This window comes from Zophobas morio, unplaced genomic scaffold (genome assembly GCF_036711695.1).
Source record: "Zophobas morio isolate AGI-343-1 ecotype UQ-CSIRO unplaced genomic scaffold, CSIRO_AGI_Zmor_V1 ptg000017l, whole genome shotgun sequence".
Taxonomy (NCBI): domain Eukaryota; kingdom Metazoa; phylum Arthropoda; class Insecta; order Coleoptera; family Tenebrionidae; genus Zophobas; species Zophobas morio.
The window spans coordinates 18,324,167-18,468,345 of record NW_026972122.1 but is presented as its reverse complement, the minus strand read 5'-3'; the positions used below and the strand labels follow the sequence as shown (position 1 = coordinate 18,468,345).

Genomic DNA, 144,179 nt, shown 5'->3' with positions numbered 1-144,179 from the left:
TTTTATGCTTTCTGGCGTTCGTAGATACAAGAAAAGTGTTAAAATTCTTCAGAAACGTCACTTTTGAAGTGTTTTCTTGTAGTTTTAAGCCAATCAGAAACCCAATGGGGCCGGAAAGAGCAACGAAACCATCAAATTTTAGCTAGAAACTGTATTTCTGTCGATTTTTATTGAATATGAACTATATTTCAACAGTTTTTGATGGTTCTGAGCGACGAAACACATTTAAAAGATGCAGAATCGTCTCAGATTGGGAAAAGGAGACGTTTAGGTCAATTTTATGCATTCTGGCGTTCGTAGATACAAGAAAAGTGTTAAAATTCATCAGAAACGTCACTTTTGAAGTGTTTTCTTGTAGCTTTAAGCCAATCAGAAACCCTACGGGCCCGGAAAGAGCAACGAAACCACCAAATTTTAGCTAGAAACTGAATTTTTTTTATTTTTATTGAATATGAACTATATTTCCACAGTTTTTGATGGTTCAGAGCGTCGAAACACACTTAAAGCATGCACAATCGTCTCAGATTAGGAAAAGGAGACGTTTGGGTCAATTTTATGCATTCTGGCGTTCGTAGATACAAGAAAAGTGTTAAAATTCTTCAGAAACGTCACTTTTGAAGTGTTTTCTTGCAGTTTTAAGCCAATCAGAAACCCTACAGGCCCGGAAAGAGCAACGAAACCATCAAATTTTAGCTAGAAACTGTATTTTTGTCGATTTTTATTGAATATGAACTATATTTCAACAGTTTTTGATGTTTCTGAGCGACGAAACACATTTAAAGCATGCAGAATCGTCTCAGATTAGGAAAAGGAAACGTTTAGGTCAATTTTATGAATTCTGGCCTTCGTAGATACAAGAAAAGTGTTAAAATTCTTCAGAAACGTCACTTTTGAAGTGTTTTCTTGTAGTTTTAAACCAATCAGAAACCCGACGGACCCGGAAAGAGCAACGAAACCATCAAATTTTAGCTAGAAACTGTATTTTTGTCGATTTTTATTGAATATGAACTATATTTCAACAGTTTTTGATGGTTCTGAGCGACGAAACACATTTAAAGCATGCAGAATCGTCTCAGATTAGGAAAAGGAGACATTTAGGTCAATTTTATGCTTTCTGGCGTTCGTAGATACAAGAAAAGTGTTAAAATTCTTCAGAAACGTCACTTTTGAAGTGTTTTCTTGTAGTTTTAAGCCAATCAGAAACCCAATGGGGCCGGAAAGAGCAACGAAACCATCAAATTTTAGCTAGAAACTGTATTTCTGTCGATTTTTATTGAATATGAACTATATTTCAACAATTTTTGATGGTTCTGAGCGACGAAACACATTTAAAGGATGCAGAATCGTCTCAGATTAAGAAAAGGAGACGTTTAGGTCAATTTTATGCATTCTGGCGTTCGTAGATACAAGAAAAGTGTTAAAATTCATCAGAAACGTCACTTTTGAAGTGTTTTCTTGTAGTTTTAAGCCAATCAGAAACACTACGGGCCCGGAAAGAGCAACGAAACCATCAAATTTTAGCTAGAAACTGTATTTTTTTTTATTTTTATTGAATATGAACTATATTTCAACAGTTTTTGATGGTTCTGAGCGTCGAAACACACTTAAAGCATGCACAATCGTCTCAGATTAGGAAAAGGAGACGTTTGGGTCAATTTTATGCATTCTGGCGTTCGTAGATACAAGAAAAGTGTTAAAATTCTTCAGAAAAGTGACTTTTGAAGTGTTTTCTTGCAGTTTTAAGCCAATCAGAACCCCTACAGGCCCGGAAAGAGCAACGAAACCATCAAATTTTAGCCAAAAACTGTGTTTTTGTCGATTTTTATTGAATATGAACCCTATTTCAATAGTTTTTGATGGTTCTGAGCGACGAAACACACTTAAAGCATGCAGAATCGTCTCAGATTAGGAGAAGGAGACATTTAGGTCAATTTTATGCTTTCTGACGTTCGTAGATACAAGAAAAGTGTTAAAATTCTTCAGAAAAGTGACTTTTGAAGTGTTTTCTTGCAGTTTTAAGCCAATCAGAACCCCTACAGGCCCGGAAAGAGCAACGAAACCATCAAATTTTAGCCAAAAACTGTGTTTTTGTCGATTTTTATTGAATATGAACCCTATTTCAACAGTTTTTGATGGTTCTGAGCGACGAAACACACTTAAAGCATGCAGAATCGTCTCAGATTAGGAGAAGGAGACATTTAGGTCAATTTTATGCTTTCTGACGTTCGTAGATACAAGAAAAGTGTTAAAATTCTTCAGAAACGTCACTTTTGAAGTGTATTCTTGTAGTTTTAAGCCAATCAGAAACACAATGGGCCCGGAAAGAGCAACGAAACCATCAAATTTTAGCTAGAAACTGTATTTTTTTTTTTATTTTTATTGAATATGAACCCTATTTCAACTGTTTTTGATGGTTCTGAGCGACGAAACACACTTAAAGCATGCAGAATCGTCTCTGATTAGGGAAAGGAGACGTTTAGGTCAATTTTATGCATTCTGGAGTTCTTAGATACAAGAAAAGTGTTAAAATTCTTCAGAAACGTCATTTTTGAAGTGTTTTCTTGTAGTTTTAAGCCAATCAGAAACCCTACGGTCCCGGAAAGAGCAATGAAACCAACAAATTTTAGCTAGAAACTGTATTTTTGTCGATTTTTATTGAATATGAACTATATTTCATCAGTTTTTGATGGTTCTGAGCGACGAAACACACTTAAATCATGCAGAATCGTCTCAGATTGGGAAAAGGAGATTTTTAGGACAATTTTATGCATTCTGGTGTTCGTAGATACAGAAAAGTGTTAAAATTCTTCTGAAACGTCACTTTTGAAGTGTTTTCTTGTAGTTTTAAGCCAATCAGAAACCCCACGGGCCCGGAAAGAGCAACGAAACCATCAAATTTTAGCTAGAAACTGTATTTTTGTCGATTTTTATTGAATATGAACTATACTTCAACAGTTTTTGATGGTTCTGAGCGACGAAACACACTTAAAACGTGCAGAATCGTCTCAGATTAGGAAACGGAGACATTTGGGTCAGTTTTATGCTTTCTGGCGTTCGTAGATACAAGAAAAGTGTTAAAATTCTTCAGAAACGTCACTATTGAAGTGTTTTCTTGTGGTTTTAAGCCAATCAGAAACCCGACGGACCCGGAAAGAGCAACGAAACCATCAAATTTTAGCTAGAAACTGTATTTTTGTCGATTTTTATTGAATATGAACTATATTTCAACAGTTTTTGATGGTTCTGAGCGACGAAACACATTTAAAGCATGCAGAATCGTCTCAGATTGGGAAAAGGAGACGTTTAGGTCAATTTTATGAATTCTGGCGTTCGTAGATACGAGAAAAGTGTTAAAATTCTTCAGAAACGTCACTTTTGAAGTGTTTTCTTGTAGTTTTAAACCAATCAGAAACCCGACGGACCCGGAAAGAGCAACGAAACCATCAAATTTTAGCTAGAAACTGTATTTTTGTCGATTTTTATTGAATTTGAACTATATTTCAACTGTTTTTGATGGTTCTGAGCGACGAAACACATTTAGAGCATGCAGAATCGTCTCAGATTAGGAAAAGGAGACATTTAGGTCAATTTTATGCTTTCTGGCGTTCGTAGATACAAGAAAAGTGTTAAAATTCTTCAGAAACGTCACTTTTGAAGTGTTTTCTTGTAGTTTTAAGCCAATCAGAAACCCAATGGAGCCGGAAAGAGCAACGAAACCATCAAATTTTAGCTAGAAACTGTATTTTTGTCGATTTTTATTGAATATGAACTATATTTCAACAGTTTTTGATGGTTCTGAGCGACGAAACACATTTAAAGCATGCAGAATCGTCTCAGATTAGGAAAAGGAGACGTTTAGGTCAATTTTATGCATTCTGGCGTTCGTAGATAGAAGAAAAGTGTTAAAATTCATCAGAAACGTCACTTTTGAAGTGTTTTCTTGTAGTTTTAAGCCAATCAGAAACCCTACGGGCCCGGAAAGAGCAACGAAACCATCAAATTTTAGCTAGAAACTGTATTTTTTTTTATTTTTATTGAATATGAACTATATTTCAACAGTTTTTGATGGTTCTGAGCGTCGAAACACACTTAAAGCATGCACAATCGTCTCAGATTAGGAAAAGGAGACGTTTGGGTCAATTTTATGCATTCTGGCGTTCGTAGATACAAGAAAAGTGTTAAAATTCTTCAGAAACGTCACTTTTGAAGTGTTTTCTTGCAGTTCTAAGCCAATCAGAAACCCTACAGTCCCGGAAAGAGCAACGAAACCATCAAATTTTAGCTAGAAACTGTATTTTTTTTTATTTTTTTGAATATGAACTATATTTCAACAGTTTTTGATGGTTCTGAGCGTCGAAACACACTTAAAGCATGCACAATCGTCTCAGATTAGGAAAAGGAGACGTTTAGGTCAATTTTATGCATTCTGGCGTTCGTAGATACAAGAAAAGTGTTAAAATTCTTCAGAAAAGTGACTTTTGAAGTGTTTTCTTGCAGTTTTAAGCCAATCAGAACCCCTACAGGCCCGGAAAGAGCAACGAAACCATCAAATTTTAGCCAAAAACTGTGTTTTTGTCGATTTTTATTGAATATGAACCCTATTTCAACAGTTTTTGATGGTTCTGAGCGACGAAACACACTTAAAGCATGCAGAATCGTCTCAGATTAGGAGAAGGAGACATTTAGGTCAATTTTATGCTTTCTGACGTTCGTAGATACAAGAAAAGTGTTAAAATTCTTCAGAAACGTCACTTTTGAAGTGTTTTCTTGTAGTTTTAAGCCAATCAGAAACACAATGGGCCCGGAAAGAGCCACGAAACCATCAAATTTTAGCTAGAAACTGTATTTTTTTTTTATTTTTATTGAATATGAACCCTATTTCAACAGTTTTTGATGGTTCTGAGCGACGAAACACACTTAAAGCATGCAGAATCGTCTCTGATTAGGGAAAGGAGACGTTTAGGTCAATTTTATGCATTCTGGAGTTCGTAGATACAAGAAAAGTGTTAAAATTCTTCAGAAACGTCATTTTTGAAGTGTTTTCTTGTAGTTTTAAGCCAATCAGAAACCCAACGGGCCCGGAAAGAACAACGAAACCATCAAATTTTAGCTAGAAACTGTATTTTTGTCGATTTTTATTGAATATGAACTATATTTCAACAATTTTTGATGGTTCTAAACGACGAAACACACTTAAATCATGCAGAATCGTCTCAGATTAGGAAAAGGAGATTTTTAGGATAATTTTATGCATTCTGGCGTTCGTAGATACAAGAAAAGTGTTAAAATTTTTCAGAAACGTCACTTTTGAAGTGTTTTCTTGTAGTTTTAAACCAATCAGAATCCCAATTGGCCCGGAAAGAGCAACGAAACCATCAAATTTTAGCTAGAAACTGTATTTTTGTCGATTTTTATTGAATATGAACTATATTTCAACAATTTTTGATGGTTCTAAACGACGAAACACACTTAAAGCATGCAGATTCGTCTCCTATTCGGAAAAGGAGACGTTTAGGTTAATTTTATGCATTCTGGCGTTCGTAGATCCAAGAAAAGTGTTAAAATTCTTCAGAAACGTCACTTTTGAAGTGTTTTCTTGCAGTTTTAAGCCAATCAGAAACCCTACAGGCTCGGAAAGAGCAACGAAACCATCAAATTTTAGGTAGAAACTGTATTTTTTTTTATTTTTATTGAATATGAACTATATTTCAACAGTTTTTGATGGTTCTGAGCGTCGAAACACACTTAAAGCATGCACAATCGTCTCAGATTAGGAAAAGGAGACGTTTAGGTCAATTTTATGCATTCTGGCGTTCGTAGATACAAGAAAAGTGTTAAAATTCTTCAGAAAAGTGACTTTTGAAGTGTTTTCTTGCAGTTTTAAGCCAATCAGAAACCCTACAGGCCCGGAAAGAGCAACGAAACCATCAAATTTTAGCCAAAAACTGTGTTTTTGTCGATTTTTATTGAATATGAACCCTATTTCAACAGTTTTTGATGGTTCTGAGCGACGAAACACACTTAAAGCATGCAGAATCCTCTCAGATTAGGAGAAGGCGACATTTAGGTCAATTTTATGCTTTCTGACGTTCGTAGATACAAGAAAAGTGTTAAAATTCTTCAGAAACGTCATTTTTGAAGTGTTTTTTTGTAGTTTTAAGCCAATCAGAAACCCAACGGGCCCGGAAAGAGCAACGAAACCATCAAATTTTATCTAGAAACTGTATTTTTGTCGATTTTCATTGAATATGAACTATTTTTCAACAGTTTTTGATGGTTCTGGGCGACGAAACACACTTAAAGCATGCAGAATCGTCTCAGATTAGGAAAAGGAGACGTTTAGGTCAATTTTATGCATTCTGGCGTTCGTAGATACAAGAAAAGTGTTAAAATTTTTAGAAACGTCACTTTTGAAGTGTTTTCTTGTAGTTTAAGCCAATCAGAAACCCAATGGGCCCGGAAAGAGCAACGAAACCATCAAATTTTTGCTAGAAACTGTATTTTTGTCGATTTTTATTGAATATGAACTATATTTCAACAATTTTTGATGGTTCTCAACGACGAAACACACTTAAAGCATGCAGAATCGTCTCCGATTAGGAAAAGGAGACGTTTAGGTTAGTTTTATGCATTCTGGCGTTCGTAGATACAAGAAAAGTGTTAAAATTCTTCAGAAACGTCACTTATGATGTGTTTTCTTGTAGTTTTAAGCCAATCAGAAACCCCACGGGCCCGGAAAGAGCAACGAAACCATCAAATTTTAGCTAGAAACTGTATTTTTGTCGATTTTTATTGAATATGAACTATTTTTCAACAGTTTTTGATGGTTCTGAGCGACGAAACAGAATTAAAACGTGCAGAATCGTCTCAGATTTGGAAAAGGAGACATTTAGATCAATTTTATGCTTTCTGGCGTTCGTAGATACAAGAAAAGTGTTAAAATTCTTCAGAAACGTCACTTTTGAAATGTTTTCTTGTAGTTTTAAGCCAATCAGAAACCCAATGGGCCCGGAAAGAGCAACGAAACCATCAAATTTTAGCTAGAAACTGTATTTTTGTCGATTTTTATTGAATATGAACTATATTTCAACAGTTTTTGATGGTTCTGAGCGACGAAACACATTTAAAGCATGCAGAATCGTCTCAGATTAGGAAAAGGAGACGTTTAGGTCAATTTTATGCATTCTGGCGTTCGTAGATACAAGAAAAGTGTTAAAATTCTTCAGAAACGTCACTTTTTAAGTGTTTTCTTATGGTTTTAAGCCAATCAGAAACCCGACGGACCCGGAAAGAGCAACGAAACCATCAAATCTTAGCTAGAAACTGTATTTTTGTCGATTTTTATTGAATATGAACTACATTTCAACAGTTTTTGATGGTTCTGAGCGACGAAACACACTTAAAACTTACAGAATCGTCTCAGATTAGGAAAAGCAGACATTTAAGTCAATTTTATGCATTCTGGCGTTCGTAGATACAAGAAAAGTGTTAAAATTCTTCAGAAACGTCACTTTTGAAGTGTTTTCTTGTAGTTTTAAGCCAATCAGAAACCCTACGGGCCCGGAAAGAGCAACGAAACCATCAAATTTTAGCTAGAAACTGTATTTTTTTTTATTTTTATTGAATATGAACTATATTTCAACAGTTTTTGATGGTTCTGAGCGTCGAAACACACTTAAAGCATGCACAATCGTCTCAGATTAGGAAAAGGAGACGTTTAGGTCAATTTTATGCATTCTGGCGTTCGTAGATACAAGAAAAGTGTTAAAATTCTTCAGAAAAGTGACTTTTGAAGTGTTTTCTTGCAGTTTTAAGCCAATCAGAAACCCTACAGGCCCGGAAAGAGCAACGAAACCATCAAATTTTAGCCAAAAACTATGTTTTTGTCGATTTTTATTGAATATGAACCCTATTTCAACAGTTTTTGATGGTTCTGAGCGACGAAACACACTTAAAGCATGCAGAATCGTCTCAGATTAGAAGAAGGAGACATTTAGGTCAATTTTATGCTTTCTGGCGTTCGTACATACAAGAAAAGTGTTAAAATTCTTCAGAAACGTCACTTTTGAAGTGTTTTCTTGTAGTTTTAGGCCAATGAGAAACCCTACTGGCCCAGAAAGAGCAACGAAACCAGCAAATTTTAGCTAGAAACTATATTTTTGTCGATTTTTATTGAATATGAACTATATTTCAACAGTTTTTGATGGTTCTGAGCGACGAAACACATTTAAAGCATGCAGAATCGTCTCAGATTGGGAAAAGGAGACGTTTAGGTCAATTTTATGAATTCTGGCGTTCGTAGATACGAGAAAAGTGTTAAAATTCTTCAGAAACGTCACTTTTGAAGTGTTTTCTTGTAGTTTTAAACCAATCAGAAACCCGACGGACCCGGAAAGAGCAACGAAACCATCAAATTTTAGCTAGAAACTGTATTTTTGTCGATTTTTATTGAATATGAACTATATTTCAACTGTTTTTGATGGTTCTGAGCGACGAAACACATTTAAAGCATGCAGAATCGTCTCAGATTAGGAAAAGGAGACATTTAGGTCAATTTTATGCTTTCTGGCGTTCGTAGATACAAGAAAAGTGTTAAAATTCTTCAGAAACGTCACTTTTGAAGTGTTTTCTTGTAGTTTTAAGCCAATCAGAAACCCAATGGGGCCGGAAAGAGCAACGAAACCATCAAATTTTAGCTAGAAACAGTATTTCTGTCGATTTTTATTGAATATGAACTATATTTCAACAGTTTTTGATGGTTCTGAGCGACGAAACACATTTAAAGGATGCAGAATCGTCTCAGATTAGGAAAAGGAGACGTTTAGGTCAATTTTATGCATTCTGGCGTTCGTAGATACAAGAAAAGTGTTAAAATTCATCAGAAACGTCACTTTTGAAGTGTTTTCTTGTAGCTTTAAGCCAATCAGAAACCCTACGGGCCCGGAAAGAGCAACGAAACCATCAAATTTTAGCTAGAAACTGTATTTTTTTTTTATTTTTATTGAATATGAACTATATTTCAACAGTTTTTGATGGTTCTGAGCGTCGAAACACACTTAAAGCATGCACAATCGTCTCAGATTAGGAAAAGGAGACGTTTGGGTCAATTTTATGCATTCTGGCGTTCGTAGATACAAGAAAAGTGTTAAAATTCTTCAGAAACGTCACTTTTGAAGTGTTTTCTTGCAGTTTTAAGCCAATCAGAAACCCTACAGGCCCGGAAAGAGCAACGAAACCATCAAATTTTAGCTAGAAACTGTATTTTTGTCGATTTTTATTGAATATGAACTATATTTCAACAGTTTTTGATGGTTCTGAGCGACGAAACACATTTAAAGCATGCAGAATCGTCTCAGATTAGGAAAAGGAAACGTTTAGGTCAATTTTATGAATTCTGGCGTTCGTAGATACAAGAAAAGTGTTAAAATTCTTCAGAAACGTCACTTTTGAAGTGTTTTCTTGTAGTTTTAAACCAATCAGAAACCCGACGGACCCGGAAAGAGCAACGAAACCATCAAATTTTAGCTAGAAACTGTATTTTTGTCGATTTTTATTGAATATGAACTATATTTCAACAGTTTTTGATGGTTCTGAGCGACGAAACACATTTAAAGCATGCAGAATCGTCTCAGATTAGGAAAAGGAGACATTTAGGTCAATTTTATGCTTTCTGGCGTTCGTAGATACAAGAAAAGTGTTAAAATTCTTCAGAAACGTCACTTTTGAAGTGTTTTCTTGTAGTTTTAAGCCAATCAGAAACCCAATGGGGCCGGAAAGAGCAACGAAACCATCAAATTTTAGCTAGAAACTGTATTTCTGTCGATTTTTATTGAATATGAACTATATTTCAACAGTTTTTGATGGTTCTGAGCGACGAAACACATTTAAAGGATGCAGAATCGTCTCAGATTAAGAAAAGGAGACGTTTAGGTCAATTTTATGCATTCTGGCGTTCGTAGATAGAAGAAAAGTGTTAAAATTTATCAGAAACGTCACTTTTGAAGTGTTTTCTTGTAGTTTTAAGCCAATCAGAAACCCTACGGGCCCGGAAAGAGCAACGAAACCATCAAATTTTAGCTAGAAACTGTATTTTTTTTTATTTTTATTGAATATGAACTATATTTCAACAGTTTTTGATGGTTCTGAGCGTCGAAACACACTTAAAGCATGCACAATCGTCTCAGATTAGGAAAAGGAGACGTTTGGGTCAATTTTATGCATTCTGGCGTTCGTAGATACAAGAAAAGTGTTAAAATTCATCAGAAACGTCACTTTTGAAGTGTTTTCTTGTAGCTTCAAGCCAATGAGAAACCCAACAGGCCCGGAAAGAGCAACGAAACCATCAAATTTTAGCTAGAAACTGTATTTTTGTCGATTTTTATTGAATATGAACTATATTTCAACAGTTTTTGATGGTTCTGAGCGACGAAACACACTTAAAACGTACAGAATCGTCTCAGATTAGGAAAAGGAGACACTTAGGTCAACTTTATGCTTTCTGGCGTTCGTTGATACAAGAAAAGTGTTAAAATTCTTCAGAAATGTCACTTTTGAAGTGTTTTCTTGTAGTTTTAAGCCAATCAGAAACCCAATGGGCCCGGAAAAAGCAACGAAACCATCAAATTTTAGCTAGAAACTATATTTTTGTCGATTTTTATTGAATATGAACTATATTTCAACAGTTTTTGATGGTTCTGAGCGACGAAACACACTTAAAACATGCAGAATCGTCTCAGATTAGGAAAAGGAGACGTTTAGGTCAATTTTATGCATTCTGGCGTTCGTAGATACAAGAAAAGTGTTAAAATTCATCAGAAACGTCACTTTTGAAGTGTTTTCTTGCAGTTCTAAGCCAATCAGAAACCCTACAGGCCCGGAAAGAGCAACGAAACCATCAAATTTTAGCTAGAAACTGTATTTTTTTTTATTTTTTTGAATATGAACTATATTTCAACAGTTTTTGATGGTTCTGAGCGTCGAAACACACTTAAAGCATGCACAATCGTCTCAGATTAGGAAAAGGAGACGTTTAGGTCATTTTATGCATTCTGGCGTTCGTAGATACAAGAAAAGTGTTAAAATTCTTCAGAAAAGTGACTTTTGAAGTGTTTTCTTGCAGTTTTAAGCCAATCAGAACTCCTACAGGCCCGGAAAGAGCAACGAAACCATCAAATTTTAGCCAAAAACTGTGTTTTTGTCGATTTTTATTGAATATGAACCCTATTTCAACAGTTTTTGATGGTTCTGAGCGACGAAACACACTTAAAGCATGCAGAATCGTCTCAGATTAGGAGAAGGAGACATTTAGGTCAATTTTATGCTTTCTGACGTTCGTAGATACAAGAAAAGTGTTAAAATTCTTCAGAAACGTCACTTTTGAAGTGTTTTCTTGTAGTTTTAAGCCAATCAGAAACACAATGGGCCCGGAAAGAGCAACGAAACCATCAAATTTTAGCTAGAAACTGTATTTTTTTTTTTATTTTTATTGAATATGAACCCTATTTCAACAGTTTTTGATGGTTCTGAGCGACGAAACACACTTAAAGCATGCAGAATCGTCTCAGATTAGGAGAAGGCGACATTTAGGTCAATTTTATGCTTTCTGACGTTCGTAGATACAAGAAAAGTGTTAAAATTCTTCAGAAACGTCATTTTTGAAGTGTTTTTTTGTAGTTTTAAGCCAATCAGAAACCCAACGGGCCCGGAAAGAGCAACGAAACCATCAAATTTTATCTAGAAACTGTATTTTTGTCGATTTTTATTGAATATGAACTATTTTTCAACAGTTTTTGATGGTTCTGGGCGACGAAACACACTTAAAGCATGCAGAATCGTCTCAGATTAGGAAAAGGAGACGTTTAGGTCAATTTTATGCATTCTGGCGTTCGTAGATACAAGAAAAGTGTTAAAATTTTTAGAAACGTCACTTTTGAAGTGTTTTCTTGTAGTTTAAGCCAATCAGAAACCCAATGGGCCCGGAAAGAGCAACGAAACCATCAAATTTTAGCTAGAAACTGTATTTTTGTCGATTTTTATTGAATATGAACTATATTTCAACAATTTTTGATGGTTCTCAACGACGAAACACACTTAAAGCATGCAGAATCGTCTCCGATTAGGAAAAGGAGACGTTTAGGTTAGTTTTATGCATTCTGGCGTTCGTAGATACAAGAAAAGTGTTAAAATTCTTCAGAAACGTCACTTATGATGTGTTTTCTTGTAGTTTTAAGCCAATCAGAAAACCCACGGGCCCGGAAAGAGCAACGAAACCATCAAATTTTAGCTAGAAACTGTATTTTTGTCGATTTTTATTGAATATGAACTATATTTCAACAGTTTTTGATGGTTCTGAGCGACGAAACACACTTAAAACGTGCAGAATCGTCTCAGATTAGGAAAAGGAGATATTTAGGTCAATTTTATGCTTTCTGGCGTTCGTAGATACAAGAAAAGTGTCAAAATTTTTCAGAAACGTCACTTTTGAAGTATTTTCTTGTAGTTCTAAGCCAATCAGAAACACAACGGGCCCGGAAAGAGCAACGAAACCATCAAATTTTAGCTAGAAACTGTATTTTTGTCGATTTTTATTGAATATGAACTATTTTTCAACAGTTTTTGAGGGTTCTGAGCGACGAAACACACTTAAAGCATGCAGAATCGTCTCAGATTAGGAACGGGAGACGTTTAGGTCAATTTTATGCATTCTGGCGTTCGTAGATACAAGAAAAGTGTTAAAATTCTTCACAAACGTCACTTATGAAGTGTTTTTTTGTAGTTTTAAGCCAATCAGAAACCCTACGGTCCCGGAAAGAGCAACGAAACCATCAAATTTTAGCTAGAAACTGTATTTTTGTCGATTTTTATTGAATATGAACTATATTTCAACAATTTTTGATGGTTCTGAACGACGAAACACACTTAAAGCATGCAGAGTCGTCTCAGATTAGGAAAAGGAGACGTTTAGGTCAATTTTATGCATTCTGGCGTTCGTAGATACAAGAAAAGTGTTAAAATTCTTCAGAAACGTCACTTATGAAGTGTTTTCTTGTAGTTTAAAGCCAATCAGAAACCCCACGGGCCCGGAAAGAGCAACGAAACCATCAAATTTTAGCTAGAAACTGTATTTTTGTCGATTTTTATTGAATATGAACTATATTTCTACAATTTTTGATGGTTCTTAACGACGAAACACACTTAAAGCATGCAGAATCGTCTCAGATTAGGAAAAGGAGACGTTTAGGTCAATTTTATGCATTCTGGCGTTCGTAGATACAAGAAAAGTGTTAAAATTCTTCAGAAACGTCACTTTTTAAGTGTTTTCTTGTAGTTTTAAGCCAATCAGAAACCCGACGGGCCCGGAAAAGCAACGAAACCATCAAATCTTAGCTAGAAACTGTATTTTTGTCGATTTTGATTGAATATGAACTATATTTCAACAGTTTTTGATGGTTCTGAGCGACGAAACACACTTAAAGCATGCAGAATCGTCTCTGATTCGAGAAAGGAGACGTTTAGGTCAATTTTATGCATTCTGGCGTTCGTAGATACAAGAAAAGTGTTAAAATTCTTCAGAAACGTCATTTTTGAAGTGTTTTTTTGTAGTTTTAAGCCAATCAGAAACCCGACGCGCCCGGAAAGAACAACGAAACCATCAAATTTTAGCTAGAAACTGTATTTTTGTCGATTTTTATATAATATGTACTATATTTCAACAGTTTTTGATGGTTCTGAGCAACGAAACACACTTAAAGCATGCAGAATCGTCTCAGATTACGAAAAGGAGAAGTTTAAGTCAATTTTGTGCATTCTGGCGTTCGTAGATACAAGAAAAGTGTTAAAATTCTTCTCGAAACGTCACTTTTGAAGTGTTTTCTTGTAGTTTTAAGCCAATCAGAAACCCTACGGGCCCGGAAAGAGCAACGAAACCATCAAATTTTAGCTAGAAACTGTATTTTTTTTTATTTTTATTGAATATGAACTATATTTCAACAGTTTTTGATGGTTCTGAGCGTCGAAACACACTTATTCTGAGCGTCGAAACACACTTAAAGCATGCACAATCGTCTCAGATTAGGAAAAGGAGACGTTTGGGTCAATTTTATGCATTCTGGCGTTCGTAGATACAAGAAAAGTGTTAAAATTCTTCAGAAACGTCACTTTTGAAGTGTTTTCTTGCAGTTTTAAGCCAATCAGAAACCCTACAGGCCCGGAAAGAGCAACGAAACCTTCAAATTTTAGCTACAAACTTTATTTTTTTTTATTTTTATTGAATATGAACTATATTTCAACAGTTTTTGATGGTTCTGAGCGTCGAAACACATTTAAAGCATGCACAATCGTCTCAGATTAGGAAAAGGAGACGTTTAGGTCAATTTTATGCATTCTGGCGTTCGTAGATACAAGAAAAGTGTTAAAATTCTTCAGAAACGTCACTTTTGAAGTGTTTTCTTGCAGTTTTAAGCCAATCAGAAACTCTACGGGCGCGGAAAGGGCAACGAAACCATCAAATTTTAGCTAGAAACTATATTTTTGTCGATTTTTATTGAATATGAACTATATTTCAACAGTTTTTGATGGTTCTGAGCGACGAAACACACTTGAAACATGCAGAATCATCTCAGATTAGGAAAAGGAGTCATTTAGGTCAATTTTATGCTTTCTGGCGTTCCTGGATACAAGAAAAGTGTTAAAATTCTTAAGAAACGTCACTTTTGAAGTGCTTTTTTGTAGTTTTAAGTCAATCAGAAACCCAATGGGCCCGAAAAGAGCAACGAAACCATCAAATTTTAGCTAGAAACTGTATTTTTGTCGATTTTTATTGAATATGAACTATATTTCAACAATCTTTGATGGTTCTGAACGACGAAACACACTTAAAGCATGCAGAATCGTCTCAGATTAGGAAAAGGAGACGTTTAGGTCAATTTTATGCATTCTGGCGTTCGTAGATACAAGAAAAGTGTTAAAATTCTTCAGAAACGTCACTTATGAAGTGTTTTCTTTTTATTTTATTTTTTATTTTTATTCAATTACGTCCCCCAACAGGCACCGAGGCCCAATTATAGGGGAACGGGACATACACGTTACACCCAGAGCCATGGCGGGAATCGAACCCACGACCCAAGGTGTAGCGGGCAAGCATGATGCTAACTAACCCACCCCAGGTCCTCTTTTCTTGTAGTTTTAAGCCAATCAGAAACCCCACGTGCCCGGAAAGAGCAACGAAACCATCAAATTTTAGCTAGAAACTGTATTTTTGTCGATTTTTATTGAATATGAACTATATTTCAACAATTTTTGATGGTTCTGAGCGACGAAACACACTTAAAGCATGCAGAATCGTCTCAGATTAGGAAAAGGAGACGTTTAGGTCAATTTTATGCATTCTGGCGTTCGTAGATACAAGAAAAGTGTTAAAATTCTTCAGAAACGTCACTTTTGAAGTGTTTTCTTGCAGTTTTAAGCCAATCAGAAACCCAACGGGCCCGGAAAGAGCAACGAAACCATCAAATTTTAGCTAGAAACTGTTTTTTTTTTTATTTTTATTGAATATGAACTATATTTCAACAGTTCTTGATGTTTCTGAGCGACGAAACACACTTAAAGCATGCAGAATTGTCTCAGATTAGGAAAAGGAGACGTTTAGGTCAATTTTATGCATTCTGGCGTTCGTAGATACAAGAAAAGTGTTAAAACTCTTCAGAAACGTCACTTTTGAAGTGTTTTCTTGTTGCTTTAAGCCAATCAGAAACTCTACGGGCGCGGAAAGGGCAACGAAACCATCAAATTTTAGCTAGAAACTATATTTTTGTCGATTTTTATTGAATATGAACTATATTTCAACAGTTTTTGATGGTTCTGAGCGACGAAACAGACTTAAAACGTGCAGAATCGTCTCAGATTAGGAAAAGGAGACATTTAGGTCAATTTTATGCTTTTTGGCGTTCGTAGATACAAGAAAAGTGTTCAATTTCTTCAGAAACGTCACTTTTGAAGTGTTTTCTTGTAGTTTTAAGCCAATCAGAAACCCCACGGGCCCGGAAAGAGCAACGAAACCATCAAATTTTAGCTAGAAACTGTCTTTTTGTCGATTTTTATTGAATATGAACTATATTTCAATAGTTTTTGATGGTTCTGAGCGACGAAACACACTTAAAACATGCAGAATCGTCTCAGATTAGGAAAAGGAGACATTTAGGTCAATTTTATGCTTTCTGGCGTTCGTACATACAAGAAAAGTGTTAAAATTCTTCAGAAACGTCACTTTTGAAGTGTTTTCTTGTAGTTTTAAGCCAATCAGAAACCCAATGAGCCCGGAAAGAACAACGAAACCATCAAATTTTAGCTAGAAACTGTATTTTTTTTTATTTTTATTGAATATGAACTATATTTCAACCGTTTTTGATGGTTCTGAGCGTCGAAACACACTTAAAGCATGCACAATCGTCTCAGATTAGAAAAAGGAGACGTTTGGGTCAATTTTATGCATTCTGGCGTTCGTAGATATAAGAAAAGTGTTAAAATTCTTCAGAAACGTCACTTTTGAAGTGTTTTCTTGTAGTTTTAAGCCAATCAGAAACCCAATGGGCCCAGAAAGAGCAACGAAACCATCAAATTTTAGCTAGAAACTGTATTTTTGTCGATTTTTATTGAATATGAACTATATTTCAACAGTTTTTGATGGTTCTGAGCGACGAAACACACTTAAAGCATGCAGAATCGTCTCAGATTAGGAAAAGGAGACGTTTAGGTCAATTTTATGCATTCTGGCGTTCGTAGATACAAGAAAATTGTTAAAATTCTTCAGAAACGTCACTTATGAAGTGTTTTCTTGTAATTTTAAGCCAATCAGAAACCCTACGGGCCCGGAAAGAGCAAAGAAACCATCAAATTTTAGCTAGAAACTGTATTTTTGTCGATTTTTATTGAATATGAACAATATTTCAACAGTTTTTGATGGTTCTGAGCGACGAAACACACTTGAAACAGGCAGAATCATCTCAGATTAGGAAAAGGAGCCATTTAGGTCAATTTTATGCTTTCTGGCGTTCCTAGATACAAGAAAAGTGTTAAAATTCTTCGGAAGCGTCACTTTTGAAGTGTTTTTTTGTAGTTTTAAGCCAATCAGAAACCCAATGGGCCCGAAAAGCGCAACGAAACCATCAAATTTTAGCTAGAAACTGTATTTTTGTCGATTTTTATTGAATATGAACTATATTTCAACAATCTTTGATGGTTCTGAACGACGAAACACACTTAAAGCATGCAGAATCGTCTCAGATTAGGAAAAGGAGACGTTTAGGTCAATTTTATGCATTCTGGCGTTCGTAGATACAAGAAAAGTGTTAAAATTCTTCAGAAACGTCACTTATGAAGTGTTTTCTTGTAGTTTTAAGCCAATCAGAAACCCCACGGGCCCGGAAAGAGCAACGAAACCATCAAATTTTAGCTAGAAACTGTATTTTTGTCGATTTTTATTGACTATGAACTATATTTCAACAGTTTTTGATGGTTCTGAGCGTCGAAACAAACTTAAAGCATGCAGAATCGTCTCTGATTCGGGAAAGGAGACGTTTAGGTCAATTTTATGCATTCTGGCGTTCGTAGATACAAGAAAGTATTAAAATTCTTCAGAAACGTCATTTTTGAAGTGTTTTTTTGTAGTTTTAAGCCAATCAGAAACCCGACGGGCCCGGAAAGAACAACGAAACCATCAAATTTTAGCTAGAAACTGCATTTTTGTCGATTTTTATATAATATGTACTATATTTCAACAGTTTTTGATGGTTCTGAGCAACGAAACACACTTAAAGCATGCAGAATCGTCTCAGATTAGGAAAAGGAGAAGTTTAAGTCAATTTTATGCATTCTGGCGTTCGTAGATACAAGAAAAGTGTTAAAATTCTTCAGAAACGTCACTTTTGAAGTGTTTTCTTGTAGTTTTAACCCAATCAGAAAACCTACGGGCCCGGAAAGAGCAACGAAACCATCAAATTTTAGCTAAAAACTGTATTTTTGTCGATTTTTATAGAATATGTACTATATTTCAACAGTTTTTGATGGTTCTGAGCGACGAAACACACTTAAAGCATGCAGAATCGTCTCAGATTAGAAAAAGGAGAAGTTTAAATCAATTTTATGCATTCTGGCGTTCGTAGATACAAGAAAAGTGTTAAAATTCTTCAGAAACGTCACTTTTGAAGTGTTTTCTTGTGGTTTTAAGCCAATCAGAAACCCAACGGGCCCGGAAAAAGCAACGAAACCATCAAATTTTAGCTAGAAACTGTTTTTTTTTTTATTTTTATTGAATATGAACTATATTTCAACAGTTCTTGATGTTTCTGAACGACGAAACACACTTAAAGCATGCAGAATTGTCTCAGATTAGGAAAAGGAGACGTTTAGGTCAATTTTATGCATTCTGGCGTTCGTAGATACAAGAAAAGTGTTAAAACTCTTCAGAAACGTCACTTTTGAAGTGTTTTCTTGTTGCTTTAAGCCAATCAGAAACTCTACGGGCGCGGAAAGGGCAACGAAACCATCAAATTTTAGCTAGAAACTATATTTTTGTCGATTTTTATTGAATATGAACTATATTTCAACAGTTTTTGATGGTTCTGAGCGACGAAACAGACTTAAAACGTGCAGAATCGTCTCAGATTAGGAAAAGGAGACATTTAGGTCAATTTTATGCTTTTTGGCGTTCGTAGATACAAGAAAAGTGTTCAATTTCTTCAGAAACGTCACTTTTGAAGTGTTTTCTTGTAGTTTTAAGCCAATCAGAAACCCCACGGGCCCGGAAAGAGCAACTAAACCATCAAATTTTAGCTAGAAACTGTCTTTTTGTCGATTTTTATTGAATATGAACTATATTTCAATAGTTTTTGATGGTTCTGAGCGACGAAACACACTTAAAACATGCAGAATCGTCTCAGATTAGGAAAAGGAGACATTTAGGTCAATTTTATGCTTTCTGGCGTTCGTACATACAAGAAAAGTGTTAAAATTCTTCAGAAACGTCACTTTTGAAGTGTTTTCTTGTAGTTTTAAGCCCATCAGAAACCCAATGGGCCCGGAAAGAACAACGAAACCATCAAATTTTAGCTAGAAACTGTATTTTTTTTTATTTTTATTGAATATGAACTATATTTCAACCGTTTTTGATGGTTCTGAGCGTCGAAACACACTTAAAGCATGCACAATCGTCTAAGATTAGAAAAAGGAGACGTTTGGGTCAATTTTATGCATTCTGGCGTTCGTAGATACAAGAAAAGTGTTAAAATTCTTCAGAAACGTCACTTTTGAAGTGTTTTCTTGTAGTTTTAGGCCAATGAGAAACCGTACTGGCCCAGAAAAAGCAACGAAACCATCAAATTTTAGCTAGAAACTATATTTTTGTCGATTTTTATTGAATATGAACTATATTTCAACAGTTTTTGATGGTTCTGAGCGACGAAACAGACTTAAAACGTGCAGAATCGTCTCAGATTTGGAAAAGGAGACATTTAGGTCAATTTTATGCTTTCTGGCGTTCGTAGATACAAGAAAAGTGTTAAAATTCTTCAGAAACGTCACTTTTGAAGTGTTTTCTTGTAGTTTTAAGCCAATCAGAAACCCAATGGGCCCAGAAAGAGCAACGAAACCATCAAATTTTAGCTAGAAACTGTATTTTTGTCGATTTTTATTGAATATGAACTATATTTCAACAGTTTTTGATGGTTCTGAGCGACGAAACACACTTAAAGCATGCAGAATCGTCTCAGATTAGGAAAAGGAGACGTTTAGGTCAATTTTGTGCATTCTGGCGTTCGTAGATACAAGAAAATTGTTAAAATTCTTCAGAAACGTCACTTATGAAGTGTTTTCTTGTAATTTTAAGCCAATCAGAAACCCTACGGGCCCGGAAAGAGCAAAGAAACCATCAAATTTTAGCTAGAAACTGTATTTTTGTCGATTTTTATTGAATATGAACAATATTTCAACAGTTTTTGATGGTTCTGAGCGACGAAACACACTTGAAACATGCAGAATCATCTCAGATTAGGAAAAGGAGTCATTTAGGTCAATTTTATGCTTTCTGGCGTTCCTAGATACAAGAAAAGTGTTAAAATTCTTCGGAAGCGTCACTTTTGAAGTGTTTTTTTGTAGTTTTAAGCCAATCAGAAACCCAATGGGCCCGAAAAGAGCAACGAAACCATCAAATTTTAGCTAGAAACTGTATTTTTGTCGATTTTTATTGAATATGAACTATATTTCAACAATTTTTGATGGTTCTGAACGACGAAACACACTTAAAGCATGCAGAATCGTCTCAGATTAGGAAAAGGAGACGTTTAGGTCAATTTTATGCATTCTGGCGTTCGTAGATACAAGAAAAGTGTTAAAATTCTTCAGAAACGTCACTTATGAAGTGTTTTCTTGTTGTTTTAAGCCAATCAGAAACCCCACGGGCCCGGAAAGAGCAACGAAACCATCAAATTTTAGCTAGAAACTGTATTTTTGTCGATTTTTATTGAATATGAACTATATTTCAACAATTTTTGATGGTTCTGAACGACGAAACACACTTAAAGCATGCAGAATCGTCTCAGATTAGGAAAAGGAGACCTTTAGGTCAATTTTATGCATTCTGGCGTTCGTAGATACAAGAAAATTGTTAAAATTCTTCAGAAACGTCACTTATGAAGTGTTTTCTTGTAGTTTTAAGCCAATCAGAAACCCGACGGGTCCGGAAAAGCAACGAAACCATCAAATTTTAGCTAGAAACTGTATTTTTGTCGATTTTTATTGAAAATGAACTATATTTCAACAGTTTTTGATGGTTCTGAGCGTCGAAACACACTTAAAGCATGCAGAATCGTCTCTGATTCGGGAAAGGAGACGTTTAGGTCAATTTTATGCATTCTGGCGTTCGTAGATACAAGAAAGTGTTAAAATTCTTCAGAAACGTCATTTTTGAAGTGTTTTTTTGTAGTTTTAAGCCAATCAGAAACCCGACGGGCCCGGAAAGAACAACGAAACCATCAAATTTTAGCTAGAAACTGCATTTTTGTCGATTTTTATATAATATGTACTATATTTCAACAGTTTTTGATGGTTCTGAGCAACGAAACACACTTAAAGCATGCAGAATCGTCTCAGATTAGGAAAAGGAGAAGTTTAAGTCAATTTTATGCATTCTGGCGTTCGCAGATACAAGAAAAGTGTTAAAATTCTTCAGAAACGTCACTTTTGAAGTGTTTTCTTGTAGTTTTAACCCAATCAGAAACCCTACGGGCCCGGAAAGAGCAACGAAACCATCAAATTTTAGCTAGAAACTGTATTTTTTTTTATTTTTATTGAATATGAACTATATTTCAACAGTTTTTGATGGTTCTGAGCGTCGAAACACACTTATTCTGAGCGTCGAAACACACTTAAAGCATGCACAATCGTCTCAGATTAGGAAAAGGAGACGTTTGGGTCAATTTTATGCATTCTGGCGTTCGTAGATACAAGAAAAGTGTTAAAATTCTTCAGAAACGTCACTTTTGAAGTGTTTTCTTGCAGTTTTAAGCCAATCAGAAACCCTACAGGCCCGGAAAGAGCAACGAAACCATCAAATTTTAGCTACAAACTGTATTTTTTTTATTTTTATTGAATATGAACTATATTTCAACAGTTTTTGATGGTTCTGAGCGTCGAAACACACTTAAAGCATGCACAATCGTCTCAGATTAGGAAAAGGAGACGTTTAGGTCAATTTTATGCATTCTGGCGTTCGTAGATACAAGAAAAGTGTTAAAATTCTTCAGAAACGTCACTTTTGAAGTGTTTTCTTGCAGTTTTAAGCCAATCAGAAACTCTACGGGCCCGGAAAGAACAACGAAACCATCAAATTTTAGCTAGAAACTGTATTTTTGTCGATTTTTATAGAATATGTACTATATTTCAACAGTTTTTGATGGTTCTGAGCGACGAAACACACTTAAAGCATGCAGAATCGTCTCAGATTAGGAAAAGGAGAAGTTTAAATCAATTTTATGCATTCTGGCGTTCGTAGATACAAGAAAAGTGTTAAAATTCTTCAGAAACGTCACTTTTGAAGTGTTTTCTTGTGGTTTTAAGCCAATCAGAAACCCAACGGGCCCAGAAAGAGCAACGAAACCATCAAATTTTAGCTAGAAACTGTATTTTTTTTTATTTTTATTGAATATGAACTATATTTCAACAGTTCTTGATGTTTCTGAGCGACGAAACACACTTAAAGCATGCAGAATTGTCTCAGATTAAGAAAAGGAGACGTTTAGGTCAATTTTATGCATTCTGGCGTTCGTAGATACAAGAAAAGTGTTAAAACTCTTCAGAAACGTCACTTTTGAAGTGTTTTCTTGTTGCTTTAAGCCAATCAGAAACCCTACGGGCGCGGAAAGGGCAACGAAACCATCAAATTTTAGCTAGAAACTGTATTTTTGTCGATTTTTATTGAATATGAACTATTTTTCAACAGTTTTTGAGGGTTCTGAGCGACGAAACACACTTAAAGCATGCAGAATCGTCTCAGATTAGGAACGGGAGACGTTTAGGTCAATTTTATGCATTCTGGCGTTCGTAGATACAAGAAAAGTGTTCAATTTCTTCAGAAACGTCACTTTTGAAGTGTTTTCTTGTAGTTTTAAGCCAATCAGAAACCCCACGGGCCCGGAAAGAGCAACGAAACCATCAAATTTTAGCTAGAAACTGTATTTTTGTCGATTTTTATTAAATATGAACTATATTTCAATAGTTTTTGATGGTTCTGAGCGACGAAACACACTTAAAACATGCAGAATCGTCTCAGATTAGGAAAAGGAGACATTTAGGTCAATTTTATGCTTTCTGGCGTTCGTACATACAAGAAAAGTGTTAAAATTCTTCAGAAACGTCACTTTTGAAGTGTTTTCTTGTAGTTTTAAGCCAATCAGAAACCCAATGGGCCCGGAAAGAGCAACGAAACCATCAAATTTTAGCTAGAAACTGTATTTTTTTTTATTTTTATTGAATATAAACTATATTTCAACAGTTTTTGATGGTTCTGAGCGACGAAACACACTTAAAACATGCAGAATCGTCTCAGATTAGGAAAAGGAGACATTTAGGTCAATTTTATGCATTCTGGCGTTCGTAGATACAAGAAAAGTGTTAAAACTCTTCAGAAACGTCACTTTTGAAGTGTTTTCTTGTTGCTTTAAGCCAATCAGAAACCCTACGGGCGCGGAAAGGGCAACGAATCAAATTTTAGCTAGAAACTGTATTTTTGTCGATTTTTATTGAATATGAACTATTTTTCAACAGTTTTTGATGGTTCTGAGCGACGAAACAGACTTAAAACGTGCAGAATCGTCTCAGATTAGGAAAAGGAGACATCTAGGTCAATTTTATGCTTTTTGGCGTTCGTAGATACAAGAAAAGTGTTCAATTTCTTCAGAAACGTCACTTTTGAAGTGTTTTCTTGTAGTTTTATGCCAATCAGAAACCCCACGGGCCCGGAAAGAGCAACGAAACCATCAAATTTTAGCTAGAAACTGTATTTTTGTCGATTTTTATTAAATATGAACTATATTTCAATAGTTTTTGGTGGTTCTGAGCGACGAAACACACTTAAAACATGCAGAATCGTCTCAGATTAGGAAAAGGAGACATTTAGGTCAATTTTATGCTTTCTGGCGTTCGTACATACAAGAAAAGTGTTAAAATTCTTCAGAAACGTCACTTTTGAAGTGTTTTCTTGTAGTTTTAAGCCAATCAGAAACCCAATGGGCCCGGAAAGAGCAACGAAACCATCAAATTTTAGATAGAAACTGTATTTTTTTTTATTTTTATTGAATATAAACTATATTTCAACCGCTTTTGATGGTTCTGAGCGTCGAAACACACTTAAAGCATGCACAATCGTCTCAGATTAGGAAAAGGAGACGTTTGGGTCAATTTTATGCATTCTGGCGTTCGTACATACAAGAAAAGTGTTAAAATTCTTCAGAAACGTCACTTTTGAAGTGTTTTCTTGTAGTTTTAAGCCAATCAGAAACCCAATGGGCCCGGAAAGAGCAACGAAACCATCAAATTTTAGCTAGAAACTATATTTTTGTCGATTTTTATTGAATATGAACTATATTTCAACAGTTTTTGATGGTTCTGAGCGACGAAACAGACTTAAAACGTGCAGAATCGTCTCAGATTTGGAAAAGGAGACATTTAGGTCAATTTTATGCTTTCTGGCGTTCGCAGATACAAGAATAGTGTTAAAATTCTTCAGAAACGTCACTTTTGAAGTGCTTTCTTGTAGTTTTAAGCCAATCAGAAACCCAATGGGCCCAGAAAGAGCAACGAAACCATCAAATTTTAGCTAGAAACTGTATTTTTGTCGATTTTTATTGAATATGAACAATATTTCAACAGTTTTTGATGGTTCTGAGCGACGAAACACACTTGAAACATGCAGAATCATCTCAGATTAGGAAAAGGAGTCATTTAGGTCAATTTTATGCTTTCTGGCGTTCCTAGATACAAGAAAAGTGTTAAAATTCTTCAGAAACGTCACTTTTGAAGTGTTTTTTTGTAGTTTTAAGTCAATCAGAAATCCAATGGGCCCGAAAAGAGCAACGAAACCATCAAATTTTAGCTAGAAACTGTATTTTTTTTTATTTTTATTGAATATGAACTATATTTCAACAGTTTTTGATGGTTCTGAGCGTCGAAACACACTTATTCTGAGCGTCGAAACACACTTAAAGCATGCACAATCGTCTCAGATTAGGAAAAGGAGACGTTTGGGTCAATTTTATGCATTCTGGCGTTCGTAGATACAAGAAAAGTGTTAAAATTCTTCAGAAACGTCACTTTTGAAGTGTTTTCTTGCAGTTTTAAGCCAATCAGAAACCCTACAGGCCCGGAAAGAGCAACGAAACCATCAAATTTTAGCTACAAACTGTATTTTTTTTTATTTTTATTGAATATGAACTATATTTCAACAGTTTTTGATGGTTCTGAGCGTCGAAACACACTTAAAGCATGCACAATCGTCTCAGATTAGGAAAAGGAGACGTTTAGGTCAATTTTATGCATTCTGGCGTTCGTAGATACAAGAAAAGTGTTAAAATTCTTCAGAAACGTCACTTTTGAAGTGTTTTCTTGCAGTTTTAAGCCAATCAGAAACCCTACGGGCCCGGAAAGAACAACGAAACCATCAAATTTTAGCTAGAAACTGTATTTTTGTCGATTTTTATAGAATATGTACTATATTTCAACAGTTTTTGATGGTTCTGAGCGACGAAACACACTTAAAGCATGCAGAATCGTCTCAGATTAGGAAAAGGAGAAGTTTAAATCAATTTTATGCATTCTGGCGTTCGTAGATACAAGGAAAGTGTTAAAATTCTTCAGAAACGTCACTTTTGAAGTGTTTTCTTGTGGTTTTAAGCCAATCAGAAACCCAACGGGCCCAGAAAGAGCAACGAAACCATCAAATTTTAGCTAGAAACTGTATTTTTTTTTTATTTTTATTGAATATGAACTATATTTCAACAGTTCTTGATGTTTCTGAGCGACCAAACACACTTAAAGCATGCAGAATTGTCTCAGATTAGGAAAAGGAGACGTTTAGGTCAATTTTATGCATTCTGGCGTTCGTAGATACAAGAAAAGTGTTAAAACTCTTCAGAAACGTCACTTTTGAAGTGTTTTCTTGTTGCTTTAAGCCAATCAGAAACCCTACGGGCGCGGAAAGGGCAACGAAACCATCAAATTTTAACTAGAAACTATATTTTTGTCGATTTTTATTGAATATGAACTATATTTCAACAGTTTTTGATGGTTCTGAGCGACGAAACAGACTTAAAACGTGCAGAATCGTCTCAGATTAGGAAAAGGAGACATTTAGGTCAATTTTATGCTTTTTGGCGTTCGTAGATACAAGAAAAGTGTTCAATTTCTTCAGAAACGTCACTTTTGAAGTGTTTTCTTGTAGTTTTAAGCCAATCAGAAACCCCACGGGCCCGGAAAGAGCAACGAAACCATCAAATTTTAGCTAGAAACTGTATTTTTGTCGATTTTTATTGAATATGAACTATATTTCAATAGTTTTTGATGGTTCTGAGCGACGAAACACACTTAAAACATGCAGAATCGTCTCAGATTAGGAAAAGGAGACATTTAGGTCAATTTTATGCTTTCTGGCGTTCGTACATACAAGAAAAGTGTTAAAATTCTTCAGAAACGTCACTTTTGAAGTGTTTTCTTGTAGTTTTAAGCCAATCAGAAACCCAATGGGCCCGGAAAGAGCAACGAAACCATCAAATTTTAGCTAGAAACTGTATTTTTTTTTATTTTTATTGAATATAAACTATATTTCAACCGCTTTTGATGGTTCTGAGCGTCGAAACACACTTAAAGCATGCACAATCGTCTCAGATTAGGAAAAGGAGACGTTTGGGTCAATTTTATGCATTCTGGCGTTCGTACATACAAGAAAAGTGTTAAAATTCTTCAGAAACGTCACTTATGAAGTGTTTTCTTGTAATTTTAAGCCAATCAGAAACCCTACGGGCCCGGAAAGAGCAAAGAAACCATCAAATTTTAGCTAGAAACTGTATTTTTGTCGATTTTTATTGAATATGAACAATATTTCAACAGTTTTTGATGGTTCTGAGCGACGAAACACACTTGAAACATGCAGAATCATCTCAGATTAGGAAAAGGAGTCATTTAGGTCAATTTTATGCTTTCTGGCGTTCCTAGATACAAGAAAAGTGTTAAAATTCTTCGGAAGCGTCACTTTTGAAGTGTTTTTTTGTAGTTTTAAGCCAATCAGAAACCCAATGGGCCCGAAAAGAGCAACGAAACCATCAAATTTTAGCTAGAAACTGTATTTTTGTCGATTTTTATTGAATATGAACTATATTTCAACAATTTTTGATGGTTCTGAACGACGAAACACACTTAAAGCATGCAGAATCGTCTCAGATTAGGAAAAGGAGACGTTTAGGTCAATTTTATGCATTCTGGCGTTCGTAGATACAAGAAAAGTGTTAAAATTCTTCAGAAACGTCACTTATGAAGTGTTTTCTTGTAGTTTTAAGCCAATCAGAAACCCCACGGGCCCGGAAAGAGCAACGAAACCATAAAATTTTAGCTAGAAACTGTATTTTTGTCGATTTTTATTGAATATGAACTATATTTCAACAATTTTTGATGGTTCTGAACGACGAAACACACTTAAAGCATGCAGAATCGTCTCAGATTAGGAAAAGGAGACGTTTAGGTCAATTTTATGCATTCTGGCGTTCGTAGATACAAGAAAATTGTTAAAATTCTTCAGAAACGTCACTTATGAAGTGTTTTCTTGTAGTTTTAAGCCAATCAGAAACCCGACGGGTCCGGAAAAGCAACGAAACCATCAAATTTTAGCTAGAAACTGTATTTTTGTCGATTTTTATTGAATATGAACTATATTTCAACAGTTTTTGATGGTTCTGAGCGTCGAAACACACTTAAAGCATGGAGAATCGTCTCTGATTCGGGAAAGGAGACGTTTAGGTCAATTTTATGCATTCTGGCGTTCGTAGATACAAGAAAGTGTTAAAATTCTTCAGAAACGTCATTTTTGAAGTGTTTTTTTGTAGTTTTAAGCCAATCAGAAACCCGACGGGCCCGGAAAGAACAACGAAACCATCAAATTTTAGCTAGAAACTGCATTTTTGTCGATTTTTATATAATATGTACTATATTTCAACAGTTTTTGATGGTTCTGAGCAACGAAACACACTTAAAGCATGCAGAATCGTCTCAGATTAGGAAAAGGAGAAGTTTAAGTCAATTTTATGCATTCTGGCGTTCGTAGATACAAGAAAAGTGTTAAAATTCTTCAGAAACGTCACTTTTGAAGTGTTTTCTTGTAGTTTTAACCCAATCAGAAACCCTACGGGCCCGGAAAGAGCAACGAAACCATCAAATTTTAGCTAGAAACTGTATTTTTTTTTATTTTTATTGAATATGAACTATATTTCAACAGTTTTTGATGGTTCTGAGCGTCGAAACACACTTATTCTGAGCGTCGAAACACACTTAATGCATGCACAATCGTCTCAGATTAGGAAAAGGAGACGTTTGGGTCAATTTTATGCATTCTGGCGTTCGTAGATACAAGAAAAGTGTTAAAATTCTTCAGAAACGTCACTTTTGAAGTGTTTTCTTGCAGTTTTAAGCCAATCAGAAAACCTACAGGCCCGGAAAGAGCAACGAAACCATCAAATTTTAGCTACAAACTGTATTTTTTTTTATTTTTATTGAATATGAACTATATTTCAACAGTTTTTGATGGTTCTGAGCGTCGAAACACACTTATTCTGAGCGTCGAAACACACTTAAAGCATGCACAATCGTCTCAGATTAGGAAAAGGAGACGTTTAGGTCAATTTTATGCATTCTGGCGTTCGTAGATACAAGAAAAGTGTTAAAATTCTTCAGAAACGTCACTTTTGAAGTGTTTTCTTGCAGTTTTAAGCCAATCAGAAACCCTACGGGCCCGGAAAGAACAACGAAACCATCAAATTTTAGCTAGAAACTGTATTTTTGTCGATTTTTATAGAATATGTACTATATTTCAACAGTTTTTGATGGTTCTGAGCGACGAAACACACTTAAAGCATGCAGAATCGTCTCAGATTAGGAAAAGGAGAAGTTTAAATCAATTTTATGCATTCTGGCGTTCGTAGATACAAGAAAAGTGTTAAAATTCTTCAGAAACGTCACTTTTGAAGTGTTTTCTTGTGGTTTTAAGCCAATCAGAAACCCAACGGGCCCAGAAAGAGCAACGAAACCATCAAATTTTAGCTAGAAACTGTATTTTTTTTTTATTTTTATTGAATATGAACTATATTTCAACAGTTCTTGATGTTTCTGAGCGACGAAACACACTTAAAGCATGCAGAATTGTCTCAGATTAGGAAAAGGAGACGTTTAGGTCAATTTTATGCATTCTGGCGTTCGTAGATACAAGAAAAGTGTTAAAACTCTTCAGAAACGTCACTTTTGAAGTGTTTTCTTGTTGCTTTAAGCCAATCAGAAACCCTACGGGCGCGGAAAGGGCAACGAAACCATCAAATTTTAACTAGAAACTATATTTTTGTCGATTTTTATTGAATATGAACTATATTTCAACAGTTTTTGATGGTTCTGAGCGACGAAACAGACTTAAAACGTGCAGAATCGTCTCAGATTAGGAAAAGGAGACATTTAGGTCAATTTTATGCTTTTTGGCGTTCGTAGATACAAGAAAAGTGTTCAATTTCTTCAGAAACGTCACTTTTGAAGTGTTTTCTTGTAGTTTTAAGCCAATCAGAAACCCCACGGGCCCGGAAAGAGCAACGAAACCATCAAATTTTAGCTAGAAACTGTATTTTTGTCGATTTTTATTAAATATGAACTATATTTCAATAGTTTTTGATGGTTCTGAGCGACGAAACACACTTAAAACATGCAGAATCGTCTCAGATTAGGAAAAGGAGACATTTAGGTCAATTTTATGCTTTCTGGCGTTCGTACATACAAGAAAAGTGTTAAAATTCTTCAGAAACGTCACTTTTGAAGTGTTTTCTTGTAGTTTTAAGCCAATCAGAAACCCAATGGGCCCGGAAAGAGCAACGAAACCATCAAATTTTAGCTAGAAACTGTATTTTTTTTTATTTTTATTGAATATAAACTATATTTCAACCGCTTTTGATGGTTCTGAGCGTCGAAACACACTTAAAGCATGCACAATCGTCTCAGATTAGGAAAAGGAGACGTTTGGGTCAATTTTATGCATTCTTGCGTTCGTACATACAAGAAAAGTGTTAAAATTCTTCAGAAACGTCACTTTTGAAGTGTTTTCTTGTAGTTTTAAGCCAATCAGAAATCCAATGGGCCCGGAAAGAGCAACGAAACCATCAAATTTTAGCTAGAAACTATATTTTTGTCGATTTTTATTGAATATGAACTATATTTCAACAGTTTTTGATGGTTCTGAGCGACGAAACAGACTTAAAACGTGCAGAATCGTCTCAGATTTGGAAAAGGAGACATTTAGGTCAATTTTATGCTTTCTGGCGTTCGTAGATACAAGAATAGTGTTAAAATTCTTCAGAAACGTCACTTTTGAAGTGCTTTCTTGTAGTTTTAAGCCAATCAGAAACCCAATGGGCCCAGAAAGAGCAACGAAACCATCAAATTTTAGCTAGAAACTGTATTTTTGTCGATTTTTATTGAATATGAACAATATTTCAACAGTTTTTGATGGTTCTGAGCGACGAAACACACTTGAAACATGCAGAATCATCTCAGATTAGGAAAAGGAGTCATTTAGGTCAATTTTATGCTTTCTGGCGTTCCTAGATACAAGAAAAGTGTTAAAATTCTTCAGAAACGTCACTTTTGAAGTGTTTTTTTGTAGTTTTAAGCCAATCAGAAATCCAATGGGCCCGAAAAGAGCAACGAAACCATCAAATTTTAGCTAGAAACTGTATTTTTTTTTATTTTTATTGAATATGAACTATATTTCAACAGTTTTTGATGGTTCTGAGCGTCGAAACACACTTAAAGCATGCACAATCGTCTCAGATTAGGAAAAGGAGACGTTTGGGTCAATTTTATGCATTCTGGCGTTCGTACATACAAGAAAAGTGTTAAAATTCTTCAGAAACGTCACTTTTGAAGTGTTTTCTTGTAGTTTTAAGCCAATCAGAAACCCAATGGGCCCGGAAAGAGCAACGAAACCATCAAATTTTAGCTAGAAACTGTATTTTTTTTTATTTTTATTGAATATGAACTATATTTCAACCGTTTTTGATGGTTCTGAGCGTCGAAACACACTTAAAGCATGCACAATCGTCTCAGATTAGGAAAAGGAGACGTTTGGGTCAATTTTATGCATTCTGGCGTTCGTAGATACAAGAAAAGTGTTAAAATTCTTCAGAAACGTCACTTTTGAAGTGTTTTCTTGTAGTTTTAGGCCAATGAGAAACCCTACTGGCCCAGAAAAAGCAACGAAACCATCAAATTTTAGCTAGAAACTATATTTTTGTCGATTTTTATTGAATATGAACTATATTTCAACAGTTTTTGATGGTTCTGAGCGACGAAACAGACTTAAAACGTGCAGAATCGTCTCAGATTTGGAAAAGGAGACATTTAGGTCAATTTTATGCATTCTGGCGTTCGTAGATACAAGAAAATTGTTAAAATTCTTCAGAAACGTCACTTATGAAGTGTTTTCTTGTAATTTTAAGCCAATCAGAAACCCTACGGGCTCGGAAAGAGCAACGAAACCATCAAATTTTAGCTAGAAACTGTATTTTTGTCGATTTTTATTGAATATGAACAATATTTCAACAGTTTTTGATGGTTCTGAGCGACGAAACACACTTGAAACATGCAGAATCATCTCAGATTAGGAAAAGGAGTCATTTAGGTCAATTTTATGCTTTCTGGCGTTCCTAGATACAAGAAAAGTGTTAAAATTCTTCAGAAACGTCACTTTTGAAGTGTTTTTTTGTAGTTTTAAGCCAATCAGAAACCCAATGGGCCCGAAAAGAGCAACGAAACCATCAAATTTTAGCTAGAAACTGTATTTTTTTTTATTTTTATTGAATATGAACTATATTTCAACAGTTTTTGATGGTTCTGAGCGTCGAAACACACTTAAAGCATGCACAATCGTCTCAGATTAGGAAAAGGAGACGTTTTGGTCAATTTTATGCATTCTGGCGTTCGTAGATACAAGATAAGTGTTAAAATTCTTCAGAGACGTCACTTTTAAAGTGTTTTCTTGTAGCTTTAAGCCAATGAGAAACCCCACTGGCCCAGAAAGAGCAACGAAACCATCAAATTTTAGCTAGAAACTGTATTTTTGTCGATTTTTATTGAATATGAACTATATTTCAACAGTTCTTAATGGTTCTGAGCGACGAAGCACACTTAAAGCATGCAGAATCGTCTCAGATTAGGAAAAGGAGACGTTTAGGCCAATTTTATGCATTCTGGCGTTCGTAGATACAAGAAAAGTGTTAAAACTCTTCAGAAACGTCACTTTTGAAGTGTTTTCTTGTTGCTTTAAGCCAATCAGAAACCCGACGGGCGCGGAAAGAGCAACGAAACCATCAAATTTTAGCTAGAAACTGTATTTTTGTCGATTTTTATTGAATATGATCAAGATGGCGGGTGGTGCGAACGTGTCGTCGATTTCGTCTTGTAAAAGATGTAAAAGAGAAGTCGTAAATGATGTTATAAAGTGTATAAACTGTGCAAGTTCTTTTCATCCAAGCTGTGCAAAGCTTTGTAGTGGAGTTGCGATGTTGGCCGACCAAACGATGATGTGTTGTAAAGCTATAAAAACCTTGGACACACATCATACCAACGTTGATGAAAAATTTTGGGACGCGGTTGATGAAATTGCTAAGAATCACCAGATGTTGGACCCTCGAATCCTGTGCTACATCTTAAAACAAAAGGACCAAATGATTTTTGAACTACGTGAGCAAATATCATCATTAAACACGCAGATTGAATTCTTGCAAAAAAATTTTTCACAATCACAGTGCGACAATTCAGACAAGAACGCTAAACAAGAAATATCAACACAAATGGACGACAACGAAGGTCGAGGTCATTCCACTAATTCGACTGATGCAAAGACAAAATTTAAACAGACCAAGAATATTCTTGACTCAGATAAATCACACAAGAAAACGGTCGAAAATGAAACTGCACAGAATCAAATGAAACAACAGGAAGAAAATGAAGATACTCAACAAACAAGTGACAAAAAAGTGGAAGAAGTAAAATGGACGGAAGCAAGAAGAAAGCATAGGAAAACCTCAAATATTGCTGTCGTCGGAACGGGCTCGTCTAACATCGAAACTGTACCCAAGAAGGGACATTTATTTGTAAGTCGACTACATCCGAATACCGATCGGAACTCTCTGGAGGCAGAAGTAAAGAAATTTTTCCATGAAGGTGAATGTGAACCGGTAACAAGTAAACACCCAAATGTTTATGCTAGTTTTAAAGTTACTATTAATGCCAGCAACTTGGAAAGTGCACTGAAACCTGAAATTTGGGCACCAGGGGCTCTCGTAACTAAATTTTTTCACCGGAAAAAGAAAATCAACGACAACAGTTAGTCCATGCGGTCAAGTGTACAGACGACACATCTCAAATCGAATTTTACAAAAGTCCAAGGAAAAGGAGCGACAACATAAAACTTGTATTTACTCCAAAAAATAACTTGCAAGAAAGTTCGTTTCATCTTATACACCAAAATATACAAGGTTTGGGCACAAAATAGAAAAGCTTCAAGTTTTATTATCTGAAATAAACTCTAGTATTGGAGTACTTAGCGAACATTGGCAGTCTTCTGACCAAATTAAGCTTATCAACTTGGAAAACTATTTATTATGTTCTAGTTTCTGCCGTAACAAAAACAAACATGGGGGCGTATCAATTTTTGTCAATTCTAATTTAAAATCTGCAGATTTACCACAGATTAAAGAAAAATCTATAGTTAATGTTATAGAATGCTGTGCGATAGATATTTTAAGTATAAATGTAGTTATTATTGCTCTGTATAGACCTCCTTCGGGCGACTTTTACCTATTCATTGATGTTTTGGGTGACATACTCTCCATAGTACCTAGTAATAGAACAGTTATGGTTGTGGGAGATTTCAATGTAAACTTCCTGGTAGATTCATCCCATAAAACGTATTTACTAGATTTATTAGCAACTTTTAATTTAGTTCAAACTATAACAGAACCAACTCGCAATAAGGCATGTCTTGATAACATTTTTGTATCTGTAAATAACATTAAATACGACGCGCGAGTCGTAAATTTTAATTTAGCTGATCATAGTGCTCAACAATTATCTTTTAATCTAAGGTGCCCACTAATTCCAAGAACCAGTCATAGATATATACGTAACTTTTGCGAAGCAAATTATCAACACTTCTATTATGCTCTTGAAAATCACGATTGGAGTGCACTTTATGACACAACTGACACGGAAATAGCTTTTGACATTTTTATGTCTGATTTTAGAAGACTTTTTGAACTATCGTTTCCTTTTAAAAAAATTAAATACATTCTTAACGATTCCAAGAAAAAATGGATTACTCCAGAAATCGTAAACCTAAAAAACACTGTTTCACTTTATGCAAATCTTAGCATGCACTTTCCCGTTTTTAAGGATGAATTTAGAAAAATTAACAAAGAATACGAACATTTACTAATTAAAACAAAACAGAACTAGAACGAAAACAGACTTTTCACCTCCACTAACAAAAATAAAACTATGTGGGATATTATTAGAGAGTGTTCTAATAAAATAAAAATTAAAAATGAAGTTAAAATTTCTCAAAATGGATTTTTTTTAAACAACCGAGAGAGTGCCAATCTTTTCAATAAATATTTCTCCGAAATCGCTTCTAATACAATTAAACAATTGGACATGACCAATGACTATACTTTTCTTTCTAATAATATTCCATTATCTTGCCACAGTCTAAACCTTTTACCAGTCACAAATTCAGATATTCTTCAAATTATACTTAAACTGAAAAATTCTACTTAAATCATCTGGACATGATGACATATCAAATAGCCTACTGAAAAAAGTAGGAACTTTTATTGCTGAACCTTTAGCACATATTGTTAATTTATCCTTAAGTAATGGACATTTTCCTACCGTACTAAAACAAGCCATAGTAATTCCACTTCACAAAAAAAATGATCGTCACGTAGTCTCTAATTATAGACCGATTAGCATTTTACCTAGTATATCAAAAATTTTTGAACATGTGATAAACAACAATCTTGTGTCATTTTTAAATAAATACGAAATAAGTGATCCCTCCCAACATGGTTTTACAAAAGGCAAAAGCTTAGACACTGCACTGGCAGATTACATTAGCCAAATATCCCAGTGTATGGACAAAAATATCTCTTGCCTCGGATTGTTTGTAGATTTTACAAAGGCCTTCGACTGCGTAAGTCATGAATTACTGCTTCACAAATTAGAACGCTATGGGATAAGGGGTACAGCCTTACAGTGGTTCCAATCATATCTATCAGACAGAACTCAAAAAGTGCTTGTAAATAGCACTCTTTCTAGAGAATCGACTGTCACTATCGGGGTACCTCAAGGATCAATTCTCGGACGGACTCTGTTCATAATTTTTATTAATGACTTATTAAAATTGGTAAAAAAGACGTCAAATTGCACCGTTATGTCTTACGCTGACGATACCAACTTCATTATTACTGGAACAGACGTCAATGCCATTACTAGAAGGGCACAGGAGGTATTCTCTCTAGTGCAACAATGGGTCAGTAAAAACAAACTATGGATAAACAATGAAAAACTTGCCTTTACAATTTTTACTAACATGACAAACTTTCAGGATATTACGCTGAATTTAAATAAGACGCTTGTTAAGTGCTCCAACTCCATCAAACTATTAGGAGTCGTTTTTGACAATCATTTAAAATGGAATGTTTATATAGATCAATTATGCTCGAAATTATCTTCGGTTTGTTATGCACTCAAGAATGTAGCCAGACAGTGTAATTATTCTACAGTAAAACAACTATACTTTGCTTGCTTTCAAAGTCTTCTAACATACGGCATTATTCATTGAGGGCACTCTCCTGACTTTCAACGAGTTTTTATTTTACAGAAATGGGCAATAAGAATCTTAGCGGGAATTAAAAGTATGCACTCTTGTAGATCCGCCTTTAAACAGCACAGAATCTTAACATTACCAAGCATATATATCTATGAGATGTTATGTTACACATATAAAAATATTAACAAATTCAGTCAAACTCGAACAGATCATGAGTACAATACTAGACACAAGAAGTTGTTATTGCCAACTCAACACAAAACAGCCCACTTTCAAAGAAGTTTACATTTCAATGATTGCAAATTTTTTAACAACTTGGACTATGAAATAAAAGATGCACCTAATTTGCGTACGTTCAAGGCTAAATTAAAAATATTTCTTTTGGATAGAAATTTTTATGATTTTAATGACTTTTTTAAGAAAGCGAGTAGCGTCTATTAGTTCATTGTAAGTAGGTACATGTTATCGTGTAATATGTAGATACCATCTTGTATTTTTTGCACTATTTTGGTGCTATGTGTCTGTAGTGTTATTTTATTTTGACAATCCCTTCTTAAATATTTTCTATTTTTCTGTATAATATTTTCTGAAGGTAAATAAAGTATTATTATTATTATTATTATTATATTTCAACAGTTTTTGATGGTTCTGAGCGACGAAACACACTTAAAGCATGCAGAATCGTCTCTGATTAGGAAAAGGAGACGTTTAGGTCAATTTTATGCATTCTGGAGTTCGGAGATACAAGAAAAGTGCTAAAATTCTTCAGAAACGTCACTTTTGAAGTGTTTTCTTGTAGTTTTGAGCCAATCAGAAATCCTACGGGCCCGGAAAGAGCAACGAAACAATCAAATTTTAGCTAGAAACTGTATTTTTGTCGATTTTCATTGAAAATGAACTATATTTCAACAGTTTTTGATGGTTCTGAGCGACGAAACACACTTAAAAATGCAGAATCGTCTCAGATTAGGAAAAGGAGACGTTTAGGTCAATTTTATGCATTCTGGCGTTCGTAGATACAAGAAAAGTTTTAACATTCTTCAGAAACGTCACTTTTGAAGTGTTTTCTTGTAGTTTTAAGCCAATCAGAAACCCAATGGGCCCGGAAAGAGCAACGAAACCATCAAATTTTACCTAGAAACTGTATTTTTGTCGATTTTTATTGAATATGAACTATATTTCAACAGTTTTTGATGGTTCTGAGCGACAAAACACACTTAAAGCATGCAGAATCGTCTCAGATTAGGAAAAGGAGACGTTTAGGTCAATTTTATGCATTCTGGCGTTCGTAGACACAAGAAAAGTGTTAAATTCCTCAGCAACGTCAGTTTTGAAGTGTTTTCTTGTAGTTTTAAGCCAATCAGAAACCCTACGTGCCCGGAAAGAGCAACGAAACCATCAAATTTTAGCTAGAAACTGTATTTTTGTCGATTTTTATTGAATTTGAACTATATTTCAACAGTTTTTGATGGTTCTGAGCGACGAAACACACTTAAAGCACGCAGAATCGTCTCAGATTAGGAAAAGGAGACGTTTAGGTCAATTTTATGCATTCTGGCGTTCGTAGATACAACAAAAGTGTTAAAATTCTTCAGAAACGTCAGTTTTGAAGTGTTTTCTTGTAGTTTTAAGCCAATCAGAAACCCAACGGGCCCGGAAAGAGCAACGAAACCATCAAATTTTAGCTAGAAACTGTATTTTTGTCGATTTTTATTGAATATGAACTATATTTCAACAGTTTTTGATGGTTCTGAGCGACGAAACACACTTAAAACATGCAGAATCGTCTCAGATTAGGAAAAGGAGACATTTAGGTCAATTTTATGCATTCTGGCGTTCGTAGATACAACAAAAGTGTTAAAATTCTTCAGAAACGTCAGTTTTGAAGTGTTTTCTTGTAGTTTTAAGCCAATCAGAAACCCAACGGGCCCGAAAAGAGCAACGAAACCATCAAATTTTAGCTAAAAACTGTATTTTTGTCGATTTTTATTGAATATGAACTATATTTCAACAGTTTTTGATGGTTCTGAGCGACGAAACACACTTAAAACATGCAGAATCGTCTCAGATTAGGAAAAGGAGACGTTTATGTCAATTTTATGCATTCTGGTGTTCGTAGATACAAGAAAAGTGTTAAAATTCTTCAGAAACGTCACTTTTGAAGTGTTTTCTTGTAGTTTTAAGCCAATCAGAAACCCAACGAGCCCGGAAAGAGCAACGAAACCATTAAATTTTAGGTAGAAAGTGTATTTTTGTCGATTTTTATTGAAAATGAACTATATTTCAACTGTTTTTGATGGTTCTGAGCGACGAAATACACTTAAAGCATGCAGAATCGTCTGATTGGGAAAAGGAGACGTTTAGGTCAATTTTATGCATTCTGGCGTTCGTAGACACAAGAAAAGTGTTAAAATTCTTCAGAAACGTCACTTTTGAAGTGTTTTCTTGTAGTTTTAAGCCAATCAGAAACCTTACGGGCCCGGAAAGAGCAACGAAACCATCAAATTTTAGCTAGGAACTGTATTTTTGTCGATTTTTAATGAATATGAACTATAATTCAACAGTTTTTGATGGCTCTGAGCGACGAAACACACTTAAATCATGCAGAATCGTCTCAGATTAGGAAAAGGAGATGTTTAGGACAATTTTTTGCATTCTGGCGTTCGTAGATATAAGAAAAGTGTTAAAATTCTTCAGAAACGTCACTTTTGAAGTGTTTTCTTGCAGTTTTCAGCCAATCAGAAACCCAATGGGCCCGGAAAGAGCAACGAAACCATCAAATTTTAGCTAGAAACTGTATTTTTGTCGATTTTTATTGAATATGAACAATATTTCAAGAGTTTTTGATGGTTCTGAGCGACGAAACACACTTGAAACATGCAGAATCATCTCAGATTAGGAAAAGGAGACATTTAGGTCAATTTTATGCTTTCTGGCGTTCGTAGATACAAGAAAAGTGTTAAAATTCTTCAGAAACGTCACTTTTGAAGTGTTTTCTTGTAGTTTTAAGCCAATCAGAAACCCAGCGGGCCCGGAAAGAGCAACGAAACCATCAAATTTTAGGTAGAAAGTGTATTTTTGTCGATTTTTATTGAATATGAACTATATTTCAACTGTTTTTGATGGTTCTGAGCGACGAAACACACTTAAAGCATGCAGAATCATCTCAGATTAGGAAAAGGAGACATTTAGGTCAATTTTATGCTTTCTGGCGTTCGTAGATACAAGAAAAGTGTTAAAATTCTTCAGAAACGTCACTCTTGCAGTGTTTTCTTGTAGTTTTAAGCCAATCAGAAACCCAATGGGCCCGGAAAGAGCAACGAAACCATCAAATTTTAGCTAGAAACTGTATTTTTGTCGATTTTTATTGAATATGAACAATATTTCAACAGTTTTTGATGGTTCTGAGCGACGAAACACACTTAAAGCATGCAGAATCGTCTCAGATTAGGAAAAGGAGACGTTTAGGTCAATTTTATGCATTCTGGCGTTCGTATATACAAGAAAAGTGTTAAAATTCTTCAGAAACGTCACTTTTGAAGTGTTTTCTTGTGGTTTTAAGCCAATCAGAAACCCAACGCGCCCGGAAAGAGCAACGAAACCATCAAATTTTAGCTAGAAACTGTATTTTTGTCGATTTTTATTGAATATGAACTATATTTCAACAGTTTTTGATGGTTCTGAGCGACGAAACACACTTAAAGAATGCAGAATCGTCTCAGATTAAGAAAAGGAGACGTTTAGGTCAATTTAATGCATTCTGGCGTTCGTAGATACAAGAAAAGTGTTAAAATTCTTCAGAAACGTCACTTTTGAAGTGTTTTCTTGTAGTTTTAAGCCAATCAGAAACCCACGGGCCCGGAACGAGCAACGAAACCATCAAATTTTAGCTAGAAACTGTATTTTTGTCAATTTTAATTGAATATGAACTATATTTTAACAGTTTTTGATGGTTCTGAGCGACGAAACACACTTAAAGCATGCAGAATCGTCTCAGATTAGGAAAAGGAGACGTTTAGGTCAATTTTATGCATTCTGGCGTTCGTAGATACAAGAAAAGTGTTAAAGTTCTTCAGAAACGTCACTTTTGAAGTGTTTTCTTGTAGTTTTATGCCAATCAGAAACCCTACGGGCTCGAAAAGAGCAACGAAACTGTTAGATATCTAGTATGTTTATATTAGCAATGTTAGATATCTAGTATGTTTATATTAGCAATGTTAGATATCTAGTAGGATATATATAGTAGACTTACTTTTGTTATGTAAATAAATAGTTACGAGAATTGAATATATAAAATAACACTCCAATTTGTACGGACGATAAATAAAGAGATTTATCCAATACACCGTTTATTATACAAACATAACAAATATTGGCGACGAGGATGCCGAATGAAGCTACAACGAGGATGTTGAATGAAGCTACTCCAAGTAATACTTTCAAAGCTACTTTAAAAATTGAACCTTTTCGACCTTCAATGAATTGGCTGAATTGGATTAGAAGATTAAAAGGTGATTTCAAACTTTTTCATGTTAAAGACGTGGATTACGCTCCGGGATTATTACATTATATTGGACATGAAGCATTTGATGTCATTTGTGACAAATGCTCGCCTGACGATCCGTACAGCAAATCATTTGAGGAAATAATACAAATACTACAAGAATTTTACGCACCGAAACCGTTAGAAATTGCCGAGAATTATCGTTTTCATCAGCGTAACCAAATGGAGGGAGAATCATTACAAGATTACGTTGTGGCGATTCAGAAATTAGCGATAAATTGTAATTTTGGAGAATATTTGAAAACTGCGTTAAGAAATAAGTTCGTTTTCGGTCTAAAAATTAATAGAATTCGCTGCAGACTATTGGAGATGGACAAATTAACATTTGACGATGCAGTGAAAATAGCCCATGCGATGGAAATGTCAGAAAAAGATGCAAATAAAGAAATACTAAATACGTCAATGAACTATGTTACACTTAGAGAAAAGAAGAAGAGTGGTACGAAACATACGTCTAGAGCTTCTTCTATACTAGAGGAGAGTACGAAGACAAAAAAATTACAATCCATTCAACCGAAGTTGACGTCGCGAAATTCTAATTCCAATATTAAATGTTACAGGTGTGGAGGAAACCATCTAGCTTCAAATTGTCAATTACCTAAGAATACAAAGTGCAGACTTTGTGGGACCCTTGGTCACATCCAAAAAGTTTGTTTTAAGCGAATAAATAATAGTAACGAATTTGGCGCAGTACCAACTCACCAGGTGGAAGCGCAGGAGGAAATAAATCAATTAGACCATACTCACTTTAGAGATAAGTACACAATTTCTTTAAATATTAGTGGGAAATGGATTAAATTTGAAATCGATTCAGGTAGTGCTGTCACAGTTATGTCAAAATTACAATTCAAAAAAATGTTTCCGAATACGACCATTAATAGTACTGTTACAAAATTATTTACTTTCTGTAATACTGAAGTAACGACTGAGGGATACGCAAATGTTATTGTCAACCACAAAAATCAACAATATAATTTGAATATTTATCTTACAGATACAAATAAAATGCCATTACTTGGTCGAGAGTGGATTAGACAATTACAATTGTTAAAATTAGACACCTTACATACAATTGACGTTCATAAGGAAGAAATAGATTCCAGAGTACAACTTTTGTGAGAAAAATACAATTCAATTACAGAGACAAAATTTGCAAAAATTACAGGGATACAAGCAAAGTTAACATTAAAATCTAATACGGTTCCAGTTTATATTAAAGCTCGTCCAATTCCATTTAAACTTAAACAGTTAGTAGAAAATGAAATAAATAAGTTAGCTGAGGAAGGAGTTTTGATTAAAGTTAATACATCAGATTGGGCTACACCCATCGTTCCGATTTTAAAAAGTAATAATACCGTTAGAATTTGTGGGGACTTTAAAGTTACATTAAATCCACATTTGATAGTAGATGATCATCCGTTAGCTACAACCGATGAATTATTTGCTACTATGGCAGGGGGAAAAAAATTCACAAAAATTGACTTAAAACAAGCTTATTTACAATTAGAACTTTGACCGGAAGACCAACATTTACTTACAATTAACACACACAAAGGACTATTTCAATGTACAAGATTATTGTTTGGTATTGCCAGTACCCCAGCTATTTGGCAAAGGGAGATGGAAAATATCCTAAATGGCATTCCGGGAGTTTCAGTTTTCCTTGATGATATTAGAATTACTGGTCCTGACGATTTGATCCATTTACAAAGATTAGAAGAAGTATTAAAAAGACTTCATAAATATAATATAAAAATTAACACAGATAAATGTGAATTTTTTAAAAAAGAAATAAATTATTGTGGATATAAGATCGATGCAAAGGGAATACAGAAATGTAAAAATAAAGTTGATGCTATCGATAACATACCCAGACCTGCAAATAAAAGTGAATTGCGTTCTTTTATTGGAATGATTAATTATTATGGAAAATTTATAAAAAACTTAAGTACAATTTTATACCCTTTAAATCAATTATTACGAGAAAATGTTTCATTCACGTGGTCAAAAGAATGTGAAGAAGCATATTTATTAGCAAAGGAAGAATTTAAACCCGATACAATTTTAGCACATTACGATTCTAATTTACCACTTACAGTGGCTACAGATGCAAGTTCATATGGTGTAGGAGCTGTACTTTCACAAATACAGCCAGATGGTTCAGAAAGAGTTATACAGTACGCATCTCAAACACTAAACGATACACAAAAAAAATATTCACAAATTGATAAAGAAGCTTACGATATAATATTTGCAATAAAAAAATTTCATCAATACTTTTGCGGAAATAAATTCATATTAATTACAGATCATCAACCATTAGTACAAATTTTCTCTCCAACCAAATCTTTACCAATTTACAGCGCAATGAGAATGCAACATTACGCCTTATTCCTACGAGGATTTAATTACGATATTAAATACAGAAATACAAAAAATCATTCAAATGCTGATTGCCTTTCCAGACTTCCACAATTACATACGCGAGAATCACAATTTGATGTAGTAGATGTTTTTCAAATACAAACGATAGAGACGTTACCAGTAAATCCCCAGTAACATTTTATATGTAATCAATATTGAAGTTCTAACATTTAAATAATATGGGTAACGACAGATTTTTTTTTTTTAAATCAATATTGGTTTTAAATATTGAATATATATTTATTTTCAATGTTTAATACTTATTTAGTTCAGAACATTTAATAAATGTTCTTCATATGAAAGGGGGTATGAATATAAAAAAAACTTGTATGGAATACAATATAAAATTTATTAAACACAAAAATATATTGTCACTGGAAATAACAGTGTATTTGAAACGTTGCGGCAATATTTATACATTTAAAAATTATTTGTCCTAGAACCAATTCGTTGAAAATTTGTACCGGGTGATTGTTTTTTAATTTTTGCTGTAGTTACCCATGACACTTATGTCAGCAGTGAAACTGAAACTGCTGGCATAAGCTTCATGGGCAACCAGAGCATAAATTTAAAAAATCACCTGATGTGAAACACAATATAAATTTTTTAAACATAAAAATACACTGCCAACTTACAATGAAATAAAAATACATTGTCAATGGAAATAACAATGTTCTGCTACATTTCAATCGTTATACAGAAATATTTATTTAATAATTATTTGCTCTATAACCAATTCATTGAAAAGCGATATAATTAATTAAAATAAAAAAAATCATACCTCATGTTTTTTTCGATGAGAATTCATTCTTGCTTTTGTCTGCGCTTAATGAGGTCCTACCATTTTTTAAATTTCAGCAGTTGTGGCGTTTTTGTGACGTTTCCGTGTGGTACCTACAATTAAATTAACTTACAAATTTCGTAATTTTTAAGAAATCACATAACTTTACATATTGTATGTAGCCTTGTTAAATGTGAGTTCACTAAAAGAGAGCTTATTTTTTCCTTGCCCTGAAAACTTGAAAGCAATTTGGTTCATTATTAATAATTTCTTCAAAATTGCATAGGTACATGTTTTTTACATCTTCTCTTCCTGGCAAATAAACATTATTATCAGTCTGAAACTAACTAGTTTATAAATACTAGGAGTTAATAATAAGAATAATAAATGCTTACCAATTCATTCAATTTCTGCGTATCTCCCGCAATTTCTAACTGGATTTCTTCTTTTTTTTGGTTGCGCCCGGACATTCATCATTTTATCTCTACATTCAAAATGTGCTTATATTCAGAAATATTAAACCTCTTAAATATACTTACGTGTTGAGAAACTGCATTTTCTGCATTGCTTGCAGAAGTGAGGTTATGTAGGGTTAGTACTGTTTTCTTGACAAAACGGTATTTATTGCACTATTCTGAATTTATCGCAGTACCGATAATCACAATTCACAATAGGACAAACACCATGAACTTACACAAAATACTTTTTGAACCACCAACAATAACAGAAAATATGTATATGTTGCACATTGCGCAAACGCGTTCCAGCAGAGCAAGCGCAAATTTAAGTAAGTTTTATAAAAATGATGAATAAAATTATTATTTTTTGTTCGCAAAAATAAAAAAATATTAATTTTTAATGAGCAATTAATAGTGTGCAACACGATATTTCGAATAGTGTCAATTTCACAATAGCTGGTATTTTTTCAAATCAATTTTTAATGTTGCTCCAATAAAAACCGTATGACATAAATTACCTACAAGTTGTCCCAACATGGTACTTTTTTTTTTCATTTTTGTTGTTCGGTATCTTGATAAAAAGACATTTCATAAATATGTAATATATGTTGAAATTCATATATAAATTTATAAATATAAAATGAATATTATATAAATATTTGTAATATCTAGTCAACATTTAATATTATATCAATCTTGTATAAATATTAGAAAAATATTGCTTGCTACTGGGGATATCGCTGAACTACAAAAAGAATCAGTGAGGGATAAGGAATTAAGTACAGTGATAAATAAATTACAAAAAGGTGAGCTAAAAGAATCTATGTTATTTAATATAGACATAAAAGAATTTAGTGTACAACAAAATATTTTATTACGAGGACACCGAGTAGTTTTACCAAAGACACTACGAAATCGCGTGTTACAAGAATTACATTTGGGGCATTTTGGCATCGTGAAAACGAAGGCCTTAGCTCGCAGTTATTGTTGGTGGCCAAATATCGATCGCTAAATTGAGAATCTTATTAAAAACTGTAACGCTTGTCAACAAGTTCATAATAACCCAAAAAAAGTAGAAAATCACATTTGGGAACCGGCTAGTGCTCCATTTGAGAGAGTACATTTCGATTTCGCAGGACCTTTCCATAATAAATGTTTCGCAATTTTAATTGACGCATACTCAAAATTTCCATTTGTAAGAATATTATCAGATATTACAACACTGAGTACAATAAAATTTTGCAGAGAAATTTTTGCAACATTTGGAATACCCCAAGTTTTTGTGAGTGATAATGGTACACAATTATGTTCACATGAATTTAATAAATTCCTTTTTAGTAACAATATTATTCATAAAAGAATAGCGCCGTTCAATCCTGCAACTAACGGACAAGTAGAAAGATTTGTACAAAGTCTGAAGAAAAGTCTAGTTAGTTTAAATATAGATTCCCGAAATACAGATGAGGTAAATCTACAAAGAATGTTAATGCATTACAGAATTACACCACATAGTACAACTAATAAAAGTCCTTCAGAATTATTGTTCGGTAGACAAATTCGAAACAGATTAGATTTAATGTTACCAAATGCAATTTCAACGAAAATAAGTAATGTTAACAAAAATAATAAAATTAGAACTGTATCAGTAGGTGATAGAGTACAGTGTAGAAATTATACGTCAAAACAAAGATGGTGTGTAGGAAAAGTTGTTAAAAAATTGGTCTAAAGAGTTTAGACAGTACTTCCCTCGCTGTCGGAAACGTGACGACTGCATGCCTATTATGTTTTTTTTTCGCAGTGGATTTCAAAGAATTCGGTTTTGTAGTTCCTGAGTAAATCAATAAAATAAATTTACGCATTCATTAATATTTTTGAGTCACCCTGTATATGCAAATCCAAAAAAAAATCAATGGAGTGATAAATCACAAGTACAGACTCATCATATTTTGTACAGTTTAGATAGGATTTTTGGAGGGGATAAGCAAATATATTTTGACTAAACATTTATGATGCTCTTTATAGCCTTAAAACATCTGCAACATTTCAAAGCATTCTAGTTAGCAGATTAAAAATTAAATTTCAAAATGTTGTTTTATAATTTTGATTTTTTTTCCAAAAATCTGGACGTTTCGGGTGAAAAGTCGATTCGGAGTTGTAAACTACATGTGTGGGACTATGTTATTTTATACAATTGAAAACCCATTTACTATGTACAATTTTGAAGTGACGTCATCGCATTAGTGGTGGGGATGATTAGACAAATTTTGGTTAGCGTTTTACCATCTACATGATATTCTTAATATAACTACAAAATTTCACAACAATCGGTCGAGTACTTTCGGAGATTATCTGTCCAATAAAAATCCGGGACGGCAGACGGACAGACGGACGGACAGACGGACAGACGGACAGACAGACGGAAATGGGAGACCTATTTCTTCGTCTTCTAGGGGTCATGAAAGATCGAGAAAACGTAAAAGTAGAGAGTCGGCCGACGGACTCGATTACAATACTTCCTTTGCTTACGCTCGGGAAGTAAAAATTAGGAAAATTACACTATTTGATTCAGCTAGACGATAATCGTACCTGGAAACGTCACATTAATCAAATTATTAAATTGCCTTTAAATGATAATCAAAAAGTCCATTTCGACACAGTGTTCTCGAGAAACGATGTACCGCCAAGTAACCAAGTTGATAACTACAATTCCCCTATGCTTACACCTGGTATACCTGATGGAAGAACGTTACCAAGGTTTCCAAATTCAAATAATCATGATGTTCCAAATGAAACTAGACAGGTTTCTGATGTAACCAATGTTACATTTAGCCAAGATATTGTAACCAGTCCGGAACCAACGCCGGTAGTTAGTCAACCCAGCATTCCACTAATAGTCGCAGAAACGAGGCCCAAAAGATGGAATAGAGGTTGCTTACCGAGAAGATTATTAGATTTCGAAGTAGGAAAGTAGAAGTGAAGAAAGTTGGGAATTTGAAGTTGTCCTGACAGGAGAGGGTGTTAGATATCTAATAAGCATTCACGTTCGGTAGAAGTAACTGACAGAAACTTTTCTGTGGTTAAGTTGCAATCTTAAGATCACTAGAAATTTAAGATTGGCATCAACTGTCTAATTTTCTAATTCAAATGTCAAATCTGAATTGTGTGGAAAAAAACGAAGTTTTTCTAATTTCAACACGCTTCGTTTCTAGAAAATCCTTAAATACAGCGTGGAAACAGTTTCCATAAAAGTAACCACGACAAAGCTCATTTTAAAGGAAAAGAAACAAGAAATATTTCGTGGTTTTCAAAAAATTGGGTAAAACGGAAACAGTTAAACTGGTGGCAGAAATATTCTCCGTAAAGTTCGCTAGTGTTGTCGAGTGTTTTTCGAATTTTAAAATAATAGATACAGCGGCGCTTGTGCCGTTAATATTATAATCAGAATCAGAAAGACGACTGCGCAGATTTATATACCTACATGCTTTGTTGGTTCCGTTCTACAATTGGTTTTTAAGTTTTATATAATCGTTATTGTTTTGTAAGAGGTAAAACACTTGGCTTTGAAAATAATTGTACATAATACACGTATAAATTTAGGTTTCCGAAGGCGAAGTTTTTCACATTTTAAACACGTTATAGCTGCCAGAATCAAATTTCTAAGGCGGTACCTATCTTCAATTGCGTGATTGTGGTGAAGATTTACTTTTCATTTTCTTGAATGAGACATGGATATACCAGAACAGATCCATGGTGAAATTGTGGATCCATGATGATGACATCAAAGCTTGTCCTCCTAAAAAAACTAGTGAAGGGAAAAGATTCAAAATTTTACATGCGGGTTGCTCTTTGGGCTTTTAGAGGGATGCGATTTTCTCCTTGGTTCAAAAATAGATTCACCAGATTACCACAAAACCATCACATTTTCGATATTTGACCTTTACTTACTTACATGTCACATTTTTGATAGCTACTTTCTGACATTCCAGTAATACATTATACACTAGAACAATTATGTCCGCAGTTACACAGCTTAAAAAAAAAGTTACCAAATCTAGTTACATCTACCGAACGTGAATTCCTTACTAGTATGTTTATAATAGCAATGTTAGATATCTAGTAGGATATATAGACTTACTTTTGTTATGTAAATAAATAGTTACGAGAATTGAATATATAAAATAACACTCCAATTCGTACGGACGATAAATAAAGAGATTTATCCAATACATCGTTTATTATACAAACATAACAGAAACCATCAAATTTTAGCTAGAAACAGTATTTTTGTCGATTTTATGCATTATGGCGTTCGTAGATACACAAAAATTGTTAAAATTCTTCAAAAACGTCACTTTGAAGTGTTTTCTTGTAGTTTTAAGCCAATCAGAAACCCTACGGGCTCGGAAAGAGCAACGAAACCATCAAATTTTAGCTAGAAACAGTATTTTTGTCGATTTTTATTAAATCTGAACTATATTTCAACATTTTTTGATGACTCTGAGCGACGAAACACACTTAGATGTGTTGCAATTATAGATAAAACCATCTTAAATACACATAATTTGTAATTAACATGTGTAACATTTTGAACAGCAAATCCTACAGTTTAATTGATCACCACCAAAAACAAATCATAAGAAAAAAAAATTTATATTTATTTATAAGTATCCGGAAAATAATATGTTGCATTTAGACATTATGTTTCTTAAACTGTCAGCGTATATGTCAGATTCCGATTGTAATTTATTTGAATAGTAACATATTGTATATAGTGGCGATTTCTTTAACACATTGGTGCGACATTTTGGAAGCTGGAAATCTATCGAAAATCTTGAATAAGTACGAGGTATATGGTAATTAATTCTAGAGACTAGGTCAGGATTATTAATAATACCATGAATAATTTTGTATAGTACAGCAACCGAATAACCGACCCTTTTGTGTTTAAGTGAATTCAATTTAAACTCCGATAGCAACAATTTTTGATCATAAATTCGAAGGGGGTATTCATTATGTTGCTGGAAATACAGAAATTTAAAGAACCTACGTTGAACATTTTCCAACGCTATGGATTGATAGTTATAGAATGGGAAAAAAATTATAGAGCAATATTCAAGTATAGACCTTATAAATGAACAGTATAAAGATTTTAGTACAACAACGTTGGTAAATGGTTTAGCGTTCCTTGTTATGAAACCTAACATCTTGTACGCTGCATTAACTACAGTAAGTACCTGCTCCTTAAAACTAAGCTCACTGTCAAAAATTACGCCTAAATCTTTTACAGTGTTACATCTTGAAATTACATTGGTATCTATTGTATAGTTAGAGAAAAGCACAGACCGATTTCTAGTAAATGAAACTATGATACATTTTGATATATTTAATGGTAGACCATGTAGACGACACCATTTAACAATATTGTTAATATCTTCTTGCAATAATTCACAATCATGAAGTGTTTCAATTCTTCTATATAATTTTAGAACGTCTGCATATAGCTGAAACCTGGAATTATTAATACTATGAACTACATCATTTATATAAAATTACAAACAAGAGTGGTCCCAAGTTAGATCCTTGGGGTACACCAGACAATTGAATATAATTTTGTGATCTATGGCCATTAAATATGACTGTAAGGTTTCTATCACTAAGATAAGACTGGAAGAGAGACAAAAGGGGTTTAGAAAAACCATAATGACCAACCTTTAATAGAAGTAGTTGATGAATTATGCGATCAAACGCTTTAGACATATCAGTGTATGCCACATCCACTTGCTTGCTCTGATCCAATTCTTCAGAAAGAAATTGCGTGACAGAAAATAAATTTGTAAGTGTAGATCGCCCAGCCATGAAACCGTGTTGATTAGTACTAATAGAGTGCTCTAAAAGGGGGTAAATATGACTATAAAGTACAGTTTCGAAAATTTTAGCAAAATTAGACAACACTGATATTGGTCTATTATTCTCTATGGCTGTTACCTCACCACCCTTGTGTATAGGACAGACGCGTGTATGCTTTCACATAGTAGAAAATATACCAGTAAGAATGCATTTATTGAAAATGTAATGCAGAGGTGCTATCAATGCGTTCGAACAGGCTTTAAGAAAGAATGCTGCAATACCATCCAATCCTGCGCAAGAGTTAGTTTTTAATTTCTTAATAGCCTTTCTAATATCATCTTCTGTAATTTCAGCGATATGAATATGCAAACTGTCATTATTTGAAGTCCACAGATCGTTACCATAATTAGAGCTTGAAGTATTAAAAACGCTAGAGAAATGTTTACTAAACATATCAACAATATCTTGTGCATCGGTTATTTCAGTGCCACCATAAGTAAGTTTGCCAGGTATTACAGTTTGTTTTTTTTATCCCTAATAAATTTCCAGAAAATTTTGAGATCCGAAGTAACGTTATCCTGGATTTCTGAAAGATATTTTTTATAGTCCCTATTCATTAACTGTTTTATGACACGTCTAAGCTCAATGAAATTCTGATAATGAAAAGCACTTCTCGTCTTCTGAAACTTGCGGAAAAAGTAATTTTTCTGTTTAGTTTTCTGTTTTATTTCGTAGGAAAACCATTTAGGATAATAGTGATTACTCTTTTTATAAGTTGGAACAAATATACTACTCGCTGAAAAAATCGCAACACCAAGAAGTAGTGTTTTTATTTTGACTAAAATTTGTGGGTGTCATTGTCTTAACAAAAGAAATGCCCCATAACATTTGCAGTTTAAAATTCGACGAACAACAACAGTAAAAAATTAATAATGTGTCGGTCCACCCCTCGCATTTACACATTCTGCAACTCGCCGTGGCATACTTCTAACTAAATTATTGATATCCTCCTGAGGCAGGGATTCCCAGGCAACCTGGACTTCATGTCTAAGTTGAGCTAGAGTCTGTAGATACTGTGGTAATTCACCTAGCCTTCTGCCGATCATGTCCCATACATGTTCAATAGGTGACAGGTCCGGCGAACGAGGAAGCCAAGGAAGAATTTGCACTTGGGCATCTTCTAAGCACCTCAAAGAGACCCGTGCAATATGCGGCCGGGCATTGTCCTGCTGAAATAGGGCATCTTCGATGGTTTGAACAAACGGTATAACAACCGGTTCCAGGATCTCATCAACATATCGTTGAGCTGTCATAGAGCCTTGAATCATGACTAAAGGTAACCTGCTACCATATGCAATAGCTCCCCATATCATTATGCCCACAGTTCCAGCCACATGCCGTTCCACAGAAAAAGCAATATTCCTTCGTTCTCCACGAAATCTTCTAACCCTTTGCCGACCGTCGTGCATGCCTAAACAAAAGCGGGATTCATCTATGTCTAGAATTAAATAAAGTTTATTATAAAACTCTTCGCACATTTGATTTACATCCTTTAAACTATAAATGAATGACCAATCAGCCCTTAACACTTCTGAATACAAATTAATGAAATCGGCCTTTCTAAAATTGTATATTTTACTACTAGTTGAGAGAGAAAAATTAACAAATAGAGGTTTTTTGTAAAGAATATCCATAGCTAAAGGTGGATGATGGGGGTCAACTTTGACAAGCGGCTCCTTATCCTGTTCAAGATTTATTTTGATATCTCGGAAAAAGACTAGATCTAGAAGGCGATTATTACCATTAGGAACATTATTACACTGGTCTAGACCTAGATATAACATAAATTTTTTGATTAAATTGACTTTCCTGTCATGTAGATCCATATCAACATATTTGGGAACATTAAAATCCCCTGTAATAAGCACATTATTATAGTTCACAAGTTTATGTTCAAAATACGAGGGTCAGTCAAATAGAAACCGGAATTATTTTTTATTAATTTTATAATGCAAAACAAATGTACAAACGAAGTCTAGAATTTTTCTAAGTAGTCTCCCTGAAGGGCTACACATTTTTGCCAACGTCTAGGAAGCTTTTTAATTCCTTTATCATACAATGTTTGAGGCTGTGTCACAAGTCACAACCCAGTTGCGCACGAACCGCTCCACATCGTTGTCGCTTTCGAAATGCTGCCCTCCTATTGCGTCTTTCAGTGGACCAAACAAATGATAGTCACAGGACGACAAACCTGGGCTACAGGTGGGATGTTCGAAGACTTCCCAGTGGAAGTCAACCAATTTTTATGACGTTAAAAGGGCTGTGTGCGGTCGAACGTTATCGTGAAGCAAAATTACGTCTCGGATTGGAGTTTGGCGTCTTTTGGATCTGTACGCGGCTTTTGCATCGTCTAAAAGCTGGCACTAGTATGGAGCATTTACAGTACGACGTTCATGAAAAAGTCAACAAGCAATATTCCTCTCCAGTCCCAAAAAAAAAAAATGGTTGTGAGGACTATGGTGACTCTCATTTTCAACCTTTTCACGCCCCTCCTTAAATTTTCTGGACCATTCGTACACTTGAGTTTTTGACAACGTTTCTTCCCCGAACTGTGCAAGCAATTTGGTTAAAATTTCGGAGGATTTGACGCCCTCTTTTGCGAGAAATTTAATGATAATGCCTTGTGCAACCGACGCTGGCACTGCTTGCTTCGACATGATGCTACTGCTCGTTGCAAAAAGATATCGGCTGCCGCTATGGCCACATCTCTTCTCTACATTCCTACCTTCATATTCTAATTATGGCAGCTTATTACAATTAGTACAGTTTTCGAAAAAACAGAATTCCGGTTCATAATTGACTGACCCTCGTATTCAAGAATTTGTTCAAAATTTTCAAGAGTTATGTCAGGGGGTATGTATAAATTTAATATATACAAGTTGTTTGAGGGAAGAAGAATTTTACAACGTATGATGTCAATTATTGGAAGATCTGGGGGAATTTGTAGGTCAAGTACCTGGAAATTAAACTCCTTATTAAGAGCAATCAACACCCCACCACCTTAACGATTAGTAAGAGATATATTCCTATCTGAACGGATAACATTATAATTACAGGGAAATATTTCAGTTGTTAATACATCAGTGTTTAACCAAGTTTCGGTTAAGCAAATAATATCAAAATGAGTATCGCAAACGTTAGGATAAAACTGCTGAATTTTAGATCTGATACCTCGAACGTTTTGGTAATATAATCTACACGTGGAAGTCGTGTTGGGCAAATTCAGTTTAACGGATTAGAGTTACCAGTAGACACAATTTGAGGAATGTTGTTTTTATATTTAATGGTCGAATTCTTTACACCATTACTGCGTTGCAGTTCCAGTTCACTTTGCAGATCCTTTAAGTAGTTAATTTGTTGAACAGTTTTATCATCACGAATAAAAATTTTCCCAAACTTGTCATTACCATTTAAGGCATCTCGTTTCTTCAAAACCAATTTAGCCTGTTCCCGAGTTTTAAAACACAGGCGTAGCAGACGTGGTCTTCCATCCTTAGCAACACCTAATCTAGACACATCATCCGGTGAAACAACCAGAGAGTTATCTATAATTTCCAATACATCATTAGCTAAATCCACATCCGAACGGTTACTGTTTTCAAGTACATTGGATAGTATAACATTTTTTATACGAAGGGAGCGTTCAACAGATTCATTTATTATTTCCTCTTTTGCAGAAGCAGAAACACCAGATGAATTAATTAGAGATTCTATTTTAGATAATCTTGTTTCCAAAGAGGTTTTCACACTGTCAATACTGTTAGTTATCCTAGAGAGGGAGGACATGTAGCTGTCGCAACGATTACAAAGAATTTTAACGTTGTTAGAATTAAGGTTTCTGATAATACTGGCATCCGATTCCGTCATGTTTATGCATGCAAAATGCAAATGTAATTTACAACTATAACACTCTGCGAAAGCTGATGTGATTTCGCGAAAACAATGGCAACAGTTGTATTCCGGCATATTTAATTTAAAAGAAATAAGTACTAACGCCACTGAGTTATCCACTTCAAGTATCTAATAACAAATGTCAATAATTAAGAGCATTCACTCAAGTAAACAACGATCAGCTGATCAACTGAATGCTGTGCATGTACTGCGGCCAACGCCGCGCCGTGAGTGCGGCGACACTACCAACCACGAATGTAAACAATAAATTTCTATTAAAACTAAATGGTTACACAAACGTGATTAATAAATTTACAAGCAGCTAAATTTACTGCTAATCCTTACAAGCGACGTTTGCTAGCACCACACAATTGCTAAATACAAAATAAATTACTATTTGCTGAAGAAATTAGCACAAAATGAGACACACGTTACACGTATCACCACGTCAACGCTAAACAGTATTTTTGTCGATTTTCATAAAATCTGAACAATATTTCAACATTTTTTGATGATTCTGAGCGACGAAACACACTTAAAGCATACAGAATCGTCTCAGATTAGGAAAAGGAGACGTTTGGGTCAATTTTATGCATTCTGGCGTTCGTAGATACAAGAAAATTGTTAAAATTCTTCAGAAACGTCACTTTTGAAGTGTTTTCTTGTAGTTTTAAGCCAATCAGAAACCCATTGGGCTCGGAAAGAGCAACGAAATCATCAAATTTTAGCTAGAAACAGTATTTTTGTCGATTTTTATTAAATCTGAACTATATTTCAACATTTTTTGATGATTCTAAGCGACGAAACACACTTAGAGCATGCAGAATCGTCTCAGATTAGGAAAAGGAGACGTTTGGGTCAATTTTATGCATTCTGGCGTTCGTAGATACAAGAAAATTTTTTACAATATATTCAATATTTAAAACCAATATTGATTTTCTAAAAAAAAAATCTGTCGTTACCCATATTATTTTAATGTCAGAACTTCAATATTTATTACATATAAAATATTACTGGGGGTACGCAAGGAGACCATGATGAGTAACAAATAAGTTTCTAAGTTATTATCTTAAAGTTGTCTAATTGAAATTTTTTAAGGAAAATTTACCTGAACTAAAAATAAATATTACCGAGCAAATTGATGGGCTGTCCAATAGATTGGTGGAATGTGAAATTTCTGATGTAATAACTCCTGTAATGATTGATGATGAACTAACTGAAGCAACGATTATTGAGGACGTGAAGAATAAAGGATGACGAGAACCGGGATCAAGAAGGACAAGAGGACAAGACGGAGGAAGAAGAGTGGATATAAGAGGATACAAGAGGACAAGACGGAGGAAGAAAACTGGGTGAGAGATTTGGACATAAATTTTAATAATTTTCATCTCTAAAAGGAGAACACATTTACCTGAACTTTTTTTTAATTTTAGCACCCATACTTCGAGACCAATTGCCGATTTTATTTTGTACGTCCCTTTCAATAACACTCTGTATATAATTATTAATTTTTAAAAGACGTCACACCAACAAATAGGGTATGGGAATGGGGGGTATCGAACTCACACAACAACAAAAAAAACTCTCCTCCCATACCTTTGCATGGCGTGACATCACCAAAAAAAAATTATAATATACCTTATAAAAAATAAATAAATAAATAAATAAAGAACATTTAAAAATAAATACATGTATATATTTAATTTGTTTTATTATTCACAAATTACAAGAAGCACATCTGTAACGATTACGATTGCTTCGATGACGGTTATGACGGTTAAAACCACAAGAAAACGCTTTAAAAGTAACGTTTCTGAAGTTTTTTAACAAATTTCATGAATCTACAAACGCCAGACTGTGAAAAACTAACCTAAACGACTTCTTTTGGTCAACTAAGTCGATTCAGCATACCGCAGTACGTCGTGTCGAACAGAATCGTCAGAAACAAGTCGAAATATAGTTCAGAGTTCGTAACATCAACCAAAATATGATTCCTAGCTAAAATTTGATGCTTTCTTTTTGTTTTTGACCGGTTGGGTGTCTGATCTGCTTAAAACCACAAGAAAACGCTTCTAAAGTACGTTTCTGAAGTTTTTTAACAAATTTCATGAATCTGCAAACCCCTGAATGTGAAAAACTAACCCAAACTTCTCCTTTTGGTCAAGTATGTCGATTCTGCATATCGCCGTACCTCACGTTGACCAGAATCATCCGAAACAAGTCGAAACATAGTTCAGAGCTCATTAAATCGTCCAAAATATGATTTCTAGCTAGCATTTGATGCTTTGCTTGCAGTTTTCGAGCCTGTTGGGTGTCTGATCTGCTTATTTCTGATCACGCGGTATAAATTATGCAAACGATTTTTTCCGTATCACATATCAGAAAAATTACACAGAACCAAATTTAAGTTCTTTCGAAAACAAAGAAACACAAAATAAGGAAAGTAAATTTCTATTGAAACAGTGTAGTACTTAAAAGTTTAACACTATATAACGTCAATTCAATGTTTTTGTATTCTAATTTACCAGTTATTTAGCTCTGATGATGGTACCAGTGGATACCGAAACTTATTAGCCTTAATGAAAGTTCTTGTTAATGTGGTGTCGATCTTATTTATTACCGTCTCCATATAATATATCGCGTGTATTCCTTTTCTTGGTGGACTAGCCGGAAGGAAGATCTAGTAAAAAAATATTCATATCTGTCGGTATTTCTTCCACACACTTATCCAAGTCGAAATTTTCCTGCAACAGTAAGGCCTTCATAATTTATTGAATCATTTACATAACTGCTTCTTAGTGCTGGTTTCTGAAATTACTTAACCAAATCTGAAGTAATAAATCCCATGGTCTATATTTTAACTTCTGGTGAAAGATATTATAATCAGCTTTCTGTAGTCTATCCAAATATGCAAAAGTAGCTATAGCCGGTAAGAAAACACGTCGACCATCTACTGATATATTTTTTTGTAAACTTCGCGCTTTCATTAAATGCTGGTAAGCTCTAGATGCCATCTCATAGACACAGTTTCCTAATAAATCACTTGGTTTACATCTAAATAGCTCTTCATGACTTATGCGATACTTGGTTAACAATTCTTGAGGAATAGATACAAAATTTAACCGTTGACTCATCGGAACATTTCTGAAAATGTGCATTTTTTTAGTATAATATATCATTAACAATTGAAGAATATGCATACAAAAAGAACATTAACCACAGCAAAAGTAAAATTCTATGTTCAATCCTATTCTAAAAAATTATAATACATGCTCAAGTGTCTTAAGGGTGTGAGAATCTTGAATAAGATTAACGTAAACTATTGTTGTTTATTTCTTCTAGAAATTCAGAATCTTTAAGAATGGAAATTAAAAGTGATTAGTTCTTTAACACGTTCTCTGCGTCATCGAGTACAGACATATTATAATTCCCTATTAATCAAATACATGTACAGGTTTGGACATAGGGAATTGACACAGAGAATTGATTTTTATTTTATAACCTCCCCTAATCACTTTGCTATTATTGAGTGATGATGCAATTGTGAAGGTAAAGGAGGGCTATTGGCGAGTATTTTTTTCAAATCTTTGCTCGCGTCCATTCACTGTAAAAAGGCTTTAAAAACCGTTGAAATTAGCGCTTGGTTCGATTTGTCTCGAAATGTTCCGTCGCAATTCGACAATCGTGTTTTTGGATTAGCCATGGTACAAGAAGACATGGTATGATATTGGGCATTTTGTGGAAAGTCACGTGGATGTCATTATCGCTAACTTTAAATTCTGGCTGTTGCATGTTCGTATTATCCATGATACAAATAAACAGGGTATGGACATTCCGTGAACCAAATCGAGATTTTTCTGCGCACCAACTGTGAGACGTCACGTGGAATAAATGGCCGTCGAGAGACCTGTTTTGACAGCCACAGTTTGACAGTTGTCAAATATTAATTTGTTAAATAATATTATGAAAACACACGTTGTATTGTTACTACAAAGTTTCCAAATTTTCGATAAACGTAAAAGTGTAAAAACGACAATGGCGAAAGATAATAAAAATGCCGGTACTATCCGAATCTATTAACCTTCAAACTACCGGGTGGGGTCCAAATGGACCCCATTGATACATTTTCCTATTTTTTCCCGTTATTTCTGGTTTAACAATAGTGGTATTTTTAGTAGCTTCGATTAAGGCCTTTTGCTATGCATTCAAAAAATATCAGTTGTATAGGTGTAACAGTTTGTTACAAAAAAAAAAAATTAGTCTCTTGGGGTCCGCATGGACCCCACCTGGTTCTTTATGTTGCCATTTTTTTGTCTATATTTTGGAGATTTTGTTGCACCTACAGGTCTTATTCTGAGAATTTAGTCTTACAAAAACCATTGTTTTATTCTTTACTAGTTTATAGGCGGCGTTGCAGTTTTGATACAGGCTTGCAGGTGTCAGTATCGGTGTCAGTGTGACAATGTAATCACTGTAAAAAATTAAATTTTGTTTTATCAATGGCACGTTATCAAAATCGATATCAGTACAATCCCCCGGACGCTCTTTCGTCTATATAAGTAGCAGGGACAGAAATCAAGAAATTTTTGCATTTCCTGCAAAAGATTTGTTTGCCGAGATCATTCTACTCATACCGTTGAATGTCAGGAATGCTGGAACAAAAAACTGTAACGAAAAATGCTTATTTAATATTGTTATGTAATTTTTTTAACTTGGTTGTGTTTAAAATTAATAAACAATTTGGATTCGCCAAAATTTTTTTATTAATTCTATAATTTTGGCTAAATAAGGCCATGGGGTCCAAACGGACCCCACCCGAAACGATGTGTAATTTTTCCCACCCGGTAGTTTGAAGGTTAAGCAGGGGGATGACATCGTCACAAAAAATGTTTTAACATAAAAAAACCTTTGCTAAGTTTCTAATTAATTTACTTTTATGCGTAGATCATACATATATTCCAAAATAGCAGTTGTACATAGTTAAGCAGTTTTTAAATATAGATTTCAATTTCACGCGCTCATCGAACAGCCACCTGACGTCACGACAACATGCACGTGTCCATACCATGTTTACTTGTATCATGGTAAAAGTAATTTCACCACGAAAGGTGACAGGGGCGGGGCTTAAGTTGCGCGACTTGTAGTTGGGCTAGCAGTAGCGTAACATCGGTGTATTGAGAAGGGAGGCTCGGCTGAGTTATATTTCTTTCAAAAACAATTAAAAAATGAGCAGTTTCTACAAAAGAATAGAGATAACCTTTTAATAAAAATAAATTTATTGTTTGGTAAAAAATAAACTTCCGCAACAATAAATTATTTAATTATTATAATCTATCACAAAAAAATTGGTATTTTTAATTATTAAACGAGTTTATAATGCGAGGACTTATAGCATGAGTAAAAAATTTCACGAACCGGGCACTATAAACCAGTATCATACGCTATTTTATAGTCGACTAGTCTTAAATCAACAGTTAAATCTTTAGGTAAAAGCAGGGATAAAAGTCTGAGAATCAGCAACCCATGACTAGAGTTACAATGGTTTTTAATTTTCTGACACAATTTGTCAATACCGTAAAGTCTGATTATAATAACGCTTAACGTTTTCAGTCTTTAAGCCCGAAGACCGTGCCCCGACGTAATAATCACAGTTCATATTTTAGCATAATTGTCATTTATAGAGCGAGTTGTAATTACGTATTTTGACGTTAGTTGGTGTTTTCTGTGTTAACTATTTTATTCAACTCATACATCATAATACAGCATTAACAAATCTTGAAATCCGTTTTCTATATTGTCACCGCTAATAAAATAGAAAATTGATATTTTTATTGGCTCAGCCATGAAATAGCGCTGGACAAAATAGCGTGCGACAAAAAAACTGCCACAAAATAGCGCAGAGTCTAAATACAGCAGGACAAAATAACGCATAACGAAAACGCGCACTTAGAAAATAGCGCTGCGACAAATAAGCACACGACAAAATAATGTGCGACAAAAAGTACGACTTTTATATTCTATCAAATAGTTTATAAAACATAAATAAATAAAAATACATACGCAACTTTTCCGTCCATCAACGCGTGCACCGTAAATACTGGTTTAAACAACGTTGGACCTTAGATCATATAATAAATAGATACCAATACTCAAACTGAAAGCTGTGACTAGACATGAAGCTATCTGTTGTCGTTTTCTACGTCAAGGGGGGTATTATAATGCTATCCTTGTGTGATCACCACATCTTCATCTTTGTTATATGCATTTCATCTGCATATGTCTATTTCACTTCCATCCTGGTACCGCACCAGCGCAACAAATCGCTTTTGACAGATGTTTCTTCTAACCTCTCTTCCGAGTTCTTGTACGAAAAACAATTTTAGAATTTAGAACAAAGATTCTATTTTAAATGATGTAATCATAAAGGATCACAATTGTTGCTCAATAATTTACTATTCCTTTCGTTATCTACTGTGAATTATTTATAAAATCAAGCTGTCAACATCTTTCGAACGAAATTAGTTCAGACATACTTCCTAAAATTTAGGCGCGCAAAATTCAAATAGTGATCAGGCAAGGATAGCTTGATTGTAATCCCTCTATGCAGAAGAGAGATGTGTGACAGCAGGATGTCGTCACAGGCTCTGCCAGGGAAAGAACACGGCGTGGTGGTATCTATTTATTATATGATCTAAGCGTTGGACACGTTTTAAATGTACCATGTGCGGCCCAATGAGTGAAGTCTTTTAACAAATTCACGTTTTGTCGTGTACCAAAGGCAATAATGCTTCCCGCGTCTTCTCGACCAATATCAAAGTAAAGGAAATTTTCATTTTTTTCAGTATGTTTAAATTCACCTTCTATCTTCATCTCGCTGGCGTTGTTGAAGTTACTCCCGGTACCACCACCAACACTTCTTGAAAGTTGTTTCTTTCGAATCCTTTGGATAGTTTTGCGCGATGCCTCGTAACTAGGCATATATGTCAGATATACCTACTCGCCTGGTTTACTTGAATAATTTGCCTGGGCTGTAACACTGAAGATGAGGTCGCGGTGATTCTAATGGCTTCCTTAAATTGATTAACCTCCTTTTTTCCACCTGGAGTCCGTGGATATGTTGAGTTGTTGACTTAGGTTCCTTATTCATTTCATTTTTCGTCAGCAGCAACCTTCCTCTACAATTTTTCTCCGTACTCCGCCAAGATATCGAATACTCCGACTCCCATATTTGCGATAGCGGTATCCTTCGAAAAACAGAATTTTTCCGCCCTTTTGTGACGTACAATATTCCATCATGCAAATTTATTTATTTTGATGTAAAGTTACTATGCATACGCACAAACGCGCTATAATTAGCTTTCGCTATATCGTCCTGCGTTAGAGACCCTAGATATACTTTGTAAATCAGTATGATTAGGTATTCCGAATTTTTCTGTTTTACCGGAGATGCCGGTTGCAATTTGTAAGAAGTACTTAACCTCATAACACTTCTTAAATACAAGGTACTGTCAACAAAATTTCAAAGAAACTACTTGGAGCACTACGCCACTCTTTGAAAATCTTAACCTATAAATTTCTTTTGAGGTTTTTGAAACTAAATCACTAAATTAGATAAAGACAGCAACCACTATAGCTATTTCATAACTGACCGTCTTGTAACAAAGACAGGGACAGAAAATGTCCGTGTCACAACTCTTTTCCAAAGTATGTCTAGGGACACTATCCTGCGCTATTTTGTCCAGACGTTATTTTGTCCTGGCGCTATTCTGTCGCGTATGAATTTATGGCAGTGCTATTTTGTACAGCGCTATACAGTCGCATTTTATTTTGTTGCACGCCAGTTTGTCCAGCGCTATTTCATAGCTGAGCCATTTTTATTAACACCAATAATGTTTTAATATCTTAAAGTCGAAATATTTTGAATACCCCTCGGATTACACCCAGCATTTTTTTAAATTTTCATCGCCGCTGCCACTGCTTTCCCGATATTTGTAAGATCAAACCAAAAGAATGTTCTGCGCACTCCCACCCCTTTCGTGATGAAACCTGCTCTATAGTGATGCAAGTTATCGTTACATTTCGGTACTTGTAACTATTCGTTACTTTCAAGTACAATATTCGTTACTTTATATTCGTTAGAAGTACTCGTTCTCTCGGACCGGACGATAGACGCCTAGACGCGTTCGGTCGGTCGGTAGTCGGTACTCGGACTCTGTGACTGTTTATATTTTTTAGGTATTCATTACTCGCTCTCGATTCTCGTTACTCCATCTCTTCGCGTTTACTTGCACATTAAAAAAAATAGATGATTAGGAATAATAATCAAAAAGAGGGTGTTGTATTGGATAGATTATAAAGAAAAAATATACAAAATATTGATTTTAAGCATCTAAAATTAAACTAAAATTAAATTAAAATTAAACTAACATCGGATCTGCGCTCGGCAGTCAGCAGAGATCCGAGAAGTACCTGATTGCATAAGTAACGAATATTTTCTCATGTGAGTATTCGTTACTTCGGATCTTCTCGGGTACCGAATACTCGAGTAACGAATAGTTACTTTTTCTGCATCACTACTGCTCTATTATCACTATCAACAAACGATCCCAAATTTTGAACATATGCTATTGGCGTCTGAGGTCAACTTAGCAGCTTCGAAGATAAGTTAACCCATAATTAAACACCCAACGGAACCGAATCTCAACCCACAATCTCAACCTCCGTTATAACCTCATAGTAATAGATTTGATGCTACACAGATATGTAGTGTGGGTGGCCTACGTGTCACGAGATGGTGAGGACTGAGGAGAAGAAGTTTAAGTTTAGGGAGAGAGAGAATGGACCTATCTACTGAATAGTCGTAAAAGATACACCCGAATATAGCATGCGCAGTCACCATGTGTAAAGTTACCGCGTAATTCAAAAGTCTGACAATGAACGAAACAGGCAGCGGTCTCGGATATAACATGGCAGATGGCGTAGGTGTGCTGTATTTGTTTGTTTACGTTCATCATGTCAAAGAAGTGCACGACAAACCGATATGCCTCTCGAGGATGCCGAGCGCCACCGAGCGTTTTAAATTGCACGATGTTGATTCGCTGTTTTAAAAATTGCGGTAAAGATGTTGGCTGTATACCCAAGATGTTATGCGCAAACCTCTGTCTCTTACTAACATGCAGTAATCCTCGGTCTGTTCGTGTTTACGACTATTCAGTAGATAGGTCCATTGTACAAAGCTGTAATTAAGGTTGGTTAGTTGAATAAATCACAGATATAGTTTATGGAGCATTCAATACCATAACATGGCGCAGTCAGAAGTCAAAATAGAGTGGGTGAATAAAGGGAACAAGTAAGCCCGCCCAAGCAAGTAATCCAGGGAAGAAAGGAAAGCGCGTGGAAAGATTGAGGTTAAGCAGCACGGATCACGTGAAAAAAGCATTGACAAAATGGAGTTTTTGAAGCAACCACAAGCTATGAAATTCGAGGAGAACATCCCTGCAAATTGGAAGAGATTTAGAAGCAATTTCGAAATATATGCGGAAGCCACCGGATGTTACGCAAAAGGTGACTCAGTTGCAGTAGCCACTTTTTTACATATTGTAGGCGAAGAGGCACGAGAGATTTTTGAGACGTTCGAATTTGAAGAGGACGACGAGCGAAAGGACATAAAAAAGGTTATAGCCAAATTTGAGGAGTATTTTGTGCCAAAAGTAAACCCGAGTGTTGAGAGAAATAAATTTTATAACAGAGTACAGGAAAAGGAATAACCATTTGATACGTTTATAACAGATCTAAAAAGAATAGCTGCAGACTGTGCATTTGGAGAATTTAAGCAGGAAATGCTGCGAGATAGGATAGTGTATGGAGTCACAGATGCAAGAGTAAAAGACAGACTGCTAAGGGAGAAGAATCTGACTCTTGGAAAAGCTATTGAAATGGGTAGAGCAGCAGAAGTAACGGAACAACATATAAAGAAGATGTCAGAAACTCCACAAAAAATGGTGGAAGAGGTGTAAGTAAATAGAAAAACACCGTCCGCAACAAAACAAGAATGGGGAAATTTAGGAAACTCAAGGAAAGGTCAAATCCAATGGGGACATCAACGGGTCACCTACAAGGGTAAAAAGGAGCATCAGAATGGAAATAGGACAACTGTGGACTGTTATCGATGTGATCGCCAATACCAACCACGTCATGAGGAATGCTCAGCCTCAGGTAAACAGTGTAAAAAGTGCAATAAAACAGGTCATTTTGCGCGGATGTGCAAGTCTAAAATGGGAGACACAGCAAACTCGGTACATAGGAGTGTGCATGTAGTAGATAATTCTAAAACTGCTAGTTCCTTCAGTCATGTAATTGATTCTTTACAGGAGCATATCAAAAACCTAGAGACTGGTATCAAAAGCTTGGTATTAAAGAATTTGACTGTGAAATTAACTTTAAACTTGATATATTTGCCCAGGTAAATGCAATACCGAAATATTTATTTGATAGAAATAACATAAATTGTCTACTGAGTAAAGTGAATGTTAGCATTGTCACGAAACTGCTAGTTGCCCTAGTTATGTAAAGATTGCCTCATGCCAGGCTTGTGGGATGTCAGCAAAAACCTCTTTTTGCTGGCATTACGGAAGCTTAGGTGGGGGCAGTGCGGACTGACGAAAAGGGGGCAGTCGGTACTAACTAGGGACAGGGGAAGGAAAGTGAGAAAAGTGAAGTGACGCACCGTACCCCCTAAGGATGGAATTTGTAATGTAAGTTGAAATATATTTAGTTTATTTAATGTATTTGGGATTTTTATTCTTAACGTCGGATCGGGTAATTATCCTTAGCTCTACCAATCTCTCCCCCGACCCGGTCGTGACATATGGTGGAGGCGCCCAAAATTTCGCGCATATAGTGTTTTTAAATCTTAAGAAAAAACAAAATCTTATTTTATGAATAATAAAAACCCCGCGGATCCAAAAACCCGTCAGCAATACAAAATCCGTATAGAAAAAGAGTACGGTTCGTTTCAACCAAAAAGCAGAAGTTGTGATATTCACGGAGTCGTTAAATTAGGGGGATGCGGTTGTGACACTTCAGAAACAGATCCGGAACCACTTGTGCTTAGTCCAATCCCCATCGAATTACCAGAAACCAACCTAAAGCAGTTAACATTGTCCGCACCAACTTCACAAAATTCTGAAACAGTAGACCAAACGTTCGATAAAATACCGGGAACAATCCCCAACAAATCGCCTCACTTCACTGAGCAAAACATCAGAGAAACAAACGACCCATCTAACGAAAAAATGGCCAACGTTACAATCACCGAGGCATTCACAAGCCAAAAACATCCATCGATCCCGAGCTTCATTAGTCCAGAAATTTTTGATCCAAAACGTGACGACCCACAGCGGTTTATCCAGAATTATGAGCGGGCAGCAGTGGCCAACGCGTGGAATGACAACTTGAAGATTTCATATTTCGGCTCATTTTTGTCAGGAATAGCGAACAGATGGTACGAAAATTTTGTTACGAATAATGCTACAAAAACCTGGACAGATGTGAAGAAAGAATTCCTAAAAGAATACAGAATGTCGGACTATTCGGAAGACAAGGAAAGAAAATTTGAAAACCGCAGACAGACCCGAGAAGAGTCAGTAAGAGAATACTTTTTTGATTTATCCTTCCTAGCGTATGAACTGGACCCATTAATGGAGGACGAAAAATTTATCAAACAATTCGAGAGAGGCATGCAAGATAAATATTTTAGCAACTACAAGATTCTAAAACCAGATGACGTTACCGTACCAGAACTTAAATCAATTATTGCGAAACTTTACGTTATAGAACAGCGAACAAAAGAAAGCCAAGGGTACTTTCATGACCGACAGGAAGTTGAAGAAGCGAATAAGTATACGAAATTTACCACAAACTCTAGGAAATTTGATAGTAGGCCACCACACTTAAATGGAGGCAATTTCAAGAAAAATGTACCAAACACCCGCAGCTCTAACGGACGACCAAGGTGCTACCATTGCGGAAGAATTGGACATTTTGCAGGCGCATGTTGGCACAATACAAGTGGCAACAATTACAAACAGGATCACCACCCCAACGCCAAGGGACGACGAAACTAAACCTCCCAGTCGTCCTTACGCAAAAAGGGAGAAGCAGCGGCACTTCAACCCTCAACAAACCCCCGCGTCTGCTAACCCTAAATGTACAAGTTAACAAACAACATCTTACCGCAATTGTAGATACAGGCGCCGCAACAAATGTTGTTGTCAGCAAAATAATACCGAAAAACGAAATTCGCAAGCAGCAGCAAATGTCTTTTTTATTAGCGGCGGGCAACGCGAAAGTTCCTATCTTAGGTACAACCTCCCTGACTTTAAGGGTAATGAATCATACAAAAAACATTTCAGCATACGTCGTGGAGAATTTACCCTATCCAATTATCTTAGGCATGGAATTTTTATGCAACGAAAAATCTATCATTAATTTACAAGATAACACGATTATGCTGACAGGTAAAGTTTTCGAACTGAATAAATCGTTTCATGTTTCACAACATACAAGCTATACGCAACGTAGGTCAGTTAAGGGGTACAACAACACCTTAGTCGACATTCCTAAAATGACTTATTATAAACAATGCGTTGATGACATATCGCAAACATTACGTGCAATCATAAAACGGAATAATAACACGGAAATGACACAAATTCGACAGAAAGAAACTATGACACAAGTCAACACTATACATGATTCACTTCGCGACCACAAATTACTGACACGGCAAGACCTAGACCTTCAAGAACAAGACACATACGAAACCTTCGCAAAAGCGAATTTTGACATTTTTGACACCATCACTAGTTGCAACATCTCCACCATGAAAGTCCAAAGAAACAGTTACCCTTGTGTCACATGGTTGTTCAATGAACAAAATAAATTAAACATACGCAAAATATATTCCACTGATAATAAATTAAATTTTACTCTTAATGTGGCAAGTAACTATCAAATGATATGGCACGTTCTAAAAGAACTAAAACAAATAGTAACGAGGAAGAATATTACACACATGTATTTACAAAAACCAGCTGTGAATAATACCCAAATTAAAGTTGCCGAAATTATCCGTATGATTTATTACATTTTCAAAGACACACCTATTAATATTTATATTTTTGAAAATTCAATTTCCACTTCAGAAATAAATTCACAAGATTACAACACTGTAACTGTACACCAGACTGTACACCAGACCGATGGATCTTTTTAGCGGTTTTTGGCAAGTTGGAATAGAAGAAAACTCTAAAGAGTACACAGCGTTTGTAACACCAGGTTTCGGACTTTTCGAATTTAACAAATTACCTTTCGGTCTGTGTAACGCCCCGTCGACTTTCCAGGATCTAACGGATAGAGTTTTTCGGGGACTGAAATGGTCGTCCGTTCTAGTGTATCTCGATGACGTGATTATTTTTTCAGAAACTTTTGAGGAACATTTGGACAAGTTGAAAGAAGTTTTTCAAAGATTAAGAGACGCTAATCTTACATTAAAAACTCAAAAGTGTGCGTTTGCAGCTACGCAGGTGAAAGTATTGGGGCACATTGTTAACAACAATAGCATACGACCGAATCCTGAAAAGCTCGGCGCAATTAGAGATTTTCCCAGACCAAAAACAGTTAGGCAATTGCAAAGTTTCTTAGGTTTAGCCAATTATTATAGAAAGTTTATCGCAAATTTTTCTAAACTCGCTCATCCCCTGCATAAACTACTATCAAAAAATTTCAAATTCAAATGGGATACGGAACAAGAGGATGCTTTTAATGTTCTAAAAAATAAACTCTGCGAGTCTCCCGTCTTAGTGCATTTCAATCCCCATATCGGTTGCGAACTTCGAGCAGACGCGTGTAAAGATGGTCTAGGGGTGATTCTACTTCAGGAATACAAGGGGCGGATGCACCCTATGGCATATGCCAGCAGGTCATTAACAAAAGCCGAGAAAAATTACTCAATCACAGAATTAGAAGCTTTAGCAGTCCTATACGGTTTAGTGCATTTTCGCCACTTTGTTCATGGTCGCCCCGTCACAGTAAAGTCGGATCATCACGCTCTTTGTTATTTGAAAAACGCAGATCAGTCGACAAGCAGGTTAACTCGCTGGGCGATCAAATTACAAGAATTTGATTATCAGGTAATATATAAAAATGGTAAAGCACACACCGATGCCGACTGCCTTTCACGCAATCCAGTACTTCCCGCTCCTGAAGAAGAATCTGACCTTTTCGACGTACCTACCTTCCTGCTGGACAACGTAGATATTCGCTTTGAACAACAGAAAGACCCGGGTTTACAACAACTAATACAAATAATTGAGGATCCAGAAAACAACGAATCGACAATAGCTTTGAGGAGAAAATCCAAAAATTTTACACTAATCAACGGCGTCTTATACAAAAAAAATGCAATACCAAGTGGAAATGATAACCTCCTAGTAGTCCCGCATCATCTGAAGCACGAGATCCTTTTTGCACACCATTCCGAACCCTTGGCAGGACATTTAGGGATAGCAAAAACGTTCCATAGAATTAAAGGGCGATTTTACTGGGACGCTATGCAGTCAGATGTGGAAAAGTTCGTAAAAGGGTGTGCAGACTGTCAAGCGCGGAAGGGCGAACAACATAAGAAACCAGCCGGACTACTAAAACCTATTCAAGTGAGGTTGCCATTTGATAGAGTAGCCATAGATATCTTGGGACCATTCCCAAAGAGCAAGAGAGGAAATGTAGTCATAGTTGTAGCCACAGATTATGCAACAAGATGGGCTGAGACTCGGGCGATGGCTAATGCTAAAGCAGAATCAGTGGCCAAGTTTATTTTGGAACAGATACTTACGAGACATGGAAGCCCAAGATACCTTTTGAGTGATAGGGGAACCAACTTTCGGTCGCAAGTGGTACAAGAACTGTTGAAATTGATGGGTGTTTATCACAATTTTACAACAGCTTACCATCCACAGTGTAACGGACTGACAGAGAGGTTCAACAAAACACTCGCCGACATGCTCGCCGTTTTCACAAGCACCAGCCAGAAAGACTGGTGCCAGTATTTAACTCACGTAACGTTCGCCTACAATACAGCTCGTCAAGATACCACTCAGTTTTCTCCATTCATGCTTGTCTATGCAAGAGAAGCAGTCTTACCTACGCAGGCAAATCTTCTGCAGGAACCGCTGTCAAGCTACGTGTTTGATATTAGAGAAAAGGCATTGGCCGTTAGGAACTGGGCTGTCGAAAATATTTATAAAAAACAAAATATTGATAAAGAAAGATTCGACGAAAAACATAGGCACGTTGAGTTCATGCCTGGGGAAAAAATAAAAATATTTACTCCTATTAGAAAAGTGGGAAAGAGTGAAAAATTATTATTAAAATATTTCGGCCCATATACGGTGATAAGAAAAATGGGGGATGTGGATTACGAGATTAGAAAAGGCTCGAAAAAAGAAGTTGTACATGTAAGTCGACTTCTAAAATATAATGATCCATGGAGTCCACAGGTGAGTAGCGACAAATAAACAATGTTTTCATTGATCTACTTTTGCATCCATTATAATGAGATAATTTTGTCGAACTATATAAAAGCGTTGGGTGTTAGTTTTTATTTTAAATGTATGCTTTGTTAACGGGGGTTTACGAGAACTTTTCAAACGTGTGAGCCTGCGTGTCGGAAAAAGACAAACAAATAGTACAATTTTTAAGTTTAAGGTAAAACGAATTCAAAATAAATGTATTAACATGGCTTTCCTACAGGCTGTTCGCTATCTTACTAATCAGTCAAAATTCTTGCGTTGGAGGACAAATAGAAGTGTCGGCAGGAGCATTTTGGAGGCCCCTTGTGGAGACTTTGAATTACGAGGCAACCATACCAATAAAGTATACAATGGCGTGGTTCAAACCACAAACAAACAGTACGGGCACATCAAAACAATGTAGTGGCGATCACAATTGCGAGCTGACGACCGCTATGCACCAGTTAATGGAAGCGGTTGACGGCGAGCTGGAACCACAAGAGTCGGAAGAAGGATGGCAGCTTTTTGAAGATCAACAGCACAGAGAAAAACGCAGCCTGGATTTTCTAGGAGAGGGACTGGCTTGGTGTTGCGGCGTTGCAACACAACACAAACTAGACTCGCTGCACATGGAAGAAAGGGCTTTACAGAAAAAACTTCGACAATTGGAGGGGGGCCTATCTGAAAATATCAAAACGCTGAGTCAAAATTCTGTGGAATTTAAAAAATATACAGATCAGGTCGGGGAGGCTTTTAAATCCACGGAGAGGAGGATTAAAGAAATGGAAAAAGCCATCACAAATTTTAGGAACAAGACGAATGAATGGGAAGGATTTTTCGGTACTTTAATAGAAAATCAATTTCAGAATACTAGACGTGTCGTAACAATGTGGCGCGCGTTGGAACAAAGGGACGTAAAACTGTCATGTCGACAACAGCAAATACCAGAAAAGGTGTTGCGGCCCCAACTTTTTCAAGCGAACTTAATGGAACTTCAAAAGGAATTAATCAAAGCAGGTCACGATTTAGCTATTGCTGTCACGGATATACACAGGTATTATCAGTTACCAATAACAGATTGTGTAATTTCAGGAAATAACATAACACTGGTAGTACGAGTGACCATCGTACAACAGGGCATTAGGTGGAGTTTGTTTGAGCTCATAACTGCACCCTTCAGTTGGTACAATCAGAGTTGCAGAATAGAGTACAGCACCTTGTTTTTGGCGGTGGCAGAAGCTCCCTACACTAGACACCGGAGGCACAATTTGTACCGACAAATTTCTGGTTTGGGGTTGCATCAGTGCAGGCCGCACTCCGACAAGCTGTGTTTTCTTCCTCGATTCGGAGAGGATAAACTTCATGGGCCTACGTGTGCACGAAAATTATATGAAGGTGCGACAGTGGAGGAATTAAGTTACCACTGCCCCATGAAATGTCACGCATCGACATCGCTTACCATCACAGAAGTCGAGGAGGATTTATTTATAATAACAAATTTAAAGGTAGGCGCTTATATAAGTTGTCCCAGCAGTAATAAAACCCTAACTGAATTCGGAAGCTTATTGGGCGCGTTAAAAATAAAACTTCACTGCCAGTGTGCACTTGTTTACCTGCATGATGTAATAATACCTAGACGTTTTCCCTGCTTAGATACTATCCCTCGCATCCACGTAAATCACATAATTCCAGCAGCGTGGTCGAATCTAAAATCTTTCATTCTTAACCCCATTCATACCCACTCGTTACCATCATATAACAACTTTTCGGAATGTATTAATCCAAATTGGTCATTGACTATTCCGCATTTAAATTTAACCTCCCCGAATAAACTTCTCCAAAATTTTGTCGCAAATATTCCAGAATCACCACAAATTTTTTCTTTTGCGGACAGTTATGGTGTACATACATCCGCTACTTTAGTTGTTTGGAATTTAATCTTAACTGTTTTATTAATATATATATTTTGGAAATCCACGAAGCAACTGACCACGTGACGTATTAAAGAATTTGACTGTGAAATTAACTTTAAACTTGATATATTTGCCCAGGTAAATGCAATACCGAAATATTTATTTGATAGAAATAACATAAATTGTCTACTGAGTAAAGTGAATGTTAGCATAAATAATTATGACGGTTTAAAGGTTTGACTACAGGTATTTGGATCTTGTAATCTGACAATTGTTCACCAGGGTCAAAGCTACACTCTTGAATTTGTAGTGGTACAAACAAAGTCAAGTGCAATTTTAGGGCTTTCAGCACTCATTGAGCTTAATTTAGTTAAAAGAATACAAACACATTCGACTGTAAATAACGTAGAAGTTAATAAATCGGTATTATTGTCAAAATATAGTGATGTGTTTGAGGGTTTAGGTCAAATTAAAAAGAACCCATGCGATTTCACATTAAAAAGTAATTATGAGCCGAAAATAGTACCTTGCAGGAAAGTACCTTTTAGACTCATGGATAAGCTAGAAAATACATTAAAGAGAATGATCAAAGACGAGGTAATTGTGGAAGTTCGTGAACCGACTGAATATGTTCATCCTATTGTACTTGTAAATAAGCCAGACAACGAAGTTCGTATTTGTCTAGATCCACAAAATCTTAACAATGCATTGGCCAGAGAGCACTATGAAATACCGACATTTGAAGAAGTTACAAGTGATATGTCAGGTTCAAAAATATTTTCAACTCTAGATGCAAACAAAGGATTCTGGCAAATCACTTTGACTGAACAAGCATCTAAATTGACAACATTTGCAACCCCATTTGGCAGGTTTAAATTTTTACATCTTCCCTATGGAATATCCAACGCTCCAGAGATATTTCACCGCACGTTCACGGAAATTTTTCAGGGTATACCCAATATTAAAATCTACATTGATGATATAATTTTATATGCTAAAGATGAAAAGGAACATGATAAATTTCTCAAGTTAGTTTTAAAAAGAGCTAGAGAGTTTGGAGTTAAATTTAACAAAAGTAAGAGTAAATTTAATCAGAAAGAAATAAAATACGTGGGACACATACTTAGTCTAGATGGAGTCAGAGTTGATCCGAGTAAAATAGAAGCAATTAAACAAATAAAACCTCCGAAAAATTGTAAAGAATTGTCTCGATTTTTAGGTATGATAACCAATGTCGCGAAATTCATTCCGAATTTGACTCAAAAAACTAGTAATTTACGTCAATTGCTTACAAAGGATACCCATTTTGATTGGAATGATACGCATGAACAAGATTTTAATAGTTTGAAAGATATCCTAACTAGTACTCCAGTATTACAATTTTATGATAATAAAAAAGAGATTGTATTGTCAGTAGATAGCAGTAAAGATGGATTAGGAGCAGTAATATTACAAGATGGATCTCCAATCGCTTATGCTTCCAAGTCCGTAAATGAAACTCAGCAAAACTACGCGGAAATAGAAAAAGAGACATTGGCAATAGCCTTTGGATGTCAAAGGTTCCACCAATATCTATATGGGAAATCTTTTGTGGTAGAAAGCGATCATAGACAACTAGAAACGATTTTAAAAAAACCACTAAATAAATGTCCTCTAAGAATCCAAAGATTGAGAATAACTGCAAATGTACGATTTAGTTGTAAAATATAAGTCTGGTGCTAAATTATACTTTGCAGACACACTGTCTAGAACCCATTATGATGATAAGAATTTTGAAGTCATAGAAAATAACGTAGAGTTACAAGTCAACTTTATTAAATATGCGGAAATTAGCCCAGAGAAGTTTGAAACGTTGCGAAATGAAACAGCCAAAGATTTTGAGTTACAAATACTGAAAGAATTCATTATAGACGGATGGCCGATAGGGAAAGGTAATTTACCGGATGTAATTAAACCATACTATAAGTTTCGAACCGAATTAACAGTAATGACGGATTTAATATTTAAGATGATCAGCTCGTGATTCCTAAATCCATGCGTAAAGAGATTATTGAGAAACTGCATTATGTGCATTTAGGAATAGAAAAAACATGTAATAAAGCTCGTGAATTAGTGTATTGGCCATTAATGATCACACAAATAACTGACAAAATAAAAAATTGTTCTGCATGTCTCAAATACAGTAAATCGAATCAGAGAGAAACACTGTGGGAAAAAAGTGTGCCAACCAGACCATGGCAGAATGTTTCAGCTGACATGTTCTATTTTGATAACGAAGATTACTTATTAGTTGTAGATGAATTTACAAAATACCCGGAAGTCACATACATGCAAAGAAATACTACATCTAAGCGTGTAATTAATGAAGTCAAGTCAATTTTTGCTAGACACGGGAAGCCAGACATTTTGTTCTCGGATAATGGCTCACAGTTTATTAACAGCCATTTTCAGAAGTTCTTAAAAGATTGGGAAATTTTGCACAAGACAAGTTCGCCCAAATATCCACAATCTAACAGGCTAGTTGAAAGGCACATACAAACAATAAAGAAGTTATTTTTTAAAAATTTGCATGATGGTAAAGATCTTTATCTAACGCTATTAGAATACAGGAACACACCAATTAGCAAAGATTTACCATCCCCAGCAGAATTGTTGTTTGGTCATAAAATCAACGGATTAGTACCTATTAAACAGTCACTCCTAATACCCAAACATAGTACAAAGTAACACCATCAAAATCTTTGCAGTCAGAAACAAACTCAGAAATACTATTACAACAAGTCCAAGAAAGCAATCTCAGAGTTAAAATGTGGTGATAAGGTGGTGGTGCAGGATCCAGTTACCAAGCGGTGGGAGCCTGGTGAAATTATAAAACAAGATAGTTACAGGCCAAGAGCGTACCATGTTAAATTTCGTAGTAATGGCAATGTATTAGTCCGAAATAGAAAGTATTTAAAACGGGTAGATAGGAACACTTTTCAGACTAATGTACAGGCAGGTGATCAAAACAGGCTATTTGACCAACTGCTAGAAGACAATTTAGTTTGTGAGGACAAGCAATCGGTTCCAGCTCATGTACCTGAAACTGAAACCGTGAGTCATAGTCCTCAAGCAACCATAGCGCAACCCAAGGTCAACCAAAGACCTCAGCGGAACAGGCGAGCACCATTAAGGTTTCGCGACTACTATGTATAAATTTTAAATAGTTATAAGTAGTTGTAGTTATTTATTTTATATAGAAAGGGGGATGTCATAGTAATAGATTTCATGCTACACAGATATGTAGTGTGGGTAGCCTACGTGTCACTAGATGGTAAGGAGAAGAAGTTTAAGTTTAGGGAGAGAGAGAATTGTACAAAGCTGTAATTAAGGTTGGTTAGTTGAATAAATCACAGATATAGTTTATGGAGCATTCAATATCGTAACAGTATCACTGATAAATTGACATTTAACAGCTTTCGAAGTTGTCAGAAGAGCGTTTCAAACACGGTTTTCAAGGCAATGTGACTTCACGTGGCTGGTGCGCAAAACCTTCTTGTACCATGGGATTAGCCATGAAAACTCAAAAATGTCAAAGTGAATTTATAAATTATTCCTCGGTTCTCACTCAAAAATCAGTGAACAACTCAAATTGAATATTTTTTTTAGTGTGAGGAATATTGTAGGAATAAATGGAATAAATGCACCACAAATTGCAAGTTAGGTCATCCGGCCTATATGCAAGGACGAGACGGCGGGCGGACTCAGCATTTCTTAATAATATAAATATGTATTTTCTACATTGTAGCACACTCTTAGTCGCACTTGTGTAACGGTCGTAATAAAGCTTTTTAGTTTTTTAAAAACCTAATTTGTGGACCCCCGAATTTAAGTTACACAAAATATTTTATGAAGTTACGTTGCGATTGGCGGTCCAGTTTTTATTACTAAAGTCTCATTAAAATGGTGGTGTATGATACTGCGATTAGATGAAAAAGCCAGGGCCGGCTTGCTTTTCAATGGTTAATTTAACCAGTAAGTAATAATTTTCATGACAATGCAATGTTGTAAGATGCATCTACATACACGTTTGTTCATTTCTTTAGCTCAGGAAGACATACTTGCATGCTTAAATATCATTTGATATTTTAAATAGCACAGAAATGGACAGGAAACAATTTATCCGATCCAAGGCCTTTTAGCAATTTTGGGTAAATTTCACTTTTTTTCGAATTACTAAAAATTGAAATTCAATTGAGTTTACATCCGTTAAGCAGGAACAAACATTTTAAAATATTCTTCTCTATTACCAATGTGTTTTGGAATAGGGTACTTGCACTCAACTGCCAATTTTAATAAAAATTGGTGCAAGTGTTCCCTTTGTACGAGGGCAATATTGTATATATTTGTATACATTTGTATAGCTATCTAGCTATGATAATGACGTCACAAAAACAAATGGCTTGGGTATCAAATAACTCCTAGTGTAGTAAGTACTTTGACGTAATTTGGTACGAATGGACAACATTGGGCATTGTTGGCAGTATTTTTTGATTAGAAAAATGAGTGAACTTAACTTAGGAGCATCGCGCGGATATAAAGTTCCTCACTAAAGAGGGAAATGGTGCGAAAGTTATCCATGAAAAAATTACCCAAGTGTACGGTACTAACGGCTCATCTTGTTTTCAAGTAAAATATTGGTCCAACAAATACCGCTTCTTTGAGAAATGATAAAAAAATTTGGTTTTCTGACAACCTGTATACAGTGAAAACCAGTGGTCTAAATGACAAATTCCCAGGAAGGGCCGTCCGCAGACATATGTATGGACAACATGAAGTATATTCAAAGCAAATAACCAACGGAAAAGAGTGTATTATTATTAAAGTCCTGACAACTATCTACCAAGTACGTAACAGTGGCGCGCGCGAGAGAGAGGATGCCTTGGAGTAAACGTGTCGGACGGTCGGGATTTGCTACCCGATATCCCGATGGTCGCTGTTTATTACTTGTATGAAGCCCTCAGTGTTTACTCGGATTTGATTAACATTTTCTCTAATGCATCGGTAACAAGTTGTGATCTGCAAAGATCGTTTTCCATGTTTAAAGATGTGTTAACGGCAAAAAGAAATTATTTTAGAGAAGATCATTCTTCAGAAGTTGGCGCATAACCTTATTTTGTGTATAATTACTTAATTATTTTTTATTATTTATTTATTTTTATATTTATTTGTTACATCAGTTTGCAAACACGCGAATATCAGGTCCCGCCAGTGCACTCGATGTAGCTGACCGCATCGAGTGGTCGACACTACTGCGCGCGGAGAGTGCCACACAATACCTGGGGGATTGCATTTGGTAGATACGTGTCAGGACAGTGATTATTATCAATGCATCTGTATAACTTCGATTCTTTATGTTTATACATCGAAAGAATGTAACCTAGAAATGTGTTTAATTTGAATCCTCAAAACAGAGGACTAAAATTATTCATTAAGCCAAAATGGAACAAAATGTTTGGAATATGATTATTATTTTTATTTGATCATAATTAAATAAAGACATGGGTATTCTCAAATTTTCTAGAAAATGTTCTTAATTTCATCAATAAAAAATAGGCCAAAGGCGATAAGTATAATCCGACAAATGTAGCTCTTTAAAAAATATATAAAATATGATTTTACGATTTTGGTTTTGTCATAACCGCTGTAAAGTAAAAACCAGCGGCATAGATAACACCCCCGCAGCCCCTGAGCCGTACGGACAATTAAAATATATTTAAAGCACACAACTAACAAGAGGGATAAAATGTCCTTCAGCACCAGATAATATCAATCTGAAGCTCAAGTGTTTATTTATGTTTATACATCCAAGTGTGTTACGTAGAGATTAGTTTGATTTGAGTGAGTTTGTCTCCTCAAACGAGAGGACTAAAATTATTAATTAAACCACAGTCGAACAAAATGTTCTGAATATTATAATTCTTATTTTATCCTTATAAAGATTTGCGTTGTAGGAACAACCTTTCACACAAAATCACGTGATCGACCTGAACGCATTCACTACTTATGTTAATCTATGTAAAAATGTAAATACGTCCTATCTTTCGTCTACCTGCCCTACTTTCTCTTCCAGTTTATAGAATTTTCTAAACTCTTTCTTTACCTACTTCCACCTCTTCGAAACCGAGCCTACCTGTTGACCATTGAAACACCCTTCAAAATCTTCTCTCTCGAGCTCCCAAACCATAAGTATCAAATAAAAAAACTGAAAACCGTAACCGTCGCTATTTCTAAAAATCACCAACAATACCCACAACTGGTGACCCCGACGTGATAAAAAAGAAACGTGAGTATTAACAGTGATCGCGACGACTGTAGTGCGAAATTTCGAGAGTAAAGCAAACCGATGGCGTCAAACGTTCCGAATACGAATTCACCCGAGATCCAGTCATCAATCCAGTGGGAAGTTGGGATAGAACACACCTTGTAGGTCGTCCTACAGAAGCTGGCGGCAATCGAGGCCTACCGGTTATCGCAGCCCCAAAACCGTTCGCAACCAGTCTCACGGCCAGGGACATCGTCGCGTTCGCAACCGGGATCCCGTCATCGAACACGAAAGGCGACAGCGGTATATGCTGGTACCACTGGCGTTTCGGCGACAAGTCAAGAAGATGCGACAAGCCATGTAGGTACAGTTCCGCACCGGCGAGAAACGCCGGGGGCAGTCGTTAACGACGGCCATTGACGCCTGTTTCACCACCCCTACAGCAACGTCGCGCCGTTTATTCGTCACCGAGAAGACAATAGGGAAAACATTCCTAATCGACACCGCCGCCGATCTGTGTGTGTTCCCGCATACCCTGCTGCCAAAACCGCGTACGAAGTCCGCATATGAACTTTCCACGGCAAACGGCATCGTTATCGCGACAAATGGAACAATCACATTGTCATTGAATTTGGGCTTACGGTGCGATTTTACGTAGAGATTTGTCGTCGCGAACGTGGTGAAACCCATTATCGGAGCCGACTTTCTGGTGGACATAAGAAACCAGCGACTTCATGATGAAATTGCTCAACTCACTTCCACCGAAGAAGTGACTGGGTGTGCGATCCCGTCCGTCAAAACCATCGCCGGATATTTACAGTTCCACGAACTCCTGCAACGGTTTCCCGATGTCACACTTCCAGACGGAACCCCTAAGGCGGTGAAACATTTCACCCGCCACCAGATCGTAACTACGCCGGGCCCTCCCATTGCGCAACGTCCCTAAGACTCGCACCCGACAGACTCCAGGCACACGAAAAGAATTCGACGCCATGGTCCAGCTAGGAATCGCCCGTTTCCCAAAGTTCTTCACCGCTTCACATAGTGCCCAAAAAAGGGCGACGAATGGAGACCATGCGGGGATTATCGTGCCCTCAACGCGAGAACCTGCCCCGACAGGTACCCGGTGAGGCACATCCAAAATTTTGGGCAATCCTTACACGGCAAAATCACATTTTCAACGATCGATCTGGTACGCGCCTTCAACCAGATCCCGGTCGCAGAAGAAGACGTTCCGAAGACTGCCATTTCCACCCCATTCGGCTTGTTTGAATTTCAATTTATGACGTTCGGCTTACGAAACGCAGCGCAGACGTTCCAGCGGTTCATGGACGAGGTGCTGCAGGGTCTCGATTTTTACTACGCATACATCGACGACATCCTCGACGCATCCGCATCACCAGAACACCTCCAGCACTTGGAAACTGTGTTTCAGCGTTTAAGAGAGTACGGCGTCGTTATCAATCCCATGAAATGCATCTTCGGCCAGCCAGAGGTCAAATTTTTAGGATATCTCATTTCCGGCGCAGGTAGACCGAAGCAATCCGCAGCTTCCCGCAGCCAAATACAGTAACAAAGTTGCGTCAGTTCTTGGGTATGTTGAATTTTTTTAGGAGATTCCTACCTAAGGCGGCAGAGACTCAAGCACCCTTGAACGACCTCCTCCAGGGCAACGTCAAGGGAAAAAGTCCGCTCAACTGGACACCAGTAACGGTGACCACATTCGTGGCGTCCAAGGAGAGCCTCGCCGGAGCCACACTATTGGCATATCCCGAGCCGATTTACTATTTTTTCGGACGCGTCAGATTTCTCCGTCGGAGCAGTCCTCCAACAGAAGGTCAATGGTCACTGGCAACCATTGGACTTCTTTTCCAAGAAACTGAGTCCCACCGAGTCGAACTATGGGGCTTATGACCGAGAATTACTAGCCGTTTATCTCGCAGTCAAACATTTCATGGCGGAGGCGCGGTCTTTCATCATCTATACAGACCACAGGCCAATCACGTACGCCTTTCAAAAGAAGAATACGGGGTCCTCGCTCCGCCAAATACGACACCTAGACTTTATCAGTCAATTCACGAATGACATTCGCCACACTACAGAGAGCGAAAATGTTGTGGCAGAGCTCTTTCCCATATCGAGGCCCTGGAGACCTCGATTGACTTCTAGGCTCTGGCAGCAGGAACTCGAAAGATTTCGGACAGGGAATACAGGCCTTCAGCTCAAACTGGTACGAATCCCAGGCTGCGACGTATCGGTGCTCTGCGCGTCTCCACGCGAACAGCGCGTCCTTTCGTCACCGAGTCGTTTCGCCGAGCTGTATTCAAGTCAATCCACCGTCTATCCCATCCAGACGTTAAATCCACCGTAAAACTGGTGACGCAACGTTACGTCTGGCCATCAGTCAAAGCAGATTGTCGAGAGTCGGCCCGCAACTGCTTAGAGTGCCAGCGTTCGAAGATCCCACGCCATGTCTTTTCGCCCGGCGGTACGTTCTCGCCACCATTAGCTCGGTTTGAGCACGTGCACTTGGACATAGTAATTATGACACTCTCAGAGGGGTGTTGTTACTGCCTTACCATGGTAGACCCGCTGGCCAGAAGCCGTACCAATTAGCGATCAGGAAGCAGCAACCGTGGCACGAGCCTTCTCGATACATGGATCGCACGATTCGGCACCCCGCTACGAGTAATCACTGACCAAGGTAGACAATTCGAGTCGTACCTACTTAAACAATTAAATAGTTTATTAGGAACCACTCATTTACGAGCTACAACCTACCATCCCTCAGTCAACGGAATGGTTGAACGTCTACACCGACAGCTAAAAGCGGTAATCATGTGCCACCAGAATAATCGCTGGACTGAAGCCCTATCCACCGGCATTCGAGCAACAGGGACTTTCAGAGTTCCTCCGCGGAGTTCGTATATGGCCAACCTCTCCGCCTACCCGGTGAATTCCTAGGCATCCCACGCGACGAAAACAGCGCAGACAATAGCACCGAAAGCTTCGACAACGAATTACGCCAACACGTGCGTAACTTGAAACCATGTGATGGAACGCGACATGGAACAAAGAATACATTCGTTTTCGCCACCTCCGAACAAGTTTTTGTACGCCACGATGGTACCAAGCAGCCGCTTCAACAGCCATATGACGGTCCGTACAGAGTCGTAAGGCGATCGGTAAAAACATTCGTCGTCAACATAAAAGGTCGAGATGTCACCGTTTCCATAGATCGGCTCAAACCCGCGTATGTACTCAATGACGACACGCCCACGTCATGGTTTGGCCGCGACAATACGAGGACGATGCCCACAACAGACGAACCAGCACCCTTCGCAGATCAACACGACAACGACGAGGTACCAGATTCCACAACAGCGAGGACCACTAGGTTAGGAAGACGGGTGCGCTTCCCTGAGGGCCTACAAAGCGGTTTTTCATGAAAAACACTAGCAGGGGGGTACTGTAGGAACAACCGTTCACACAAAATCACGTGATCGACCTGATGCACTACAAGCTGCGAAAATCCAATTTCTTCTTTCTGTCCCATCACGACCACGATCGTGAGTTTGAGGTTGAAGATACCATGATCTCGGAGATGCTGTACCACTGACGTAAATGTTCGCGCACATGGAATCGCGCGATTTGGAAAGCGATCGATCCACAATTCGCGGGCCAAGCTTAAGTTCCCATCCGCCACCCCATACAGCATTACCATGTCGACACGCTCTGAATTTGTAAAATTCACCATTATCAAACACAACCGAACACACCCAGCTACGGCAAGTAACTGATACACGACTGTCCTTATTGTCTTTTTGTAGGTTTTGCACTAGTTTTTTGGTTCTTAAACTTCATCGCTCTGTGCCATTCATTGTAGTAATTATGTAGATCAAGAAACACTACCAGCGGCGTGTGTAACAATTTATATGTAATTTCAAATAATTTTTTCTCGACACTGCTACCACTTAAGACCGTGAATTTTATACAGTGACATACTCGTATCGTGAGCTTTGTTCGTAAATGTTGATTAGGACATCACAAAATTGTGTGAAGAAAAGACTCAACTCGAAAATGCTGAATATGTTTCATTATACTTTTGGTACGACGGAAGTTGTGTCGAAACAACGTTCGATCAATTTTTTGACAATGGTTGATATAAATAAAACTCAGTAGATGCTCATACTCGAACTGCGAAGTATCTACTCGAATATCAAATCAAAATATTTCTAGTTTTTCTAGATGATGCTAATACTTCAGTAGGTAACAGTTGATGCTCAAGTAGCATCTCGACACAACAAAAAAGGAAAATAGTGACAGTGTTCAACCATCAAGGCAAAAATCGAGTCACCAAAATATAAGTTAGTATGGAGTAGACACCTTGAGATGGGAATCTCTATGGCCAGTGTTAGAAAAATCGCACTGCACAATTTATGCATAAATAAAAGTTTTCTATATTTCCGCTCCTAATGTGTTTTTCAAATTGAATGCACCTTCTGATGACGTTCCACGTTCATGAAAGTCGCCATGTTTAGTCAAAATTCACTCTTACAACGATCCTACTCATTTTCTAAGCTACTTTACAGGCAGCTCAGTCATTTGCCACGCCGATGCTCACTTTTAGATTAAATGCTCACAAAACGCGTAGATGTTCAATTTGTGTCCGGGGAGATACAATGTTTCGAAGTAGGTACATCTACTCAGTACACAGAGTAGATGCTCAGGTATATAAGAGTAAAAATGTAGTAGCTACTTCGTACTTCGAATATGAATATCTACTCAGTTTTATTCATACCACCCAATGTCTCGCTTCAATGTTTGATTGTGTTGATTATGAGCACAACGCTGATCAACTTCCGTATCCAAATTACCCATGAAATAAATCATTGCGGTTTGCACCTGAGGTCGCACATTTGATTGACTTCGTGGACCTATGTCAGCTTGTCGTCTTCTTAGCATTGTAATGAACTTCATAAAACGACACAGAATTATTTTCAGTCGATCAAATCTGTAAATTTTGTCTTGAGAATTTTAACATATTGAAAACTTCAAATTAAATCCTCGAATAACGGTAAAGTTTGAGGTTTTGTCGAAACCAACAAAGTGAATATAGGTAAGTGGAATGGCAGGTCAACATTAATAAGAAACTTTCGCAATATGCAACTAAATTCACTTTAGCCAAGACGTTTTTTTTTACGAAAAAACAAAGAACGATTTGAAATGCAATATACTTTTCACAATCGCACGGAAGAAATAGTTTTGTATGACACGTCAGTTATACGACAGGTCCGTCAGGAACGCCAACTATTGAAATTAGTTCGAAGTAGCGATTCCCATACAAAATTTTTAGAATTTTTTGATTTTTTAGCTTTTAAGTTTTCCTTATTTTTTTTATTTATAAACCATCCCCGTAATATAAAAAATTCTTCAAATCGGTCAAGCCGTTTTTGAGTTTTGGCAAGACTAACAGGAACAGCAATTGATTTTTATTATAGAGAACATTAAAAAATGGGGGTTGGTGGTAAAAAGGTGAAAAGTTAGGGATATATGTATTTTTTTCACTAGCAGCCATGACGCATGCAAATGTCGACTCATTTAGAGGTAGCAAATTCAACTTTTGCGACCACCGGTTCAAAAAGAAAAATTGAGGTTATGTATGCAATGTTTGATGTGATTATTTCTTAAAAAATGAACAAATGTGTGCTACAAACATTACTTGAGTATACGCATGGTAGTTGGTAGACGGTAGAAGATAAAATGATTAACTCAGCGACAAGTATAAACGGTTTTCTTTGTGTTGAAGATTTAGATTAAGTTTGATTGGAAATCAAAACAAAATCATGTTGCGTCAAAAAATTGAACGTTTATTTTTTCAGTTTATTGTCTTATGGTTTCTACTAGTGAAAAAAATAGTATATTAACCACGGTTGCAAAGCCACTTCTAGACCTCGCGCTTCAGAGCCCTCGACGCTGCGCGTCTCGGGTTCTAATTTGCGCTCGGTCTAGAATGCTTGGCTCTGCAACCTTGGCTAATAATATACTATTTTGATCAAATCTTAAAAAAAAAAAATTTGTCCAAAAAATAAACAAAATTTTCTTAGGGTGGGCCACCCTTATCACCTAGGGGTATAAAAAAGAGTTTAGCTCACGATACGAGTATGTCACTGTATAAAATTCACGGTCCTAAGTGGTAGCAGTGTCGAGAAAAAATTATTTGAAGTTACATATAAATTGTTACACACGCCGCTGGTAGTGTTTCTTGACCTACATCATCACTACAATGAATGGCACACAGCGACGAAGTTTAAGAACCAAAAAACTAGTGCAAAAAGACGATAAGGACAGTGATGTATCAGTTACTTGCCGTAGCTGGGTGTGTTCGGTTGTGTTTGAGAATGGTGAATTTTACAAATTCAGAGCGTGCCGACATGGTAATGCTGTATGGGGTGGCGGATGGGAACTCAAGCTTGGCCCGCGAATTGTGGATCGAACGCTTTCCAAATTGCGCGATTCCATGTGCGCGAATATTTACGTCAGTGGTACAGCATCTCCGAGATCATGGTACCTTCAACCTCAAACTCACGATCGTGGTCGTGATGGGACAGAAAGAAGAAACTGGATTTTCGCAGCCCGTAGTGCATCCTACATTAAAAGTACACGGTCACAACCATACCATGTCGACAAAGTGCACGTTTGGAGTCCACTGATTGTCCACGTTGTGTAACTCACTTTTTGTCCAATGGAACTCCACATAGTCGTCAACAAGTACGATTTCAAGAGACGGTTTTCGAGAAACGTGTATTGGTTGGATGAAACAATTCGTTTGTGGAAATCAACAGTGTCCAGAAATGATCGAAGAGCTTCAACAAGTGAAAGTGGCAGCCGCTGCTCCGGTGTTTTTTTACCTATCAACAAACCTCTTGCGACGCTCTGACGCTTGAATTGCTAGTCAAGGACAACATTTTCAACATTTCTTGTAAAAAGGTAGTAGCATTCTAAGTTGCTCTTATTTCTGTTCCAATAAACAATGTAAAATCGTTGTGACAAGGACCAAACATCCGTCAGAATCAAAATTACCAAAAAACTTTCACACTGACCTTTAACGATGAATGAGTAAATGAATGAACGAATGATAAGCAGCAAAAAGTCGGTTTTACTTTTAATTGAAACTGAAAGTGTTTAGGTCGTTTTTATTCGAACGTTTTTCCAACTCTGTTTACAAGGTGGCTCAGTGCCTTCGTATCGAGGGTGGTTCATGGGGGTTTTGCCCCATTCGATTTTTAATTTATTTTTTCTATATTTCGGCTCTACTAGGGTGGGGGATGCCGTGGTTAAAATATTTGCACATATTTCACAGTCACCCTGTATAGCCTATATGTAGATACGATAATGGACTATCCAACACAAAAAGATTTTTTGAATTCGAACCAGTAGTTTCTGAGATTAGCGCGTTCAATTAAACAAACACTTCACCTTTATAATATAAGTATAGATGAAACGGTAAAATTTTACAAAGGGAACTTCACGATTTCGCACAAACTGTTTGCACACAACTCTTCTGACCTGACCTGACCCGACTGACCTATCAACGCCCAGCCCAAACCGCTAATGATAGAAAGTTGAAATTTGGAGAGAATCTTCATTTTATGCTGGAGGCATCGTTTAATAAGGGATTTCTCGAAATTCATCCTCTAAGGGGGTTAAAAAGGGGTGATAAAATTTGTATAGGACCAATATATCTACTGTAAATTTAGATCGTTACGTGAAACCTGGTACATTTTAATTCTCTTCAATACAAATAAGGAAATACGTATTTAAGCCACTGATACAACAAATTGAGGCGCTGAAGGATGAGGTTCACGGTCTTAAGGAAAGCAATGTAGATCTGGTGAGGTTGTTGACTTCAAACATCCCAGGATTCCCAGGTATCCTTATTCCAACTAAGCTTTCATCTTCTCTTAGACATCCTGACGTTACGGAACGAAGTGACAAATGTAATGAGTCATTAAGATTTGACATAAACCGGGATGGATCACCTGCACCCAGAAAAAAAGTCTGCAACCTCCAAGAAAGAAACGGTGATACGAGAGCTGATAAAAAAGAAGATAAACAACGGTCAATAATATATGAATCAGCTGATGAAGAAAATACGTCTTGTGATCTGATTGAAAATCCCTGGATGGAACAAAAATCACGCCGTAGCCGCCACAAACGGAAATTATCGGGTGAAGAAATCATGTCTAATAATAAGAATGACAGCAAGAATTTGAAAGTTAATCCGGAACATATTCAAAAACCACGTCGTTATCGCAAACAACGTGCACCTACAATTACTGGAACATTACAGGTGAACGATGCTTTAGGTTTTTGCTCCAATTATGTTAAAAGGGCCTGGTTCTACGTGGGTAAAGTCAACAAAAATGTCGATATTACCGTTATTAAGACATTTATTGCCAGTAAGTTATCTTCCGATGATGTTATAATTGAGCAACTACATCTTAAGGGTACAACATATGATGCATACAAGGTGGGAGTTAATTTTATATTTAAAGAGAACTTGCTGAAAGATGATTTTTGGCCGCAAGGTGTATGTGTCAGACGCTTTAATTTCCCAAGGAAGAATTTTTTAGAGGAAACTGCAACTACGGAAGCAACATCAGGGTGAAGTCTCAATGTTTCAGGGTAATTAGTGTTTATTATCAAAATGTTAGGAGTGTTAGGTCAAAAGTTAATAACTTGTACTGTTTTTTAACGAACCTTGAGTATGATTTCATTTGTCTGACAGAAACTTGGCTAGACCCATCTGTTAGTAGCTCAGAACTGATACCTAAGTCTTATAGTGTCTATAGAAAGGATCGTAATTTTGAGGCGACTGGAAGAAGTAGAGGAGGTGGAGTTTTGTTAGCGCTTCATGAAAAATTCAATGCAACCGGTATCGATTTATCTAATATTTGTTTTCCTGACTTAATAGATGTTGTGGGTTGCACATTATGCTGTCGGTCTCTACAAATATGTACCTTAGTTGTCTATGTTCCACCTGATGTGTCGGTCGATGACTTTGAATATTTTGTAGATTGCTTAGAAAATCTTTTAATTAAATATGATAAATGTCTTTTGGTTGGAGATTTGAATGTTCCAAATTTTCTTGGGAAGATTAATGACGCCAAGTCTAACTCTGTGCATAATATGGCGTCTTTTCTGAATATTGTGCAGTCCAACACAATACTTAACTGTGATGGACGGTTATTAGACTTAGTCTTCAGTAACTTAATTAATTGCTTTGTGACACGTGAAGATAACCCAATTCTGCCTGAAGACAGCTATCATCCTGCACTTTACATCACGGTCAATGTTGTTGAAGGTTCATTTGTTAATTTTCCAGGGGGTTCTAACAATAAACATTACAGTTTTAGCAAAGCTAATTTTCCAGCACTTTATGAGGAATTACTTACTGTTGACTAGAGTTCTATATATTCAATCACAGATGCTAACAATGCTTGTGACGTTTTTTACAGGATAATTAACAATGCTTTAGATAAGCACGTGCCGAGTGTGAAATATAGTAAACCTAGATTTCCCAAGTGGTATTCAGATGAATTGAAAGGCTACATTAAACTTAAGGAAAAGAAGTTTAATCAATACAAGTCAAATAACTTGAACAGAGAATCCTATAAACAATTTTGTGGTGTTCGACGCATTGTTAAACAATTAATTTCTAGAGATTTTAGAATCTATATTCGTAAGACTCAGAATTCATTAAGTAATGACCCAAAGCTCTTCTGGTCATATATTAAAGATAAGAGAGGTTCTACTTCAATTCCAGCCAAGCTTCATCTTAATGATATATATTTTGAAAAACCAAAGGATATTGTTAATGCGTTTGCTCGTCACTTCAGTTCAACTTTTAGTTCGTCTACTTCTAATCAAGTTAACTACAATAACAGTTTATTTAGTGCCCACAATAATCTTAATGTCAACATAGTTATTGATGAATCAGAAGTATTTAGAGCTATGAAAAAGCTTAAAGATTCTCGGACATCAGGACCTGATCAAATTCCTAATTTTGTAATTAGAGACTGCAGTTCTGTTTTTAGTAAACCGTTGGTATTCCTTTTCAAATTGATTTTAAAAACGTCTTGTTTTCCTGACATGTGGAAACTCTCTAAAGTTGTTCCAATCTTCAAAAAGGGCGACCCTGGGGATATCTGCAACTATAGACCCATATCATTACTTTGCAATTTTTCTAAGATTCTGGAATCAATTATCTCTAGACAACTGTTTTTTCAGCTGAAATGTTTATTGACACCTAGACAGCATGGTTTCTTTACTGCCAGATCAACTTTGACTAATTTGACTTGCATCTCTGAAGAGATAGTCAGCACATTTGAGAGCATGAGTCAACTGGATGTAATCTATCTTGACTATTCTAAGGCATTTGATACAGTTAATCATGAACTGCTACTTTTTAAGCTGTCAAGTCTGGGTCTATCTGAATCAATTACAAACTTTTTTGCCTCCTACTTGTACAGGCGCACGAATTATGTCATGATCAATGGTCATCTCTCAGACCATTATATGGTAACCTCTGGTGTTCCCCAAGGGTCCACTCTTGGGCCCTTACTATTTTCTATTTTTATTAACGATATCACTAGAAGCATTAAGCATTCTAAAATCCTGATATTTGCTGATGACATAAAGTTATATCGCAAGGTCGTAAATAATGGTGACTGTGAACTGCTGCAAGATGACCTTAACGAAATACATCATTGGTCCTGTAATAATTGTCTTTTGCTTAACAATGATAAGTGCAATGTTGTTACATATTCGAATAAGCTGAACGTGATAATGTTTGAGTATTCAATAAATAATGTTAGTCTAATGAGATCTTCGGAGATTAAAGACTTAGGTGTATGGTTTGATTCGCACTTTACCTTTAAAGTTCACATTGATTTTCTTGTAACCAGTGCTATGAAGATGTTAGGTTTTATATTGCGGATCTGCAAGGATTTTGATAACATCCAGACGTTGAAAGATTTGTATTATTCCCTTGTTAGGACGAAGCTTGAATATTGCTCTCTGGCCTGGTTTCCATACTACAGATATCAATGCACTTCCCTTGAAAACATTCAGAGGAAATTCTTGAAGTATCTTTATTTCAAGGAAATGAAACAGTGGTCAGTGAGGAATTGTGCTCAAAAGTTTTTGTTAGACAAATTTGCAGTGAGATCGCTAAGTTGTCGTAGGATTAATAGTGCTATTGTGTTTTTGTATAAATTGTTACATGGTAAGCTGGATTGTTGCGAATTGCTAAGTAAGCTGAATTTCTATGTTCCCCGGTTGTACAGTAGACATAGGGTCACCTTGTACTGTCACACTCCACGAACTAATATAGGTAGGAAAAGTCCTGTTTACATTATCATACATTTACTAAGTAAATTGGAATTAAGTAGAGATATCGATATTTTCAACTGCAGTTTAAGAACTTTAAATCAAACAGTTGAGGAAACATGTATTTCTATCATTTAATTCTTAAGTTGAGGGGTTTTGATTAATTTTTTATATTTTCATATATATAATTGTCCTATTAATGGAACTTTGTATTCTGTTGGGCAATAAATTTTATCTTATCTTATCTTATCTTATCTTAAGCATTTTCTGAGATTCGACCCCTAAGGGGGTGAAAAGTGGTGTCTAAGTTTGGGCGGCTAAGTATGTATAGGAACTATATTTCTGCTATAAATTGAAATTTTTACGTGAAACTTGTTATTATTGTTCTTCAACACAAATAATGAAACCCGTCTTTAAGCATTTTCTAAAATTCAACCCCTAAGGGGGTGAAATGTGGATGCAAAATTTGTACGGGAAAATATGTCTATTGTATATTTAAGTTTTACTTGAAACTTGGTATTAATGCTCTTCGACACAAATAATAAAACACGTATTTAAACATTTTCCGAGATTCAACCCCTAAGGGGGTGAAAGGTGGTGGCGAAGTTTGTATGTGAAAAATATTTCTACTGTAAATTTAAATTTTTACGGGGAACTTGATATTAAATTAATGCTCTTCAATACAAAGAATAAAACCCGTATTTAAGCATTTTCCAAGATTCAACTCCTAAGGGAGTGAAATGTGGAGGTTAAGTTTGTATGGGAACAATATTTCTATTGTAAATTTCAATTTCTACGTGAAACTTGGTATTAATGCTCGTCAATACAAATAATTAAGCACGTATTTAAGCATATTCCGCGATTCAACCCCAAAGGGGGTGAAAAGTGGTGGCGAAGTTTGTATGGCAAAAATATTTCTACTGTAAATTTAAATTTTTACGGGGAACTTGGTATTAATACTCTTCAACACAAATAATGAAACACGTATTACAGATTGTTTCGAGATTCCACCCCTAAGAAGATGAAAGGGGGTGACAAAGTTTTATGAGCAAACATTGCGACTTTTGATTTTTGCTAAACTACGATGTTTAATAAAGAATAGTGCATGTAAATATTTTTTTTTATTTTGCTCCCTTGTGGAAATTTTTATATATTTGGCTATTTTGCCGGAGCTATTTCGTCATGAAACTATTTTGTCGGGAGCTATTTTGTCGGGAGCTATTTTGTCGGGAGCTATTTTGTCGGGAGCTATTTTGTCGGGAGCTATTTTGTCAGCGCGATTTTGTCGAGGTGGTTTTGTTCCGGGCTATTTTGTCGGGGTACCACCATTTAACCATCTACATGATATTTCCAATATACATTGACCGGCATGAAAAACGGGCCAGCTAATATTTTTCTCAGTACAGCGCTTCGACGTTTTTACTACGCTTATTTTTGATATTGTTTCTGGACCAGCATATTAATTGAGTGTACCTACACCCCACACTTAAGATGAGCTTCAGAATGTGCTTATAAAGGAATGAGAGAATATCCAACAAGAATAAACAAATAATCTATTTCGTGGGATGTCCTGGAGAATGGCAGCAGTCTTACAGGTTCTTGGGGAAAATACCCGTTAATGACGTCCTTAAAGAGTGTGTCAATGATCATTGGTTTTGCTTTTTTTTTGGAAACTTTAATTTTTTTTTAGCTTTGTTTGATTATTGAATTTTTATCATTTTTTATTAAAATATGTATTTTTAAGTTATTTTTGAATAAAAAAAATACAATAAACGTTGCATAACAACATCAAAGTATTGCAGCCAAAATCGTACTTTGTATTGCATATGTATTTTCGGATCTTTGAAAAAAAATACGGGTGGCCCATTTTTCATGCCGGTAAGTGTACATACAAAATTTGACACAACAATCGGTCCACCAGTTTCGGAAATTACGTGTCTAATAAAAATGAATAGACACAAACAGACAGACATACAGACAGGCAAACAGACAGAAGGAAACGGGAGACTACTTTTTTCGTACTGTAGGGGTCATTAAATTTAGAGAAAACATAAAAGTGGCCATTCGTCCGATGGACTCGATTACTGTACTTCCTTAGCGTACGCTCGAGAAGTAATAATATTTCACAAAACAAATTTACATTTATTTTCATCTCAAACAGATGGGATACAAGAGTTTCAAAAAGCAGCATGCCCAAAAATTGGATCCTAAGAACTACTTCTCACGTAAGTTTTGCAAAGGGCCACTTGGGAAATCTGGGCTGATGGACACTTTTTGAGGAAGATTTGTTTCACTGACAAATGTTTATTTGGTCTTGCGGAAGGTTCTAATCGTAAGAACGATTAAATTTCGGCATTACAGAACCCTCACGTGGTCCATGACCATCGAGATCAATGGCATGCAACTGCCAGTGTGGCTTCTAGGGCATCATGTCAATGGACCGTTTGTGGTGAACCGGAATTTCAACCCTTAAAACAGTCCTACTGTGGCACATCGTATTTTTCCATAACGAGCCTGCTCTTCATTATCATGGGAACCAAAAGTCCGAACTTCTCAGTAATGTCAATTAACATAATCATCAAGACAAGCGATCGCTTCCCATGGCCCCATACAATCACACTTCCTTTCAGGAATAGTCGCCAAAACGCATTCTATGCCCTAATATGGAGAACATCTTCGTGTCTGTAATGTATTAGTTATTTTAGTGCAACAGTTGGCAGCATTTAGGTTGGTCTCTTGTGCATTACGTTAGCGTCGATTGAGAAAAGTAAAATAGAATGTAACAGAAATAGTTATTCACCCTCAATGTAATGTTATTGGTAGTTGATTAATAAAGTGTTTTAAATAAGTAGTAGAGACACTACAACTGGCGACGAGAATAAAGTATACGAAGGCGTCACAAACAACAAAGCAAGGTGAGGGAGCGAAGAAGTACCTAGTACATGGGTCCGTACAAAATGGCGTTAATCGGAAGCATCCACAATTTCAATACAAGAGGGGACAAATGGATCCTATATGAGGAGCAGTTAGAGCAGTTTTTCCAGGTGAACAATATCACCGATGTAGCCGCAACCGAAACAGCGCCAGCTCAAAACAAACGGGTTGCTGCGCTTTTAAGTTTAATAGGGCCTGACACTTACAAAATGTTGCGAGACTTGTGCACCCCGCAGATGGCGAAGGACAAGACGTACGATGAACTGTGCACGCTATTGAGGAAACAGTTTTCACCGACCACATGCACGTATCGAGAAAGAATCGAATTCGACGATGCCAGGCAGGAAGAAAACGAAACAATCAATGAATGGTATGCAAGGATACATAAGTTGGGAATCAACTGTGATTTTAGGCAACAGTTGAACCACGTATTAAAGGACAAGTTCATATGTTCGATGAAGAAAAACACCATTCGAGAAAGGTTATGTGAAGAGAAGCCGGAACAGACGTTAGAAAAGCTAGTAGAAATAGCACTGAACAGAGAGTCAACTATACTGGCCACGACCGGAGAGGTGAACATACTGCAGCATAAGAGGGGAAATGGATTTCCAGCAACAAGGAATCACCGAGGCACCAACGAAAGGCGACAGAAACAAGGACAAAACAAAGACCGACAAGAGAGCTCAAAAGGTGAAACAGTCTACACGGGTAACAGTAACGCCGGAAAATGGAAATGTAAGTGTTGTGGGAATATGCATACGGGATAGCAAAAATGTAGGTATAAAAATTACACGTGTAATATTTGCAAAAAAGTGGGACATTTAGCTAAGGTTTGCTGGAGTAACAGAACGCAAAATAGCTTAGAAGTTAACTTAGGTAAGGTAGAGATAAATACGATTAATGTAGACAATCAACAACCACATAACATTGTCAACCAATTCCAGTTAAATGAGGTTAAATTTAAGGATGGTAATCCAGTATATTTACCTGTAAAGATTAATAATATAGAGTTGTCACTATTAGTAGACTGTGGAGCGGCAGTTTCAATAATTAGTGAACAGAGTTATTTCAAATATTTTGCTAATACGCAGTTAAGAGAAAGCAGCATTAGGCTGAAAAGTTTTTCAGGTTGTCTGATTGAGCCCTGTGGCAATATTTTTGTAGAAATAGAGCACAATAATATAAAGCATGGTAATTTTAAATTAGAGATTATACCAGACAATGTAGGGACAAACGATATAGGGGAATGTGGGGCAAAGCGGACCCTTTAACACATAATAATTAATTACACACTCGATGGTATCCTAGTAAAGCTTTTGTTTGCCTGTACTAGAAGATATATGTGTTAAGTATCAATCCCTAATTTTTAAATTTAAACTACTGCGGCAGTGTTACGGTTTTTTTATTTTTTAGGAAGGTCTGCAAAAGTTTTGCTTTGCCCCATATATGGGGCAATGTAAAAAAAAATGAGGGGCAAAGTGGAAATTTGAATCATCTGTAAAAATAGTTTATTGTAATAATAAATGATTGACATATAAAGAATAAACAAATAAAAAACAATCTCAATGGAACAAATTAAACATTAAAAAACAAAAACAAAGGAACTCATTTCGCCTTTAGTTTATACTAACAAAAATAGAAACTACAGAATTCAAAAAACATTTTTAAAAAACAAAAACAAAGGAACTCAATTCGCCTTCAGCTTATATTAACAAAAATAGGAACTATAGAATTCAAAAAGCATTTTCGTGAATTATATTATTTGGATTTTGCCATGTCTTAGTTTGTTTATCTTTACCTTGCCCTACTATTTCTTCATAAACTATTTCACTTTCGTCTGCCACGTCAGGAAAGACAAAAATATCTGTAGTTTGCTTATACTGTCTTAGAAAGCTTACAATTATACAACCATTTTCTTCAATATTTGTAATGTATGCCACAAATTGATTTTTTGTACGATATTTTTCATCAGTTAATTCAGTTAAAAGAAAATCTCCTTTTTTTAACTTTGTGCCTGGATTAACCTTCTCTACGTTAAAGGAAGACTTCTTCGACAAAAGTTCCCAATCGCTGTCATCACTAATTGTATTCTCACTGTCGTCGCTGTCGGATGAATCTTTCTTATTGATTTTTTGAGATTTTTTTCTTTCGCTTTCTAATGATATTTTTCTTTTGGTTGACATTACTTTGGCAGGGCGTTTAGATTCTATTTGAATTTTTATTTCCTCCATGTTTGGGGTAGACGTCAATATCATTGTCTTTCCTTTTGTTTTTCCTCGTACTGAGTCTTTTCGTGGACCTGCTCTAGGCAGAGGCAGCAGATCTTGAGGTGGCCAATGGTTATTCGCTTCATGTGAAAATACCTGTGGAGAGGGTGTTCTTTCTTTTGAGCAACCCGCACGAGGAGATATGGTTCCGTTTGCTTCAGAATTAGTAAAGGCATTTCTGTTCGCTTCAGAATGTTGCTCTTCTCTATTTGTTGTTTCGGACGGTTTGAATAAATCTTCTGGAAAAATATTGGGATTGTATGGATAAATGCCTGTATTTTTGAATCCATTGCAAGCTGTTTGAAGAGTAGCAGCTCTTTGATATGCTCTTCCAAATAATTGGCCAATTTCGTATAATGTTATTACTTTGCCAGGGTTGTTTCTTAGCCATATTCGTGTCTCTTGTTCGTAATATGTGTTAAGAGGATACATAAATGAGACATCAAGAGGCTGCATGCGATGCGAACAATGAGGTGGCAATACGAGTATGTGAACATGATTAGCTTTTTTATTTGTAGTTTTTAGCTCATATGGGGCATAGTGAAAAAATATTCATTTTGCCCCACATCGTAGTAGTTCACTTTAACCCATAGTACCAACAGCCAAGAAAAATTGAAGTTATAAATTTAAGATAGAGAAAACAACTGAAACTCACCTTCAACGGAAGACAAATGTCCCACAAATTGCACTCATACAGAAACAAATTAAAATTTTCTGTAATAGTCTCTATAAGCTTTAGTAAAGCACCCCGTTTTTTTACATCCAACTGCAAGAATGTTTTGTTTTTACAATTATAGGTAAACTTGGGGAAGTTTTGGAGGGAAATTACACTAAAGGAACCTTTGGCATGTGCTTAACATAGTTTAGCATTCCCCTACTTGGTTGAGATTTTTTGAAATTATTCAAATATAGGTTAGTGACCGAAAACGAACAAATGAACAGTTTAGATGTAAACACAATAGTCAACAAAATGGCAATAGAGTTTAAGGATGTATTTAGCTCAAAGTTAGGAGTTTATAAAGATAAAAGTTTCAAGTTGCAGATGAAGGACACGGCTGTTCCCATGGTCCTAAAACCCCGACCCGTCCCATTAGCGCACAAGGAGAAGATTGAAGCAGAGTTAAAACGACTATTATTACTATTATTATTATTATTATTATTATTATTATTACATACAATGTCCTACAGGCCGTAGCCCAATTATGGGACAAGGTTCAAACATGGCTAAAACAAATGGTTGAGTAGCATCTTTTAATTTGGTTAATTGAGCAGTTAAAAATATCTATTTTGTTCTCAATATTATTATAATTAGACAGCATTTGTGTAAGTGGCGAACTGATTCCACTGTTCGTACGTGGTGTTTCGAAGGAGAAAGTGTTTTTAGTGCGTGCATTTATTCTGTTCATCTTCAATTGAGTATTGAAAAGTATTGTAGGACACTCTACGACTCCAATAATTATTTTAAATAACAATACAACAGAGTGCTCAATACGTCTGGTGAGCAGAGAAGACATATTAAGTCGATTGAGGAGGAATTCTTGAGGATGACCTCTAGGTGGGTAAACACCATCTAATACGTACACTGCCGTTTTCAGAAACCTCCGTTGGATTCGCTCAAGAGCAGAGATATGTATGTTATAAATAGGAGACCATACAACTGAAGCATACTCTAAACGAGATCTACAATAAGTTATATACAAAATTTTCAGTGTCTCTATATCTGCAAACTCGCGCCCATTGCGCACAACAAAACCTAAGGACTTAAAGGCAGATGCAGTAACAGATTGGATATGTGAGGCAAATGATAATTTTGAATCGAACACTACACCAAGATCACGTACAACTTCAGGTTTAGTAAGAAGAGTGCCATCTATATTATAATCAAAGAGAACAGGTGCTACTTTTTTCGTAAAGGTCATAACATAACACTTATTTTTATTCAGTACCTGATTATTGTTTTTACATCAATTAAAGATTTTATCAAGGCATTTTTGTAATCGTAGTGAATCATCATGAGTATTTATGACACTATAAATCTTTAAGTCATCCGCAAATAAAAGTGCATGCACATCTACAATTTCTACTATATCATTAATGAATATATCGAAGAGTAAGGGGCCCAAAACCGAACCCTGAGGAACACCCGTTTCCTGATGAAACAATTCAGATTGAAATCCATTAAGTTTGACAAACAAATAACGGTTAGACAAATATGAACCTAATAACGAAATTAAAGAATCTGAAAATCCAAACCACTGCAATTTCTGAAGTAACATTTGATGGTCAATTTTGTCAAATGCCTTGGACAAATCAGCATAAATAACATCAACTTGACGTTGATTATCCAACGAATCGCACAAGAACTGAGTTATAGAGACAAGGTTGGTCTCAGTTGAACGTCCTCTGATAAATCCATGTTGGTTTGGGCAAAGCATTTGTGAAATATGGAAAGAGAAGAAAGGATGTAATACTAATTCAAATACTTTAGCGAAATTGCTAATAATGGCAACTGGTCTATAGTTTTCTATATTGGACTTATCCCCCTGCATCCTAGAAGATGCAGGTGTTATAGTCCCGACTGAAAGCCGTGAGTGGGGTACACCTTTAGTTCCAATCCTCAAGAAAGACGGTGGAATACGATTACGCGGTGACTATAGGGTGACGGTAAATAAACACATACAGGAGGTCAGATACCCTCTACCTCTCATTGATGAGTTATTTGCAAAGTTGAATGGAGGCAAAACCTTCTCAAAAATAAATTTGAGCAATGCGTACAACCAATTAGTTCTAGATGAAGAATCTTCGAAGGTCTTAACATGGAGCACGCACAAAGGCTTCTATAAAGTGACCAGATTACTTTTCGGAATAACCACAGCCAGTGCCTTATTTCAGAGGACCATAGAACAAACGTTACAAGGGCTAGATGGCGTGGCTAATTCTCTGGCCGATATAATAATAACGGGAACGTCCACCGAGGAACACGAAAAAAATTTAAGGGCAGTATTTGCTAAACTAAGTAATGCAGGATTTAAGATCAACTTAAACAAATACAAATTCTTTCAAAGAGAAATAAGCTTCTTAGGACACACAATCACTCAAGAAGGCATTAAGAAAAGTGATAATAAAAAATGGCAATATTAAAAGCACCGGTACCCACAACAGCCACCCAGGTAAAAAGCTTCGCAGGTATGGTGAACTACTACAGTAAGTTCATACCTAGACTTGCCATACTAATGCGTCCTATATACGACCTACTTAAAAAGAATGCCAGATTTGTATGGACAGACGCGTGTAATCAAGCATTCGAAGAAATAACGAAGATTATTGCATCAGACAAAGTATTAATACACTTTAACCCAAAACTACCGATAGTTTTGACCACAGATGCGTCAAACGACGGTGTGGCAGGAGTGCTAGCTCACAAATTAGGAAACGGCGACACGAAACCCATTGGGTTTGTATCCAGAACGTTGAGCATAGCGGAAAGAAACTACGCAGCCATCGACAAGGAAGCCTTGGCGATAGTGTGGGCCATCAAGAAATTTTCATACTACTTGGTAGGAAAATCGTTTACGATAGAAACTGACCATAAACCTCTAGTTTCCCTGTTTGACAAAGAAAAACAAATTTCGCATTTAACACACAGTCGAATGCAAAGATGGATTTTATTTTTGTCCGGATTCAGTTATAACATTCAGTACATAAAGGGAGCGAATAACAGAGTAGCAGATATGTTATCGAGACACCCAATTGAGGCAGAATCAGGGACAGAGGAACAAGCAGTGCCGACAGTCAATCTAATCATATCAGAAGGTATTCCAATTGATGCTGAAACCATACACAAAGAAACCGAAAAGGACACAACCTTAAAACAAATCCACAAGCTCGTAATGAACAGTTGGCCAGAGAAGATAAACGATGAGAAGTTAATCCAATTTTCAAGAAGGAAACAACAGATAACGACCGAGGGAGGATGTTTATTATGGGGCGACAGGATAATTATACCAGAAGTACTAAGGAAGAGACTGCTAGAGGAATTGCATGCATCGCATCTAGGCATTGTTAAAATGAAATCAATAGCACGGTCGTACTTTTGGTGGCCCAACATGGACAAACAAATCGAGCTCATCACCAAAGCATGCAAGGCATGCATCATCACAGGAGACGATCCCCGGAAGACAGTACCAACACCCTGGCATCAAAGCTCAAAGCCATGGGAGAGAGTACATGTGGACTACCTCGGGCCAATAAAAAACGACTATTATTTTGTGATGATTGATAGCTTCTCCAAATGGCCGCAGATATTTAGAACGAAGAGAATGACGGCGGAAGTGACGATTCAAAAATTAAGATAAAGCTTCTGCAGATGGGGAATTCCCGAAACCCTAGTGTCCGACAATGGAACTCAACTAGTCTCAAACGAAGTGGAAACATTTCTGGAAAGAAATGGAGTACATCACGTAACAAGCCCTCCTTATCATCCCGCGTCTAACGGCGCAGCGGAGAATACAGTAAAATCTTTTAAGCGAGGAATGAAGGCTGCGCTGCTGGATCCGAAAAACGCAGGGGTAGATCCGGATGTGCTAGTTGCCAGGTATTTGCTATTGTATAGGAACGCAGTGCATAGCACCACAAAACAAACACCGGCTAAGTTGATGATAAATCGGCAAGTAAGAACGTTATTCGATATAATGAGACCAGTAACTAACGAAGGAAACAGAAATCTGAGCAACCCAGAACAGCAGAAATTTGCAATCAATGAAAAAGTGTTCATTCGAGACTTCAGGGATCCCAATAAAAAGAATTGGATCGAAGCCATAGTCACGAAGCAGATTGGCTCAAAAATATATGAAACGAAAATAGGTGACAACGGCAGAACAACCAGAAGGCACATAGATCACATAAAGAAGTACATCCCCACCAAAGAGACAGAACAACAGCCACGAAAACCTCGCTCAAAACAACCCGCGGAAAACTGCAACAGAGAGAGGTCGACAATTGCCGGTACTCCGAAACCTCCTGTGCCTCCTGTACGAAATCCCAATTCCAGCCACAATACCGCACATTATACCATACCCACAGCCAACATATATATGAGACCAAAGCAAAGAGCACCGCGTCGTTATTTAGAGTAAGATCATTATATGGCGTTATTTGTTTAGTTTATTACAGTAAAGATGTGATACGTTAGGTAACAGACTATGAGGGGAGGATTGTAATGTATTAGTTATTTTAGTGCAACAGTTAGCAGCATTTAGGTTGGTCTCTTGTGCATTACGTTAGCGTCGATTGAGAAATGTAAAATAGAATGTAACAGAAATAGTTATTCACCCTCAATGTAATGTTATTGGTAGTTGATTAATAAAGTGTTTTAAATAAGTAGTAGAGACACTACAGTGTCCAATCAAATCACAATTAATATACAAAGTTGCATGGGAAATCTGGGGTCAACTGCAAACACTTGCGATCAAGGCCAATAAATCTGACGAATTCGTTATCATTCTGGGTGGTCAGACGACAATTAATTATCGGAAATGCACTTTTACAAACACTCGCCGCCGTTTCCGGCGACAAAATTGCGAGAAATGGATTTTTTTTTGTTACATCTTCTTCGCTATTCTCACGCTTAAAAACTCTATAAAAACGTCCAAATTGGAATTAAAATTATTCGATTCCGATTCAGTCTTGCGAGCGGATTGGACTGCTTCCTAGTCTGATCGCGATACCTGACTTCCGCCCGCTGCTAGCGCCAAGTGCGAAAGAGCATCTTTCAACCCGGCCTTCTCCATCGAGTGACAGTGGCGCTTCGCCGAGGTTCCCCCTTCGATGTTCCAAACAACTGCTGAATTGCTGACATGTAAGACCCACTGCTCTACTTACTTATGCTGTTCTGCCCTTGCGAACGCCGCCTTATCGGCGCTTATCGGCGCTTCGAAAGTGACTTAACAGGGCGTCGGTATGAAACTCGTACGGCAAGTCAATGATCCACTGTATAGGATCAGCTTTTTCCGGCTTGATGTGAGCCCTCCGTGCCGAACAACAAGGTTTCGTGCAACTGTCTATCTTATCGCCGCCCTCACTTAACAAACGGACGGTTCTACCTTGCCAAGGCCTGTGTGCCACCTTCAGGCTCGCCCATACACTATGAGCGCCTGGAGTAACCGAGAGCGCAACCCGCTACCATTGCGGGCACTCTTGACCCTATTACCACGATCGGTCGCAACCCGCCAACAACCCTCCATTAAATGTTATAGGCTAGTTTAATGTTCACATTTCATACTCCTCCATGTTTTTTCATTACGCAGGCATAAATTTATACTCTTGTAGATAAGGTTTCGTCGCTTACTGCTTTGATACGCATTTATTCCGTAATCTTAACCATCAGGGTTCACCGCCCTGTTCTCAACATGTATATATTAGCGTAAGGTGTACAGTTGATGTTCCTATTACTATAATCTTAATCACCCCCTTACTTTGCTTAAGTATGTAACACTCCGATAACTGTTAGCTCGTTAAACTGTGTTACAACATTACAATAGAAACCCTATGGAACGAAACTGTATCTCATTTGTCCTTCTCATTCCCCGAATCGGCCCTCACGGGCCAGGACCTAAGGGGCACCTTTTATGACGGCCGTCGACACAAAACTCGGACACTAAATATTTAAAATGAGCAAAATAGCCAAATACGGTCGGTCAACATGGCGGAAGGCAGCAGCAGTAAAGTGCTCTGTACATTTTGTCTAAAACCTGCGGTTAAACGACGAGTTCTATGTTTAAACTGCAAACAATATGCACATAACAGCTGTGCTGGATTTGGTAAATCGAAAGTGACAAAAGTGTGCTCTGATAGCCAATCCCTATTCGAAGAAAACTCGAGTGACGCAGCAAATAGTGGTGACCTTAACAAAGAAGATATGAATACAAGTGGCGAAGTTTTTTACAGCGACAACGAAGACGAAGGAAACAGCGGTATCAACGAAAACCTGCAAAAGCGAATATGTGTCCTAGAGCAAGAAAATCAAATATTACGAGAACTCCTGGAACAGGAGAAAAAAACGCACCTTTCTGTCAACAAAACTAAGAATGAGGAATTGGAGAGGTTAAAATCTGACATAGACCAAACTCTGAAAAGCGTATTGACTAAAATTCAAGAATTTGAAATCAAATTTGATATGCAGAACTTGTCAAGGTCACACAAAAACCCCGCCGATGACCGACCTCTAGAAAACATGGAAACAAAAACTGCAGAATTGACACCTCGAAATAAAACATGGCTACACCCAGTACACAAAAATAAACAAAGCACCGGTCAACAGAAGCAGTTAAAATCTGTCGTTAAGGTACGAACAGTGCATAGCAAGAAACAGTCTAAAGATATAACAGTAATAGTACCTGAAGAGAAATCAACACAATCGACTGACGATCAAAACTCAAACTGGGAAATCGTGTCTCACAAGAAGTCAAACAAGAATTCGCAACGCTTTATAATTGGAAAAAAAGATGAGAACTCTACGGTTAAAGTGGTTCCCAAGAAAGGTTTTATTCTAGTTTCGCGTCTGGATCCCAAAACGAAACCAGCTGAAGTGTGTTAACTACTCTACGAGCACTTTCTCGAAGTCCAATGTGAAAGAGTGGATACAAAATATCCTTCATATTATTATTAAAGAGAAAACACAGTTTATGATAATTCCTGCGATTTTCAAGACTGCTCAAAGATACATAACTAGCAACTAAACTAATATTCTCAAAAATAATATTATTTAACGATAATCTGTATTTTAAATATTTCAGAAAACTATTTTGAATAGCCTCAAAACATTTAACATGTGTGACATAAAGCGGCGACCAGATAACAGTATTTTATTCAAGCAACGATCTAATAAGTGAATTAAAGAGCACAATAAAAGCACGAACATCAGACAAATCACTTGACCACCTTTTCACACAACCCAACATCTTTCTACCTTTAGCAATTATGACATCATAATGGCATAGAAAAGTTAACTTGGAATCCAAATACACACCCAGATCTTTAATCACATCAATCGACAATAATTCAATTCCACCAAGATTATATATACAAGGCAAAGCCATTTTTTTACGGCTGAAACGAATCACCCTACACTTATTTTATTAAGTGCCATACCATTATTACTGGACCAATTCTCAACTAGGGTAACATCAGATTGTAACCTAACGATGTCATTCTGTGAACAAATACTTTTAAAAATCTTAAGATCATCAGCATAAAGGAGTTTATGACACTTAATAGTAAAACAAATGTCATTAATAAAAACGTTAAAAAGAGAAAACGACCAATAACTGAGCCTTGTGGAACACCCGACGTAACATCATCGTGAGCAGATTTGGAACCATTTAAAAATACACATTGTGTTCTGTCAAGAATGTAACTACATAGCCATGAGAACAGTGGGTCACGAACTCCATACACATACAACTTATGCAAGAGTGCAGAGTGGTTAACCGTATCAAACGCTTTAATAAAATCGGTGTAAATCGCGAGAACATCTAAGCCATTTTCAAATGCATTAATAACATAGCTGACTAATGTAAGTAGATTAGTGGAACGTTTCGAATACAAGACATGCTGACAATAGGATATAACATTTTTAAATTTTTCAGACATTTGGTCACTTACAATGCTCTCAAAGATTTTTGAAGGGGTACTTAGAATGCAAATTGGTCTATAATTTTCAATGCCAAATTTTGACCCCGCTTTAAAGACAGGAACAACATGAGCAGATTTCCAGAGAGTAGGAAATTTACCGGAGTTAAGCGAAACAGTAAATAAATTGGACAAAGGCAAAGCAAGAGATGATCCGCATGCTTTAAACAATGACTGTGGAAGACCATCTGGACCAACTGAATTTTTACCATCCAGTTTGTTTAACATATTCAACACTGAGTCCCTACAAATACAAACATTGTTCAAATCGACAGTTATGGACATTGGAGGATTAAAATTTTTCAAATGCAAATTATTAGTTTAGTGTATGTCGAAGAAAAATATTTGGCAAAGCTATCAATAATATTTTCAATTCCAGAAACTACATTACCACCATACGACATGTAATTAGGAAGATGTTTACAGTTATCTAACTGTAAAATCCCAAAATTTCTTAGGATTATACCTAATAGCATTTTCAGTGCGCCGAACATAAGAAGCATAAGAACTGCAAACAGCAGCCTTACATTCACTTCCAAGTTTAGAAAAAATTAAATAATCACTAAACTTTCCACTAATTTTATATCGTCTATGAGCAGATCGCTTTAAATCAATTAATTTACGAGTGTGGTGAGAAAACCATGCAGGAAATATTAAAACTTTTCTTAAGCGGAATAAATTTGTCACAAGCATAAGAGATATAAGTATAAAATAAAGAAACAGCATCATCAATATCGGAGCAATCGACAATAAAGGACCTGTTAACAGACGATAAATAATCATTAATAGCATTATAACTAGCATTTTTAAAATCATAGTAAAAATCACAAAAAGCATCCATAAAAATATCACAATTATATATAGTAAAGGTAAACGGGGGATGGTATAAATCTAATTTGCAAAGTGCATCACAATTCTTAATTGTTATATTATCACTGTTTGAAAAACATAGATCGAGAACATTATTGCAACAATTGACAAGAAAATTAAACTGAGATAAGTCAAACGAGTGAAATGTATCGCAAATCAAAAGCTCTTTTTCTGATTTAACATTGGTTGGCAGGTAACAACTAGAATCACAATCGGAAATCCACCTAATGTTAGGCAAATTATAATCACTTAATATGTAAAACAGAGAATGAGGAAACTTATTAATAATAATTTTAACAGTTTGAACATGAATAGAATACAATCCACTATTTAAATCAGGTGGAAGATACACTTCACAAAAAATATACATTTTGTCAGCACAGTAAACAGATACCCATAATTCCTCAATAAGCGACGTAATAATTAAAAGTTGAAAAGAAAACACTTTTCTGACAGCAATCAACACACCACCACCATCAGTTTTGTTGCTATTTGTTTGACATCGATCATTACGATAAATTATATATCTATCATCTAAAACTTCAAAGTCAGAGATCATTGGTATTAACCATGTTTCAACAAATATAATAACATCATAATTTTCACTTGCACAAGATAAATAACAATCCTTCAATTTGGTACGCAATCCTCGTACATTTTGAAAGTATACACTGATGTCTGTTAAGTGACCAGCACTACATCCCGATTTCCTCGAAAATTTTGGAGTCCAGGATCAAGATCTGTTGTATTATGTGATGTCAAATCCTTTATTGAGGATTGTTTATCAGAGAGAATGGCATTAGCATTGTATAAATCAGAATTATTAGGAAGTGCACTCTTAAGTGTTGATGGGAAAAATATTCTTATTATCGCTCCTTAGGGCCATGAATCCGGATTCAGAATCTTAAAAGAGTCAGATTCAAACACAACTAATTTAAACGATTTATATTAATGGTCGATTTTAACAGTGAGCAAGTAGCATGCGCAGTACAGCCCTGCACAAGAGCGATACAACCCCACCACCCACCCTTCGACGGTACCGGGGTGGTACGGACCTGGACGACAGAACTCATCTTGCAGTACAAGCGATCGGTCGAGCTAAATTGTACATACACTTACATACTATTAATATATAGTTATAAAACAACACTCTTTTCTGTCCATGTTCGTACCGTGTACGGTCCTTCGAGTAGCCTGCGGCGCAACGCCACATTTGGTCCTTCGAGCCGGATGAATCAGCGATCAAACAAATCATCGAATCAAGAAACATCAAATCCACAATCCAAGTAAGTCCTATTACCCTGTATGCATATTTATTTCAATCTGCGCCAATCTGCGTGTACCGCGTTCTCGTATATCAATAACGCATAATTCGATTCAAAAAATCCCATTTATTACACTAAAATGACTGTAGAAACGGTAGCCGAATTACGCTCCAGGCGAGGAAACGCTAAATCCAAAATAACTCGCATTGAGAACTTCGTTAAAAATTTCAAAAATACAGATAGCGTTTATATCCTTGAAGTACGGTTAGAAACATTAGAAAACGTGATCAAAGAATACGAAAGTTATCAAACTCAAATTGAGTTGCAAGACAACGCAGATAATGATCGCGAAATTATCGAAACACAATATTACAAGATAATAGTTGCCATTCTGGAAAAATTAAATAAATACTCACCTTCCGCCAAAACATCGGCGTCTAGTCAAAATAATAGTAATCCTAACAATAATCATCACTTAGAAACGTCCATCAAACTTCCTACGTTAAATTTACCAACATTTTCAGGTTCATATTCGGAATGGATGTCATTCAACGACACATTTTGCTCGTTAATTGATCAAAACAATAGTTTAAATAATTGCCAAAAATTTCACTACTTAAAATCCTCACTGAAGGGGGAAGCTTTGGCGACAATTGACGCTCTCACTATTTCGGTAGATAATTATAAGTCGGCCTATGACGTGTTAAGAAAAAGATACAATAACGTAAGACTAATTAATCAAGAACATATTTTAGCTATGATTAATAGTCATGTTATCCTTAAAACAAATTCTGTAGCTCTGAGAAAATTATGTGTCGACGTTATGACAAACATTGAAGCACTTCACATACAAAATTTACCCGTAGAAAGTTGGGATGCATTAATTGTTCCATTAATTGTAGAAAAATTAGACTATACAAGTCGTAAAGAATGGCAGGCAACATTAAATAGTGAAATACCAAAATTGACGGATCTGATTTCATTTTTAGAAAAGCGTTGCGAACTTTTGGAATCAATGGAACAAATATCAGTAAACAAAACACATAGCATAGATATCAATAAACATAATAATAATTTCAATAAAAACTGTCAGCGCGAGTCTACAACAAAACAACGTATTTTGGTACAAACTATTAACAAAAACATCCTTTGGTGTAATTATTGCAAGTCAGAATCACATTTAATATTTCAATGTACAGAATTCGTAAATCTTTCAGTAGAACAACGCCTCTCTCATATTAACAAGGTCAAATCATGTACGAATTGTTTAAAATCTAATCACATTGTGTCAAATTGTAAATCGACTAATACTTGCAAAAAATGTCACTTACGACATCACACACTACTTCATATACCTGAACAATCGACAAGCAATTTGTCATTATCAGTGTCACATATGATCAACACCACTGTACTTCTTGCAACAGCAGTGGGTAAAATTGCAGATACTTTCGGAAATTATCAAGATTGCAGAATTATATTTGATTCATGTTCACAAAGCAATTTAATCAGTACGAGTTTATGCCGAAAATTGGGACTTAAATTACAATCAATCGAATTCCCGATTAGTGGAGTAGGCGAAATCGAAACACCAGTTAAAAATTCGACTAGGGTAACCATAAAATCTCGTTTTAATCCAATCCTTTACAATCTCAATTGTTTAGTATTGCCCATGGCCGACTAGTATAAAGATTATGGCCTGTCCAAGAGGTACGATACGTGTTGCCATCTATTAATAATTACACTTAATAATTTAGCAAAATTTTAATTTGACTTGACATTATGGGACTTCAAAACGTGTAATGGTGGTTTGTTTGGGTATGAATGCCTTTGTGCCTTTCAAAAGGTGTTAATAATTCTTTTGTCGATTTTGAATTATTAATAGATGGCAACACGTATGGTACCTTTGGCATTCCTTTGGACAGGCCATAATCTTTATACTAGTCGGCCATGGTATTGCCTAACATCACATCAAAATATCCATGTCAATTTTTTTCAAAATCTCAGTTCAAGATACCGTTAAATATTAATTTAGCAGATCCTAATTTTAATGAACCCTGTACTGTTGATCTTTTATTAGGTGCACAGTACTTTTGTAACGGTCAAATTAACATATTTAATAATCACGTATTCCTTCGTAAGTCCGTTTTCGGATGGGTCTTAACAGGTAAAATTTCTGGTCCTTCGCAAAACAATATTGTCGCCTGTATTTCAAACGCAAATCCCCAAGATATGCTAAACAAAGAAATTCATAAATTTTGGGAATTAGAAGAAACAGCTGTAAACACCAGTAATTCCTTTTCCGTGGAAGAACTTGCCTGCGAACGGCATTTCTCAGAAATCTTTGAGTAAACTTTCTCTCCAATCTGGTGTCCCGTACATCACTTGTCAGAAAGTTTTAAAAAGAACATTACACATGCATCCCTATAAAGTATCCTCAGTTCATAAACTTAAACCAGCTGATTATCCTCGTCGTGTTGCATATTGTCAATGGTTTCAAAACAACATCAACAACAAAATTTTGGATTTATAATTTTTTTCCGATGAAGCATGTTTTGGTTTAAATGGCTACATTAATTCTCAAAATTATAGCGTTTGGAGTGCTGAAAATCCTTTTGTTAAAAAAAAAAGGCCTTTACACTCTCTTAAAGTTGGCATGTGATTAGCGGTTTCACGTAGAAGAGTTATTGGGCTACTATTCGTTCACAATACAATTCTGTAAGGTATATAGAGCAAATAGAGGTTTTTCTAAACCCGTCGGATGATGAGGAAAGTGCAGTTTGGCAGTAGTAGGAGATAAATATTTCAGTTCCAGCAGTCAATGTATCTCTTCGATAAACTATTAACTCTTAACTGGTTTACGATATTTCGTTGCTAGAGCGTACCTAGATTGTATTACGGATTTTATGGACATTCATCAGACAATAGTCATGAGAATATTTCCTCGAGTATCCAGAACAGTGGTTGCACTGTACCAAAAATTTATTGTGATGCTTCAAAGTGTAGCCGAGCAAGCAAAGGTGAAAACTTCTTTTTACATATAGCTCGTTTTCCAAATGACACTGGCGCCCTAGACTACATACATATGAAAATTAAACCAGGCATGATTTTTTTTTTTTGTTAACTAGGGCCAATTCCAAGTTGGCCGGCGCAACTCACAACTTTGCGCCACCGATTTGCGCCAACAATTATTGTAAATTTTCAAGTTCAAAATTTCCATGAATGCAACGAGGGTGCAACAACGACATTTTAGCTCTCTCGGTAATTTTTCGTTATTTATCCTCACCTTTACTAGAATTTTGAATAAATTAACAGCAACACCCGCTAAAACTTGACAGACGACCGCAATTTTTCGAGATAAATTGCAACTTGCACTGCCTACTAGAGGTACCGCAACTCCATGGTGCAAATTGCAATGGAAAATTCGACACAAGTGCGTTTGTTTATTCCATCACCCCTAGCAACCAGCATTTGATACCCAAATCAGCATTACAAAGTTGCGCTGCACCAGTGACTTGCGCCGGCGCAGCTGCCCAACTTGGAATTGGCCCCTTAGAACACAAACAATGAAATAGTAAAAATTAGAGGTGGAGAAGTTCCAGACATTTTTAGGAATGAGAAAGATTTTATCTTCATTAATTTACAAGCCGTATGTGATGAAAAGATTAAATTTCAAATATTGTGGCACGCTGATTAGTAACTCCACATAACACCACTATTTTTAATCATTGTTCAGTTTAAGATCTGTTGGAAAATGGACAGCTTCAAAATTGTGTGCTCTTGGGTGTGTATTATTATATTTTAACAAATTTTATTTTATATTTCTAGATGACGAATGATACCCCTTAAACAATATTTATTGACACTGCTGATAAATCCCATTACGCCAGCACCACAGGTCTGTCCTGGTCAGTCCCACATTGGTAGACACAATAGAATTGGGTGCACTGTTACGAGCCAAACTCACAGCTCGTTGCCGGCCTGCTAGTGGAGAAGGGGTGAGTTCCTGCGGGTGCAAAGGGTCAGGTCGCTAGAGGTTCGCAAAGAAGAGAGAGCACACTGTTTTGTGTAGCGACGTCGCCAGGGCGCCACCAGTTTTTATTAAGACACAATTACAACAACAAAAAACCGGAAAAATATTTAACTATTGTAATTGCAAGCTGTTACTTAAAATATTTGATTACAATAAAACCTAAGGTCACTAATTAAAAAGAAAACAAGTAAGAGTGAGAAATAACTAAATAATTAAGCAAAAGAAAATGAGTAAGATATTAATGATAATGATTTAATGCGACTAACTGTTTACGATAAATACGAGCAATACGAACGATAGTTTAATTACGAAAGGCGACGAACTAATTAACGATAAATACGAGCGATACGAACGATGTTTACGAAGCGAACAAATTAGTTGGAGTCGTAACGAATAACGATTTGATTAATTATTTCGAGGGCTATGAGATAAACGAAGTAGGCCACACGCTCGGTAGTCCTAACGAACGTACGAAGGTATCACGTAGAGTCTTACCGGTTGTTATTACTAGGTTATGTGCGAGTGCTAGTTACGCCAGACTTCGAAACGTTTTGCGATACAATAAAGAAAAAGGTAAGGCGACTAATACTTAAACTTAATGAGATGGAATGGAAGTACCATGGGCACCTGCCTCCTTCGATATCCACGACGAGATGTCGAAACACAGCGGCGTCGCAGCGAATTTCCAGTCGATGTCGAGTCGAGGTTTTTGGTGACGGCCTGTCCAACCGATGGTAACTCTCCAGCTGTTCTGGGAGGGCTCACAACTGTCCACGACAGTTGGAATTCATAGAATTCGTTCTCCCACTCAAAACTGGCTCCAATTCTCGATCACGGGAATAACAAGATCAGCGACAAAACAAAAAAGCTGCAAGGAGAGCAAAGTCTGAGAAGATGTTCGAACTCAGTCAACCCCAAGGGTTCCACATGTCACATGCACTTGGTAAGTAGTAAAATATTATCGTTAACATGAAAATAACCATAACCACTGTTCGAAGGGATGCCAGGGAAAAGCTAATCAAAAGATTTACCTGCGGATCGACTGCAGCTTCTCCGATTTTAGCGGGATGGTCTAGTGCTCTTAATCAACAAAAAATCCGACGAAGTCGTAGTGCTCGAACGCACTATTTCTTTTACAGCTCACAAATGCGCTCCCAGCGATAGCACCTTTTAGGGGACCCAACAGATCCGACGAATGCGATTCCAAACGTAACACCAAATAAAAGGTTGCTAAAACGAACTGCAAAAGAGGAAAGCACTAACCCCCAACACCATTCAACACGGAGTACCAAAGCAAAATGGATTCCCTTCCACCTGCGATGACGTGGCAAGGTAACGAAGCGAGAGTTCACGGAAGTTTGGCCCTCTAGTGGCAAACTTACGAAACGTCGAATTCCGACGAAAATCCCTAATCGATGTAACTAATAAGTGGATGCGATGGTTATTAACAAAAGAAAAAAAAACAAACAAGGCTATCAAGATTCCAGAAATGACGAAGACTCTAGGGGACGCTCCACGGCGTTTGTTCCCACCTAGGTAAGCAAATGAAATTCGCGAACAAAAATAACAAACAGAACGAAAATCGAATTTCAGAGTGAAGCTCTGGGATGGCGCGATCCATCCAGTTCCTTATAGCAAGAACCAAGCTGAAACGATCCAGAAGACCGATCTACAACAGCGAGGCTGAAACACTCATCTGAGCCCCTCCAAGCTCAGAATCATCGCGACAGTCTTGCGACTGGGGGAGTCAAAAGCTCGGGACGAACCCTCCACCAAAGTTGTCCTTCATTGCCACCGTGCCCAACCCAACCACCCACGCACGAAATGACGAAACGAAAAAAAAAACGAGTAAACAAAATGTAATCCGATCCGAGAATGCCAATAAAAACCGAAATAGCTACTGCGAATTTTCAATTCGTAACAGCACATTTGGTATTCTGAAAAAAAAAACAGTTTCCTGTGTTAACAGTTGTGGTGGTCGCTATTGCTTTACACAACGTTTTAAAGCATATTCCAAAATTGTACTGTAAAAATTTATTGGTAATAAAATTACTTTTTGATGATTTCATTTATAATGCAAAACAGACTAAAAATGTATTTATAAACAACAACTCTCCTTGTAGATGCTGGAGGTGACATTATATCTCTCAAGAGACACGGAGGATGAAAATCGAATAGTGTAGCGAAAGGGTACATAGAGGAATCAGTGAAACAAAAAGAAGATGTGGTGCGAAAAATTTTTCGGTTAGATGAAGCGAGTACGAGTAGAGTGATTCCCCAAAAACCACCGAAGAGCATGAAGTAAATATAACCATGGCCGACTAGTATAAAGATTATGGCCTGTCCAAGAGGTACGATACGTGTTGCCATCTATTAATAATTACACTTAATAATTTAGCAAAATTTTAATTTGACTTGACATTATGGGACTTCAAAACGTGTAATGGTGGTTTGTTTCGGTATGAATGCCTTTGTGCCTTTCAAAAAGTGTTAATAATTCTTTTGTCGTTTTTGAATTATTAAAGATGGCAGCACGTATGGTACCTTTGGCATTCCTTTGGACAGGCCATAATCTTTATACTAGTCGGCCATGATATAACCAAAGACGTAACTGACAATGAAAGGGCAGCAACATTGACAAACATTGTTAACATTGCTATTACAAGGAATAATAGTAATTATTAATAAAATTATAAAATATTAAATACAGCATTATTAGTATTTTCAAAATTGACGAAAAAATATAGTTTGACATTAATTATTATTTGTTTTTAATCCTAGCATTTAAAAGACTTTTAAATCCTAGGATTAAAATTGAAATTGTCTTAGTAACGCAATTTTTTCCTAATTACTAAAACATCTACTTTTAGTGTTGAAATTATCATTAAAACTGTCATGTTTATGAAGGCTGGAGAAAATAGTAGATTGTTTTATTAGGATTAAAAGTGCCATTTTTTGCGACGAGCAAATTTTGCATTTGCGAGGCGGAGCGAAGCGAAGCCGAGCGGATGCAAAATTGCGAGTCAAAAACTGACTTTTAATCCGAATGAAACATACTACTTTTTCGCCAGCCAAAAAGTAAATCTCAAAAATACAAAATATTGATAACAATAAGATCGAGCAGAAATGAATCAATCTGCAAAGTAGTCTGGTATCCACGTCGTCAAGGCTTTTTTTGTTTGCTTACATACCATTGTTTTGTGAAAACGTTTGCAGTGTTAATAATGAATCCTGAAGAAGAGTTACCTCCCGATGTGCTAGAAGAAGCACAAAACGTGGTACTGAACTTGTTACCAACAAAATCGCGCGAAGTGTATGAGTGCGCGTATACCCGCTTCATCAAATGGTGCGAAGGGAAAAAGATTCAAACTTATTCTGAGAACGTCCTATTGGTATATTTTTCCGAATTGGCTACAAAAATGAAGTCATCCACACTGTGGTCGCAGTATTCCATGGTGAAAGCAACTTTAAATATAAAAAATGGCATAGAAATCGGAAAGTATTCAAAATTAAAAGCGTTTATAAAGAAACAAGGAGAAGGATACGTTCCAAAGAAATCAAGGGTTTTAACTAATGAACAAATAGAAGTTTTCTTAGACACGGCTCCGGATTTCAAATTCCTGATGATGAAAGTATGTTTATAACCTAATGAAGAGCTTATATTTATTTTACGAATTTTATTTCAGATTGTTGTAATCTTTGGCGTTAGCGGAGCTTGTCGGTGTCACGAACTATTACAAATAAAAACTGAAGATATTGAAAATATTAAAGCAGGTTTATTGGTAAAAATTCCTGATACCAAAACGAAAAAACCCAGATCATTTACGGTTATGGGGGAAAAGTATTTGAAATTTTACGAAAAGTATGTTGCGCTTCGTCCAAAAATGTTTAATGAAGGTCGGTTTTTTATTAAATATGTCGACGGAATGTGCCATCGACAAGTAGTTGGCATTCATAAAATTAGTGGTGTACCCCAAGAAGTAGCCAAATATTTAAAGCTAGAAAACTTTAAAGAATACAGCGGACATTGCCTACGTCGGACTTCTGCCACGCTTTTTGTGGATTCTGGCGGTGCAGGGCCGGCTTAACACGGTAAGCGAAAGATGCACCGCATCGGGGCGCCCATGACAAGGGGCGCCGGGCGGCGCCTATGCTTTTGTGTTAACTCCATAGAAATAAATTAATATTAGATTTGCATTGAATCACTACGTACAAAATATCATAGCAGGAACAAACCAAGGCGCCCATCGAAAACTTTTCAGAAAAAGCTACATTTTAAAATTCCACTATGGGGAGTGGTTTACCAAAATAGGTCATAAGTCATAAGAAGTCAATTCCTGGCATTTTCTGACTATAATAAGTAATTGAAAAAGAGTGTGTCTTTGGGTTGGGTGATTGGACCTTTAGATCAATACCGACAAAAAATACCGGATTTATGATTATTATCTGGGTAACAATTTGACGAGACAGCGGTATGACCAAAACTAAATGTTTTTCTAACATTTGTGACATTTGTTTTTACCATAAAACTACCCTTGTCGGCATAAACTTAAAAATTTTATCTTCCAAGTCTAGTCGGCTGGTTGTGGTGGTTGTTCAAACAGTTTTGTTATATTTTTCACTGTTCCGATTCGTAGTCGAATTTGGTTCTGTGTATCATTCCATGGCTGTTTGTCATCACTAATTTTAAATTTAAATTTCGATTAACATTGAGGTACACAAATTTTGTACCATTGGGGCGAAATTTCCAAAAATCCTTTCTCAATGGGTGCTTATGACACAAAAGGAACCTACTGTCCAAATTTCATGTTTGTAGTTTCAGTAGTTCAGGCTTTGCGTTGATGAATGTGTTAGTCTGTCAGTCAGGACAAACACTTTTATATATTAAGATTGATTCATCATAATTTTATGTATGTTTGTTAATTAAAAGTATCTCTCTACAAAGATATGTGATTACAAAATTTTGTTTGTTTTTTTTACAAACAATTTTTAAAGGGCGTTGAACAGAAAGTTGCATCGGGGCGCCTGGTCCCTTAGAGCCGGCCCTATGGCGGTGATATTACGTCCCTCAAGAGGCACGGTGGGTGGAAATCTGGCAGTGTAGCCGAAGGTTACATAGAAGAGTCTCTTAAACACAAAAAAGATGTAGCAAAAAAAATTTTTCGTTTGGAAGAACCAGGTACAAGTAGTGAAACCACAAGTAAAATACATGAAGACGCAACGAATAGGAATGTGAGCGAAGTAAACCTAGAAGAATCAGGTACAAGTAGTGGAACTACGAATAGAATGATCACACGTGAAGACGGAATAAGTAGGAATGTGGGAGCAGTAAACCTGAATTTTGACACTGTGACCAACCAGACAGCAGGAGCGGTAGAAGTGTTAGCGCAAAATATTATTACTGACCGCATGAAAAATGATAATAGTGACGGAAAATCTTTAATCCAAATCAATCGCAGTTGTTCTTATTGTACATTCAATATTAATTTTAAAATTTAAATAATTAATAACAATGTAAGTTAATAATAAAATTGGAAAATATTAATAGCATTTCATTCTCAAAATAAAACAATTGAAAACTTTTTAAGGCTAGGATTAAAAAAAAAAATTAATGCTAGGATTAAAAAGGCAAAAATGACGTTGTTACTTTAGTAACGCAACTTTTTTTTACTCTCACAAAAACGTCAAGTTTTCCGTCCAAAATTGACGTTAAAAGTGACATCTTTTAAGACGGCTGGCGAAAAACGATATTTTTTCTTTCCTAGATGAGCGCCATTTTAATTTTCATTTTATAAAGGAAATAAAATTTATTACATTTATCATTTTTCATGTAATCTTGAACTTTGATTCCGTTGTAGGATTTTCTAAGTAGTAGTAGCAAGCAGTCCTGTCAAAATCTAAAATTATTCTGTTTTGTAATTATTTTAAAAAAAGGCAGTTAAAATTTTTCCATTTAACATTTATCTAGTGTGGACGCAAACAATTGTGCGTACAAGGAGCCATCAAGGAACCTTTTGGTGTGTCCATCTGTTGGCGACTCTGTTGTCCTCCAAACTCAAAACTTGTGCTGTCTGTACTTATCTCTGTTTACATTTCGATGCTCGCCCGAACTCAAGTTGATGATTAATATTAATTACTGCTGTAATTATGGTTTATTTGTTCCTCACTTGTAAACATCAATTTATCAAGTCACTGTATTCAACATGAAAATGTCACTTAACTGGCTAGCCTGTAAAGCTAGTCAGTAAAATTTTGACATACCTGCTCGTGTTCATACTATGAGGGACATGGAATCCTGGGCAGTCTGTTCTTGTCATTTCAAAAAATGTCAATGTAAATGCACCTTTAGCGTCCACGTGATTGATATTTTCGAAAAAACTGTTAAATTAACTTTAAAATATATCAATTTGTTCAACATGCCAGCTGAATCAATTGTTAACAAATCTCGAGTAGTAGGTCTTATTCAAAGCGGGATGTCACAGCGGTAAGTGTCCGTAACTTTGAGCATTCCAAAAAGCACGGTGAATTTGATCGTGCAGAAATAGAGACGAGAGCAGACTGTGGAACGTCGTCCAAGCTCAGGGGAACATCTTGTTTCTGCACTTGACGAAGACGAAGCTTTGCTTGCTATAATCAGAGAGAGCCCTTTTGCCAGTGCTGCTGAAGCAACTATAATTACCAATTTTCCGGGCAATGTCAAAACTGCTCGTCGCCGTTTGAGGACAGCTGGCATTCGCAACTACGAGAATCATTGAAAGGACACAGTGTTGCATGTTAATATAACTGAAACCAATTTAATAAAACTTCGACTTTGTCAGTGTCAAAATGACAAATACACCAAACATTAAAAGTGTGGTTATGAATAGCTAAGGTCTGGTTTAGAAATTTTGACAATTGTATGACACCTCTGCCCAGTTTTCCGTGTCCCTGATGGTACAGTAGCGGACAGTGAATTTCGTTCACACAATTCACAAAAATTCACTGTAGTCGGTGCTTTATTGTCATGATGACTGACGTAAGTATTGTCAAATTTAATTTAGCTTCGAACCTGCCATCGATTAGTTATTTTAATGAAGGTAAACTAATCTCCCTTTTCCAAGACGGGATGTCGCTACACTTTTAGGCTTACCGCGGACTAGTGTTAGTTATCGTATAAAAAAATGTTTGCCCCTTTATGTCAAAATGACAAAAAAAGGTTAGAAAGATCTAAGGGCTAATTTAGAGTTTTTTTCTGTCAAAGAAATTGGGTGAACGAAATTCACTGTCCACGACCGTACAGTCGCGGAGAGTGAATTTCGTCCACACAATTCACGCGAATTCACAAAAATTCACTGTAGTCGGTGCTTTACTGTGTAATGAATTATCATCATGACTGACGTAAGTATTGTCAAATTTAATTTAGCTCTGAACCTGCCATCGATTAGTTATTTTAATGAAGGGAAAATAATATCCCTTTTCCAAGACGTGATGTCGCTACACTTTTGGGCTTATCGCGGACTAGTGTTAGTTATCAACTTGATCCCCGTCGCATCACCAGGGTTGGTGAAAATCATGCGATCGTTCAAGTTGTGGAAGACATGCCATTTACAATCGTAGTTGAAGCTGCAGCGACTACTAATTTTCCCAAATCATCAGCAAGAACTGCCCGGCGACGCATTTTAGGGAACGAGGACTCGAAAACCATAGAGCATAGAGATTGGGTTTGCTTTACAATATCTCATGTAGCCTGAAGGGTTTTGGAGTTATTTTCTCAGACGACAAAATCTTTCAATCTTGCCAAAATGGCAAGTTAAAAGTATACAGGCCTCGAAACATACGATGTAATCTTCAAATATGTCAACAAGGGGAAACATCTGTCAACATGTGGACATGGAATTCTATAGGGTCATTTACACGTGCCAGAAAAATAGAATATTTTGACTGTTGTATTCTAAACACCTACCTGTGCTGCATGTAATACAGTTGCTTGAGTTTCTTTTATAATTTGAAATTGTTTTCTGTTTGGTGTTGGATTGATTTATAACCTGAGACACAGGTATGATACCAGGCTCAATTACGCAAATCATAATTAGCTTCGTTGGAGTGCATGTTTATTAGGAGTTATATAAAGCGAAAATTTGCAGAATTTTCATAGAAAATTTAGCTACTAAATTTAGCCCGTGACGTAGTCGTGGACAGTGAATTTCGTCCACCCAATTTCTTTGACAGAAAAAAACTCTAAATTAGCCCTTAGATCTTTCTAACCTTTTTTTGTCATTTTGACATAAAGGGGCAAACTAATTTACATTTGTCTTTCATAGCACTTCTGAGAAGATGAAAAGTAAAGTAAAACAGGTACGACACGGCCTAAATTTAGTAGCTAAATTTTCGCTTTAAATAACTCCTTCTAATAAACATGCACTCCAACGAAGCTAATTATTATCTGCTGGTAATTAAGCCTCCTATCATACCTGCTTCTCGGATTAGAAATCAATGCAAGACCAAACAGAAAACAATTTCAAATTATAAAAGAAACTCAAAATAGTTATTTACATTATGAGTGCGGTAGGTAACATTTTGCAGGTTAAGGTCCTAGTTTGCCACCCGACGCGAAGCGGAGGGTGGCATGGGACCGAAACCTGCAAAATGCCTAACGCACGAAAATTGTATTCAATTTTTTCCCCGACATTGATTTTATTTTAAAAAATATTTATTTTTAAAAATATTCTCCGAAATTTAAATAAATGAAGTGACATTTTCGACACTTTACTGAAGGATTCTATAATACCGACAACCACGAGATGGCACCATGTGAATTTTTTTAAATAATTCATTTTTTCTAATTCAAAAGTTTTAATTGAACAAAGCATGACGTAAAGTAGTGTTCTAGTATGTTTTTTTTTTTATTATTTATACAGAACTTTTTTTATTATAGCTTCTAGAGGCTAATGCATATTGAGTTACTTTGGCACCCAAAGGCGGTAAAGCAACGGTAAATTGATATTTGATGCGTAAAGTCATTGTTACGCGGCATGTCAAACGTGTATGAATATTTTGTTTACATGTCAGGAGGGGAAAAAACTTTATTACATGCAGCACAGGTAGGTGTTTAGAATACAACAGTCAAATATTCTATTTTTCTGGAACGTGTAACATGACCCTACAGAAATCCATACCCACATGTTGACAGATGTTTCGCTTTCTTGACATGTTTGAAGATTACATCGTATGTTTCGAGGCCTGTATACTTTTAACTTGCCATTTGGCAGGTTCGGAGCTAACTTAAATCTGACAATACTTACGTCAGTCATCATGATAATTCATCATGACAGTAAAGCACCGACTACAGTGAATTTTTGTGAATTCGCGTGAATTGTATGGACGAAATTCACTGTCCGCGACTATACCTGTTTTATGTTACTTTTTCAACTTCTCAGAGCTGCTATGAAAGACAAATGTAAATTAATTTAGCTTCGAACCTGCCATCGATTAGTTATTTTAATGAAGGTAAACTAATCTCCCTTTTCCAAGACGGGATGTCGCTACACTTTTGGGCTTACCGCGGATCGTATAAAAAAATGTTTGCCCCTTTATGTCAAAATGACAGAAAAAGGTTACAAAGATCTAAGAGCTAATTTAGAGTTTTTTTCTGTCAAAGAAATTGGGTGGACGAAATTCACTGTCCACGACAGCCATATATTTTAAACTATTATAATTTTAAATGACATCCAAAGTTGATTCAGGCAAATTTCCAGTCACAATTGCTGCTTCCTCAGTAATATAGCTTGCGCCACACTCATTTCAATACATCGAAAACGATAAATTGAAAAATCTAAATGACAGAACTAGACAACACAATAGGTGCGTTTCCAAGGGAATACGTCTAAAGCTCATACGATGTTTTTTCAAATATCGGACCTTCTAAAGTTTTTAATAGTTTATAATAGTTATTTACAAGTGAGCAACAAATAAAATATTGAACAATACACGCAAGGTAACGGGCTCCAGTCATATCCTTCTGTCCGCCAGTAAAAACCCTTTTACCGTGCTAGAAATGTTATAGCAATTAACATACCTAGGAATGTAAATAGTGCCATAACCGCCGCAGCCGCCTGTTTGAACTCCGAGTGTCTAGCGAGGATTTTAAGACGGCTAAAGCAGTTAGGCCACCGTTTACATCCGTGGTGTGTTCAAGATTTTATCGGTTTCTGCCCATTTTAATCCAATAATCCAAAAATTAATTAAAAAATAAATAAATTTGGTTGATCACGTTTGCATGATATATTTCGATGTAAATTGACCTCTATCTTTGTGTCTTGTACACCGTTGGCAAATAAATAGTATAAAACGTTCAGGATGATAAATATAATTCTTGACGCTGTAATCTACATGCTACCAATGATATTTGTTCTAAAATATCTCCGATTTAAAAGAAAAAAAATGGTCAAAAGTTATTTCGACAGAACTTCCCTTGCTTCTGAAGTACAATTAAGCAAATCACACAATTTTGTGACGACGCACACAGGTCCAAAGTTGGGAAAACTCGGCCAAAATAGGAAACACGGAACAAGCGATTCTAAGAATTTGTACTAAAGAGTGACGGGCCAATTTCAAGTTGGTTTGCAATTAATTGCAAGCTGCGTTGCTATGGTAACCTCGCAAAAATATAATGGTTTGTATTAAGAGTTCTACGAGATCACCATAGCAACAGCGCTTGCAATTAATTGCAAACCAACTTGAAATTGGCCCGTCAGATAGAAGGATGTTTAGGCTACCTTATAACAATAGGCAAATCATTTAATAAACGTTTATTACCCTGAAAATTGCAGTTGTCGTTTAGCGTTTCTCGAGAGTGGTCGTGCGCAGAAATTTGTGCATTGTGACTTTGTTCTCATAAAAGGTGTTCTAATTTGGAGTTAAGTAGTTTGATGCTGTTTTGGCGATTGATGGAAAAGTATGCAGTGCTATTACAGGAACAAAGTCATCGCAGCGTTGTTATTTATATGGAGCAACTAGTAAAAATTTTAATGACCTTGATAAGATTTTAAAAAAACCTATTTTGAAAGAAATATTTTCAGTTTTAGTTTTGTTTCTTTTTTTTTTGGTCTCCGTAATTGGGCTTTTGCCTGTTGGGGCCGTAGTTTATAATAATAATAATAATAAAAAATCTTAGATTTGGACTATCCACTCTACACGCATGGATCAGGTTCTTCGAATGTGTCTTGCATTTATCTTACAAATTTCCATTAAAAAATGGCAAGCACGAAATGCTGAAGAGAAAAAAGCAGTCAGCGAGAGAAAAAGGGAGCTTCAACGTGAATTTCGCCTGCAATTGGGATTAATAGTTGACAAACCAAAGCCTGGGTTTGCAAGTTCCAATGACGGCAACACTGCTCGACGTTTTTTTGCGAATTTTTAAGTTTCGGCGAACATAACAGGCATTGACGAGACATTCATTAAACGTTTTTGTCATCCTACAGGTAATCTCTAGTGGTTACGACATTAATTTGGAACTTTTCGAAAAATTTTCTATTAACACAGCAAAACTATTCGTTAATTTATATCCATGGTACTACATGCCCACTTCGGTACATAAAGTGTTAATACACGCAAAAGAATTTATTGAAAAAGCATTATTACCTATTGGGCAGTTATCCGAGGAAGCTCAAGAGACAAGGAACAAGGACATTAAAAAGTATCATTCGGATTTTTCTCGAAAATTTTCCAGAGTGAAAACAAAGGATCAGAAGAAACAAGTAGTCTGTTAAATACATCTTAACAGACTACTTGTTTCTTCTGATCCTTATATTTCGAGCCTCAAAAAGCTTCCAAAGAAAAAATTAAAACAATTTTTACCAGAAACATTAGAACTGCTTATAGCCAACAGTTCTCAACATAAATTAGGAATTGTCTCGAATGTAGACAGTGACTCTGAAATAGATTCTGAGTTAACTGATAGTGATTCAGAATAATTTGTAGTTGTCTGTATTATAGGTAGCATATATGTGGTTTTTCTCGTTTTTTTGTATTAAATATAACTTTCTTCTCAATTTTTTAACTAAAATGACTTTCATTTATTATCCCACTCATTTTTTACATTCGAGAAGTCGACATAAATGATCGTTGTGTATTATTTATCAAAATCTCACGTGTTTTTTTTTCAATTTCCGCCATATTGCAGCCATTTTGTAAATGATATTTTTATTAGCATATTCATAATTATCGGCCATAAAAACCCTTGTGTACGAATTTTGGTGCAAATTCAACTATGTTACGATTTTTGGCCGCAAATTTTAATTTTGGGACCAGTGTGCGACGTCATCAACATTTTTGCAAGGACATATACACGGTGTATCAAAAATGGCGCACTAACGGAGCACCACACACTAGAATGGACTACAGTCATCACCAGAAAAATATTTTAAAAATTCTGAAGCATTTATTTTTTGATCTACTGATCTTTAAAGACGGCATTGATAAAAATCTATTCATTTGATGTTCTTTAAAATTACCTTAAATCATACATATTATCACAAAAAACAAGATTACTCACTGAGAATATCTGATCTTTAAAAATAAAGAATGTCTAGGGTCCTTAAAATCCTTGAAATCAGCTGTAACTAACAGTGGCAACATTGGAAAAAATTAAAACAATTGTTACCAGAAGCATTAGAACTGCTTATAGCCAACAGTTCTCAAAATAAATTAGGGGTGTCTTGCCATGGTAATGATATTAAACAAACAATGGAAAGAAAATAACCAAATGTCAGTAATTGTGACAATTCTGTCGTTAGATTTCTAAAATGTATTCCATCAATGATTACTGTGATATGTTTTCTATTCTGGGTGCTTACAATTGAACTTTTACTGCTGCGGCAAGAGAATACGCTTTGCGTTACCCTTTCGGACGGCACCCAGACAAAATATATCTGTGAGGCTTAATCAGCGTTTGAGAGAAACTGGGAACATTGCACAAGTGATTTGTTACCACGACAAAAGCCGTCCCCGAACAACAAAAACACCAAGAGTAGAAGAACAAGTCATAGACATTGTGACGGTCCACCCTTGAGGAGAAACCGCAAAATACCGCAATAAGAAACTTCAGAATATAATTCTCTAACTCAAAGACTAAATTCGCATATTCGCAAAAAGCAAGCCAATTGCGCATGTCCGATCGCGTATGCATTACCCAACCACCAGATAATTGCAAACCTATATTCGCACACCATTGAGAAGCACTCACTCAGTCAACCCTAGCTAAATACCACACCCAAGCAAAAGTTCCAAGATGGTGACAGCACGTGACGTTAAAATGATAACAAGACAAAGAAGAATCCACGACGTTTGCACGTGACACTAACGACATTCAATTAAAAACATAGAGGAACCGACACCAAATAAATCACACCAAATTAACTACCAAAGGCTTCCGCATACAAACAAAATATAACTTTAGTCAACCAGTAAATAAGGCACACAGGCGTTACACAATAACGCAACGCAAGATAAAAGAAGCATAAAACAAACCAAATCTCACGCAGTACCATCAATCTATTTTGCGACTTATCAGTCTGACGAAATTCCCGGAACAAACGAAACTAAGACTTTAAAACCTCTAAATAAAGCCCAAAAGGATTACATTTTTATCAACTGACCCAAATACGAATACCACGATGCAACACGTGCACTCATAAAGATGCCACCAAAGACATAATTAATGACAAAAACGCCGTATAAAAGGTCGCAAAATCGAGAGTAAAGAGGAAGTCGAATCCAGTGTGCCACGAAGACGAGAAGTACCCACGACGATCGATACCCAAGTAGTGCCGTGTTGAAGCCTTGTCCAGCTGAGTGTTCTTTTGTCCGAAATTGCTAAGGAAGACTTAGGAAAAGTTCCATGGTTTTCAGTAAGTGAAGATTCCAAATTAAACCGACATGCATGTGTTATCTTGCTTTTGTGCCTTCTTCGATAATAATCGACTGACGTGTGATTAACCCGAACCTCCGAATGGTCCATTACTGTCATCAAGAGGGCGAACGTTTATCAATTAAGAACTGAGGAATTATCTGAGAGATTAGTTACTATTTTGTCGCTTAAATGCAAACGCCATTAATGAAATGACGAAGATAACGAAATCGGTCACTGCACTCTGCGGCCCCTGTTTTAGATGTGAATCACGGCATTTTGATGGTTCTTGGAGGTTTTCAGATGACCCACGTACTTTAATAAGACTTTAAGACTTGCCATAATTAATGAATAATCACGTAGTAACCTTAAATTAGTATTTTCATTGTTACTCGTGTTTTAAGGTCCGGAAAATTCTTTACCTAATATTATAGTAGTTTTATTATTTTAATTGTTTGTATAGATTCTAATCATCCCAAATTTTATTATTGTAACTTAGAGTAATAGGGGATGATCCTTGTGAAAAGTACCATTTGTAGATTGGACTTCATACGTCCATGTCCTACCTATTTAACGTCATACTTCCAATGAAGTCAATTAAATTATTCACTGACATTTAATTTAAGTTTTGTGCTAATATTTTATGGATCAGGGATAGGAAAAGATTATTTAAGGATATTTCGAGTAGCGTTATCGTTTTAAATAACTTTAAGGAGACGTAGATATTTGGCCCTTTTGTAGCAACTATTGGATGCCATATATCTAAATAATTGAAGTGAATAGTAATTATTTTAGTTTTTGTATTATCAAGTAGAGATTATTATTATTTAGTGGACGCGTCAAATATCGATTTTCGGTTTCGTAGCCTTAAGAATGCAATTATATTTAACCTTTGTCTGGGACTTACAATTTTAACTATTAATTCTGTTAAATTTATACTTAATACACTTTTTAAATGAAGACCACATCTTACTTATTACCTCTCCCTGATTGCAATTTAGCTATCCATTTCCAAGGAAATGGGCCTACACCCAAATAAATAATTATTGTTAGTGTCCATGCTTGGCCACCGATAATAACACAGATGGACACGACAACATTTTTGAAAATCAACCCCTACGAAGTACAAGAGCAATTGTACAAGATGTTGGAATTCGCTTTACGTTAGTGCCAAAAATTTTACAAAAGTCCAAGCTTTAACACCAAGAGATTTTCAACTCCGGATGCAATTTTGTCATTTGAACATTTGCTGTAATTATTATTAATGTACGTATTTAACCATAATGGTTTTCTATTAGTAGTTACTCCATTTCCACTATTTATGTTCCTATTATTTGTTTGATTATATTAAGTCATTTTGACATTTGTTGAAAGTTGTGATGGAAACAATTATACCTATTATTATTAGTTTTCGAAAATTCATTGTTAAAACATTCTAACAGCGATGCCACATTTCTATATATTGAAAGCTTTATAAACTTCGAATGAAGTCAATTAAAATTTTTTACATAATTTTTAGGGATGTACCGACTAGTGGCCGACCGATCGGATAAGCCGACTATTCGGCCGTTTTTCATCGTCGGCTGCAGTCGGCGACTAGTCGGCTTTTTATTAAAATTAAAATAGTATATAAAACAATTAAACCCGGTTTACAGAACCTCAATTAAATATTTAATTGCGATTTAATTTTCAACCCCGCGTTAAAGTGTTATGTGACCGACTCTACGCCACTCAGACGTCGCTAATGGCCTTGTTAAATGCGCGATCAACTTAAACTCAGTTAAAATGTTGTATAAACTGGCCCTAAATTGTGTTATTCTTTATTTTTGTACTGAGTTACTAAAAAAAATTGAATGTTAAAATTATCCAAACAAATTTAACACATTTTTTGGAAAACAAAAGAACTTTAGTTATTCCTTTTATTAAAATAGAACAAACCTTTAAGGTAGCCAGAGAAATAGAAAAAAAACACACTGTTTGTCGCATTTATAAACCGGTTTTAGCAAAGCCGAACAGTCGGCCGACTAGTCGGCTTTTATTGGCCGAATAATCGGCTAGTCGGTTAGTCGGCCAGACCAACAGTCGGTACATCTCTAATAATTTTCCCTTATTCACTGTAGTCTGCGCCACTTCATGGTGCCCCGTTAGTGCGCCATTTTTGATACACCGTTACTTATATCAACTTGGATTGGTGCAGTGTAATATAAAAATAACAGTGTTGTATTCCCAAACTTTTCCGGGAAAACGGAGTCAATAAAATAAACTGACTCATTCATTAATTTTTTTGAGTCACCCCGTATAAGCAAATCTAAAAAATATGAATGGAGTGATAAATAACAAGTACAGATTGATCATATTTTGCATATTTTAGGAAGGATTTATTCGGCAAAATGTTGAGATGTCGCAATCAACTTTTTGGGGTTGATAAACAGATACGTTTTGATTAAAAAGTTACCATGCTTACAATAACTTCAAGTCTGCAAGATTCCAAAGTATTCAGTTTTGGAATTCTTGATTTAATCAATAAAATAAATTGACTCGGTCATTAATTTTTTTTAGACACCCCGTATAAGCAAATATAAAAAATATTAATGCAGTGATAAATCACAAGTATACACTCATCATACTTTGCACATTTAAGATAGCATTTCTTCAGCAAAATTTTGGGGTGACGTCATCAATTTTTTAGAGGGGATGAGCAAATACATTTTGATCAAAAATTTACCATGCTTATGATAACTTTAACACATCTCCAAGATTTCAAAGCATTCGGTTTTGTAGTTCCTGACTAAATCAATACAATAAATTCACGCATTCAATATTTTTTTAAGTCATCCTGTATATGCAAATTCAAAAAATATGAATGAAACGGTAAATCACAAGTACAGATTTATTCGGCACACTTTTGAGCTGACGTCATCAATTTTTTGAAAGGGATTAGTAAACGTATTTTGATTAAAAAGCGCTTGGAAGTGGCGCAGTCGGCGCAGTATTCATTTGTAAAATAGCAAATTAGTAAAAAAAAATTATTTGTATCTATCTGTGTGGAGGTTTTTCAGTATAATTTTCATTTTTACGAATCTTATTTTAATTTTTTTATTCCATTTTTAATAGTGCAGCATTTTATATTATTTTTTTTTTATAATATTTAACATTGCACAAAATTGTCAAGATTCATCGAAAATTATAGTTTATTTGCACTCTGAAACTTTAAATTTGCATGATGCTTCATCAAAATTTCAAAGTATTGTGACCCAATTTAAAAGGCTTCCCAAGAGAAAAAGTTAAAAATGAAAGTAGAATCTGTTTTTAGTAGCACTCCCGGTTTAAACACTTTGCATTAATTTTGCGACGGCATGACAGAGCCAAACACTAGAACAAAATACATATGAAAATTTGATCCCATTTTTTAATTAGGGTCCCATAACCAATTGTGACGTGGATCGTTCATGTTCTAAATTGAAAGACTTATTAACCCCCAAAAGAACACGTTTTACAGAGGAAAATCTCGAGCGAGCGCTAGACCTTGAACACACTGCGAAAACTGTGTGCACGGCTATGGATTAAAACGACAGTGGATCTGCGGTAACCACTTTGAGAGTCGATTTTGGGTATTTAAAGTCTGCTGAAAACGAAAAAAATATTAGATTTGCCGAATTGACTCTAGTTTTTGAGATAAATGGATCTTCATTACACGACCTCAGATATGTAATAAATATATGAAATTTATTTTAAGACTGTTATTTTCAAAACAAACTGCTAATATATGTTAGGTATACATTATTATTAATCAAAAGTAAAAATAAAAGAGAAAAAACATGTTTTTTGTAGGATTTTCTACAATATTTCGAATTAAGACACTTTGTTTTTGAGGTTCAACAGTAATCTGTCATCATTTGCGCTTCCATTGGCCTTAGAACCTTTCTTCCACTACCCTTATGTACTGGTGAAAACATTTTCACTGCTATTAGCTGGAATCGCTAAGAATGTTAGGAAATGGGTCCAAATGGCTAAACAACAAATGAATTTTTAATGCTCATGTTAATTCCTAATTTTTCAAATATTTATCTAGGATATTGGCAACGCAATGGCGATACTCTATTGTTTTATGATTCTCCTAGAAATTTTTCACCGCTAAGATAAAGCTGTAATAAAAAAACAGAAAGATTTGATGGGAAATGTTTGAAAATAACATTTTTGGATGAATTTTCGTGAAGAGCTATATCTTGGGAACTAGTCATTTCAAATGTTCTGATCACACAACATATTACTACAACAATAGCAGTAACTGAAAGTACAATCAAAGCTAATACCGCATAAAATTTGATTTTTTTTTTGTTCCCCTGTGTAATAACTGTAAACCATCTGCAAGATTTCAAAGCTTTCGGTTTTACAGATTCAAAATTAAATTGCAAAATGTTTTATAATTTTGATTTTTTTTTTTTTTTAAATCTGGACGTTTCGGGTAAAAACTCAATACGCAGTCGTAAATTACATGTGTAGGACTTTGTTATTTCATACAATTTAAAACCCATTTACTATGTGCAATTTTAAAGTGACTTCATCACATTATTGGTGGGGATGATTAGGCACATTTTGGTTAAATATAAAATTTGACAACAATCGGCCCAGTACTGTCGGAGATTATCTGTCTAATGAAAATCTGTGACGGCAGACAGGCGAACAGAAGGACAGACGCACAGACGGACAGACACACAGACAGACGAAAACGAGGGACCTATTTCTTCGTACTGTAAGGGCCATGAAAAGTCGAGAAAACGTAAAAGTAGAGAGTCGGCCGACGAACTCGATCACTTACGCTCAGGAAATAATAAAAAATGTCCTCATATGGATTTACTGCGCACAAATAATATATTAAATTTTTTGTCCGACCTATTTTTATACTTATACTAATCTTACAATTTCAAACCCTACGAAATTATAACTTGGTATCGAGTACGTTGCTTTAAACAATTTTGCAGTAGGCGTTGCGTTAAGGCATTTGCCAGGAAGGAAGAACGTCAAAATCGGGCCACTATTCACATCTGACTTTGAATCAAATTTTCCACCAAACTATATTACACTTAAAGAAACTAAAAAAGCCATTAAGTAGAAAGACCAGATGTTTGTCTTTAAAACAAAGTTACGAAAAACTTCATGAAATTGTTTTGCAATATTTTTTTTTGCGTTCTGACGAATGTTTGGTCCTTGCCACAACGATTTTACATTGGTTATTGGAACAAAAATAAGAGCAACTTAGAATGCTACTACCTTTTTACAAGAAATGTTGAAAATGTTGTCCTTGACCAGCAATAGAGGCGTCCGAGCGTTGCAAGAGGTTTGTTGATAGGTAAAAAAACACCGGAGTAGCGGCTGCCACTTTCACTTGTTGAAGCTCTTTGATAATTTCTGGACGCTGTTGATTTCCACAAACTAACTGTTTCATCCAACCGATACACATTTATCGAAAACCATCTCTTGAAATCGTACTTGTTGACGAGCATGTGGAGTTTCATCGGACAAAAAGTGAGTTACACAACGTGGACAATCAGCGGGCTCCAAACCCTGCACTTAGTCAACATGGTATGGATGTGGCCGCGTTCTTTTAATGTAGGATGCACTACTAGCTGTGAAAATCCAACTTCTTCTTTCTGTGCTATCACGGCCACGATCGTGAGTTTGAGGTTGAAAATATCATCATCTCGGAGATGCTGTACCACTGATGCACACCAATTACTATATCGACACACTGCATGGGAAAACTGCACCATAACCCGATTTCACCGACCGCTCGATGATGACTAGCCCTTTTCGTTTTTCACGTTGCGATTAAAAAAATGCCTGACAAAGTCACTTTTTTGGTTCTTAATTCGAGTCGCTCGGTCCCATTCATCGTAGTAATTATGTAGGTCACGAAACATTACCAGCGACGCGTATAACAATTTACATTTAATTTCAAATAATTTTTTCTAGACACTGCTACCACTTAGGACACTGCTACCACTTAGGACCGTGAATTTTACCCAGTGACATAATCATATTGTGAGCTATTCCCCATTTTTTTTGCATGTATTTCGCAATCACCTTGTATAATGTATGCAAAACATGATTTGTTTTTGCACACTGCCTTCATTTTAACACCAAATACCATACGATGTTATTTGTAAATGCCAAAAAAAAAAACAAGTATTTGCATAAATTATATTCCGTCTGAAAATGATGTAACGCATTCCAAAATTTTATTGAATTCCTTCTTTAAAAAAAAAAGCTTAATGAAATTAAATTTATGTTTTGAACAGTAATTGGTATATATCTAATAAACTCTACACAAATTCTTACAAGAAATGTATCAACGAAAAAAACAAATAAACTTCAGATTTCTGTTACTTTACCTCAACTGTTGAACAATTCCCTGGGCTTTTCCTAAATGAGATGCTGCATGATCCGCGTTTATGTCTTTAATACCACAAGCTTGGAGTATTAAATAGTAAGCACTGGAAACAGATAGCTCCAAATATTTTTCCATCTCATCTAAGGTTTTAAAACCGTTGACACCAAAATATTCTCTTCTAGAATTTAAAAGATTTTTCAAATTTCGTTTAGACAATCCATAGTTATGTACAGCCTAAAACATAAAAAAATGTAGTGATTTACACAAAATTTCTCTGGTTTTTGAAGCACAATAATGCATGTACCTATACCAAGAATTTTTCTTTTAAGATGTCTCATAATTTTAAAATGTCATCAACTTTTCAAATGTGACAAACCAATTGATTTTTAATACATACATGTAATATTAACCATACAGTAGCTGTGTTTCCAGAATTTTATAGAAATTAGATCAGCCATTTGTAAAATAATGGACAACGATAACATAACTCGATCCACTCGATTAATAGTTTAAAACATCTCGGTAAATAGTTCAAACAATAACTAATTAATAAGCAACAAATATTGCGTCTCTGGATGAATTTTTCATTAGACGTAATATTTGTTCGGAATAATGTCATTAAAGTTTTATTTCTAATAAATACTTGGCGTTTGATACAGACAATACTGTACTATTAAGTACAGTGACAATGTTTCTTTTATGTACAATAAAATTTCATGATGGTTTGAGCCCGTTCGCAGCGGTTCATACCTCCCATAAATTGCAATTTTAAAACCGAGCAGGTAGAAGACCAGTAATCCGAGCGGTTCTTAACTGCCCTTCTTCTGGTTGAATAAAGGCCCCAAGCCGGTGGGATACTCATCAGTGGGTGAACAACTTAGCCTATCCCTCGTAATGACATTGTAAAATTTTATTGTACTCAAATGGAACGTTGTTACAGTAATAACACTGTTACCATGTTATTAAATTTTCAGTGGAACTAGATGAACTTTAGAAGCAATCGATCACTCAATACCTTTATTTTATTACACAGGGTGATTCACGAGAAATAATGAGCCTGAAAAAATTTTTGCTGCAACCAACATTACTTTGCAGGGCTTACTTCACTACATTTCTTTTAAAACTCATAGTTTGAATCCACGATGCTCATGAATCATTGTCATTGTCATTTTTTGACAAATTAAAAATTTATTACGATTTGTGCAAAATGTATACCTATTCAAATGATGAGAAGACAGATTTTAGTGCATGGAGAATGTGTGAAAAATGCATCCCTTGCTGCACGTGTATAAGCCCAGCGATACCCCGCAAGAAGAGCGCCTGCTGACACGAATTTTAAAAGACTGGAGAATCAATTGAGCGCTAATTGACCTTCTGTTAAGGGTCCCCGCTTGACGCGTACAAAATCGGTTCCAGTGAGAAGAATTATTTTTTGTAACTATGCAACCCAAACTACCAACCCACCGCAGGTACCGACCCAAGAGAGCAGAGATTATGGTCACTGTAGGGAGTCCGTCATAAAATGCAAATTTGTAAACAACACCAGATAAGCTTATTTATTTCCAAATGAAGAATACAGGGGAATAACGATCGAAGTCCATTTCGCACTGTGAGAACAATACTCACGTAACTCAAAACCAGCGTGTTTTGAGTAATGATGATTTAAAATTCCCAAGTTTTTATATATTATTTGTATCTTAAATACCAAAGGCTTCGAAATACATTATAGTCGTATTGTCAATCTATTATTAATCGTGTTTTTATTCCTTTAGAGTAGAACCTTCTACTCGTTATAGAAAACAAGAAATTTTGACTTACGTGACTATTGCACTGCTACACCATATCAAATATTTTGGCTTGCGTGTTAATAAATTTAAGACAAGAGCAAACTAGCAGCACATTGTAATGAAAAAAATATAACAAAACACAAAACGATCACAGTATTAATTCATTAAACATCTACACTGGTCGGCAAAAAAAACCGGCCACCCTGAAAAATTTCCCAAACTACTTTAAAACTTATTAATTTAACTAGTGTTCGTTATTTTATTAAAGAATCATTCACTATTGACACATGTTGTACAAATTAGCACAAAAAAGAAGACTATTAAACGCAGAATTAAATTTAATTTAACAAAATAACAGAAACAGACCAAGTACGATATTTTCTTTAAAAAAACAATAAAGGAGGCTGTTGTTGTAAATAGTGTTTTTCATCATTTAATTATAATAGTCTAAGAGCCAGTGGCCGGCTACCTGTATGTAATTGACCAGACCTCGAATTTTGTACAGAGAGTCTCCTCGATCCAACATACAAGGGGCGGGGACTCACTAAGCCCAGCGCGGCTGGCGCAGCTGGGGCTCAGGTACGCCAGGTATCAAAAAATGACTAATTTTAAATGCATTTGACCATGTCTGCCATTTATAAATTTTAAAATATATCTTTATTTTTATTAAAAAGTAACCATGGCAGACCATTATCACGCGTCTAACATCGTGGCAGACAATTTTGAAAGTGCGAAAAAATATAAAATTTTCAAATTAATTTTGACCAAGTCTGATATTAACATATTTTGTTTCTTGTAGTCTTAGAATATTATATTTATCACGGCAGACGTTTTTATTGAGTATACACTTCAGCAGATAACAAAATCATTGACGCATTATATCTTACATTTATTTCATCTGCTTGTAATTAAATTTATTGTTGTTTTTAAAAATTGATATTTCTGTAGGAATTCACATATCGTATCCGATAACTCCTGTACCTCTAGCTTTATGTCATTTAGATGGTAGTATTTGTAAAACTGTCAAAAAAACAAATATTGATCAGGAACCACCTCACAATACAGATGCATTTTTAATTTATAGGTTTTTCATTCTTCACTCTATGAAAGAAGTACCAAAAATATTATAATAATATTAATAATAATAATAATAATAATATTTATTTGTCCAACAGGTTAACATAATGAACCTAATTAGAGGACAAAAATTATGAAATATTTCCAAAAAATTTTTGCAGATGATAACCAAATATCCAGCACGAAGAATCGACGTAATTTTCGACCAATATTTGCATCCATCTAAGTATAAAAGAAAATGAAAGAAGTCTACGACATGAAGCATGGTTAATTGATTTCACAACTTCTGGGCCTGACCAGGTACGACCATCAGGTTTTACAAAAGTGATAAAAAATACGAAATTTAAAGAAGCTCTCATTGATTTCTTTATTAAAAATTGGTGTAGTGATGAACTGGTATGTATCATTTGTCGGTAATCAACTGATACATTTGAACTTTCGAAACTGTCATTCTTATTGAACTGTTAATGATATTATACAATCAAATATCAATTTTTAAAAACAACAATAAATTTAATTTCAAGCAGATGAAATAAAGATATAATGCGTCATTTTTATATATCTGCTCGGGTAGTCGTTAAGATTTTGTTATCTGCTGAAGTGTATAGGTACTCAATAAAAACGTCTGCCGTGATAAATATAATATTTTAAGACTACAATCAACAAAATAGATTAATGGCAGACTTGGTCAAAATTAGTTTGAAAATTTTATATTTTTTTGGCACTTTCAAAATTGTCTGCCACGATGTTAGACGCGTGATAATGGTCTGCCATGGTTATTTTTTAATAAAAATAAACATATATTTTATAATTTCCAAATGGCAGACATGGTCAAATGCATTTAAAATTAGTCATTTTTTGATACCTGGAGTACCTGAGCTCCAGCTACGCCAGCCGCTTTGGGCTTAGTGAGTCCTCAGTCCTTGTATCTTGGATCGAGGAGACTCTCTGTACAAAATTCGAGGTCTGGTCAATTACATACAGGTAGCCGGCCACTGGCTCTTAGACTATAAGTTTGGCAATTAATGAACGTTTTCACGCGAAAATAATTCCGTTAACTCTTACAGACGTCTTTCAAAGTGTCGCTCTGTTTCTGTTATTTTGTTAAAATTTTTAAAAAATTCAAGATGTCGGACGGTGAAGACGTGTTGCCGTCTGCTCTGCAAGATAAAGCCGGTAGTACATACTGTAAAGTGTGCAAATCCTATGTAAACAAAAATGTGAATAAAGTTAAATGCAAGTTGTGTCCTGTGACTCTACATGGTAGCTGTTTTGAGACATTGTGTAAGATATTTTTTATCTCTGGTAACAAGGAGAGCTGGGTGTGCAAAAACTGTACCGCCATCAATGTAGACGTAAATACGAGTGAGTTGAGTAGAGAAAATCTATATAATTTTGTTGAAGCCTTTACTAAACCGCTGATGGATGAAATCAAGAAACTGAGGGAAGAAGTCTTCATCCTTAAAAAAAGCAATATTCAACTTCTTCACCTTTATACCCCTAAATTTGTTACTAAGGACAAAATTACACACCAAGTTCGAGATGTCAATACAAGCAACTCTCCTCATATTATTACATCAGTTCCTCTGGCAGATGATATCGCTGCCCCTTTAACCAGTACTAGCCTGAAAGATAACAGCACAATCGTCAACCTCGGTGTTAGCGATAAGATTAATAATAAAAATCTAAGTAAAAAAGATACTAAAACAATGAAGACGCATAAAGAGTGTTCCGAAATAATTAAACCCAATGATCAGTTAGAGATGAATAAGTTAAACGAAACTCCATTCACACTAGTGACTCACAGGAAAAATATAAAACAACGTGAACAGCCTACTCAACGCAGAAAAAGTCTTCTCATTGGTAGCGGAAACACCACAAGTACAACTCTCAAAAGTGTTCCCAAAATGGCGTATTTTCATGTGTCCCGTTTGGAGCCGAGTACTACTGAAGAGAGTATTGTTGAATTATTAAGAAAATATGTTAGTCAAGTGCAATGTGAAAAGTTGAATTCTAAAATGCCTAACATCTATGCTTCATTTAAGATAACTATTCCTCTAAATGAAAAAGATAAAATTATTAATCCGGAATTGTGGCCAAACGGTATTACCGTGAATAGGTTTTTTTTCAGAGCACCCCCAACCCAGCACGAAACTTAACACCGAAGAGAAATAATGTCACCATCTCTATTGCTGTACAAAATGTTTGGGGGCTTAACACCAAAGTTCATACTTTTTATCCCAACGTGACATCCTCTGATGACGATGTAATTTTGTTAAGTGAGTCTTGGTTATCTGATGATGTACTTTCCAGCGAATATTTCAGCTCACGGTTTCAAGTATATCGATACAATAAGGGCAGTAGAGGACGTGGTGTCATAGCTGCAGTCAGATCTACCATCCAGACAACCAATTTAAATCTCCATCCTCCATTTGATGATATAGACATCTTAGGATTGAAATTGGAATTACATGGTTTGCCATTGCAAGTAATAGTTGTGTACATTCCGCCCGCAACTGTCAGTTACAAATATGAGGAGTTATTCGAATACATAGAGCAGTCAGTAAAACTTTCTATTAATACTATAATTACTGGGGATTTCAACATTCCAGATTACAATCCCACTATTGAAACGACATTGAAAGGATCTTCTCAAGTACTTAAATCTTTCTTAGATTACAATGATTTCAAGCAAATGAACACTATACCAAATACCAACAGAAGATATTTGGATCTGGTACTCACTTCGGTAGATGTAGATTGTGTAGTTACCAGACATGCCTTTCCACTGGTTGACGAAGATGCACATCATCCCACTTTGGCAATCTCTGCAACAATTAGCTCCAGATTGCCTAACCGTTGTAACTTTAAAGCCGCTCTTGACAAACACACTTACGATTGGACTAAAGGTGATCTAATAACTGTGTATTATACCTTACTGCATAAAACTTGGAACGAACTACTAGAAATCAACAATACTGATGATGCCTGTTGTTACTTTTACAGTGAACTAAAGTATATATTTGATACGTTCGTACCAACGAAACCATTTAGAAATTCTAAATATCCGGTATGGTTCACAGCAGAAATAAAAAACAAAATCAGGAGGAAGCGCCATATCAGGAACATGATCAAGTCCACTGGTCTCTTAAAATACGTATATGCGTTCAATGATATTAGACGTGATATCAAATATGCAATTAGGCGCGAATATCATAATTTCTTGGCAAGATCAGAGGAAAGCATCAAAGCGCAACCAAAGAATTTATGGAATTACATCAAATTAAAACAGCAATCTACGAGAATTCCTGGTAAGATGTCCCACAATGGTACTGATTTTTCTAATCCCCAAGACATCGTGAATGTGTTTGCATCATATTTTGGAAGTGCTTTCACCGTCTCTAGTGCTTGTGACAGTGACTGTGCATGTGCAAAATGCGAGGAAGTCAGTAGCAGCTCTTCGCATCCTAGTACATTACATAGATTTTCAATAAGTGAGAAAGACATACTTGACGCTGCATCTAAACTTAAAAATAACTATACCATGGGTCCTGACAATGTACCAGCATTTTTAATTAAAACTTCTATAGATGCATTGGTGTCACCGCTATGCTATTTGTTCAATTTAATTTTAAATACGTCCACATATCCTTCTTTATGCAAGACAGCAAAAGTCATTCCAGTTTATAAAACAGGTAACATACAATTAGTATCTAATTATAGACAAATATCACTAATCAGTAATTTTGCAAAACTGTTTGAAATTATTTTTTCTAAAGTTCTGTATAGTCATTTTTCGTTACAAGTTATTAATGAACAACACGGATTCGTGAAAGGTCGATCCACTTGCACGAATTTGTGTGAATTTTCACAAATTGTTTTAAATGCACTTGCTAATCGTATGCAAATTGACATAATCTATACTGATATGACAAAAGTATTTGATATAGTAGATCATGAAATTTTAGTGTATAAACTCAGTCGGTTAGGTTTGTGCCAAAGTTTACTGGATTTGTTTAGATCATTTTTCAGTAATCGCTACCAGTATGTCGAATATAAAGGTTTCTGCTCTTTTACATTTCCAGTAAGTAGTGGCGTGACGCAAGGGTCAAACCTTGGTCCCCTACTATTTAATATTTATATAAATGATGTAAAATCTTGTTTTAGTTGTCCATTTCTTATGTATGCTGATGATTTAAAAATCATAAATACAATTAACTCTCAAACTGACTGTTCAACTTTGCAGGAAAATGTTAATAAATTTTTAGTTTGGTGCAAAAACAACAAATTATCTGTTAATGTAAAAAAATGTCAGTCATTGACCATCAGTCGAAAAAATACTGCAATTAATTTTGTTTATACAATCAATAATGAAATTATAACCAGATCGTCTTGTGTACGTGATCTTGGTGTCTTAATAGACACTACGCTTTCGTTCATACCACACATAACAAGAATTTCAAATGATGCACTTAAATTGCTAGGATTCATTAGACGGAATACGGCTAATTTTAGTAATATCGATAGTCTATTAGTTTTGTATTATGCACTGGTCCGAACCAAGCTTGAGTATTGTTCAGTTGTTTGGTCTCCCTATTATGATGTACACATCAATACAATAGAAAAAGTACAACGAAAATTTTTTAAATACCTATATTTTGTTAAATATGGTAGATATCCACCACAACATTGTGCTCAAGCTGAATTATTAAAAGAGTTTAATCAAGTGTCATTAGCAGTAAGACGTAATTATATGTCTGTCGTATTCTTGTACAAATTAGTTAATTGTATATTCACTTCTGAATCTCTAACTGGACTGTTGCACTTTCATGTACCTCGTTCAACATCTAGATTAATGTTAACCTTTGATTATAATACACCTAAGACTAATCAGCATATGTACTCGCCTATACTTACTATGTGTAGGAATTATAACAATATTTGCAAATATGTAGATATATTTACTCATAGTTGTCCGTCATTTATTAGGGAATGCAAGAAACTCTTTAATTTAAATTAAAAATATTTGTATTTGTATTTCAGAATTACTTAATTTATTTTTTTGTTCCTAATTATATGTAAGAAAGTGGTTTGTTTCATATTGTATCCTGTAATTGGACTTAGTGTCTGTTGGTTACAATAAATGGTATTATTATTATTATTATTAAATTAAATTTAATTCTGCGTTTAATTGGCTTTTTTTTGCTAATTTATACCTTATATGTCAATAGTGAATGGTTCTTTGATAAAATAACGATCAATAGTTAAATTAATAATTTTTAAAGCTTCGTTTTGGGAAATTTTTCAGGGTGGCCGGTTTTATTTTGCCGGTCAGTGTACTATGGCTAAATTGTTATAAAATGTGTTATAATTTTATTTAATTCGTTTTTTATACATAAAGGACCTTCATAAATAATGTTTAATCATTTTCATTTAAGTCTGATGCTGCCGTTGTCGTGATGTTCAAGAATTGATTGACTATTATTTCTTGATATACTTTCTATACGAAGTTACAAAATTCCATCGTAATTTTTGACAAATTTTAATTTTTTTATTTCGCTCTAATTAACTTTCCCACCTTTCCTATTCAAAGAAAAATTGATTTCCCGTTTTCGGTCAATTCTTAACTATATCAGAAGACATTGTGCATTTGTTGTGTTCAATTTGTACCTAAATTAGTAGGAGTATCAGATTATCAACATCGACTGAAATCTCATAGCTTCATAGCTTACTTGCATTTCACTTAGTTTTGAGATACGGCAGTCTTGCATTAAGTGCACACGTAATGTTCGGAAATACAATACAAACATTTTGATGAATTTGAGCATTACGCAACTATTAAAAACCGTTTATACTTACATATACTAAAACTACATTAACTTTTTTATGCATTAATGATAAATTTAAGAATTCGGCAAATTTTGACTTACGTAAGTATTGCTCTCACAGTGCGATTTGTATGTATTTTGAAAGAAATTGAGTTGAAAGTTTAAAACGCTGCAGAAAATAGATTGAGAAACCCACAAGGTTCAGTATACCACAACTTTTTATTTTCTTTATAATGTTTTAAAAATATATAAAATAAACTGTTACTGTCCAAATATAACAGTAAAAAAAATCCAATTGTTTAATCCTGTGTTCCAATATTGTATGAAAAAATGAACTAACTCCAACTTGAATGGTCGGTACCAAGGTCTACCCCTCAATGTTTCCCTGAAAAAAAGTTACTTATTTCAAATAAGAAACAAGAAAAAGTACTCGTCGAACTCGTCATCACTTCGATAGCCATCTGTAAATGGTAATTCCGTGTAAAATGACTGAAAGTCCTCCGACACGAACAACTTCAGTTCTTGCAGTTAATCGTATTTTTTCCTAGTCAAAGGTATCGAGGCAGAATATAACGCTTCAAAAAATTTAATTCAAAAAATGAATCCTGAATGGATCCAACCACATATTAGGGGACCATTCTAAATGTGCAAATTATTTTTGTAAACAAAGTGGACAAGGAAGTTCAACAGTTTTGTCTATAGCATAATCCTGAACTTGTGGTTTATAGATACATTATTGAGATTATTTGGCTTTTAGATTTCTCGATTTTTCTACTTTAGACGTTTCAATTTTTCAGTACTTCAATTTTGGTTATTTCCAATTTTTCCATTCTTCAAATTTTCGGTTTCTCCATTTTTTTTATTTTTCGATTTTTCAATTTTCCGATGTTTCAATGATACAATTTCTCAATTTTTATCCTCTTCAATTTTACGATTTCTAAATATTTAGATTTTTCAATTTTTGAATTTTTCAAATTTTGACGTTTCTAAATTTTCAGTTTTCCGATTTCTGAAGTAATTTTTTTTTTATTTTCCCATTTCTTCCCAAAGTTTCGATTTTTCACTTCTTCAATTCTTCAATTTTTCGATTTTTTAGGTTTTTGATGTTTCAATTTCTCAGGATTTTTGATTTTTCAATTTTTTGATATTATAAGCTTACAATTTTTCGACTTCTGGATTTGCCGATCGATCAATCAACAAATATTCAAAAAGAACACCGAAATCGAATCAATCATCAATCGAACTATTTCCACGAAAATCGAAATTTACCCACTTCTACACCTGCACAGTTTTTCTCCGAATGATCACCATATCGCAAGAAATATTAAGAAAATTAGAAGAACTTTGAAACAGCAATCAGCTTCGCAAAATTGAACATGCGGCACAATTCAATAATCGACCCAAAGGACCTGTTAAGTGAACTAAAAATAGTAGAAAACAAACTCGACGAAAAAAACCTCGCCTACGAAGCGAACGAAGCAAACCTTCTAGCCTACGAAAGAATAATACAAATTAAGGCTTATCATAAAGATCTGCATGTCACGTTCATTTTTGAGATACCTCTTACCGAACCTCGTAATTCCATTTTTTACCAATTATACCATTTCCTATTCAGGATGATTCCAAAGTAATTATACCGACCCACAAATACCTCTACTTTAAAGAGCTTTACTTCCATTTTAACGACGATAAATGTTGTAGAGTCACCCCTGGAGATTATATCTGCAATTTGCCACAGACCAGTGAAATTTCCAAAGAAGCACCTTGTGAAATTCAACTGCTCAAATTTTCAAAGGATAACCAGCAGTGTAATATCATCAAAGTCAACCTCAAAAACATGAAAATCAGAAAAATCGACAAGAACCAATGGATTGGAATATTCCCAATTGAGCAACCAGCCACTTCAATACGCGGACAACAGGAAGAACACCTATCAGTAAAAGAAAGTTACATTATCACCGTTCCAAATAGATGTAAATTAAGAATCAAGTCAACGACCCTTCAGAGCTACCAGAATCCGGAATTTAAGAAACAGTCGATCCAAACACCGAAATTAAAAATCTCATCAAATATACTCAAAGAAGAAATCTGGAAACAAGAACCGTTACAATTCGAAACAGTCGACTTGGCAGACATCGACACAATTTACCACAGGATGCACGAGATACAATAGGATCTACAAAAAGAGGGCCACGGATACGTCACATACTCCACTAATATTTGGACAATTTCAATCTACATCTTTTTTATTGTCACAGTAATCTTTTTCATTTGGCACAAGTGTATCAGGCCTCGAATTCATAGATATCATTTCCAATGGTTGTCAGGTCCACCACCGGAAGACTTAAAAATTCGACATCACTCCCCCAATTTTCAATCTAGGCAGGGAGGTGTTGTGATATCAGCGTAAACCACAATGGACAATCATTCTGCAGACCCATATCCGCAAGATGCGCTTCCACACTTGCATCAATATCAACATGACAACTCAATTCTGCAGTTTTCCTCCATATAAAAAACATCGGAATAATTCATTTTTCAGTTCAGAAGCATCCGTCATACGTGTAGTTTAGTTTGATAATTGTAAATAATCAATATTAAATAATCCAAAAAATAATCAAGTGTAATAAGAATTTTGAATAAAATAAAAGTTCTGTTTAAAAACAAGTTTATTAAACCACTAAACTTAACTCGCGGAAGTTCTTTTTTTTGTACTTATTTTAGGAATATCATGTAGATGGTAAAACGCTAACCAAAATTTGTCTAATCATCCCCACCACTAATGCGATGACGTCACTTCAAAATTGTACATAGTAAATGGGTTTTAAATTGTACAAAATAACATAGTCCTACACATGTAGTTTATGACTCCGAATTGAGTTTATACCCTAAACGTCCAAATTTTTTGGAAAAAAAATCAAAATTATGAAACAACATTTTACAATTTAATTTTGAATCTGCAAAACCGAATACTTTGAAATCTTGCAGATGGTTTACAGTTATGATAAAGATGATAAATTTTTAATCAAAATATATTTACTTATCCCCTCCAAAAAATTGATGACGTCAGCTCAAAAGTTTGCCGAATAAATCCTATCTAAAATGTACAAAATATGATGAGTTTGTACTTGTGATTTATCATTCCAATCACATTTTTTGGATTTGCAGCTACAGGGTGGCTCAAAAAAATTAATGAACGTGTGAATTTATTTTATTGATTTAATCAAAAACTACAAAACTGAATGCTTTGAAATCTTGGAGATATTTTAAAGTTATCATAGGCATGGTAAATTTTTAGTCAAAATGTATTTGCTCGTCCCCCCCTAAAAAATTGGTGACGTCACCTCAAAATTTTGCTGTATAAATCCTATCCTAGTGTGCAAAGTATGATGAGTCTGTAGTTGTGATTTATCATTCCATTCATATTTTTTGGATTTGCATATACAAGGTGACTCAAAAAAAATTAATTAATGCGTGAAATTATTTTATTGATTTAATCAGGAACTACTAAACCGAATGCTTTGAAATCTTGGAGATGTTTTAGATTTATAAGCATGGTAAAATTTTGATCAAAATGTATTTGCTCATCCCCCCCTAGAAATTTGATGACGCCGCAGCAAAATTTTGCTGAAAAAATGTGTAAAGAATTATGGGTCTATACTTGTGATTTATCACTACATTAATATTTTTTAGATTTGCTTATACGACTGAGTCAATTAATTTTATTGATTAAATCAAGAATTGCAAAACTGGATACTTTGAAATCTTGCAGACGTATCGTCTTAAATTACAAGTACTACACAGAGTGTGCCTATTATCTGTTCACGCCTGACGATTTTTGCATAGGCTACATATTATACACCCCAGAGACGACTTCGTCCAATTTATTTTTTTTTTTTTTAATAAGCAATCATAGCAATCCCAAAAAAAATTACAAAGATGTCAATGCCAAATAACGACAAAATTGAAAAAATTAATACTCAATTTATTTTAAAATGCCCCACTACAAAAATGTAATGCGAAAAAAAACATAATAGGGATGCAGTCGTCACGTTTCCGACAGCGAGGGAAGTACTGTCTAAACTCTTTAGACCAATTTTTTAGAATTTATATTCAGTTTTTACTGAGTACGTGTTTCCCTTCCCTTTTATCTTGTTACTCTCATCTTTTCCTGGCAACACTTCTCTACACCTTCACGCCGGTTCTTGCCAGATGGTTAAGAAGTTGACAAGTTTGTTTAACCAACTAATTATAAATATTTAAGCAAACCTACACTACGGAAGAGCATTTTGTGCTCTGCTTCATTAACTTTCTAAGTCATGAGCCACCCCTGCTACACATTTATCTCTCCACTAGCAAACTTGTCAATATGAAATAAGCAACGTTGTCGCAAATTGTTAAAACACAATAGATTACATAGCATGACTGCAGTACCTTAAGCCTTAACTGAATAAAATGTCATGAGATAAGCCTGCTACGAGTATAATTTTGCTGTTGCATATCCAGTGAGATTAAGTAGCAAAAATAATTGTGATAGTTTAGTTGTAAAGTTAGTACTTAATGTAATTATTACAAAGATACCTTAAACAATTCTATTGCAACGGGGTGTCGAGGGATTTTTCTACTTTCATTTGAAAAGCAATGGTTCACAACATCGTCCCAAAATTGAATTCTCATTAAACCTATCTCCCTCTGGGTAACCTGTTCAGCTATTCTAGATACTTCAATATTAAAACTTCGAACTGCAAATGCACAACTTCTAGCATCTCTCTTTAACCAAAGCATGGTAACAAAATTCTCATAGTCATGGTTCCTACAAAGATAAGTATAGATACCCAACTTTTAAAATTTGTCACATTTTACTTTACTAATTTCATGCAATACTGGGCATTAGATATGGTAGTTGCACTTCTTTTAATAACCATAAAAATTCCATTGTTCAGTCGTTTAAATGCTTCCCTCATGACTGCAAATGTTCATAACAATACAATTAGCAGCTTTATTCACAATTTTTCTTTGTCTTATTCTTTCTACTTATCAAAAATTGAGCATATTTTCTTATCACCAATTCACCAATTGTAAAATCTTGGTAAAATCTAAAATGTTATCATTGACCACTCAAGTAAGGTTAGAATTTACATTGCGCGGCAGTTCATAATTCAAAAATTCTACTACGGGTTTCTTATGGGAACTTGATTTTACAGACAAAATACGCCGCATAGGTAGAAATCTTAACTAGTTCTTACTAGAGATGTGTCGTTCGCGAACGAACGAATCAAATTGAACGGGTCGTTCGAATGAACGAGTGACCGAAATCGTTCCCAACGCAAACTGGTCGTTCTTTCGTTCATTTCGTTCACTCGTTCACTCGTTCACCGTTCACATTGTCTCGACTGGATCTTGATTCCGTTGGATCTTTGAATCATGGCTCCAGCACAGTTCTATGTTCTGTATCAAATACTAGGAGCACATGCTATGCTATTTATGGAATTAACTAAGAACATAAGTTTTCCCGACAGATTAATTCCAGTAGTATGAATTTAAATTAGGAACCAGGAACGAAAATGACAATTTATGACGATAACTAATATACAATGTTCATAAACGTCTGAACATTAGAAACTAAAAAAATAAATGTAAATAAATAATTATTATTACTATTGTAATGATTATTAATAAAAAAAATCCCTATGGCCACGTAAAAAAGGTAATGTATAATATAATCAATGAACGTGACTATTCACGGCTTCATCACATTAGAACGTAAGGAAAAGGTATAAAAGGAAACAAAACAAATCTGCTCCTACATTGTTAATCGTAAGGGCGACGACCGAATGATTCGAAAGATCCAATAAATTATTTTTTTTTACTCAAAAGTTGCTTGGAAGCTGTGATAAAAACGAATTTAATTTTTGTGTCAAAAGTGCTAGTGATGTATTTATTAACACAATTATTTGCGTTCACAAATTCAAGTTACTTTTTTTAAATATTAAATTATTATTTTTACATCACAGAATTCAGAAAAAAATCGTTACATGAATCTCTAAAAAAATGGGAGGCATTAAAAAAAATTAAATGTAGACAAAACCAAATAAACGTTAAATCATTAATTTTTCGAATCAGATCATAGTATATTTCACACGATTTAATTTGACGTATCACACAATGCAGTATTCGAAAAATAAGACAGCAATGGGCCGGGGTTTTTTTTTTCGAATACCTATGCGATAGTTCTGAGCATGACTTTCCCTATAAAGTGATCGGATTCAAGCAAA

The 144,179-nt window shown here is 35.7% G+C and overlaps 1 protein-coding gene and 2 long non-coding RNA genes across 5 annotated transcripts; 1 reads left to right on the top strand and 2 right to left on the bottom strand.

Moving 5' to 3' along the window:
* Positions 1-43,013: 43,013 nt before the first annotated feature.
* On the bottom strand, positions 43,014-44,263 carry LOC135130340 (uncharacterized). Of its 3 annotated transcripts, XR_010280740.1 has the most exons (4): positions 43,983-44,263; positions 43,839-43,927; positions 43,444-43,790; positions 43,014-43,388 (listed from the first exon to the last, which is right to left on the bottom strand). It is a non-coding gene; the product is annotated as an uncharacterized LOC135130340 (long non-coding RNA). The 3 variants fall into 3 exon arrangements; XR_010280739.1 differs by having other exon boundaries at positions 43,014-43,786; positions 43,983-44,245; XR_010280738.1 differs by having other exon boundaries at positions 43,014-43,790; positions 43,983-44,243.
* An 11,871-nt stretch (positions 44,264-56,134) lies between these two features.
* LOC135130191 (NADH dehydrogenase (ubiquinone) complex I, assembly factor 6) lies at positions 56,135-143,174 on the bottom strand. The gene is made up of 4 exons (XM_064057547.1): positions 142,768-143,174; positions 142,486-142,717; positions 129,214-129,446; positions 56,135-56,843 (listed from the first exon to the last, which is right to left on the bottom strand). The coding sequence occupies exons 1-4, from the start codon at positions 142,866-142,868 to the stop codon at positions 56,495-56,497; spliced, it is 915 nt and encodes a 304-aa protein (XP_063913617.1). The 5' UTR covers positions 142,869-143,174; the 3' UTR covers positions 56,135-56,494.
* LOC135130192 (uncharacterized) lies at positions 109,783-110,620 on the top strand. The gene is made up of 3 exons (XR_010280702.1): positions 109,783-109,879; positions 109,935-110,472; positions 110,530-110,620. It is a non-coding gene; the product is annotated as an uncharacterized LOC135130192 (long non-coding RNA).
* Positions 143,175-144,179: the final 1,005 nt, after the last annotated feature.

What these genes read in the sequence shown, in the direction of transcription:
- LOC135130191 (XM_064057547.1), bottom strand. Translation starts at nt 142,868, where the DNA reads ATGAGGGAAGCATTTAAACGACTGAACAATGGAATTTTTATGGTTATT. An exon ending in TATTGCATGAAATTAGTAAA is followed by an intron (nt 142,718 to 142,767) that starts GTAAAATGTGAC and finishes TTATCTTTGTAG; the next exon opens with GAACCATGACTATGAGAATT. An exon ending in TTGCAATAGAATTGTTTAAG is followed by an intron (nt 129,447 to 142,485) that starts GTATCTTTGTAA and finishes TTTATGTTTTAG; the next exon opens with GCTGTACATAACTATGGATT.